This window comes from Eubalaena glacialis, chromosome 13 (assembly GCF_028564815.1).
Source record: "Eubalaena glacialis isolate mEubGla1 chromosome 13, mEubGla1.1.hap2.+ XY, whole genome shotgun sequence".
Taxonomy (NCBI): Eukaryota; Metazoa; Chordata; class Mammalia; order Artiodactyla; family Balaenidae; genus Eubalaena; species Eubalaena glacialis.
The window spans coordinates 22,775,538-22,916,430 of record NC_083728.1 but is presented as its reverse complement, the minus strand read 5'-3'; the positions used below and the strand labels follow the sequence as shown (position 1 = coordinate 22,916,430).

The 140,893-nt window shown below is 52.0% G+C and overlaps 2 protein-coding genes across 10 annotated transcripts in view; both read left to right on the top strand.

The window, feature by feature from the left end:
• The window catches only part of MANBAL (mannosidase beta like), a 26,842-nt gene extending 3,583 nt beyond the window's left edge, over positions 1 to 23,259 (top strand). For 4 of the 7 annotated variants that reach the window (XM_061209521.1, XM_061209523.1, XM_061209520.1 and 1 more), the window contains 2 exons: positions 6,499 to 6,704; positions 22,242 to 23,259. In XM_061209521.1, coding sequence (XP_061065504.1) covers positions 6,555 to 6,704; positions 22,242 to 22,349 — 258 coding nt within the window. In that variant the 5' untranslated portion in view covers positions 6,499 to 6,554 and the 3' untranslated portion in view covers positions 22,350 to 23,259. The remainder of the gene's footprint in view (positions 1 to 6,498; positions 6,705 to 22,241) is intronic. The other 3 variants (XM_061209524.1, XM_061209526.1, XM_061209525.1) reach the window with 1 other exon arrangement.
• Positions 23,260 to 43,684: 20,425 nt separating this feature from the next.
• Positions 43,685 to 99,664, top strand: SRC (SRC proto-oncogene, non-receptor tyrosine kinase). 3 transcript variants are annotated; one of them, XM_061210038.1, is made up of 14 exons: positions 43,685 to 44,011; positions 64,905 to 64,972; positions 77,482 to 77,649; positions 78,882 to 79,159; positions 80,928 to 81,027; positions 88,534 to 88,632; positions 88,808 to 88,911; positions 90,808 to 90,957; positions 92,466 to 92,621; positions 94,712 to 94,891; positions 95,810 to 95,886; positions 96,630 to 96,783; positions 96,944 to 97,075; positions 97,367 to 99,664. In XM_061210038.1, the coding sequence occupies exons 4-14, from the start codon at positions 78,886 to 78,888 to the stop codon at positions 97,573 to 97,575; spliced, it is 1,635 nt and encodes a 544-aa protein (XP_061066021.1). In that variant the 5' UTR covers positions 43,685 to 44,011; positions 64,905 to 64,972; positions 77,482 to 77,649; positions 78,882 to 78,885; the 3' UTR covers positions 97,576 to 99,664. The 3 variants fall into 3 exon arrangements, with proteins under 3 accessions (XP_061066021.1, XP_061066020.1, XP_061066022.1); XM_061210037.1 differs by having other exon boundaries at positions 78,879 to 79,159; XM_061210039.1 differs by lacking the exon at positions 64,905 to 64,972 and having other exon boundaries at positions 78,879 to 79,159.
• Positions 99,665 to 140,893: the final 41,229 nt, after the last annotated feature.

Below are 140,893 nucleotides of genomic sequence, written 5' to 3'. Positions count from 1 at the left end.
AAAAATGAGTCAGATCATGTTGTTTCTTTGCTAAGAACCTTCCAGTGGCTCCCCTTTGACCCAGAGTTCTACTGGTCCTACACAGCTGCTCACTCTACTCTCTTCTCCTTGGTCATAAAGTTCATTCCTGCCTCAGGACCTTATCCTTTGCTGTTTCTCCACCTTGGGGTACCTAACAGGAATTGAAATGACTTGTTCTTTCACTTTTTTCTTGCCTTTGCTGAAATGACACCTTCTCAGAGAGGCCTTTCCCTGACTACCTCATATAAAATAGCACCCCTTATCTCCCTGTTTATATTTCTGCTAATACTGCTGCCATTACATATCTATATGTGTGTGTTTGAGTGCCTCCAATTGGATGAAAACTCCATGGCAGGAACTAGAATGATGCTCAGTAAATATGTATCCAGTGAATGAAAGCTTCAGACCACTGGTATCTGGCATTCACAGATGAGCCTCAAGGGGTCTGATAACCTTATGAAATTATTTGCCATGTCTGATAATAAATGGCTCTGTACTTTTTATGAAATTTTGATGGGGGTATGAGTTTCCCCCCATGTGTAAAAACCTTTGTTCTTAAGCAAGTCTGGAGCATCACAGGGTTAGAAACCTAGCAGGATGTTCAGCGTTGCCCTGACTCACTGGTAGAGCCTAAGCAAGCACCGTGCCTCTCCACTCCCCCTCCTCCTTGTTAAATGAGGCTGTTGGTTGGGGCATCTGCTCTTACTTTAAAGGTGGGAAACAACCATAGGTTTCATCAGTTACCAAATATCTGAGTCAGGCCCTGGAAGAAACTCAAGATGGACCCTGGGTCCCTGCTGTCCGGGAGCTTATAGTGGAGCAAGTAAAAACATTAGACTGTGTAGTAGTTCTCAGACAATAAGAAATACATTTTGAATTTTGACCCAGAACATCCTCGCTTGGATGTAGATGGATATAACTGGTTAAAAAAAAAAGCTTCAGGACACAATACTCACCCTTACTGATATGATATTTTCTATTGTCATTTACTTAATTAATTAAAGTACTGGTTAATAAAATTAAAGAGGAAAAAATGTCAGCTGCAGCCCCCTTAATGGTTTCCATGGCTCACAAATTGGCCACAGCCTGCAGTTTGAAAACCATTGACCACCAGCTAAGTTTCAGTCATACCCACCAGCCAGTTTGAATCCTAACTTTGCCACTTCTCAGCCAAGTAATCCCAGGGTAGGCCACGTAACCTCTCCCAAGCCTCGGTTTCCTCATCCTCATTAGTAATACCCGCCTCCCAGAGTGGTTGTGAAATGAATGAGATGCTGACTGTAAAGTGCTGTGCACATCTGGCAAATGATTCGCTTACTGCTACTGCTGTGACAGTGTCAGGGGTGGGGTGGGGGGAGCAAAGCCTTTCAAGGAGTCTGCGGGATAAGAGCCTCCTTTTTGGGAGCTGAAGGATGAGTAGGACTCTAATGACTTCTGTATTCAGGAAAGGAAAACCCAGAAATCCTGGCAGGCAGACTGGGAAGTAAAGCATAGGGGTACAGAGAAAATTAGACAGGAGTTCTAAAGCAGACACAAGATGTATAGAGCATTTTATGTTTTCCAGAACTTTATTACAACCACCCTCTGGTTGTACCTGCGCTGTCCAATGTGGGAGTCCTCTAGCCACATGCAACTATTTACAAATAAAGTAAAATGAAAATGAAAAATTCAGTTCCTTAAGCCTCATTTAAGTGCTTAATAGCCACATGGGGCTGGTGGCTACCATATTGGAGAACAGAAGTATAGAACATTTCCGTAATTGCAGAAAGTTCTCTTGGGCAGCGTTTCATTAGACCCTATAATAGCCTTGTGAGAGGAGTAGATAGGCATGGATTTTTCTTTTAGATTGTATTCAGTTTTTTCAATGATATTCCCCCCACAATTAAAACTTATGAGCCCTTCACTTTAACAGCAACTATTTACATTTTCTTATGGCCTCTTTTGATCTTTAGCCAGTGAAATCATAGTTTATACATGGCTGCAGTCAGTGTTTATGTAATTATTTTCTTTTTTCATTTAATATAATTTTGCAAAGACTTTCTGCTGACCTGATACACCACATACGTACTTGCCATTTTAGCCAACGGGGAATATCCCATGATGTACCATAACTGGGTTAACTGCTTCTTTATTGTTGGACACTTCAGTTGCTTCCTGCTTTTCAGTATTATGAATAGCACTGCCATGAACTTTTTTGTACCTGAAGCCTTTTTCTTCTTTTGAATTGTTTCCTTACTGTAGATTCTAGGAAGTGAGTTATTCAGTCAAAGGATATAATCACTTTTATGGCTCTTGTTATATTGCCTAATTGCCATTAAAAAAAAAAAAAGCCTAAATGCATTATAGCTTTGAATAGATATTATTGTTGTTGTTTGGCTCCTGAGAACATCAAGTCTGTAGGAGGTCAAGAGATTGGCCCAAAGTGTAGCTAATTGCTGATAGAAGCAGGGTTTGTGCCCCCGCCTGACTCTTGGCCCCATGTTTTTATTGTACTACAAATATTCTTAACAATGTTGCTGTGAGTAACACTAATAAATCTAAGTATTGATAAGCCCACTAGGCTTGTTACAGCCTTAAATGTAAAGTTTAGGGCCAAGGGCATTTTAAAAAAGTGTATATTTATGAGGTGCAACTGTGAAGAAATGAGAGAACATTTTTATACCTTGCTATTCACATGGTGTAAGGATATAGTGTCCTGTCTGGGCTGTACGTTTCCTCCAGTAAAGCTGTTCTTGCAGCAGCTTTGGAATTCACTTCAGGGCCAGTTTCTGAGCCACCCCAAACAATCTGCCTAGGGTCTGAGCGTCATAACCTTGTATTTGACCAAAAATGGTATTCCTGGGCTTGAGGCTCCACCTGATTCACCACACTTGGATCCAGATGATGTTGGGTTCCTTCCAGAAGTCAAATCCTTCCTGGGAGGATGAAGATCTGCCAGCTCTGAGGATTTTGGGGGGGGGTGGGGAAGTGAGCCTCAGGCTTTGAAAGCCATTCCCAAAGGAGACCGAAGTGGTGGGAAACAGTGGCCACCTTGTCGGCTCGGGCACATCACCTTCCTAAGTGACTAGGTTGAAAGGTAGACAATGCGCATTTGCATAAACCCCAGTCTGTTCACTTGGAAGGTTGTTTTTGTCATCCTTTAGTCACTCCTCCTTCATGTTGGAAAAATGTTGCAAAGCAGTGAAGCCGCAGAGCCAAAGTGGAGGAAGGTTTTAGGATAGTCTCTTAACCCAGAGCCATCCATAGGAATATAATGCAGGCCATGTGTGTAATTTAAAATTTTCTAGTAGCCACATTTAAAAAGTAGAAAGAAACAGGTACAGTTTGTGTGTGTGTGTGGTAAAATATCCATAACATAAAATTTACCATTTTAACCATTTTTAAGTGTACAGTGTGTGTAACCATCACCACTATTTCCAGAACTTTTTCATCATTCCAGACTGAAACTCTGTACTCATTAAACAATGACTCCCTATTGCCCCTCCTCCAGCCCCTGTAACCTATATTCTAGTTTCTGTCTCTATGAATTTGCCAATTCTAGGTACCTAATGAGTGGGATCATACAATACTTGTCCTTTTCTGTCAGGCTTATTTCATTTAGCATGTTTTCAAGGTTCATCCATGTAGCATGTATCAGAATTTCATTCATTTTAGTAGCTGAGTGAATGTCCTTTGTCCTTTGTCTATACCACATTTTGTTTATCCATTCATCTGTTGATAGACTCTTGGTTGTTTCCATCTTCTGGCTATTGTGAATAGTGTAGCTGTGAACATTGGTGTACAAGTATCTGAGTCCATGCTTTCAGTTCTGTTGGGTATATACCTAGGGGTGGAATTGCTGGATCATATGGTAATTCTACATTTAACTTTTTTAGAAATTGCCAAACTGTTTTCCAGTATGTCTTTTCACTTTCTTGATAGTGCCCTTTGATGCACAAAAGTTTTTGATTCTGATGAAGTCCAATTTATTTTTTCTTTTGTTGCCTGTGGTTTGGTGTCACATCTAAGAAGTCATTGCCAAATCCAATGTCGTGAAGACTCCTCCTATGTTTTCTTCTATAAGTTTAATAGTTTTAGCTCTTAAGTTTAGTTCTTTGATCCATTTTGAGTTAATTTTTGAATATGGTGTAAGATAAGGGTCCAGTTCATTCTTTTGAATGTGTATATCCAATTTTCCCAGCACTATTTCTTGACAAGACTATCCTTCCCCATTGGATGGTCTTGGCACCCTTGTTCAGAAATCAGTTGACTATATATGTGAGGATTTACTTCTGGGCTCTTTATTCCGTTCCATTGGCCTAGATCCTTGTGCCAGTATCACACTGTTTTGATTATTGTAGCTCTATACTATGTTTTGAAATCAGAAAGTGAATCCTCCAACTTAGTTCTTTTTCAACATCAGATGAAATTAATAATTTATTTAACCCAGTATATTATTTCAACATGCAGTCAGTATAAAACACTGTTAACGAGATATTTTATTGATACGTTCTTTTTTTTAAAATTAATTTATTTTTATTTTTATTTATTTTTGGCTGCGTTGGGTCTTTGTTGCCACGCACGGGCTTTCTGTATTTGCAGCGAGCAGGGGCTACTCTTCATTGCAGTGCACAGGCTTCTCATTGCGGTGGCTTCTCTTGTTGCGGAGCATGGGCTCTAGGCGTGTGGGCTTCAGTAGTTGTGGCATGCAGGCTCTAGAGTGCAGGCTCAGTAGTTGTGGCACACGGGCTTAGTTGCTCCGTGGCATGTGGGATCTTCCCGGTCCAGGGCTCAAACCCGTTCCCCTGCATTGGCAGGCAGATTCTTAACCACTGCGCCACCAGGGAAGCCCTATTGGTACAGTCTTATGTTCATACTATCTTCTAAATTGAGTGTGGACCTAACTGAACAGCCATCTCAGTTTGGACTAGCTGTGTTTCAACTCTCCATAGCCACATGTGGCTCAGGGCCACCATATTGGACAGCTCAGATTTAGTGGAAAGTTGCTTTGTGGCACAGATCCCTGAAAACACAAAGGGCTTTGGAGTCAGGTGGGCCTAGTTCCCAAGTAAGTTTTCCCCTTTCTCATTGGGGTGGGCCAAAGGAAGCCACTCGTGGGTGCTGTGGTAGAGGGGGAGCAGTTCAGTCCTACCAGGGTAGGAGGAGGGCAGTAAGAAAGGCATGCTGGGGGTGGGGGTGGGGCACGAGCTCAGCCTTGGAGGTAGAGTAGGGGCTTCGCCAAGCAGTCGTAATGGGAAAGGGCATTCTTGGCAGAGTGTGCCACTTGGGTAGAGGCCCAGGATTTGAAAGAGCTCAGTGCTCTTGGAGAATTACAGGCAGGTCTTTCAGCTCGACCAGTGTATTAGGAGTGGGGGACTCTGGTGAAGTGAGAGGCTAGAGAGGTGGGTTGAGGCCGGACCTGCCACCACTGGGCACCACTGCCCCTGTCATCCATGTCCCCAGCATCTCTTATTTGGGTTACTGGTAGTAGCTCCCTCACTGGTCTCCCTGTGTCCACTCTGCACCCCCCAACCCTGTTTAAAATGTAAATCAGGGAATTCCCCTGCGGTCCAGTGGTTAGCGCTCTGTGCTTCCACTGCCAGGGGCCCGGGTTCGATCCCTGCTTGGGGAACTAAGATCCCACAGGCCATGTGGCGTGGCCAAAAAAAAGTGTAAATCAGATTATGTTACTTTTCTGCCCAAAACCCTTCTGTGGCTTTACATTTTACTCAATCAAATCAGAAGTGTTAGGGTCCTACAAGGTCAGTCGCCATTCCTTCTGATCTTACCTTCTTCTACTCTCCCTCCTGTATGCCTCTCTGGCCATTTTGGACTCATATCCCTGCCCTGAGGCCTCTACACTTGCTTTTCTCTCTGCCTGGAATATGCTTCCCTGAGATGCTCCACTGGCTCAGTCTCATACTTCCTATCTCTGTCACTTCATTCCTGTCTCTTCTTCAGAGAGGCCCTTCCTGTCACCCTATACAAAATAAAATGATGCCCTTCTGAAGCTTTTTTCAAAACAGTTATCACTAGATGGCATGTCCCATCTGGATGTGTTCTTTGTCCGCCTCTGTCCCTCTGTCCTGAGAGGTAGGCCCCAAGAGAGCAGGGATTTGTCTGTTTTACTCACTCTTCAGTGCTTGGTGTTCAATAAGTATTTGTTGAATGAGTGACTGGATGTATAAACGAACAAATAAATAAAACCTGAAACAGAGCAGGCCTTCAGCAAATGTATGTTGATTTGAGATTTTTGTTGAAATGTTTGCATTTATTTATTTATCTCCTGTAACTTCATTTTTGGAAAAATTTCAAACATACAAAAAAGTTGAAAGAATGGTCCAATGACTCTCCATATATCCTCCACTTAGGTTCAAGAATTGTTAACATTTCATCGCAGTTGCTTTATATATTCTTGCATGTATGTGGGTGTGTTTGTGGAAGTGGAACCATTTAAACGTCAGTTGTAGAAACATGACATTAACTCTTTGCATTTAGAAGTTGGCTCTGGAGAGTGGTGAATCGGAGGGGACCTCAGGCAGCAAGCTGGGGCCATGGCCTCCGACCTGGACTTCTCCCCTCCCGAGGTGCCCGAACCCACATTCCTGGAGAACCTGCTGCGATATGGACTCTTCCTGGGTGCCATCTTCCAGCTCATCTGTGTACTGGCCATCATTGTACCCATTCCCAAGTCCCACGAGGCGGTGAGTCCTTCCCTGTGAGCCTCCGCTCCTTAGACCGGGTTCTAGGTACTGAAAATAGATATCACAGCAATGAAGACTAGCAGGGATTACGCGGGGCTTTATTGATTTAGAGTGTCCCTAAATTCCCACCTGGTGGCATTGGGCCATATCGTTCATACCTTATTTGTTCACATGTGCGTTAAGCAGGTTTTTATTTAGCACATACTTACTGTGTGTCAGACTCTGCTGAAAGATGTGGTGTGTGCCCTCAAGGAACTTCTAGTCTTTGGGAGAAGGGCAGATATGAAACAAATACACATGTTTCCCTGAGAAGTACAGAGTACTGTGAGGGTGTATAACAAGGGGGAAGGACCTAATCTTACACTGGGGCAGGGCCTGGGTTGTTCCCCCTCCCCCAAGGAGAGGGAACTGCATGTGTAAGGACCCGAGGAATGAAGGAATGGTCTAGGAACTGAATGCAGGTGACTGTGGCCAGAGCACAGAAAGGACACGATGAGAACAGCCAGAGGAGTGGCGGGTCCCCAGGGGTTTTAAGGAAGAGAGTGACATGATCAGATTGGCTTTCTTGTTGTTTTGACTCTCGTTCTATAGGTCTCTGTATTCTGTAGCTCTGTACCCTCCTTCCACCACCCCACTCCCAATTTTCTCACGACCTTGGTTTGCTGGAGAAAGCAGGTCATTGTCATCTGCCACATCCACATCCAGGATTTGGCTGATTGCTTCTCTGTGGTGTCATTTGACATGTTGCCTTGTTCCCCATATCTCCTGTCAACAAGAAATTCAGATTAGAGGCTTGATTCGATTCAGATCAAGTTATTTAGTGAGAACACCTCATAGCTAGTGCTGTGTACTTCTTATTCCATGTCATCAATCAGCACTTGGTGTCTGGTTGTCACACAGAGATTCTAAGATATCTGTGGGTTCAGGTGGTAATAGCTGATCCCTCTGTTATAAAATCTTCATTTTATAACTCTTTCACCTGAATGGTTTTAGCATCCACTGATCATTGCTTAGATCCATTATTTCCTTTGGCCTTTATTAGCTGGAATTCTTCAATGAAGAAGACCTTTTCCTCATCCCTATATGGTTACTCTGAAATGCTGTTCATAGTAAAAGGCAGGATAAATGCTTGGTTCTTTCCCTTTATTAGTGTTCAGAACAGTGAGTTTGGGCTCTAGCAACCTCCAATCTTGACCAATAAAGCTTTGATTTTCAGTGGGAACCCCATCAAGTTGTATGAAATATTGTCTACCAAGGAAACCCATTAGAGACTCATTGCCTAGGGTTTTATTGGGGACAGGTCACATAAGCACCCTCTGCCTAGCACAAACCAAAATTCCAGACTTCCAGCAAGAAGGCAGGTATTCAGCATAAACCATATTGTTTCCACAAACAGGTTAGTCATAGTGAGCCATTCTTTTTTTTTAGATTTTTTTGTTTGTTTGTTTTGATGTGGACCATTTTTAAAGTCTTTATTGAATTTGTTACAATATTGCTTCTGTTTTATGTTTTGGTTTTTTGGCCACAAGGCATGTGGGATCTTAGCTCCCTGACCAGGGATCGAACCCACACCCCCTGCATTGGAAGGCGAAGTCTTAACCACTGGACTGCCAGGGAAGTCCCATAGTGAACCATTCTTATCAGTTCTGGGAATTGTGGGAACCACCCAAAATCCAGTTTCCCAGATGCCAGCCAAAGGCCAACCTTGCAAGCTGGCTTTTCTAAGGATAGCCGTTTTCTTTTCTTTCTTCTTTTTTTTTTTTAATGTAAACTCTATTCTGCACATCTACAACATACTTATTACAGTTTTCAAATAATTATGTGTTTTTTTCTCTACTAACAGTAAGACTCAGAGTGAAATTTATGATTTCTTTGTGGTTCTTTTTGGGCCCAAAAATATGTCCCATAGTTCAGAGTACTATGTTTAGTAAAGTCTTTTCTTCACATAAGTATACTCCCACCCAGACATACATTAATTTGCTTCAATTTGTTTTTAATTTTTAGAGGTTTTTCCTTTTGATTTAATTTAAAAATTATATAAAACTTTTATATACAACATTTCTCAAAGTTAAAACTACGTGACAGGATAGAGTCACAGAAGTTTCCTTTAATCTCAATATCTTCCATCCTTTTCCCTTTCTCCCTTGATAGGCAACCATTTTTATTTTGATTTATCCCTCCTTTGTTTCTTTTTGAAGAAGTACGCAAATGGATATGTGTGTGTGTGATATTTATTTTCTCCCTTTGATGCACAAAAGATAGCATCCTACTAAACACAGTTTTACATGTTTCTTTTTTTACTTAACGATATACAATATATTCTGAAGATACCTATCTTGGAGATGACTATGTCCCAGAGATCCTGCTGGTGTAACTGGGAGGAACCCTGGCAAAGGGGCAGGCTTGGGGTGGGGATGGGGAAGGAGCATGCTGGGTTCAGTTTTAAACAGGTGTCTTTAAGATGTCCACGTGATTCTGTCAAGTAGGTAGTTGCATCTGCCGGTCTGTATCGGGAGGAGGGTCTGTGCTGAGTGTTGATCAACATTTGAGAGTCAATAAGATGTAATTAAAGCCATGAGAGAGGATGAGGTCTCTTAAAAGGGAATGTGGAATAAGATGGGGAGAGCCTCGAGGAGCTCTAGCATTCAGGGAACCAGCAGGGAGGAACAACCAGCAAAGGTGGGGAAAACCTTGGTGAACATAGATAGGCACGTGGGCTCTGGATTGTTCTGTTCATCTACATTTCTTATTTTGGGGTTTTGAGAAGGAAGTCGTGATTGGAGTTTTTCTGCCCACAATTGTGTCACACTCTAAAGACGTAATCCTTGTGCTCTGTGGCTCTGTCCTCACAGATGCAGCGTGCTACTGGGCATTATAAATAACAAACATTTTTATCGTCATTGGCCACTGATGAAGCCTGCCAAGAGTCCTGAGGGAGGGAGGTGGTGAATGTTCTTGTTTTACAGGCAGAGATGTAGTCAGAGGTGTGTGGCCTTACGGAGAGCCACAGCTCACCTCCTGTTGTATTCTTAACCCTTTGAGGCTAGCCATAGAGGCCCAGGTCCATTTATCAAACTTTCAGAAAAAGGGGTGCCCTTTACTGATCTCTGAGGATTTTAGTGACATCTTAGGTTGAGGTCTTTCAAGGCAGGGGGTTGACAAAGGGCTCCACAGTATGCCTCGCCCCCTCCGCCCCCCCTCCCCCCAGCCAAACCTGCCGTTTAGACATTTAGAGGTTAATTTTGGACAACAACCTCATCTTTTATTATTTTTTTATTATTACTTTTTTATTGAAGTATAGTTGATGTACAATATTATATAAGTTACAGGGGTACAACATAGTGATTCACAGTGTTTAGAGGTTATACTCCATTTATAGTTATTGTAAAATATTGGCTATATTCCCTGTGTTGTACAATATATCCTTGTAGCTTATTTATTTTATACATAATAGTTTGTACTTCTTAATCCCCTACCCCTAACTTGCCCCTCCCTTCTTCCCTCTTCCCACTGGTAACTGCTAGTTTGTTCTCTGTATCTGTGGGTCTGCTTCTTTTCTGTTATATTCACTAGTTTGTTTTATTTTTTAGATTCCACATATAAGTGATATCATATAGTATTTGTCTTTCTCTGTCTGACGTATTTCATTTAGCGAAATACCCTTCAGGTCTGTGCATGTTGTTGCGAATGGCAAAATTTCATTCTTTGTCATGGCTGAGTAGTATTCCATCATATATATTTTATATACCACATCTTTATCCATTCATCTATTGATGGACAGTTAGGTTGCTTCCATATGTTGGCAATTGTAAATAATACTGCTATGAACACTGGGGTGCATGTATCTTTTCAAATTAATGTTTTTTTTTTTTTTTTTTGGATATATACCCAGGAGTGGCATTGCTGGGTTGTACGGTAGTTCTATTTTCATTTTTTTGAGAAAACCTCCATACTGTTTTCCACAGTGGCCAATTTACATTTCCACAAAGAGTGTACAAGTGTTCCCATTTCTCCACATCCTTGCCGACATTTGTCATTTGTGTCCTTTTTTTTTTCTTATTTGTGTGTGTGTGCTTTTTTTTTTTTTAATTTTATTTATTTATTTTTGGCTGTGTTGAGTCTTCGTTGCTGCACGCGGGCTTTCTCTAGTTGCGGCGAGTGGGGGCTACTCTTCGTTGCGGTGCACAGGCTTCTCATTGCAGTGGCTTCTCTCATTGTGGAGCACGGGCTCTAGGCGTGCGGGCTTCAGTAGTTGCGGCACGCGGGCTCAGTAGTTGTGGCTCACGGGCTCTAGAGCACAGGCTCAGTAGTTGTGGCACACGAGCTTAGTTGCTCCACGGCATGTGGGACCTTCCCGGACCAGGGCTCGAACCCGTGTCCCCTGCATTGGCAGGCGGATTCTCAACCACTGTGCCACCAGGGAAGCCCTGTGTGTTCTTTTTGATGATAGCCATTCTGACAGGTGTGAAGTGATATCTCATTGCGGTTTTGATTTGCATTTCTGTGATGATTAGCGATGTTGATCATCTTTTCATGTGTCTGTTAGCCATCTGCATGTCCTCTTTGGAAAAATGTGCCCATTTTTTAATCAGGTTGTTTATTTTTTTGATGTTGAGTTGTATGAGCTGTTTATATATTTTGGATATTAATCCCTTATTGGTTATATCATTTGCAAATATTTTCTCCCTTTCAGTAGGTTGTCTTTTCATTTTGTTGATGGTTTCCTTTGCTGTGCAAAAGCTTTTAAGTTTAATTAGGTCTCATTTGTTTATTTTTGCTTTTATTTCCTTTGCTTTAGGAGACAGATGTAAAAAAATATTGCTACAATTGATGTCAAAGAATGTTCTGCCTGTGTTTTCCTCTAGAAGTTTTACGGTTTCCAATGTTACATTTAGGTCTTTCAGCCATTTTTAGTTTATTTTTGTATCTGGAGTCAGAGAATGCTTTAATTTCATTCTTTTACATGTAGCTGCCCAGTTTTCCCAGCAGCATTTATTGAAGAAATTGTCTTGTCTCCTGTATATATTCTTGCCTCCTTTGTCATAAATTAATTGACCATAAGAGTGTGGGTTTATTTCTAGGCTGTCTATTCTGTTCCATTGATCTATGTGGCTCTTTTTGTGCCATTACCATACTGTTTTGATTACTGCAGTTTTGTAGTATAGTCTGAAGTCAGGGAGTGTGATTCCTCCAGCTCTGTTCTTTTTTCTCAAGATTGTTTTGGCTATTCGGGGTCTTTTGTGTTGCCATGCAAGTTTTAAAATTATTTGTTCTAGTTCTGTGAAAAATGCCCTTGGTATTTTGATTTCATTGATTCTGTAGATTGCCTTGGGTAATATGATCATTTTAACAATATTAATTCTTCCAATCCAAGAGCATGGGATATCTTTCCATCAGTTTGTGTCATCTTCCATCTTTTTTATCAGTGTCTTATAGTTTTCCAAGTACAGGTCTTTTACCTCCTTAGGTAGGTTTATTCTTAGATACTTTATTCTTCTTGATGTGATGGGAAATGGGATAACAATCCTTAATTTCTCTTTCTGATAGTTCATTGTTAGTGTATAGAAATACAACACATTTCTGTATATTAATTTTGTATCCTACAACTTTATCAGATTCAGTGATGAGCTCTAGCAGTTTTCTGGTGGTGTCTTTAGGATTTTCTATCTATAGTATCATGTCATCTGCAAACAGTGACAGTTTTACTTCTTCTTTTCCAATGTGGATTCCTTTTATTTCTTTTTCTAGTCTGATTGCTGTGGCTAGGACTTCCAATACTATGTTGGATAAAAGTGGCAAGAGTGGGCATCCTTGTCTTGTTCCTGATCTTAGAGGAAATGCTTTCAGTGTTTCACCATTGTGTATGACATTAGCTGTGGGTTTGTCATATATGGCCTTTATGAGGTTGAGGTATGTTCCCTCTGTGCCCACTTTCTGGAGAGTTTTTTATCATATATGGATGTTGAATTTTGTCAAAAGCTTTTTCTGCATCTATTGAGATGATCATATGGTTTTTATTCTTCAGTTTGTTAATGTGGTGTATCACATTGATTGATTTGCAGATATTGAAAAATCCTTGCATCCCTGGGATAAATCCCACTTGATCATGGTGTATGATGCTTTTAATGTATTGTTGGATTCGGTCTGCTAATATTTTGTTGAGGATTTTTGCATCTATGTTCATCAGTGATATTGACCTGTAATTTTCTTTATTTGTGATATCTTTGTCTGGTTTTGGTATCAACAGCCTCATCTTTTAAAATATAAGTGTGGTACAGAATATCTCATTTTCATTTATCTTGAAGTTTAGAGGAGTAAGGCTCACACAAGTGAATTGTCTTTGTAACTGAAGGTTACTGTATTACATTTTTTTGTTTTTGTTTCTGTTTTTGTTTGTTAGTTTTTCAATGGATCAGTAGCAAAAAATACAGTACCATTAATTTAACTTTTTATTGATGTACCACCCCAGCAAATGGTCCTCAATTATGCAGGGATTCTACTGCCAGCTTTCCTCTGCATGCCCCCATAAGGCAGCCTTTTCTCACTCCCGGAACTATTAAATAAATGGACAGGAAAAACAGTATTCTGTGTGTATAAACAGTCTTACAAAGAGAGGGTGAGTGCTAAGACTGTGCTTAGAGGTTGTGCTTAGTAGCAAGCTGGGATTTGGAATTTGGATGGGGAGGGGAAAAGAAAGGGATTTTAACTTGGGGCTGGGGAGCTTTTATGGCAGAGGGGGACAGCTGTGGGGACTCTAGGCAGCCTAAAGGCAGGTGGGAGGTCCCTGAAAGTGGAAGGTGGCAAGGAGGTGGGAGAGGGTGGAGCCAGAGAACAATCTTGCTCTCTCTGTCACTTCACTTAGGGCAAAATCACCCCTCTTGCTTAGCCTATAGAAGCAAGGTTTATTAGTGGCTTTTTGGGTCAGAAGATAATATTTTTGGCTCCAGATGATGGGAAAGGCTTTGAAAAGCAAAAGAATGTCTTTCCTGTTGTTCTAGTGAGCTGATTTTTTGCAACTAGTTTATGACTTCAGTATTTCAATACTTAGCAGATTATTTGACAGTTCTTTTGGGGGTAATCAGGGAGGAAAAAAAGGAACACATAGAAATGCTTCCCACCCCACCCCCTTTCTTTTCCATAGTAGGAGCAAGAACTAATTCATAAAATTGAAACCAAAGTCCCTAGAATCCTAAGCCAAATGAGAACATTTTCTCATTGACACCTCATTAAACTAAGACCTGAGAAAAACATTTGTTTGAGCCTGATTGAGGCCTGGGTCACACTTAATCCAAGCATTTTCTTGTAGGCTAGGTTCTAAAATACAAGAAGGTAGATCCTTGTACCGTTTCTGTCTATTCCAGAATGCAGCTGTGTTTCATCTCTCATGCCCAGTCTGATTGTTTGTATGGTGGCTATGGTGGAAAGGATTCGGGGGCTGCTTCTAGGCTCCAGAGTAAAGAAATTATTCATTGATGTCTGCCTTGAGCAAGGGACTGGGGAGTGGTAGCATGAATTGCCTGTCCTTGGGCTGGTGCATGATTCTCTATCTGGCTGCACCCACCTGGGGAATTTTCAAAGGCCTTGGCTGTACCTATAGAGATTCTGATTCAGTTGTTCTCTGAAGCCTTGGATCAGTGTTTTCTTAAAGTGCCCAGGTGATTCTGTTATGTAGCCACTGGTCTGGTCCTTAGACCATTTCCCTGAAGCACAAACCAATTTGGGGAGGACAGAAGGTGTTCCGTTCTACGTGTGTTAAGTTTGTAATAATAGCATGACATCCAAATGGGAAAGAAAGAGCCAGTGAGAATTTGGGGATGGAGACCTGGGAATTATTTTAACCAACATAGTATTATTTCTTGAAACCCTAAGAATGAGTTGCTAAGCTTTTCAGGGGAAATGAAGATTCAGGGAAGGCCTGAACTTGGGGCACGCCCAACTTTGAGGTAGTTTCTGTGCAATGTAGAGGTACTGAAAAGATGTGGGTGCTCTCCCAGAGCAGGGATGCAACTGGGCCTCTGGAAGGAGTGGGCACCAGGGCCCCATCACTCACCGTCTACATCCCCTCTGCCTCCCCTTCTGTTCATCTCCTGTCTCTCACTTCTCTTGCCCTGCTTCCTCTGCTCACTGCCCCTGGGGTAAGATGGAACATGGCCACTAACAGCTCCCAAAGTTTACATCTTTCAGCTGCAGCATCTGGAGGCTGCCTTTCTGCTTGGTCCCAGTTCCAAATTCCCTAGAGAAGGAACTGTAGCTGACCCAGCTTGGGACTGCTATGGCCAGTGTGGGGGAGGGGAGCATCCTGTGGTGTGACCTCTAGGGGTGGAGGGGAAGGTCATTTCCCAAAGGAACAGGAGTGCTGTGCAGACAAAACGGGGGGTCTCCATTCCTTTCGCTCTCTTGGAGATGGGCAGACTAGTGGGCAGAGGGCTAGGAGACTGTGGTCTCCCTGAAAACCCCCGAGTGGTTCAAGGAGGGCACAGAGATTGGGCAGCAACGGCTGAGTGATGGAGGAAAGGCTGCTCAACGTGACAGTGATGCCCTGTTCAGGCTGCTCTTCTTCATAGTTTGGTTTCAGGAGAACTGAGTTCTTACTAGGGAGTCCCAGATCCCTAGGGCATCCCTAGGGCATCCCTAGATAAAGACTGCAGAAGTCTGTGAGCTCCCTGCAGTTGTGTGCAAACGTGATGTTTTCATGCTTAGGCACATTTTCTGGGAAGATAGTCTATTGCTTTTCTCAAAGTGGAGAGCAGCAATTTTAATGAGGTGGGAGCCAAATTCCAGGAGTGAAGGAGTAGGTAGTGAGGAAGTAAAGGGAACCCTTCTACCCCTTCCCCACAGCCTTCCTGAGCTTCCTCCCAAGCCTCTTTTGTATCTTTTTCTGCCCAGAATGTTGATCCAGTCAACGCTAAGCAAGCGGGTGTTGACTTTTAGTTCAGCAACTCACGTAGCAGGTAGTATTAATTCATCGGGCAATTAGTCGTTCCTAGTAGTTTAAATGCTGACTGTTCTCATGTCTTCATAGGTTTATGTCACATCTGCCCAGCCAGCTGCCAGCCCCTGGGCAGGTACCTTCACTTCCACCCTGCCGTCTTTGCGTGATTGCCTCAGTCTCTTCTGTTGAAAGCTCAGAAACTTGGTTCCATCAGTTTCCTTAGAAAGAGACTGTTTTGACTCTTAGAACTGGGAATTTCAAGGCACACCTGGGTTCGGAAGCTCGCAAGGTCTTCAGGGCTCTGTCTCTCCATCTCCTGGCTCTCTAGGAGTGTTGGCTTCATTCTGAGGCCCTTGCCACGTGTCAGGAGGATACAGCAGCCCCAGTCTGTGTCCTTATCGCTCATGATTTACAAGCAAGAGAAGCCATTTCTCTGCCTTTGCTCACTTTCCAGATCTCATGGAAGGCCTCTGCTTGGCTCTGGCTTGGCCACATGTCTGTACTTTGCCCCATAGGTGGGAAGGGGCATTGGGTCCATTTCTGGCCAGGCCACATTTAACTGGCCACTCCTGTGGTCACAGTGACTCAGAGTCCCCCAGAACCACATGGGACAGGGAAAGGGCATGGCCCCGACGGAGAGTGGGTGCTGGGCAGACAAAGACAGCTGATGCCCAGCACTGTGATCCGGCAGAGGAGAGCTCACCAGAATTGATGGCAGGAGTGGTGGCTTTCTATGTGATGCCCACATAGACTTCACTGTCAACCAGAAAGCTCTGCAGTGTTTGGAGCCCTGAAAGGGATGGAGCCTTCCCGGGGGCAGCGGGGCAGTGGCCTAGATGTTCAGGGGGTCTTGATTTTAAACTAGACCCCCGATTGCCAGCGAAGGCTGCCGTAGTAAATAATTAACTTGGGCAGGTGTACACCCATTCTCAACACCTCAGGAGACAGTCTAACCAACTTTGCAGTTCTGCCCTGTGTTTTTTTTTAAGCTTGGGAGGCATTTGCAGTTGAATTGGGCGGCAGGGTGTTTTTTGCTTAACAAGCAGTTCTTGAGAGACTGCTGTGCGGTGGGCAGGGTGAAGGTCTAAACATGGTCTCGAGATGTGTACCGGCTCATGGGAGAGACAGCGGAATACACACGGAGCCGCAGACCAGCCGGTGGGCAGGGCCTGCAGTGGTGCTGAATTGTGTCTGGAATGAGCTCCCCGGGCTGTTCTCTCTAATTACAGTTCTCCTCGCCTGCCAAACGCATCCTGGACTCTGTCTCCGTTCGCCTTGTGGAGCCCACATGGACGGCCTCCCCCGCTTGGTTTCAGCTAGTCCTGTCCTCCTCTCAAGGCCAGTGCTAGTCCCAGCCCCGCAAGGTCTCCCAGCTCCCACCCTGCCCAGGGCCTCGGGCAAGAGCGTGCAGCAGGACGAGCCAGAGCTTCAGCACTGGGTGCCTTCCCCTGCCTGAGCCCGTGTCCCAAGCTAGAACAGGAGGGCATTCATGCCCGACCCACGCCATTCTTGAGGATCAAGTGAGGCAAGGTGCGTGAGGCTACCTGAGCATAGCACAGTGGTCTTCTTTCCCTGGACCATTTTAGAGGAGAGAAGAGTTTCAGTCTGTGTAGAATGACATTTTGTCCTGATTTATTGGACTAAATACACACTGAACTGTATAGCGGAAATCATAAAATTCTGTGTGCTTTCCCTGCTGGAAGAGATTTGATGCATTGTGGCACAGATTTGATTATTTGAATCTGATGAATAGCAGCAATTTTCTGGCCTTGTAAGTGGCTGTGGAGCTGCTTCATTATTGATGAGGCCTGTGTCACAGAGGACACCTCCGCAGACCCAGGAACCACCTGGGGGGGGGAGTGGGGGGTGGTTTCTTTTACTCCCCAAAGTGAGATTGCTGAGGGAACTGAAAATTTGCTTCAGAGGAAGCGTGATGGAAAGGTGGGGCCGTAGTGTTCGGGGTCTGCCGTCTGCCTGGCTTGTACCAGCAGCGTGCATTTGAAGAGAAATTAAGTCAGCCATTTATTGAGTCATTCTTACCAGCTAAGAATTAGGAGCTACAGCTCTGTGTGGCTAGGACCCCAGCATCCGAATCACGTGTGTAACAGCTGCCTTTGCTTCCCTGTCCCTTGTGGGGAAGGCAGATGTGCCCCGCTGGGTTAGTTGGTATGTCTTGGTGAACCTCAGTTTCCTTGCCTGTAAAATGGGGCTCACGGAGATGGGCTTATCAGGTTGATGGGAGGCTGAGCAGCTGATGTTTGTGAAGCACCCACGTGGTGCACATCATGAAGTGTGCGTCCTTTTCTTCATTACCCTGCACTGCCTGGCACAGAGGCTGCATGCACTGGGCACAGATAGATTGGTGACAGGTGCTGAGCACCTGTGCAGAGCATGAAAGAGAACAGAGCATCTGGGAGATACTGGCTGGCCAGTAGCCCAGAAGTGACAGGGTGGGCTGCATGAGAGGGCATGCCCGGGGACAGGGCCAAGGCTGCAGTGGAATAGCTCTGGAGGCCACTCGGGGGTTCTTGGAATCTGATTTATACAAATAGGGACACCTGGAGGCTCTTGGAATCTGTCTTATACCAAGAGGGAACCAGCAACATGTTTAAAGCAGAAAACAGACTGGTCAGGGCGGTCGTTTTAGGAGAATAGGCTCTGAAAGCAGTGTGGTGGGTGGTGAGGAAAACCTTGGGAGGGGCAGGCAGGAGACTGGAGGCTCTGAACCGGCTCAGTAGTGTGTGTCCAGAGGGGGACCGGGCGGAGTTGAGAGCCGCATGGAAAGCAGAGTGGACCGGCCACGGGGACAGATCGGATGTGGAGGCACACAGGGAATGGCGAGAACTCAGAGATGGCTCGGCAGTGTCTAGCTTGGGTAACTGGGTGGGTGACGATGCCAGAAACTGAGCTGGGGGAGAGGGGAGGAGGTCTGGGGTGAGGAGGAGACAGATAATGCGCTCAGATGACTCAGTGACTGTGCTCTGGCCACGCGCCCACAGAGAGCTGCTCTCAACTGTAGGAGCAAAGCCTGACTCGAGGAGTGCTAACCCACTTCCCTGACTCCTGCCACAAACAAGGGGGTTCTGAACGACCCATCGGCAGGATCCGGAACAAACTGTTATTGTCATTCCACAGTTACCTGTGCTTCCAGGCGCTGCTAACTAGGGAGAAAGTAGATGTCACAGTTAACTCTAATTCTTGGTTGCCATCAGCGCCGAGGTCCTTAGGAAACCCGGGAGAGGCTATACCATACAGCCACTGAGAGCTTAGGATTATCCTGGCCCTGCCGCTCGCCAGCTGAGACCTTAGGCAGGTCACATAACCTCTCTGAGTGTCTCTTCTTTCGTCTCTCTAATGGGGCTCCTTATGGCACTTTGTGAGGCAAAAATAAGATATATCCAGGCCTCAGAACACAGGGCCTGGCATGTTGTAAATAATATTAGCAGCTGTTGTGGCTGTTATTATTAGTATTCTTATTGGTGGCTATATCTAGCCATGCTTTAGAGTATGAATATTGGGTTTAAAATCTGCTTGTGTCCTCTCTACTTATGGGAAAAGTGAGGCTTAGTCTAAAGTGTTACATCTTCATGATGATGAACAGCAGTGAAGTTCCCATGCTTATGGGAGATCTTGTGTTTTCTTTCATTTCATTCATTCATTCATTCATTCATTCAGGAGCAATTGAAGCTGTCCAAGGACTAGTAGGGGAGATCATCATGAGCACATATAGCTTTGGTAAAATGAGTGGCATTGTAAGGTTCCTGGGTGCCTGGGGCGTAGGGGTGGAGGAGGGGATGCACCTGCTGGAGGAAGAGGAGCAGAGGAGGAAGGCTAGACAGTGAGTAGCAGCCCTTGGGCTGGGCCAAACCATGGGGAAAGGTTTACTGGGTGGCCAAGGAAAGAAGGGTGCTCCTCTTGTTTAGGGGTGAGCAGCAGAAGCCCTGGGGCCTGGCCCAGTGTGGGGGGTGGAGGAGAGCCCAAGGGAGGCTGGAGAGGTGGTCTCCTTAAGCTGCCATCCCAGAAGCAGGACATGAGACTGTGGGTGATGGAAGCCACTGGAAGGTGTAAGGTGGGGGGATCTGCATTTTAGAAAAATTCTTTTGGCAGGTGCACAAGGCATGGCATAGAGAGAGCAGGGAGGCTGGTTGGCAGTGGGGGAACTGAAGTAGGGCCTTTGATGCTCAAGAGAGTGGCCAGGTCAAGGTGGAGGAGGTCTAATCAGCAGGACTTGGCGACTGATTGGACGGAGGGGAGGAGGGGGAGGGTGGGGTTGCCAGGACTCTGGTTGCTAAGACCATGGGTGGGGAGGAGGGCCAGGCCAGATGGAGATGGGGCCATGCTCTGTCTGGGACAGTTGAGTTGGAGGTGCCTGGGAGGTGCCAGTTCCAGTCATCTGACAGACAGCTGGGTCAGGGGAGAGGTCTGGGAGGTGACAGAAAGGATGAGGCGAATGAGAGAAGGTCTGTGGCGTAAGGGAAGTAAGGGAAGCACTGGGGACACAGCTGGGCGTCCTCATCTCTGGATACTGAACTGGCCCCACTGAAACCAGAGGAGGCGCCCAGCTTGAGCTCAGAGGGGGGCTCCATCCCTGGAGATCCTGGTGGGCCTTGGCAAGTTCGCTGTGCATAAACCCTTTGTCTAATCAGGCCCTGTTTGTCCAGGGCATGCAGGGACTGACTGGTTTCCACTGGCCGCACAGGTACTGCGCTGGGGATGGTTTCCAGCTCCCAGAGTCTCCAAAGGCATTGTGCCCTGTGGGGTTTGCCTTAAACAGTAGCCTTCCTGCTGGGCTCTGCAGCCATCAGCCTGTGCACTTGACACACTGGCTCCTCCTCCTCTTTGTCTGTTTGTTTTTCTAATGGGCTAACTTTTTACTTTTCTTTCTTTTTTTTTTTTTTTGCCAAGTTACAAAAACAGTATCAGCATAAGGGGACAGGCTGGGGAAGTCCAGAGCGCAATCAGAGACCTGGCCAGGGGAGGGGCCGGTCCCCTGGTTATCTTGGGAAGATCCCCCATGGGTGCCTGGGACTGAGCTGGGCCTTTACACCTGGTGTCTCAGCTGGCAGGCGGGCAGGGTGGAGAGCAGACAATGATGGCCGATAAGAGGGAGCTGACAGACCTTTGGACTGGGCCTTAGGTGGGGACTGCCCCTCCACAGCCATGGTCCTGCCTCTTCTGTCTGACGGAGACTCGAGGCTGGGGCCAGGGGCTGACGGTGAGCAGGGAAGGACAGAGAGTAAAGCAAGCTGGCAGCTCGGAGCTGGCCAATTAAACACAAAGAAATACTTTTCTAGAAACAGCGTGCTCCCTCCTCGTATTCTTAGTCTGCTGTTTGTTTTCCCATTTTTAATAAAAGAACACAAGTACCGAAAACATTTCCTTACTGTTAGTGCTGGGGACAGCGGGGGCAGGGGGCAGGGCACCTGAATAAAGGGGCAGCCACTGCTCAGCCCGTTTCTTCCATGAGGGGGTTCGGGGCCAGTGTCACTGGATGTTTAATGTTTTCAAGGAAAGCAAGGACTCCAGATCGAATGGGAAATCTCCCAGTTGGCTCAAATTCTTAAAAATAAACACTGCAGGCCAAGTGAAGTCTGCCTGTGGGCCGGGCGAGGCCTGTGGACTGCGGTTCGTGTTCTCTGGGCTAGATGGGACTCTGTTAACGTCCTGCCTGGCTGTGGCACAGTGTGATTTATCACCCAGGGAGGAGGGGACACCCGACGGGACTGAGGCCATTCCAGAGTCTCCTCTGACATAAGCCTGTGAGGCTGTGACAGGCCGAGTCCCTTCCCCAGAGTCCACTGTCTTTATCAGCTCAGTGAAGGCCAGGGCTGGCTCTGTGGTTTTGAACCTTTTTTCATCGGCAGAACCTTTGTTTAAACCAAATCTTACAGGGAACAAATCACAATGTACATGACAGATAAAAACCAGAGCTGCCCCAGATGTAGGGAGAATCTGGAGTTCTGCCCTGAGGCTGCCCTTGCCCTTTCCCACAGGGCATCTCTGCCAGGCGCCACAGAACTCTGTGTGGTGGCCGCCCGGCTGCGCTTTCCACCCTTCCCTGCCCCGGCGTCTGTGCTTGAATGGGCGGAGGAGAGTAGCAGGGCCGGCAGGAGAGCAAGCCACAGTAGGTCTGCCCAGAGCCGGCTCCCTGCCCGCATTCTGTCCAGTCCCTGTGCACGGTGGCCAGCCGGCCGCTGGGTGCATTTGCACTTACTGGGGGCTTTCCATGCATTTTTGCCTCCTCACATTAGCCCTCCAAGTTGCGCACCACTGTTTCCACATCACAGGGGGGTAAGCCAAGACTCAGAAAGGGGAAGGGAGTTGCCCACAAGGTCACTTGACTGGAACTGGGGGAGCCTCGATTCCCCCAGGACTGTGAGACTCCAAAGGCTGCCTCCTCCCCTCGGGCCTCCTCCCTTATCCTTCACCTGCTCCCCGGGGACAGTCCCAAAACATGTGGATCCTGGGGCCTGGCAGTGACGGTTTCCATCCCTTGTGTCTCTGCGGCACGCTTCCGTTTGCAAAGTCCCCTCAGACATGATCTCATTTTGCTGGTGTCAGGCTTGATTTGTCTAAGCAGGACTCTCCTTTCTGTCACCACACAGGAGGCAGAACCATCTGAGCCCCGAAGTGCGGAGGTGACGAGGAAGCCCAAGGCCACTGCTCCTTCTGCAAACAAGAGACCCAAGAAGGAGGCCAAGAAGAAGCGGTAGAAGAGGCGGCCTGTGGAGCCCGGTGGGCGGGCAAGGGCCTTGGGGGCAGCCCTCCCGGGGCTCAACATTCTGTTCCCTCACTTTGTCCCGGGCTAAGGGTCTGAGGTGGCTGGGACACCCTCTGACCACAGAGATCTGGACAGTCAGGATAGTTCCCAGGCCCCAGTGGGCAGACCAGCACTTCCTCTACCTTCTGCTTCCATGATGGTTTAGGGCCAAGGGGACTAAAACACCCTTTGAGCAGAGACTGTCTTGGAAGTCTCTTCAGAAGTTGGGTCAGCTCACAGAGTTGCATTTTCTTACTGAATCCTCGTGTCCTGCCTTTAGTCACCCACCTTGTAGATTTACACTACATTTTCGAGTCATTATCTAATGCTGACAAGCCCACCTTGTAGATTTACACTACATTTTCGAGTCATTATTTAATGCTGACAAGCCCCGCCCATCTCCCATTATCTGTGCCCCGCAGATCAGATCTGCTAATCAGTCCCCTTTGTCTCTGCTTGTGCAGATGGAGCCGGGCCAGGCCTCCCCTGTTTGTTTAGGTCAAGGTGCCAAAGCCACTGCAGTGCTAGTGGTCCCACTAGTGCAACAGCCAGGCCTGAAAGATGCCTGGAGTGAGAGCCAGTGGAAGACTCAGCCAGGGTGATGCCCCATCCTCCTCCAGCACATGGAAGGGATTTGACCGAATGAGTGTGTTTTCTTGGGCCCAGACTTCCTGAGCATCTGAAATGGGGGAGGGCTTGTCAATCTCAGGCCAACCTCTTTTCAGCCCATCACAGCACACTCAAGGTGTACCTTTTGGCTTCTGTCTGTGCCCCCTCCCACACCCCCCAGTTCTATCAGGCCCTGACCCGTGAGGAAAAGTCATTTGGGGAAGTAAACGTTAATAAACGGCCCCACACGCTGAGCTGCCTGTGTGTCGCCTGCGCTGAGGGGGAGCGCTGGTCCCTCCCCTGCGGGGTGCGGGAAGGGCGCACCCCCAGGGAAGTGGGACAGTGGGTCCGGGGATGGCCGGAGCGGGGGCCATCTGGTCAGAGCAGCTCCGGGATGAATTTTAGGAAGGGTCCAGCCAACTGCTTCGTGTGGCCCTTAGTCACTGGAAATGCGGTGAACGTCCGTGCGTGTGTCAGAGTTTCCACCGGGGCCGGGCCCCTTTCAGTCCCTGGTTCCTGCTGCCTGAGGAAGACGCTGCTTGTCTTCAAAGCAGCTTGAGGAAAACTGAGTTGGAGGCCTTACGTGGCATGGGGTGGGTCACACGGGTCCTGTCACGTGCCCTGAATCAGCCACCAAGGAGAAGCCTCGATCTGTGGTACCTCTGAACGCCTGGCTGGTTTACAGTTTGCCGAACACTTTCCCAAATGTTGTCACAACTGATGAGGTGGAGCTTAAGGGATGAGCGTGTGTCGTCTCCCTTTCAGAGACGGGAGACTGAGGTCCTGACGACCTGAGGATGCCGGAACTCGGACTGGGGCCCAGTCCTTGGCCCTTTTTCCGACATTTAACAAATATTCAGTGAGTGTCAGCAGGCTGGTGCTGTGAGGGGCCAGCCTGCCACGGAGGGCCTGGCAGGATCCCAGCACCCCAGGTTTCAGGAGGAGCCCGGGGACTGGAGTGCCTGCACAACAAAGGGCCAGGCACAGCCAGATCCTAGCGGAAGGGGCTTCTGCTGAGTGTTTTCTGTTCACAGACATTTACTCAGAGTCTCTTAGATGCCTTATGCCACGCTAGGGCAGGGGATGCAGAAATAAGGAGGCCTCCCAGAAGCCCAAAGTGAGCCTGGCCCAGTGGGAGACTGAGACATGTACACAGCCTGGGTGTGGAGAGCTGTCCAGCGAGGGAGCAGTGGGTGCTGTGGGAGCCGGGTGGGGGCCCCCAGCTTGGCCTTGAGGCAGGCAGCACAGCCGCCTGGCAGAGGAGAGTAACTGAGCTGAGTCTTAAGGGCCCAGCTGGAGTTGAGACCGGAGGGGAATTATGCTGGGAGAGTAGGGGCCAGACCTCTAGAGCAGACCCGTCCAGCTTCTGGGAGGGGAGACAGCTCTGGAATCACAGGAGCAGGGCCGCCTTGGTAGGTCTGACTCCCTTAAATTGTCTCCTGTAGAGGCTGTTTGCCAGAGAACAGCCCTAGGAAAGTAAAGGTGGTCACCCTCTGCTCCACCAACCCCTCACTCCACACTTGCTTTGGACAGAGTTTGCAGCATTTGGCGCTTCTGGCTTCCAGGACCCCACCCTTGCCTGGTTTTCCTCCTACATCACTGGTTCCTCCTCATCAAAGGGGGCCCAGGTCTCAGTCCTTGATCTCTCTGCCCACACTCCCTGGGAGATCTCATCCAGGCTCATGGCTTTAAATACCACCAACATGCCTATGTCTCCCAAAGAAATCCCACCAGACCCCTCTCCTAAACTCCAGACTCATAAATATCTGACTTCCTACTCGGTATCTCCATTTGGATACCCAACAGGCATCTCAAAGTAAAGTCCTGACACCAGCAGCCCCAAGTCTGATTTTTGTGGTCTTCCCCTTCTTTTTTTAAAAATTTATTTTATTTATTTATTTTTGGCTGCATTGGGTCTTCGTTGCTGCACGTGAACTTTTCTCTAGTTGCGGCGAGTGGAGGCTACTCTTTGTTGTGGTGCGCGGGCTTCTCATTGCAGTGGCTTCTCTTGTTGCGGAGCACGGGCTCTAGGCATGCGAGCTTCAGTAGTTGTGGCACGTGGGCTCTAGAGTGCAGGCTCAGTAGTTGTGGTGCATGGGCTTAATTGCTCCGCGGCATGTGGGATCTTCCCAGACCAGGGATTGAACTCGTGTCCTCTGCGTTGGCAGGCAGATTCTTAACCACTGTGCCACCAGGGACGTCCCAGGTCTTCCCTTCTTAAAGGGCATCTTAATCCTTTCAGTTGTTCAGGCCAAAAGCCTTGGAGTCATCCTTGACTCCCCTCTTTCTGTGACACTCCAGTTTTGATCCTTAAGTGGTTCCTTGCAACTTGACCTTCAAAATCCAGAATGAGACCCATCTTACCACTTCTCTCTACTACCATGGTCCAGCCACCATCGTCTCATGGATATTGCAGCAGCCTGCTCACGGTTAGTCTGTTCTAGACACAGCAGCCAGGGGCATCCTTAAAACCCATAAGATCACATCCCTCACCTGATCCCATCTCACTCAGGTAAAGGTCAGAGTCTTCACTGGGACCCATAAGGGCCTGTAAGAACCATTTTACCTTCTTCACCTGTCTGATCTCGTGAGAGACCACTCCCCCCTTGCCCACTCTACTGTATCCTCATTGATCTCCATCTTCCTCAGGCAAGTCTGGCAAGCCCTGCCTCAGGGCCTTTGAACTTGCTGTCCTTTAGATACTCTGCCTCACGTGGTGGACAGAAAAATGGCTTCCTCAAAGATGTCCGCATCCTAATCCCCAGGACCTGTGACTGTGTCACCTTACATGGCAAAAGGGACTTTGCAGGTGTGATTAAGGATTTTGAGATGGGGAGATTATTTGGATTATCCAGGTGGGCCCAGCATAATCACAAGGGTCTTTATAAGGAAAAGAGGGAGGGAGGAAAGTCAAAGAGAAGGAGATGTGATAAGGGAGGCGGAGGTTGGAATGATGTGGGTCCATGAGCCGAGGAATGTGGGCAGCCTCTAGAAGCGGCAAAGGCAAGGCATGAGCTCTCCCCTGGAGCCTCCAGAAGAACGCAGCTCCGCCAACACCTGATTTCAGCCCAGTGAGACCCATTTTGGACTCCTGACCTCAAGAAACGTGAAATACTACATTTGTGTTGTTTTAAGCCTCCAAGTTTGTGGTAATTCGCTACAGCAGCAAGAGGAAATGAAAGCACCGCACCGCCCTCAGAACGTCACTCAGGGAAACCTTCTCTGGCCACCCAATTTGACATTCTAACCTTTCAGGACTTCCCTGGTGGTCCGGTGGTCCGCTCCCAGTGCAGGGGGCCCGGGTTCGATCCCTGGTCAGGGGACTAGATCCCACATGCGGCAACTAAGAGTTTGCATGCGGCAACTAAAAAAATCCCGCATGCCGCAACTAAGACCCGGCACGGCCAAATAAATAAATCTTTAAAAAAATAACTAAATAAAATTCTAAACTTTCCCCAAAACTTCTTACCCCTCACCCTTTATTTTTTCTCCTTAGTATTTACCACCATTTAACATATGTATTTTACTTTATTTATTGTCTTATACCCCAATTGGAATGTTAGATCCAAGAAGAAAGGAATTTTATTGCTGTTCTTGCTTATAGATGAATCCCCGAGGCTAGAAAATTGCCTGGCACATAGCAGGTGCTCAGTAAATATTTGCAGCACAGGTGATAGTAGGAGAAGCTGGCCTGCCCTGACAATACAGCTTAGAGAATAAACATTACGTGTGCCCAGACACTTTACACGTCTGATATCGGTACATCCTCAAAACAACTCCACAAGGTTGTAGCATTAGCACCCACATTTTAAGATGAGGACATGGAGGTGCCTGGAATTGAACTCAGGCAGGCTGACTCCAGGGCCCACTCTCTGGGTCATGCTGCTCTTTCCTCCCTGGAATTCTCAAGCGGGGCGGGGGGGGGGGGGTTCTCTGGGAAAGAAGAGCTTGGGCCCAGGTGCTGGGGGCTTTACTAACCAGAGGACTAAATCATTAATGGTAAAATTATGCTCATTAATGAGGAAGAGACTGCAGGGTGAAGTGTTTGCTTTTTTAATCTTACTGAGGTGAAATTCACATAAAATAAACCATGTTAAAGTATACAATTCAGTGGCATTTAAAACATTTATTAGTGTTGTGCAACCACCATCTCCATCTAGTTCCAAACCATTTTTGTCACCCCAAGAGAAAACCCTATGCCCATTAAGCAGTTTCTCCTCGTTCCCCTCTCCCCACAGCCCCAGGCAACCACCAATTCACTACCTGTCTCTAGGGAGATTGACCTGTTCTGGATATTTGGTATAAATGGAATCACACAGTACATGACCTTTTACGTCTGACTTCTTGCACTTAGCGTGATGCTTCTGAGGTTCATCCATGTTGTAGCATGTATCAGCACTTCATTCCTTTTTATAGCTGAATAAAAGGCAACTTGAAGGAAATTTTGGATCCAGACAGTCTCATTTTGAATCTGGATCTCAAGGAGATGTAGCTGTGTGGTGTTAGGCAAGAGAATTCACATCTTTGATGTTCAGAGTCCACCAAATAGAGATCGTACAACAACCTTGCAGGGCTATTGTAAAGCTATATATACTGTGTGTATATAAGGTACCTGGAGCATAGCAGGCAGTTTATGTAAATGGCAGCAGTGAAAATGATTATTCAATCAGGGACAAGTTTATCATTAAAACATTCTGACCTCAAGTCAGCCATGATCTTGCCCCCCAACTCGTTCGTTGGAAGACAAAACGAGTCCTTAGCCCCCCAGTCCTGGGAAACCCAAGTCAACGGGAGGGTTCCAGGGCTGAGCTCAAGTTTGATTTTGTATTTGTAGAGCTCTTTACATTTCTAGTAGATTCTGTCATCAGTTTTTCCCTTCCTTATATGTGCAACAGTCCTTCAAATCATGGAGGTTGAAAGCTCCATGGCAACGAAGGGGAGAGGAACTACCTTTAAAAACTTCTAAGTAAGCACGTGACAGGAGTTCATTACTCATGGGGCAATGCAAATTAATACCACAGTGTGATACCAGAATGACTAAAATTGAAAAGACTGACCACACCAAATGTTGGGCAGGGTATGGAGTGACTGGAACACTCATACATCGCTGGTGGAAGTGTAAAATGGTACCACCACTTTAGAAGACCATTTGGGAGTTTCTTTAAAAAGTGCAATATATATCTACCCTATGACCCAGCATTCCACTCCTAGGTATTTACCCAAGAGAAAAGAAAATATTTGTCCTTGAAAGTCTTGACTAAATTTTAGCTAGAAGGTTCATAGCAGCTTTGCTCACAATAGGCAAAAACTGGACATAGCCCAGATGCTCATCAACAGAGTGGATAAGCTGTAGTGCGTTTATACGATGAAATACTGCATGCCATAAAGGACGCATCCTACTCATACACACGATAATATGAATGACTCTCAAAACTGTTACGTTGAGGGAAAGAAGCCAGACATACCCACAAACACACAAATACAATATATACTGTCTGGTTCTATTCATATGGAATTCTAAAACAGACAAAACTAACCTGTGGTGATAGAGATCAGATCAGTGGTTGTTTCTGGGAAAGGGATTGCCTAGGAAGGGGCATGAGAAAACTTTCTGGGGTGATTGAAATGTCCTGTATCTTGATAGGCAATCATCAAAATTGAATGCTTGAGATCTGAGCATTTCACCATGTGTAAACCACACCTTAATAAAAAATTTTCTTGTGGGCCTAGCACTAAGCTATGTGCTTTGTACACATGTTATTTAACTTGTCAACAATTCCCATAGGTAGATGTTATTGTCTCTGCTTTACAGATGAGAAAATTGAGGCTCAGGGAGTTTAAGTAACTTGCCTCAGAACACACAGCTAGAAAAATGAGATAAGAACCCAGGTAGTATGACCCCAAAGCCCATGCCTCTGGGGTCTCCTCTTCTCCCTCTACCCATTCTCTGCCCTGTGATTTTACAGATGGGGAAACTGAGTCCCAGAGAGGAGACTTAGCTCTTTGGCATCAGAATCAAACGAGAACCCAAATTTCTGGAACTTTCTTAGTGCCTCACGCATCCTCACTTGGGCAAAGTGGTCAAGTTCACTCCCACTTCTGCCCAGCGGGGGCTTGGGAGCGAAAAGTACCATTTTTAAAGAGTTGAGTATAACATTCATATTGTAAGAGACCCACACTCAGGGCATAGAGATCCTGTGACTTCAAAATGAGAGATCGAGTTCTCCATCTGTCTTTGCACTGCTGGAGTAGTTCCCGTGGTTTTCTGTGAGTGGTGGAAGCTCACCATTCACTCTCCCTGCAGTTAAACCCTGCTCCCCCCTAGGTCCCCTTACCAGACTCACCTGCTACCTCCCTCCATGTCTTCTTGGGTTGCAAGATGTCCAAACTCTCCAACACATGCAGCAAGCTCCCCTCTGCTTAATTTAAGAGCAGCAAGCATGAGTTTCTCATCTTCCCCTTGACGGTCAGGGTTCTGGAATGGATTAGCACCAAGAACAACAAAAACAGCCAATCTGATTTGGTTTTAACCCACAACCAATCAGTCAACCCTAAGAACGGCTGTTGTCAGGTTCAGTCCATTGCGCTGTTTATGAAGCAACGTTGTCCTTGGTGTTCGTTAAGGATACCACCTTGCATTTTAGGAGAATTTGGCTCAAACCATGATAGTTTCCTCCCCCAAAAACTTGAATCTCTGGGAGGAAAAATATATATGTCCCAGCTTGGTTTCTGTCCACTAAAGAGAATCTTCATCTTGAAATTTCTTTGTCTCCTCTTTAAAAGTTGCAGAATGTATTTCATGGTCTGCCTTTTCTCTGGAGCTGGCAAATGGTGCCGTGAGTGAATCACCCTGCTTCTTGGGAATGTTTTGCTCCAAGAGCTCAAGGGGGTACAACAAGATGATAAACAGCCTCTTAAGTGATCCCTCCTCCCCCGACCGTGGCGCCTGGGGCCTGTGAGTTCATAGAACTGGACCGTGGCTGAGCTTTCAGAGACTGCTGCGTCCAGCCCGGTTTTGCAGATGAGGAAACCTAAGCTTTAGCATTTCCGGGAGGGGAGCCGTGGAACAGGGCCAAGGCCATCTGAGTGTGATTCATCCGCTCTGATCGCCAGCCCATGGATTGTGCCTTCATTGCTCTGAGCTTCAGCTTCCTCCTCTGGAAAATGAGGATGGGAAGCCTGATGTCCCTTTTGGTTTCCTATCATTCAGGGGCACTGTGCATCTACACAGCCGCTTGGTAGAGACGCTTAACCTGAAATGTAGTTCTCTGCCCGGGAGCCAGAGAAGGATCAAGGCCTGTCCAACAATCAGTTCAGTTCAGTTCAGATGAGATCCATTCAACAAACACACCCACACCTTCGCTCTGTCCAGACCCTGAGCTGGGCACTGGGGACACCAAGATGGATCAGATGTGGCCTCTGCCTTCAATCTGTGGGGCCAGATGGACACACAGACAATCCGATAGACTGTGGCAAACCTGGTGATGTTATGCCTGAGGGGCTTTGGGGATGGAGGAGAGTCAAGGAAGGCTTCCAGGGGGAGGTGACAATGCCAGAGGATTAACATCTGGTGGCACTGATGAAGGAGGAGATGACCAGTGGAATGAGGCATTAGGCAAGCCCCTTCCCCACTGTGGGCCTAAGTCTCCCCAGAGCACACTTGCGGGGGATGGCTAACTCAGCTGAGGGTCGTGGTCACCCCACTCTGGACTTCTGAGGTGGGGAAAGTGTTGATGTTAGTTTCTGAGCGTGGAGGGCACCTGGTCCAGCAGCCAGGAGAGAATTCTTGTTCTGGCATTTGAGTCCTTGGCCCTCCTGGTCTCCTACAGGCCCACAGCCTCCGGGGAGCATCAGGGCACCACGCCCTACAGACCTCTCGGCTCCAACCAAGTCCCGGTTTGTGTGGGAATGGCCGGGGTTGAGAGAGGTGAAAGTGAGTCACTCTTGCCTCCCCTGACCCCATGCCCTGTCCTCAGTCCACTGGAGAATTGCTGCAGGCGGGAGAGAGCTCTCCGTGCTAACACAGGACTGAGGCACACCACTGGCTGGACGATATCAAAAAGGAAGGTATTCTGAGGTCTCCATCTCTCTGGCAAATGGCTGGAGTCCCTGAATCCAGATGACCAGGGCAGCATCCCAGGACCCTCAGATCCCTGTTAGCTGCTCCCGTCTCTCTCTGCCCTTCCCAGCCAGGCTTAGATGCTGGAAAGTGTGGGGACACTTGCTCTGTCCACCTCCTCCCCTCCCATTCCTTCCTGACCTCTTGTGATCCTGCCATCCCCCACCCGACTCCTCGGCCACCGTGCTGCCCAGGGGCAGCCCTAGCCGCTCTGTGGCTCAATACCCTGGAGACTTTGTTGCCCCTGCCTTCTCTTATGTGACCCCTGGTGACATCAGGCTGACCCAGGAGAACCCCCTTCCAGGAAGCCCAGAGCTCCCTTTGGAGGCCTCCTCCTGCAGTCTTTTAGATGTGAGCACTCCTTGGGGCTCTGCCTGGCTTTCTTCTCATCCTATATACAACATCCTACTCCAAGCCTCAGTTTCCTCATCAGTGAAATGGGCATAATAATGGCACCTATTCTGAGGGGTTGATGAAGGGATTAAATGTGTCTGATGCAGACTGTGTTCAATAAGTATTGGCTGAAGTATTAATTTTTTCAACATTACCATGGATACCTAAAAGGTTTCTCCAACATAATTCAGCCAAAACTGAACTCGTGACTTTTTGCCCTCAGCGGGCTCCTACCCATCTCAGCAAATCGCAACTCCCTCCACTCAAACCAAAAGCCTGGGAATTAATCTCGATTCCGCCCTCTGTGTGCGCCCACGCTCCCGATCCAAGCAAGGACGGTGGGTGCTTCCTTCAAATGCACTTGAATCATGCTCTCCCCGCCACCTCCCCTGCCTGGGCTAAGCCTCCTTCACCCCCTCCTGGAGGTGTCCCAGCCTCCTTGCTGACCTCCCTGCTTCTACCTGACCCCCTTTAATCCCCCTCCAGGCAGCTGCCAGAGGGATATTTCAAAAACATACATCAAATCTTGTCGCCCCTCTTGCTTAACATCTACAGGCTTCCCAGTGCATTTAAGTAAAGTTCAAGGCTCTCACCACAGCCCAGGAGGCTCCAGGCCCTGCTCCAGGCTCCAGCTTCACCTCCCACTATTCTCTCCCGCCACTGCCCCCACCACACCACTGTTCCACCCAGACAAGCCCATTCTCACCTCAGGGCCTTTGCCTGAAAGCTCTTCCCCCCAGATCCTTGTATGGCCACTCTTTTTATCCTTCAAACTTCAGCTAAAATTCATCTCCTCCGAGAAGCCCTCCCTGACCTCCTGTCCTCAGTGGTCCCCACTCTTCCCCATCACATCCCGGGTTTCCTCCCATCCTAGCACGTAGCACAGTCTGCCTTTCGGAATCAACAGGTTTGTTCTCTGGTTTATCCACCACTCCTCACACCAACCTGTGAACTTCACGAAGGTGGGAACTGTGTGTACTTTATCAGCCAGTGTGTACCCACAAGATGGTAAATATTTCATCAACTCCCAAGACCTTAACCAGATCTCCACCCCTGGGCTCTGTGACCTTGGGGAAGTTTCTCACCCTCTCTGGGCCTTGAGTTTCCTGTGCCTGGCAGGTAGAGGGGCCTGGCTGTTGATGGACTCCTCCTCCTCGCCCTGGCCCAAGGTGCAGGCGGGAGGGAGGCTGGCCCTGTCACCTGCTGCAGACAGCGCTCCACAGTGTTTGCTGAGTTGAACTGAGTCAAATGGCCCTGCACCGAGGTCCTGGAAACACAGATGCCAGAACCTCCAGGAATGAGAAGACGGCAGGGGAGGTAGCTCAAGGCCCAGGGAGCTCGTTTACCTATTGGATGATTAAATATGTTTAATTATTGGGAGGTAGCTGTGGTGGAAGTCGAGGATAGACCACAAATCGCAAGAGGCGGCAAGAGGCCTGGTTCAAATTGGGGTTGGAGGGAGGTGACTTCCCCAGATCCAACCATCTGGATGGGAGAGGTCTCAGCCAGGGACCATGGTCCCAGGGGGCGCTGAGGCCTGGACCAGCACAGGGGCTGGCTTCCTTCCTGGCTCCTGCTAGGATCCCAAACCCCCTGAGTCCCTCCCTGAGCTGGCAGGGGTGTGGGGAGAAGGTGAGGCCAGACACAGGCTGTGTCCTGGGGCAGGCTGGCTGGCTCAGTTCTTGTTCTGGAAGACTGAGTGAATGTGCTAGCCTCAGGCGGGGGCTGGGACAGGCCTTGCACTGTTCCAGTGGACCTGGGGAATCCAGGTCTGAGATTGCTGTCCCAACAAGCACGGGGCCTATTCAGCGTCAAGCCCTGGTGGGGGCAGTGCTGTGGCACAAGGATGACCCAGGTCCAAACTATACCGCCTTGGAGTTCTTGGCCTGCGGTGGGGGAAATGGATGGGTAAAATTGACATTCCTTGTGAGAAGTGCAGAGGGGGTCCATGAAGCTTTGACCCAGACTGGGCGGGGGGGGGGGGGGGGAGGGTCAGGGGAGGGGCCAAAGAATGTACAGGATTAACCAGGGAGGAGAGGTGGGGAGAGGTACATCCCAAGTGGAGCAAAGAGCAAAGGTGAGACAGTGCTGCTGGTGGGGAGTGACCAGGAATTCAGCCCTGGGGGAAGATGCAGACAGCAGTGGAGAGGCTGTCCCGCCCTCTGTGGCCTTCTTTACGGGCTTTGGCCTGAGGCCACAGGGGAGCCCCTGAAGGACCAGAGCTGTGTCCTGGAAAGAGGAACATGAAGGCTGTTAGCGGATGAGTCAGGGATGGGGAGACCAGAGGCCGGGAGATCAGGAGGAGGCCAGGCTGGTGTCTGGATGCACCAGGCCCCAGCTGAGCATGGCGGAGGGACCCACGGAGGGGGCGGTTACGGAGGGAGTGGTAGAGGCAGTCGGTCTTGGGCGTGTGGGTATCTGGGGAGGCTGAGGGTGCTGCGTTTCTGAGAAGGTGGAAGAGCTATTCCTAAGCTGGGGACCCAGGATGGGGGCCGGCCTCAGGGAACAGAGGGCCGGCCTCAGGGAACTTACTTAGGGTAAGTAGAGTATCCAGGATGCCAGAATGGGGGTTGGGAGAGTGTCCTGGGGAAAGGTCTGGAGGATGACGGACAGATGGACCCAGAGCTCTAGAGAGAGGCCAGGCCGTGGGAGGGGGACTGGGGTGAGGCTGGGTGGGTGGTCCCTTCTCAGATCGTCTCCCTCTGGCTCTCTGGGGGCAGGGAGCAGGCTTGGTTATGGAATGTGAGGGAGTCAACAGCCCTGCGGGCATCCCGAAGCCAAAGAGGGTCAGGAGTGGGGGAAAGGCCCCGTAGGATGGGCATTTGTGGGAGGCATGTTGAAACTCATTTGAGGTCCCGGAGGAATGGAGCTCCCATTGCCTCTGGCAGTGACCTGGATAAGCCTCCTTTATTGGCCTCTCTCCTTCCCTGTCTCTTCCTGACCCCTCACTGCAGCTTCTGGGATCACTTCCCTAATGAGTACTGGTCTCAGGCTCTGCTTTGGGAGAACCCGACTAAGATAAAGTCGAGCGGGAGCCACCAGACTGTGGGCTCCTCCTGGGCTACTATTGGCTGTGTCTTCGGCCCCAAACCCAGGCCCCGGGCAGAGGAGCCCCCCTCCTCATTACCTGCCTCTGCCCCATCCTGGAAGGGTGTGCGGGCGTAAACAAGGTGAGCCAAGGTTGAGGGAAAGGGGAAGAGCAGAGCCCCAGGATGTCATGGAAGAGAAGTGGGCACTTCCCCTGGGAGTCTCTCTCTTTCTCATCAGGCAGGGCCAGGATCCCAGGCAGAGGCACCTGGGGCAGGGGTTGGGGTGAGGGTTGGTGGCCAAGTGCATGGCCAGCTCACCCTCGTGGACTTTGGCCCCCCAGGAGCCCTGAGCTGTGGAGTCTATGACCAGGCCTTGCATTGGGCCTCCAGAGCAGTTAGGGAGCAGATCAGAGTCACAAATAATCTCTATCCCTTTCTATTGCCCCTGTATCATGACCTCATTTTCAAAAACTTAAAAAATAAAGACAAGCACAAAAGAAAAAACTATTAAGCTCATCTGTGGGTCTCCCCCTCCCCCCATCCCCGTGACAACTGCTAGAAACATGGTAGTGTTTATTCCTTTTATTTTCCCTACTCCCACATTTTTTTAAAAACAGAAATGGGATTACATTGTTAATACTATAACATTTAAATTTACTAGTATAGTATGAACTCTTTTCAGGGCAAAACATATAGATGTACATTGTTAATTTTAAGACTGTCACAGTTTTCCGCTTTTCTAATGGAACCTTAGGTTGGCTACACCAGAAATAATAATAATAATAATAACAACAACAATATCCATTTACTGAGCGTCTAGCATGTGTGTGTCACGCTAATCACTGAACAACCAAAGGAGATGTGTACAGTTATCCCCAGTTTACAAATAGACCAGTGAGGGTGAGAGGGGTCAAGTGCCTTGCCAAAGGCCACAGAGCTATCCAGGCAGGATTCAAAGCCCTGTCTCCATAGTTGCTCTTAACCATGATGTTTGGCCACCTGGTAAGTCCCCTCTCCCGGGCCCCCATGTTCGTTTCCACCCAGATATTCTGATGAATTGAAGTACTGTGTATGCTTTTACCTGTTCCACTTAGAGGGAAGCTTTGTATTGGAGTCGGCAGTGTGGGTGGGGGCGATCCTTTCCATCTCTCCTGCCTGTCCCTTAAGGCTCCCTGGACATGACATTGAACCTCTTCCCTCAGCAGCTATGGAAACAACGCTGGCCAGAGAGGGGAAGGGACTTGCCCAAGACCATACGGTGTAGAGGCTGCACCAGACTTCCGATTCCCTACCCAGGGGGTGGACAAAGCATGCAGGATGCACAGGACATAGAGGGTAGAGGCCCCAGCTCCGAAGGACAGGGTCCGTTTCAGTCTTGCTCACTGCTACATCCGTCCCCGACCCTGGCACAGGGGCCGGCATGCAGGAGGCATGAATGAGTAGAGAGGATACAAGGACCAAGAGGGGTCTCTGCGGAAGGCTTCCGGGAGGAGTGGCGGATGGGCCGAGGAGGGCAAGCGGGGTTTGCACAAGCTGAGGGGAGATGGTGGGCGATACTGCAAGGGCAGATGTACGGAGCGGGGAAGGAGAAAGTCTACGTTGGAGGGCAGGAATGGGACGCGAGACCAAGTGTCTATGAGTCTTTGAGAGACCAGAGCAGACCCCAGGAGGCTCCAGGCTCAGCATCTGGGGCAGTCCCCCAACCAGCACGGAGCCCTGCCCGGGGTAATTCCTGAACAGGAACAGAAGGAGGAAGTTGTATAAGCGACACTCAGCTGGTGAGTGGGAGGCAGGGCTGGGTTTCATTTCCAGACAGTCCCGGAGTTTTTCGGCTCTGGTGGCCGCCCCCGCCCTTGCCCATCCCCTGCTGCCTCTGTCCTTGACTCAGGCAATGGTGAACCCCAAAGCCCACGGAGGCTGGGAAGGAGGCATCAAGGCTAAGAAATGGGGAAGTCCCCTGGAGTGGGAATGCCCTGGGAGAGCGGCCCGATGCATCTCCTTCTCTGCCAGACCAGCTGGTGAACTCTGGAGGCCGGGGCTGCAGCTTCCACATCCTCTCTGCCTGGCAAACGCCTTTCCATCCTTCAAGACCCAACCCAAATGTCCTTCATCTAGGAAGCCCCCCAAGAAATCCCCACCAAAGCAGATTGACAAATCGCTCCCTCTCTGAGCTCTCCAGCACTCAGACTGCCCTTAAGAATAAAAAAAAGAATCATTGTTTATTGAGTGCTTCCAGTGCCCAAGGCGCTGTGCTGGATGCCTCACGGCCCTGACACCTTATTGGATTCTCTCAGCATCTCTGAGAGAAGGTTCCATCACCAGCTCCTTTTCATCCAGCAGCACAGTGAGGCTTAACAAGATCACATGGGCTGCAGATGGGGGGGCTGAATCTTCTGGACACGGAAGCTCATGGCTCTCTGGCTCTCCTGCTCAGGGTGTTTCAGCATCTGTTTCCCCTTCTGGTTTGAGAGCCCCCAATGGGCAGGGTCTGTGTCCCTGGACACCTGTCTCAGGGGAGGTACTGACCCATGAACAAATCTTTGAACCTCTCAACCTGCCTTCCTCATGAGGAGGACCTAGACTGGTGTCTTGTATACAGCAGGCATTTGATAAATACTTGTGACATTGAGAACCCTTGATCCTAGTTCAGGCTGTCATAAACTTGCATATGACCATGGGCGAATCTCTTCATTCCCCAGTCCTCAGTTTCCCAAGCTTTAAAAGGAAATGTTTAGGGACTTTCCTGGTGGCCCAGTGGTTAAGAATCAGCTTTCCAATGCAGGGGACGCGGGTTCAATCCCTGGTCGGGGAACTAAGATCCCACATGCTGTGGGGCAACTAAGCCCACGCGCCACAACTACTGAGCCCTCGCACCTCAAATAGAGAGCCCACGTGCCGCAAACTATAGAGCCCATGTGCTCTGGAGTGCTCGTGCCACAACTAGAGAAGAAAAAACCCGCATGCCGCAAGTAGAGAGAATCCTGACCGCCACAACTAGAGAGAAGCCCGCACACCACAACGAAAGATCCCGCGTGCTGCAACTAAGACCCGACGCAGCCAAAAATAAATTAATTCATTAATTTTTAGAAAAAGGAAATATTTAGCAACAGCTCTCTTGGCTTCTTGTCTGTCCTAAAATTCTGTCCTTTGCTCTAGAACATGATATGGCATATACCCCCCAACCAGTTTCCCCTATAACTAACATCTTACATCAATATGGTTCATTTGTTACAACTAATGAACCAATATTGATGTATTATTATTAACTAATGTCCATACTTTATTCAGAGTTCCTTAGTTTTCCCCTAATGTCCTTCTTCTGTTCCAGGATCCCACCCAGGATGCCACATTACATTTAATCATCGTGTATCCTTAGGCTCCTCTTGGTTATGACAATTTCTCAGACTTTCCTTGTTTTCGATGACCTTGACAGTTTTGAGGAGAACTGGTCAGCTATTCTGTAGAGTATCTTTCTCCTGGAATGTGTCTGATGTTTTTCTCGTGATTACACTGGGATTATGGGTTCTGGGGAGGAAAACAACAGAGGTGAAGTGCTATGCTCACCACATCATATCAAGGGTACATATTATCACAGTGACTTATCCCTGTTGATGTCAACCTTGACCACCTGGTGGAGGCAGTGTTTGTCAGGTCTCTCCAAGGTAAAGTTACCCCTCCACCCACCCATGCTGTCCTCTTGGGAAGGAAGAAAGTCGCTGTGAGCAGCCCACACCCAAGGAGCCGGGAGTTATGCTCCCCTCCTTGAGAGTGGAGTATAGTATTAGCATTTTTTCTTCTTTAGTATCTACTTTTCAAGTACTCCCACAAAACACTGCTACATTCCATCTTCCCAACAGGCCTGGGAAATGTGGGAGATAGAGACATTCCATGAGGTGGAAGCAGAGGCTCAGGGTGGGAGGGATCAGAGGTTGGGTCAGGCTCTGTGGGTCTTGCCTCTCCCTGTTGGATGTGAAAGACGTCCAAGGTCTGGGCAGGACAGGACTGCAGAGTCTGAGCTCCAGACTCAGGAAGGCTTGAAATTGAGGTCCTGCCCTCCCTTGCCGTGGCACACAGTCTTGCTGAGCCTCAGTTTTCTCCATCTGTACAATGGGGATAACAATAGCTCCTACATTGTAGTGCTGTGAAGAACAAACACCTTGCTACACATAGACCCCAGAACAGGGCCCTGCCCAGGAAGCTCCGCACACGGTGACTGTGGGCTGTTGCGACGATGATTATTTTTACAAGCATTCTTTGAAGACCTCCTGTTGCAGACTTGTCTCCTCTCTGCTCAGCAGGTTTCTAACCCCCTCTGATCTGTAGGGTCACAGCTCTGGCTGCAGATTTCCGCCCTGCCCTCTGCCCTCCTGCCAGGCCTGGCAGATCAAGGGCCCTGGCTCCTTTTATCCTTTCTCACAAACATTCTGAGATACGGCGGAAGGAGGCCTGGGCTGGAGGGGGGCTGGCTCTGCTTGCTGGTGACTCTCTGTGTGACCTTGGGAGAGTGTCTGTCCCGCTCTGGGCCTCTACTGTGGCCTGAGGGGAGTGATGTGATGAATGGCTGAGTTTCTTGGGGGGGCAGCCAGGTGTCTCCCCCATTTTCACGTGGACAGGGCTTTTCCTCCTGTGACACCCCCCTGTTTTGTCTCCAGACTCCCAGCTGAGAAAAATGTTTGAACAGCACGTTTCCCATCTGTAAATTGGCCGTACAGCCCCAGGAGGTGAGTGTGTGTGGCGGCACTCAGAGGTCAACACTGTCATTTGTTTGTCATCACTTGGGCTCCACCTGCTCAGGTGCCCACTGTCTCCATCCTTTCCCTGGAGGTGGAAGGATGCTGGAGGAGCCTGCTGGCGTCTGAGCACCCCTGCTGGAGGCCGGCCTCTGAGGAAGCACATGCTCATTTGCTCCCAGCTCCTTTCGACTCTCATGGGGCTGGGCATGCTTCCCCAGTGTCCTGTGTCTTAGGCCTTCGGGCCAGTTTGGCCTCGCTCCTTGGATCATAGGTAGGTGCCCATGCACACACACCGATGTAAGCCGGGGGCTTCACCTCTGCTGGTCCTCAGCTGTGGTTGCCATCAGCCCAGAGGCCTCCAGACTGCCCCTCCCTGCCCCTCAATCTGCCCCCCACTCAGTGACAGCACCTCTCCCCAGGCCCTTCTCTGTTCACAACCCTCCATGGCTCCCCACTGCCTCCAGGACAGAAGCCAAGCCTGGCATTCAAGGATCTTCAGAGCTCCCCCCAGCCTTCCTTCCCGCCTCCCTTCCCTCACCCCAGCCCGCCCATCATGTTGTGACCAGTTAGTACTTCCTGGTCGTGGTTCCAAACACAGCAGTGTTTTTGGCCTCTGTGTCTTTGCTCATGCTGTTCCCCCACCCAGAACACCTTCTCTTTTGTCCCATTTTCACCTGTAACTGCTTCCTCCGGCTTCTATACTCTCCATAGATGACCTCCTTCTTTCACCAGCCCCCCTACGCCAACACACGTGCTGAGTTAGAACCCCTTCCTCCAGGCCCCACCAGCCGCTGAGGCTTGTGCCTAGCACACTGTCACTCTTCCCTGCTCCTCCAGGCTGTGAGCAACTCCAAGGCGGACACCAGATCTGGTTTGTTCACTGCTGTATCCCTAGCATATAGCACAGACCCTAGCACATAGTAGATGCTCAGTAAATACTGACTGACCAGAGGAAGGAAGAGTCAGGCTTAGCCAGGGGCTGGTGGGTGGAGAGCATTCCAGGCAGGGGGACCAGTGCAGAGGCCTCAGGGCAGAATAAGCTTCTGTGATGGAGTGACAGCAGGGAAGCAGGCTTGACTAGGAGGGAAGGGGACCAGGGCTCGCAAGCGAAGCCTGAGCAGTTCGCAAGGGCCAGATCAGGCTGATGCACTGAGGCACTGGGCATCTCTGTGTAAACTGTAAAGTGCAGTGCCATGAGAGGTGCCAAGCCCTTTCCACAGCCTCAAGCTAGAGCCTGCCCACTTTTCCACCTTATCCTGTAGCCCTGAGCCCAGATCTTCGAATAGACAACTCACAGCAAACCATCTGGGGAATGACAGGGCTGGTCTGGAATTTCCCACCGAGTGCCTGTGATGGGTCAGCTTCCCAGTTGCTTTCCAAGGATGAGCTAGGCTCAGGGTGGGTGGGAGCCAGAGCCACCAGGGCCTTGGGTGAGGCGCAGGCGGTGCCCCTGATCCCGTGGCATGGGAAAGCTCTCGCCACAGGTTTGCTGCCAGTTGTGGCGGGCCAGGCCTCAACCCCCATGCTCCATCCTGCCCTCAGTTGTGACTTTGACCCATGTGGGGAGAAGGAGGGGAGAGGAAGTTTCCAGAGACAGAGAACTGTATACAGCTGGTGCTCACCATCTCCACAATGTTGACATCAATAACATCTGTCATCTGCTGGGCGTTTTGGGTTGGGAAATTATCCCTCTTGGCGTTCCAGGCCCGGCTCAAACTGTGTATACCATCGGTGGTCAATAAGTGTTTGCTGTCCATTAATGATGATGAATGATTTACAGGTATTAAGCAATGAGTTTCTGTTTTACTAACTATCTTTTAAGCAAAATAATGCACCAAGAGTCACTTACTGATCCACCAGGCCAGACTGTCAACTCTTGCATCTGCATAATCCTGGAAGGTGGTAGGATCGTTGCTCCCACTTTACTGATGAGTAAATTGAGGCTCAGAGAGGGTGGGGTCATAGAGTCGATGAATGGAAGAGTTGGAACTCTTGTATGTGGATCCCTAGGCCGAGTGCTCTCTCTGGCCAACTGGGCAGTGCCTGCCCTGTGCCAGGCACGGGCCAGGCCATAGTCCCTGCCCTCTGGGTGGGGACAGATGCACCCTGAATGGCTTGGGGTGTGTCTCCATCAGAGGTTTGTCAGGAAGCATGTCCTGGAGGAGGTGGCACTTACTTAGGACCCTGATGGACAGGGAGGGCTGGGCAGCTAGAGATGTGGGGTAAGCATTCCTGGTAGGGGTTTACAGCCTGAGTGAAGGCCCAGAGGGGTGGTTGAAAATAACGAACTCTTCCAACGCTCAGTCATGAAACCACTGTGCTGGCCACATCCTCCTGAACGACCTCCTGAGAACCTCAGCTGCTGAGCCGAGCCAGTGGTGGCTCCAGGTGGAAGGCTGCATCTGTACTCATAGAGCCAAGATGTGTCCCAGCTGCCCCCACTCCTCCAAGAGAGTGGGTAGGGTATGAAAAAGGCTCAGACGTACTGGGCGTACATTACTTCATTTCATCCTCACGTGAGCCTTCTGAGAGGAGCACTGTCTTTAGCCCATTTTGCAGGTTGGCATAGTGAGGCTCAGAGAAATGGCCTGCTCAAGGTCACATATCCACAAAGGGGCAGAGATGGGACTTGAACCCAGGTCTGTGGGTCCCAAGTCTGTGCTTTTAAGCCCTCTGTCATCCCAGCTCTAGAAGAAGCTCAGAACTTTCAGTTGAACTCCTGGGGATGAATCTAGAGATATGACAGTAAATATTTAACAACTAGCTTTCTGGAAGGAAAAAAGCCTTGATTTGTAGTGTTTGCTGATTTCCAAGGTGTTAATACTTCCACCATGGCTGATGTCAAGGTACCAACATGACATCATTGAACTTGGAGTTGGGAAGAGATGAACACAATCTGTCGGAAGAGCCAGCTCCAGCACACCACTGGATGAACATCCCACACCTAGCCCAGGCCTCCAGTAAAGGCCTTCAGGCCTGTCTGAGGAGTGAATGAGGGCTGAGAAACCTGCTTCTCCAGCTAGGGGAAGCTGCGGTTAATCTTTAAGCCAGCCTTGCTAATAATGTGCAGCCATTTCACCAGCCCAGGCTGGCTTCTGGTGCTGGCTCTGCTGCTGACTTGCTGTGGGGCTTCAAGCAGCCCTTTCCCCCTCTGGCCTCAGTTTACCAACCATAAGAGCTACGCTTCGTTGAGCACAACCTCAGTTACCCTCACCCTTGTCAGTTTTAACTTTCCCAGGAGTCCTCTGTGGCCATGTTCACTCCTGTATCATAGGTGAGGGGACCTGGGCTGGGGAAGTTGATGGACTTGTACAGGTTACAGTGGGTAGGCAACTAGTCTAGATTTGAACTCAGATCAGTCTGGCTTAAGGCCTTGCTCATTCCTGGTCTCCTGGATACTATATTGTACCCTGAGGTCTTTGCCTCCCATATTCTAGGGTTCCCCTCCCAGCTCCTTTCCGGAGAAGCCCAGGCTGGTACCATTTGGCCCGGCTGGGCCTTACTTTCCCATCTGTGAAATGGGAGAACTTTCAGAGAAGGAAAGTAGAGGCAGATGGTGGCATTTAAAGCTGGATTCAGGCTCACCTTCCCCTGTGCCGTAATTCCAGGAGGACATGTGAAGAGCCAAGGGTGGGGCACCCACCCCCAATAGGGCAGTCCTGAAGCCTGGGTCGGGAGATGGTGGGAGTGGGGGGAGGGGTCAGATAGTGGTGCCGGGAGGTTTTGTGGCTAAACCAGCATTTCCTCAATGTCCCCTCCTTTCTCTGCTGCACTCCCTGCCTCCTGTGTCCAGATGTACTCAGCCTCTTTATCCACTTGGAAGTGTAATTTCCACTAAATACCTGCTTCAGCCCCCTCCTAAGCAGCAGTATCTGGAACTTGCTGACTTCGGATGGGCTGCCTTAGTTACTTTTCTTTTTTCTGATACACATTAAAATGAATGCATATCTATTTAGATAAATGTTGCTCCTTACCACACCGTCCTTCCTGCTTCAGTCCCCACTTTGGGAAACTCAGGTCAAGGCCAGGGTCCAAGACCTGGTTCTTGTCAGGTGACTCCCTTCTCTGTGCCTCAGTTTCTTCATCTGTAAAATGGGGATAATCGTTGGCCCGCCCAGCCCAGTTGGTTGGTAGGAATAGATCCTAAAATTGACCTGAACCGCTTAGCCTGGCCCCTGGCAAGAAGTGAGCGCTCCATCAGTGCTGCTGTTGATTATTACTAATAATTTCGGGAGAGGTAGATTTGGGGTAAATAGGGTGGGTGGGCTGTGGGGGAGTTAGGGAGGGCATTTTGGCTTGAGGGCTGATGGGTGCCCCAAGGGTAGGGAGCGCTCTCAGGGCGGGGTGGGGGCGGGGCTTCTGTGCCCGGTGCCTCCGCCCCCCATTCCCCGGCCCGCCGGGACCCTTGGCGTGGGGAGGCCGCGCACGGGTCTCTACCAGGTCACCGGCGGGGAACTGTCCCGGCGCGCTTCCTCCTTCCTCCTCCTCCCGGCAGCTTGCCGGGCCCCTCCTCCCTGCTCGCGCGCTCCCTCCCTCCTCTTCCCCTCCCCAGGCCGCCGCCGCCTCCTCCTCCTCCTCCCTTTCTCTCTCGATCTGTCTCTCCCGGCCCGGAATCCATTCCGGCCTGGGAGCCGGAGCGGCCAGGCCGCTGTGTGCCCGAAGCCCTGGCAATCCGGCGGTCGGTCCTCCGGTGCGTCTGTCTGCCGGTGCGTCCGCCTGCCCGCCGGCCCAGGTGAGCGCCCCCCGGCCCTCCGCCGGCCCCCAGTCCCGGCCCGCGTGAGGGAGCCCCCGCCCGGGGACCACCCTGGCGTCGGATCGCCGGGCCGCGGGGGCTCCTGGCCCCCCCTCCAACCGCCACCCCCCCGGGCCGAGCAGCGATCCCGGGGCGCAGGGCGGGCGCACCGGGACTTGTCTGGCGCGGCCTTTTGTTGTGATGCCGCGGGGGGAGGGGGCTGGGTGGGGGGGGCTTAGGGGTCCGGTCCGCGCGGGGACCCCCTCCGGCTCACCGTCCCTCTACGGGCCCCCTGAGAGCCAGCAGCGAGCCGGGCCTGAGCCCCCGGGCCAGGTCTAGGCCAAATCTGAAATCTGAGCCAGTCGGCGCCGCCTCTGGCCGCGGCTGCCGGGCCTGGCGCCCCCAGCCCTGGATGGGAGGTGGAGAGGGGGCGGGCAGGGTGGGCCTGGGGGCGCCGGGTTGGGGGTGCCGGGCCGGGGCACCAGGATCTCCCTGTCTTCGTGGGGCCTCGGGTAGGGCCTGGTGCTGCCGGCCTGGAAGGGACTGGCCAAACTGTGCTTGGTCCCTGCTGCCCACAGCCCCCAGCCTCGCCTCTGGACAGGCCCAGCCGCCTGTCTGCTCAGAAGTTGGCAAAAGTTTTGGGATTTCGCCACCAGGCTGGGTCCATTTGTCCATCTGGGCTGGGGTTGGTGGTGGGTTTGAGTCCTGACAGGGGCCACCACTTACTTGCCCTGCTGTGTGTCCTCAAACAACTGCCTGCCCTCTCTGAGCTAGGGGTCCTCATCAGGCCCCACTGTGGGCCTGGCTGGGCTTACTGGGCTGGTGGAAGGATGGGGTGAACAGAAGGGGTTCACCTGTGGGGTAGCAGTTCAGCCTCTGGGGCCTTCAGGCAGACTTGAGAGTGGACGGAGCCCGTGTGTGGCCCTGGGTGAAGCTTCCCGGGCTTCAGGGACTCTGTCCAACTGGGACAGTGCTCTCTGGGTCACCTGGGGTGAGTCCAGGCCCAGCCATAGTGCAGCTGAGACCAGACGATTTCAAGAATGGACCAGGCTGGTCCTGTTGCTGACCCTCATCTTGGCCTCCTGGCTGGGGAGACAAGACCTAGGCTTCTCGTCTCACTGGGTGACCTGGGCCAAGGGACCACCCCTCTGAGTCCACATGTGTGCAGTGGGGATCCTCAGGGGAAGACTGTAGGCACTTCTGCAGCGAGGGGCTTAGCATGTGGTAGGTGTTCAATAAATGAGCACTTCACTGGATGAATTGCCTAAAAAAGATGGGTGGGAGGTGAGGTGGCTGGTCCTAGTGGGATGGATTGGTGCCCCAAAAGCCACCTCCTAACCCCTTGAGAAAGAAACAGCCCCAGCACAGTCTTGCCACCCAGCAGCTGTGTGACCTGAGACAACTCACTGCTCCCTCTGGCCTCAGTTTTGTTAAGTATAAAATGGGCCCATGATAATGATAGCTGCTAACATCTACTGAGCACCTCCTATGAGGTAGGGACTCTTGTGTATCTCCATTTTGCTGGTGAAGAAACTGAGGCTCAGAGAGGGGAAGTGACTTGACCAAGCCACACAGTTTGAAGCTGGAATGAGAGCTTAGACCTCAGAGTCCCTGGTCTGGCTGCCCTTGCACCCTTCCAGTGACGGGGGAACTGGGGTTTCCCAGTATGGGACCAGGCACGAGACAGTGTTGGAAAAGACTCCACTGATGAGTGAGTGATTGGGTGGAAGCCACGAGGCCCTTTTGGTGATGTGGTGATGTGGTCTTTCCACCCAGGGAAATGATTTACAGTGTGTCACCTCTTTCAGCTGACTGCCTGCCTAGGCCCTCCTGTGCGGCCCCTGGGCCTTTGCTCCTGAAGGTGTCCCCGCTGGGAGTGCCCTTTCCTCTAAGAGCTGCTGGTCTGCTCTTGCTCTTTAAGACTTAGCTTAAGGCCCACCTCTCCCAGGAAGGCCCCCCAGCTCTCTCCTCTTCTCCCCTAGCTTCTTCCCAGAGCATGAAGTATCCCCAACTCATAGCTAGTTCCTGCTTTGGCTTCTTCCCTGATTGTGACCGGGGGTTGGCAGGGTGGGGAGGGGGGCTTGTCTAGCTCCCCCAAGCCCCAGGAGCCAGGGAGGAGATGGCTCAGTGGCCTGTTGACAGACCGCCCATCCCCTGGTCCTCAACCCCGTTTCCCCACACCTGCCGAGATACAAGCATCCATTGCCCTGTATTGAGCGCCTACAATGTTCTAGGAGCTTTGAACTTGGGCTGAGCAGTGTGGTGATGGGTTAGCAGTGGGAGCTGTAGGAGGCCTCAGGAGGCTTCCAGGAGGTGGTGGCAGGAGGGAACAGCGGTTCCCTCAGCGAAGAAGGGGCAGAGCGCTCTTTCTTCCCTTCAGCTCAGACGCGTCCCAGGGCCCCTGGGGTTGTGGGGAGTGGTCAGCCTGGGTGGGTCCTTGCTGGGGAATTGTGAACAGGTTCCTGGCTGCCCAGAAATTTAAGTCTAGAGGGTGAGCCAAGTAGCAAACAGGTTGCCAAATAAATTAATATATAATCACAGATGTGATAAGGGCTCAGAGGGAGAGGCGTGGGGTGCAGAGGAATCTCGAAGGAAGCGTGGAGGAGTTGGCCAGGCATGGAGCTAGGGGTAGGGCTTACCAGGCAGAGGGAACTCCACATGCAAATGTCCTGAGGTGGGGGAGCGTGTGCTGTTATGGAGAAACAATGAGAAAGCCTGTGAGTCTGGAGCGTAGAAAATTAAGGGGAGTGGGTGAGAGGTGAATGAGGGGGTGTTGTCAGCAGGACTGGGCCATGTGGGGCCATGTGGGCCTTGAGGAGGAGCTTGGCCTTCATCTTCACACAGGGGGCTGATTGGTGTCCCCGGTGTTAACAGCCCCATGTTGGAGACCAGGGGTGCAGAGGTGACCAAGGCACCTGGTAGAAAAAGATCTGTGGGGGTGGACTCCAGGTATTCTGTGAGGGCCTAGATCAGATGTCAAGAGGAGGAGGCATTTGAGGCTGGGCTTTGAAAGTAGAGTAGGAGTTCGGTAGCAGGAAGGCAGGAGAGGGTGAGAGCCAGGGGTTGGGGCAGTGCCACGCAGGGTGGCTGGAGGCTGGGAGTGAGGTGGGGAGCAGGGAGGGGTCGGCTGGGGAGATGGAGACAAAGGTAGGGTAAGGGTTCAGGACTCAGACAGGCTTGCGTTCAAGTTCTGACCATGCCTGCCTGCTGTGTGTCTTTGGGTCATTCATTCTATCTTTCTGAGACTTAGCTTCCTTGTCTTGAAAATGGGAACAGTAAATATCTTCCTATCAGGTGAGGGTTAAAGGAGGGCCGTATGCCCAGTGCCTGGAGCCAGCAGGTGCTCAGGAAATGGGACCTGCCTTGTATGGTGTGACACTGGGCGGGTCAGTTCGTCCAGTAGGTCTGGCCTCCCCAGCTGTCCGGAGAAGGCTTTGAGTGGATGATTCCCACTGATTCTGAAGGTGCTGGTCTAGGAAAGGATGCTGGCGGCCAAGGCCACCCGTATACTGGATGACTTGTGTCCTGCCTTGCCCTCTGTGTGTGAGGAGGCTGAGCTGGGAGAGTTCTGTTGGTGTAGCCCGTCCCAACTTCTTGAAAGCTTGCCTTTGGTGAGATTAGCCCCATTTTCCACATGTAAATACTAAGACCCAGAGGGGGAAGACACTTGTTAGGGTCTCCCAGTTGCCAAGTGACAGGGCCACACCTAGGCTGCGGGGCTCTGGGCTCCTAGTCCAGGGCTGGGCCTCCCGTGTCTCTGCAGGCCTTACAGCCCCTTCAAAGGCCTCCACCCCTCTACCCTGGGCTTTTTGACCAGAGCCTCATTTCCTGCCTGAGTTGTGTGGCCCCCGAGCCTCTATCTCCCTTTGGGTTCCCCCAGCCCTTCACTTCCCCTCCATTGCTCCTACCACCTTATCTCCATGGTAAACCACTCTGGTTTCCACTCGAGCCCCTAGAGGGGTGGGGGCCCCTTCCTTTGGGGGCATCTCAGTTTCCTCATCTATGAAGTGGGATAGTATGAGTCATGGCTCCCAGGATGTCCCAAGGGGACTGAAGTAAAGCGTTTAGCACACATTAGCTCGATAGATAGGGGTGGGGAACAGCCAGACACCTGCTCGAGTCCATTGTTTTCTGGCAGCTGACACCCCCTTCCTGTGACTCAGTTTCTGAAGCTGTAAAATGGGCATGGAGGTTGCACTTAGTACAGCCAAAAGGAGGATGGGGTGAAGCTGTACCTTAGGCTCTCACCTGGTAGCTGGCTCTGCATCACTGTTCCTGGGGTGGGTGACCCAGTAGGTACCTCCCCTGTGTTCAAGGCCCTGTTCCCAGCTGTCTGTCCAAAGGCAAATCACTCAGCCTCTCTGAACCTCAGCTTCTGCACACCTCCCTTGTGAGGATTAAATCAGAGAATGTCTCCCAGCAGCTTGAAGCTATTGGATGCCCAGTAAATGTTACGTCTTTCTTTTCCCCTTCCCCTCCCTTGCGGGGACTCAGATGTTACCCAGTCTAGGGATGGCCCAGGGTTAGGGTTAGGGTTAGGGTTAGGGTTAGGCCTAACGCAGGCCTAGATTGCTGTGTTGAAAAACCTTCTGAGATCCAGTCTTGGCTTCATGGGAAAAAGTGCTGTGATAGATTAGTAATGTCTGCCCCAGGCAGAGGATTAGGCATCACTGTATGTGTGCCATGAGTTTGTCATTCCTGATCTATTCTGACCTTCTCTTTTCACAGATGGGGGAATTGAGGCCAGAAAGACCCAGGACATATTGTCCAAGCAGGGAGGAAAACGCACATCTCCTATCTTTTCATCCAGGGTTCTCCCCACCCAGCCAGCCTGTTCCTTCCCACAATACAGTGCAGGGGGTGGGGGGCTGAGTCAAGGAGTAGATGATTGGGGAAGATCCCAGAGGTGGAAGCCAGAACCCTGATTTCCCCACCCCTTTCTGTGGGACCTTGAGCAAGTGACTACCCCTCCAACCTGAACCCCAGTACCTCCCCTCCTCTTGAAACTACCCAGAGAAGTTCCAGAATAAAATGAAAAGCAAGAGAGGAGAAGAAGCCAGGTGATCTTGCCCAAGTCCTTTCCTGCTCTGGTCCTCAGTTTCTTCATCTGTCCGGCATGGGATCTTCCCTCCTGAGGCTCTGCGATAGGGATCCTAGCCAGGGTTCTCCAGGGGCTGGCCCGGCTGAGTCCTCTTTGATGCCGCGTGAGCCTGGCGATGTCAGCGGGGCTGTGGGGGGCTGTTGAGAGACTGTGGGGATGGGTCCTTGGAGTCCTCAGACCTGCTGGGCTGTGACTCCCGGCTGGGGGATGGAAGTTGGGGTTAGGGTGGTGTCGGGAAGCTCAGCCTCCCTGTCAAGGTCTGATTATCTTTTCTCCCGCTGCTTTATCCAAATTTGTGGCTTTGACTTTTACTCTGTCTGATGTCGATGTCCTCACGTTGTGCCCTCTCCGGCCAGGTCATAGCAAGGTGACTTATTCCATTCTTTGTCCCATCCCTGGGGTGGGTGGAATTTTTGTTTCTATTACACAGAAGAGGGAAATGAGGCTCAGAGAGGCCAAGGGCTGGGGCCACAATCACCCAGCGGAGTGAGATGTGAGCCCAGACTTCTGGCTTCTGGTTGATGTGAGGCATCTGAGTCCCACTGAGTGTGCGCTCAGCGTGGCTGAGCTCTTTCCCTGGGTAGAGGGTGGATGTGTTGCTGGGCAGGCAGGTGATCCTGACTTTCTGGGCTTCCACCTCTGGCTGGTGGATCTCCACTCAGATCTGGAGGACTGGGTTCTTGCAGGGATCCCCCAGCTTCCAGGATTGGCACGTAATGGGTGCTCCATGGATGCTCATGGACTAAAGGGGGTGGAAGTAGCCAGACCTTTGGAGCGAATAGGTTCTGGTTCGAGTCCTGGCTCTGCCACTTGTTTGCTATGTGTGATTGTGGGAAAATGGTTGCTCTGAGCCTGAGTCTCCCCACCTCTGAAGTGGGGATGACAATGCCAGTACAGCTTTGACAGGGTGGCGTGAGGGTCAGGTGAGTGAATTTGTGTCTGCTCCGGCGCAGGGGCCCCACACAGTAAGTGTTTACGATTTCTGAGTGTCTGTGATTATGACGGTAATTCCCTGACGAGGCGGGAATTCTGGGTCTCTGCAGGTCAATTGATCCAGGAACGCTAGGGCTGAGACTGGACGCCTGTGTCCAGGCTAGTCCTATGGGGTGGGGCTGGGGGGGAGGTTAACTAGAGACAGACAAGTTTGGTGGCTGAACCTACTGGAAGCCGCCAGCTCCAGCCAGCCTCCCTGAGCCCACCTCCCGCCTCAGCCCTTGCCCTCCTGTGGCTTGTCAAGGCCTCCCAGTGCCCTGAGCCCTGGCATTCAAGGCCCCCTCACTGAATGGGTCCATCTCTCTGAAGGTGGCTGCCGTTTGAGCACTGGGTGCTTTGCGTCTTTGCCCACGTGGCCTGGAGGCAGGGGCTGTTACTGCTCTTGTGTTTTGGGGAAGGTCCCCAGCAAGGGCCCCTGGAGGTGCTGGTGGTCTGGGCCGAGCTCTTCCCTCTGCTTCACCCTGTCACCTCCCACACTTCCCTTTCACTCAGGTGACCCGTTAGCCTTTCTGAACCATCAGCTGCGGGTCCTGCTGCCTGGTGTGCCCTCCCTCTCCACACCCATCATGGCTAAGATGCCTCTGCTTCCGGAAAGCTTTTGCTGACCATCCTCTCTGCCCCAACCCAAGTCCATACTTTCCACGCTCCCCTCCTCTGCACCTGTCTTGCCCATTCTCTGCCCCCCCTCATGGCTCTAGCACGTTCTGCCTTAGATGGCAAGTCATAGGATTCTTTTTGCCTCTAAGGGAGTACGGTGATAGTCATCACTCCCAAGGGTGCCACACTTTACAGTTTACAAAGCACTTTCCTCAATCACCTCTGACCATCCCCAGCAGGGCTGGGAGGGAGACAGACCATCATAAAAATCTTCATTTGGGGAATTCCCTGGCGGTCCAGTGGTTAGGACTCTGTGCTTCCATTGTAGGGGGTGCGGGTTCGATCCCTGGTCGGGGAACTAAGATCCCGTAAGCCACGCAGCATGGCAAAAAAAAAAACAAAAAACCTTCATTTGGCAGATGAAGAAACTGAGGCCTCAAGGCAGGGTCATGCCAGACACTACTCTCTCTGCTTGGGCAGGTGGAACTGAACCACCCTCCCCGCATAAGCCCTTAGTCCTTCCAGTGAGGAACTCCTCTTTCAGAGCCCTGTGGAAGCCTCAACTTATTATCAAAAGGAAGATCCGGAAGTTCAGAGAGGTGAAGTGATTTGTCTGAGGTCACACAGCCTGGAAAGCTGGCAGAGCTGGGAGGGTTCCGTCTAGGAATTAGAGAAGAGGCAGGTTGTGCCCCCCTTCCCACCCCTTCGGAGTGGAGAGTCAGATACCACCGGGATCCTAAAGGAACAGTGACCCAGTGGCCCAGCCCTGAGGATTCCTTCCATTGTCATCCATTCCTTGAGCACATAGTTGAGCCCTTGCCCAGTGCCAGGCGAATGGCTGTGTCTGGTCCCCACAGCATCCCTGCGAGGCAGCAGTTCTGGCCCCATTTTACCAAAGAGGAAACTGAGGCTCAGAGGAGCAAAAAGGCTTGCCCAAGCCACCCAGTGCATGGATTTGGACCCAGGGCCTCCTCAGCACCTCAGGCCTGCCCTGCCTCCTCTGGGCTGAGCCCCACTCTGCCTCCTGCCTGACCCCTGACCCCTCCTCCAGCCCCTCCCCACCGCTCCTCTCTGGGCAGCGTGAAGGCCAGGAGCCTCCTCTGGGAAGCCACCCCGCCCCTAGCCCCATGGGTTTCTCCTCTACCTCCATATTATCTGTGTGACTTTGGTGAGTCAGCTCACCTCTCTCTGCCTCAGCTTCTCCATTTGAAAAACAGGCCTGATGGCAGTATCCACATCACAGACTTGTTCTAAGGATCAAGTGTGGCACTATGCGTGATGCTCTGAGCAATGCCAGCACATAGTAAACGCTCAATAAATGTTAGCTGTTTTATAATTTGTTTCAACCTGGGGAGAAGGGAATCACAGCCCCATTCTCCAGATAAGAAAACTGAGACCCAGAGAAAGGAAATAGCACCCACCAGGCCACAGGGGGATGTCACAGCCAGAAGGTTCCTGTGGCACATCTTACTTTCCAGATGGGGAAACTGTCCCCTTCCAGGACTCAGTTTTCTCATCTGTGCAGTGGGTCTGTGCATATTTGGGGGGAGATAGTTCCATCACATTGTACCAATGTGGCTCCTCAGTCCTCAGCCACCCTAGGGTGGGGGTCAGAGGGATGTAGGGGCTCTTGTTCTGTCCCCTGTGCTCTGTGGGGCTGTGCCCTGTGTTCTCTGGCCCTGAGTTATGCCAAGTCCCCAAGGCTGGGCCTGCCTAGGAAGCTGAACCGGGCCCTGCCAGGCCTTCTGGGTGCCCTCTGGCTGCCGCCACCCAGGTCCCACCACATCACCTGGTCCACCTGCCTCCTTTGCTCTGTGTCCTGGGCAAATGGCTTCTCTTTTTGAGCCTCAGTTTCCTTATCTGTGAGATGGGGGCAGGAGTCTTTTCCTCACAGGACTGTTGGGAAGATGTGATAAGCTCATTCCCCCCAGATGCCTGCCCATGTCGGGCTTGTAGAAAGTGCCCAGTCCGTGGCTACGGTTGCAAGGATTGGCAGGGTTCTGACTAGCAGCAAGGGGAGCAGCATTCCAGGCAGAGGACCCGGCTGAGCAAAGGCTGGGAGGTGGGATGGTTTAGGGAGCACCCCGTGGGTGGGTGGGGGAAAGTGGGAGAGGACCCCCCACCTTCCAGGATTTGGACCAGCCCTGAGGGAGGTGGGCAGGGTGTCAGTGCCGACTGCGGTGGTGTCGACCTCCCCACCCTCCAAACTTTAGATTTCCTTTCGCAGCCTCGGGAGCAGCCACCTGCCCTCCCCACCCCCACCCCTGCCAGGTGTTCCCGGAGGCCCTGGAACCAGATGAGCCACAGTTCTATTTGGGGACAATTCTGCTGTTCCTGTTTCTCTCCTGTGCCCTAGTTTCAGAAACGACGTGGGTTTGGTTACCAGTTGGCCGTTGGTGGAAAGCCCTCTCCCCCACTCCGCCCCTACCTTAGATCTGTGGGCAGTGTGGGCAAAATCAGACTCAGTACTGCCTTTGGGAGCTGCTCCTGGCTTCTGCCCCTGGGCTCTCCAGGCAGGGAGTCGGCAGCTGGACTTTTGATTACCTGCTGGTGAGGTCTGGGCCTTGTGCTGGGTGCCGGGGACCCCAAAGATTCACTCTGGGAGCAGCCTACAACTTGGGGGAGCCAGACACAGACCCTGATCATTGCCCTACCATGAGGTAGGCGCCATATGGACTGGGGCAGCTATTATGATGCCAGAAGGGCTTTGCAGAGGAAGTGATACCTGGCCTGAAGCTTAAAGGGTGAGCAGGAGCTCATGAGAGGAAAAGAAGGGTGAGGGCCTACCAGGAAGAAGAGACAGCATGAGCAAAGATCTGGAGGTGGGAAAGAGCCTGATGTGTGTCCAAGTAGCCTGGGGAGGTGGGGAGTGGCAGGTCAAGTACAAGGTATTTAGACGATGACTCAGTTGATCAGGCAAGGCTTTGGCCTGGGGCTGCTGGGAGCAGGGCAGGCCTCCCGCTGAAGGTGTAAAGAGAGGACAGAGAGAAGGATCAGGCCGGGCTCAGGTGCTCAGTTACTGTTGCCAAGTGAAGGTAGCCCACAGAGGCTGGGGTTCAAGATAAGGATCAAGAGCCCCTACCTGGGACAGAAGGTAGGGGCTGGTCTGGGGTCTTGGAGGGAGTGGGTCAGGGAAGACTTCCTGGAGGAAGCGGTACATATGACATACCTGGAAGAATGGAATGGTTCTCTGGGAGCCGTTGGAGCTTCAGAAAGGCCTGAAGATGCAGTGTGAATAGTTGCTCTTGTTGGAGCTCAGAGGAGCGGTAGAGTTTGGCCCTGAGAGGTGGCTGGTGCCAATCAATGGAGGGCTGGGAGTACCTGCCTGGGGAGACTACACACTGCCCTCGGGCAGCGAGGAGAGGCACGGAGGAGGGGGGGTGCAGAACTTATTTGTCTGGTGCTGTGGGTAGTGCCCAGCTGAGGGTAGGTGCCCCGTCAGCAGTGTGGCTTTGGTGAAGTGGCTCTGGTGACTGCCCTGAGAGCAGATGGGCCTGGAGAGAAGGTGGGTGGCGGCCAGGCAGGTGGCAGGTCTGGGGCCGACAGGGGAGTGGCAGGTGAGGGGCGGGGGATGTCTGCCCCTGGTCTGCCTGCCCGCACAGCCTTTCCCTGTGGACGCCTGCCTGGCAGGAAGCGGTGGAGACGTGTTGGGGCCGGCAGACTCCAAAGGCACCTGGTGCACCGGCTGGGCGTGGGGCGAGGGCTCCGGGGTTCAGGGCCCGACCTCCTTCCCTTGTTGGGTAAACTCGCCAGGGTGGTAGTCTCCTGGTAGCGTGAAGGGTCAGGCATGGTTGCCCACTTGAACCTCCAAAAGGCCCCTCCACCCTGCTGAACCCAGAGGATCTATACTCCAGACTTGGTGAGTTGAGAGCTGTGGCTGAAGACTCTGGTGCCAGGTGGGCCTGGGTTTGAATCCCAGCTTTGCTCTTTGCTGGCTGGGAGACCTTGGCCAAATAACTTTGCCTCAGTTTTTATATCTGTAAAAATTCGAGTCGTCCTAGAACCTCCCTCCTAGGGCTCCTAGGGGGGATTAATGAGATTTTAGAAGGCTGTGCCCAATACAGTGTCAGTCCCGGGGATCTGGCTTTGGAGCTGTTGGCCCAGCTGACCGGGGGTGCTGGGACCTGTTGGGAGGCTGAGGGGCAGCTTCCGGTCTGCCCCGGGCTCTCAGCACTGAGGACAAAGCTCCTTTGTGGTGGGACAGATGGAGTCTGGGAGCCCCCCCGCTTTGGGACCAGGGGGCCATCTGCCCCGCCTTCTCACCCAGTTCCCCTGGGGGAAAGAGCTTCCTCAGACCGAGAGGATGGGAAATGAAAGTCGGGTTGTGCAGGAGGAGAGGCTGCAGCTGCAGAGCCTGGCTGGTGAGCTTGGATGCACCCTTCCCTTCTCCAGGCCACCTTTTCAGAGCCCCGGGCATCCCTGGTAAGTCCCAGGCCCACTGTGTGTGCCCTGTTCACTTATCCATCCATCCATCTATCCATCTATCATCCATCCATCCATCCCTCCATTCATCCTTTTGTTCATTTGTTCATTCATTCAGTAATTACCAAGTACCCACTCCATGCTAGGCCCTGTACTTTGGGCCAGTGTCTATTCTGACCAGATGGTGCCCAAGCATCCCAGCTGTTAACTATTTTGAATATTACGCCCACTGCAGAGTATTCAGCTATGAGTGAGACAGAAGTGGCCCCTGTCCTCATCAGACATGTAGTCATACAGTATGTTATGTCATCAGAGCCATGGTCCATGCTGGGAAGGAGAAGTTGAAGGTTCTCACTTGGGCTGGGGGAGGTCAGAGAGGCCTCCTGTGAGGAGGTAGCTTTTGAAATGAGACTCAAAGAGAGCAGAATTGGCTGGGCGTGTTGCTATTTAAAACGGTGGTCAGGAAAGCCCTCTCTGAGCAGGAGACATTTGAGTAAAGCACCTGAAGGAAGTGAGGGAGTCAGGCATTTGTCTGGAGGAAGTATGCTCTGGGTGGAGGGAACAGCAAGTGCAAAGGCTCTGAGGCAGATGTGTATTGGGTTCTCAGGGAAAGGGGAAGTGGCCAGTGTGGGTGGGGCAGAAGGAGTGAAGGGGGTGGGGCTGGTAGTGTCCACTGTAGGACCTTGGAGGCCCCCCACAAGGACTTTGTCTTTTGTCTTGGAGTGTGGGCTGTGAGGGGTGTTAAGCAGGAGTGATGGGTTCAGATGGACATTTCAGAAAGGCTCTCTGCCTACAATTGGCCAGCCTGGAGGGCTGGACGAGGGGGTGACTGTGGTGGGAGGGAAGGAGGTGGATTCAGGATGTGTTTGGAGGTGAGACTGACAGGGCTTGGAACTGGATTACATGGGGCACAGGAAGAATCATCCTTCCTCTCTTGGGCTGCTGGTGATGAGGGGCTGAGTCTCCGCCACAGACCACTGGGCTTCTGGTTCATGTTCACTCCCCCTCCCCCTAATCCATCTGGGGCACGTAGGCCCAGCAGCTTCTCCACCTTGTCCTGAGGGTTGGACTGAGTCTTCCAGTTCCCGCGGCTTTAAACAGCGGTATCCCTTAGGCAAACCTGGCGGGATCCTACCCATTTTACAGATGAGAGAACTGAGGCTCCGAGTCGTACACCCATGGCCTGGGTTACACAGTGGGGGCAGGGTTGGGGCTTGGCCTCTAAGGACTCAGGAAGATCAATGGATTTGGGGAATACGGACCCTGCCATTTCAGGGGGTACCTGAGATTTCTTTCCTACCCTGAACTGTCTTGGGGAGATAGAGGTTGCCCAGGGGTGGGGTGGGGGGCCTGAGCTCCAGCTTGCCTCAACTAGGCCTCAGTTTCCTCTGCTGGGAAATGGGCACAGTAACAGTCCCTACCTCACAGTGTTGTTGGGAGGACCGGGTGAAACAGTGCATGTAAAGCTGGATGCCAGGCATAGAGTTAAGTGTTCAGTGATCAGCACGTATTTTTTTATTTTAATTTATTTATTTTATTTATTTTTGGCTGTGTGTCTTCATTGCTGTGCGCAGGCTTTCTCTAGTTGTGGAGAGTGGGGGCTACTCTTCGTTGCAGTGTGTGGGCTTCTCATTGTGGTGGCTTCTCTTGCTGCGGAGCACGGGCTCTAGGTGCTGGGGCTTCAGTAGTTGCAGCACGCAGGCTCAGTAGTTGTGGCTCACGGGCTCTAGAGCACAGGCTCAGAAGTTGTGGTGCACGGGTTTAGTTGCTCCGCGGCATGTGGGATCTTCCCGGACCAGGGCTTGAACCCGTGTGCCCTGCATTGGCAGGCGGATTCTCAACCACTGCGCCACCAGGGAAGCCCTCAGCAGGTATTTTTATTATTGTTGTTTCTGTGGGGAGGAAGGACGTGTGTGAGTCCGGGCTCTGGCCATGTCTATCCCCAGAGGTGGGCTTTGGGGACAGGGCTGGAGTCGCCGAGGTGGCCTCTTCTAGATAAATCGGCACCTTGGGATGGAGGGTCCCTGGAATCATGCCCAGCACTGCTTTCCACCTGGGGAAACGGTCCTGAAAGGGCCACGATTGGCTCAGGGCTGTGCAGCACCGTGGGGCAGAGCCAGGCTTTACACCATGTTCCCTGCTGCCTTGTCTGCTCCGGCGCCGACCACTTCCCGGCCTTGCCCTTCTGTCTTGGGCTTCTAGGCTGTGGACGGGTCCTAGCGGGAAGGGATCCTGCCCTTCACAGAGCAGGTCAGGGCCTGGGGTCTGGAAAGGGATCCCCTTACTGCCCAGGAAGAAACCCAAGAGCCACTCGGGCTGGAACAGTTCCGTCTCCACGGGGCTGGGATTAGTGGGAGCAGCACCGTCCGCTTGCTTAGCTTTCTCCCTCCCTGAGCTGCGGGTCCCGGCTCCGGCAACACCCCTCCATCTGCCCGCCGTGCCAGCCTGAGCCTGCAGCGCCCGCCCCACCCTGGCCACACTGGCAGAGCCGGTTTGAGGCCTGCCAGCCCTGAGTGTGTTCGCACCGGGAACACGGGACCAGACACGTTCTGGATACCCTGGCCCACGGACGGCCCCTGGCTCACGCTTCACTCACTCCTGGCTCATGCAGCAGGCATCCCCGGTACCCATGCCGTGCCTGAGGCCGTGCCGGGTGAGACTTGGGGTCTACAGCTCTCTCAGACTTGCACAGTGTCCCATGTAACCAGGGTGGTCAGAGGTTCTGCCACGGGGACATGCCAGGCAGTGGCAGGAGAGTGCAGTGGTCGGGGCATAGGCTGTGGGGCTGGGCAGACCTGGGGCTGAGGCCTGTATCTCTTTATCTCCTGGGGCCCTGGGTAGGACCCATTCATCCCTCCCTCTCTCCTTTCATCCCTCCCTCTACTCCTCCCTCCCTCCCTCTATCCATCCCACCATCCTTTTCTCCCTCCCTCTCTCCTTCCGTTCCTCCATCCCTCCTTCCATCCCTCCCTTCATCCCTCCCTCCATCTACCCCTCCCTCCCACAAATATTTACTGAACACTACTATGTGCCAGACAATGTTCTAGAGGCTGGAGATACAGCAAAGAACCAACCAGACAAAAATCTGTGCTCTCACAGAGCTGACATTCTAGTGGGGAAGACAAAAACACAACAAATAAGGAAAATATGCACGTGGTCTGTTAGAACGTGATAAGTGTCATGGGTCAAATGTAAAGCTGGGAAGACTGGCTGGGTTGTACAGAATGGTTGTGATTAGATAGGATGGCGGACCTGGGGGTGGGGGGGTTTGGGGGTGGGAGGGGAGACCTCTCCCAGAAGCTCACCTCCTAGGAAGGGAGGGAGGAGCCATGTAGCTCCCTGGGGCAAGAGAACCCAGGTAGAGGGCACAGCCAGTGCAAAGATCGGAAGGTAGTGGCAGGCTGGAGTGTTGGAGGAACAGCAAGGAGGCCAGGGGAACAGAGCAAGCGCGGGGAGAATGACAGGAGGAAAGGGCCGAAAGATGCGGGGGTGTCCAGGGAGGGCCTCTGGACCCTTCTGATGTTGGCTCTTACCTCCCAGTGAGGCGGGGACCGCAGGAGGCTTTCTGAGAGCATCTGGCTGCTGTGTGGAAAGCAGACTGGGGGCTGAGGGTGGAGACAGGCGGACCAGAGGGACGACTGCATTGATCCAGCGAGGGGAAGGGGTGACAGTGGTTGGCCCAGGCTGGGGCAGTTGGTGGGGCGGCAGAGGGTCAAACGTTGTTTTGCATTATTTTATTTCATCTTCCTTTTTAAACTCTTTGTTATAGAAGCATAATTAGTATAACAAACCCCATGAACCTGTCACTGAGCCCCAAGCACCACCCATGGCCTGGCCTGTCCCCTCCACACCTGTTCCGTCCCACCCCCTTCCTGTGTCATTTTTTTGTTTGTTTGTTTTTTTTTTGGCTGCTTTGGGTCTTCATAGCTGCACGAGGGCTTTCTCTAGTTGTGGTAAGTGGGAGCTACTCCGTTGCGGTGCGCAGGCTTCTCATTGCAGTGGCTTCTTTTGTTGCGGAGCACGGGCTCTAGGCACGCGGGCTTCAGTAGTTGTGGCACGCAGGCTCAGTAGTTGTGGCTCGCGGGCTCTAGAGGGCAGGCTCAGTAGCTGTGGCGCACGGGCTTAGTTGCTCCGCGGCATGTGGGATCTTCCCGGACAAGGGCTCGAACCCATGTCCCCTGCGTTGGCAGGTAGATCCTTAACCACTGTGCCACCAGGAAAGCCCCTCCTGGGTCATTTTAAAGCAAATCCTGCACGCATGTCTTCCTTCATGTGCAAATCTTTCAGTATGTATCTCTAAAAGATAAGACTCATGTTAAGGAAGTAGCCACAAAACCATAATCTACCTGAAAGAAATGCACAATAGTTCCTTAATATCAGCAAAATCCCCTTCGTCCCCAGATATATTTTGAGATGAAGCTGATGCCTCCGGGCCTCCCTGTCTTTGCCCTTTTAAAACGAGGTTCATAACGGCCCCTCCTCCCAGGCTGTTGTGAGATAATCCAGGTAAAATACTGAGCACCGGGCCTGGCATACAGTAGGTGCTCAACAAGTATCAGCTGCTACTCTTATTGGTTACTGGCAAATACTTACGGCACATTTGCTAGGGTCTGGGCTCTGTTCTAAGCCCTTTACAAATATGACTTCATTTAATCCTCACAACAATCCTTGGAGGTAATTATTATTTTTATCCCTATTTTATAAGTGAGGAAATGGAGGCACAGAGAGGTAGAGTAACTTTTCCAAGGTCACACAGCTAGGAAGGGTCAGAGCTGGGTTTTGAACCCAGACAGTACAACTCTTTTTTTTTTTTTTTTTTGCTGCACCGCACAGCTTTTGGGTCACAGTTCCCCGACCTGGGATTGAACCCAGGCTATCACAGTGAAAGCGCCGAGTCCTAACCACTGGACTGCCAGGGAAGTCCCCAAGCAGTATAACTCTTAGTCCCCATGTGATGGAGGCTATGCGAGCCCAGAAAAAGAGAGGCACCTCTCTCAGTTGGAGGGTAGGCAAGGTCAAGTATGACCTGTGGTCAGGCCCATAGGGTGCACTGGAGTTCATGGGGGGCACAGGGAGGTGGGTGGTGAAGCCTCAGGAGAGGAAACAGCATGTGCAAAGGGCTGGAGGCTAGAGGGTAATTACGAGTCCAGGGAGGGTTAAGTGGTGGGGAGGAGGGAGCGTGCAGCTGACTCCCCTCCACGCTTGGCCTTGATCCCATGAACAGCCCGTAGGCGCTTTAAGGGTTTCGGCTCTCTTGCTGACCACTGTCCTCAGCCTCAGGCTCGGATGCCTTCTCCCTCAGAGACCTGCCAGAGCCCCCATTTCATGGATGAATAAAGGAAGGCCTGGACCTTCCCGAGGTCACATGTCCAGGGTGGCACCTGCGAGCTTTGAGTGTGGGGGGTTGAGCACAGGGCCGACAGTGAGGAGGGGCCTGGCCGCCAGGTGCTTCTGCCCACCCGTGTCCCTGGACGGAGCTCCTGCGTGGGTGTGGGCGGGGGCGGGGACGAGGGGGCACTGTGTGTTCCCAGAGCAGGGAAGCAGCCAGAGCTGCTGGCAGGAATAGCGGGCACCGTGGGCAGGGGCCGGCTGGCATCTGTCCCCCAAGGCCTGTCAGCCATCAGCCAGCGGGGGTGGAACCACAGGGGCGGGGCCTGGGAGACATGACCTTGGAGAGGCTGAGAGAGAGCAAAACGTGTCACCTCAGTGTTCCCTGTGGTCACCACTGATGCTGGGGGTCTGTTAAGGAATCCTTGGCATGCCAGGGCCTTTGTCCAGATGCAGATGCTGAGGCCCAAGAGGGGGCGTGGCTTGCCGAGGTCACATGGAGATTCTGATGGAGGCCTTCCACTTAGCCACATGGTGGCCAGCCCTCATCTGGCCGGGCCAGGTGGTACCTGGCTGGGTCCCTGGGACTTGCCTGGTCTGTGGTCCTTTGGGGCCAGCATTTCCTCTTCTAGCTCCTCCTCAGCCCAGCGCTCCTGGGCCTGGTGCCCCAAGAATCTTATCTTCAGTCCGGGTCCCAGTCCCACACCCTCATTCAAGAGCTGGCCTCCACCTTGCTGTGTGACCTGAGGCTGAGTGCTCCCCTCTCTGAGCCTCCACTTCCACATCTGTGAAGGGGGAGATCTCACAAAGCTCTCTAAGATCAGGGCTGTGGCCTCCTGGCCTGTGAGCTGCCCTCCCCATCCACCTGCCAGGCTGCCTGGCCTGGATTCTGGGGTAGAGGGTGTCGGGGGGTGTCAGTGAAACCTCCCAACCCTGCCAACCTCACCAGCCCCAAAGATGCTCCATGGCAGGAGGACCCAGCAGCCAACTTCCCAGTGCCCTTCCTCTTGGGTGGGGGGCCTTGGAGAAGGGAAATAGTGGGTGTGGGGGAGATGGAGGCACCCACTGTGTGCCTCTTTCCCCCCATTTTGCTGCTGGAGAAACTGAGGCTACATGACTTAAACTGACCTGGCTCTTTGCCTTTCTCTAAATGGTTCCACCTCTGGGCCTTTGGCCAAGTAATCCCTTCTGCCTGGATCATGCTTCCCCTTCCTCTTTTCACAAACTGCTCAGCCTTTGGACCGCAGCTGAGATGTCCCCTCCTCTGGGAAGTCCACCATGGTTTAGGTGTCTCCTCTGAAGCTGATCATTGTGCTCTGACAGGATCACTGTGGGATGAAGCCTCAGTAACCTCCCCCCGTCCCTCCCAGCACACTCAGGGGCCTGAGAAAATCTTCATGGGCTTCTCTCTCAAATTTTCAGGTCTTTCTGACCTAAATTGCTGGACAGGTCCCTCTCGGGGCCTCCCTCCGACCTCCTCGTGCCTGGGCCAAAAGCCTGCAGCGACCCAGTTAAGCTGGAACCCACTCAGTCCAGACCTGCACATCTGACCTTCCTGCCTCAGGGCCTTTGCACCCCACTTCCTGGCTGGGGCAGCTTCCTGGAGCCCTGTGTGCTCATGTGTAAAATGACTGTGGCCATAGCTTGTTCCAGGGCTGTTGGGAGCATGGAAGGGGTAGTGTGAACCCCAGGTGGGAGGGCATGAGGGGGAAAGGTGTAGGTCTCCACACCGCCATCAGCACACCCCATTCCACCCCACCAACCTGCACTGGAGCAGCCGATGGTGTTGAGTTCTGGGGAGGGGGCTGAGCTGGCCCTGGCCCTGACTTCTTCCTTGGGTCCTTCCCAGTGGCCCAAGGGGTGGCAGCCCCCCTTCAGGGAGAAGCTCAGAGAGGGAGGAACTTGGCACTTAGCTGCTAAGAGGCGGGATTTTAATCACATCATTTAACCTGTCTGTGCTTCCGTTTCCTCTTCTGTAAAATGGGGTGATAAGAATGGCACATAGGGACTTCCCTGGCGGTCCAGTGGTTAAGACTCTGTGCTTCCCTTGCAGGGGATGCGGGTTTGGTCCTTGGTCGGGGAACTAAGATCCTGCATGCCACATGGTGCGGCCAAAAAAAAAAAAAAAAGTGCTAAATGAATATTAGCTGTTGCTACTGCCGTTATTCTTATTACTGTCATTATTCATATTCCCCTGCTCTGAAGCAGGACTCTCTTCTATATTCCGAAACCACTTGTAGAAAAACACGTCAGTTGAGCACGTCATTCTTTTGAGAGTCTGAAGGAAGAAAGGGAATCAGAAGATTCCTGCCTACGTGTGGGAGGCTCCAGGGGAGGCAGGAAAGGGTCACAGCCCCCGCTTTTGGGGTGGGCGTGATGGACCGGCACCCTCTCCTGCGCTCCTCCAGCCTCAGCTTCCTCCCCTGTGGACACGGGCCAGTGCTGGTGGTACCTGCCCCCTAGGGCTATTGCGAGGAGGGCGGGGCATCAGCTGGGGACCCAGCCTTGGAGGTTCAGAAGGGTGACAGGTTCATTCCGTAAGTGGTCCTTCTTGGGCTGTGTGGCCTTGGGCCAGCCACTCCCCCCTATCTTGGCCTCCATTCCCCTAGTAGAAAATGGACTGGCTGAGGGCCCTGCTTAGTCCCTGGTGTAATAACTCCCTGCGAGAGCCCAGCTGGGACTGGTGCTCCTGGGGAGAGGGGCCAAAGTGGCCTGGGGCCAGGAGAGTCAGGATCCCCAGCTGGTCCTCTGCTGTCTTGGATGGTGGCCTGGGCACCTGACTTGGCTTTTCTGAGCCTCTCTCTGTTGCCTTCTCTGGGAGATGGGGCCTAATCGTCCCTGTGAAGCAGGGTCCTGGTGGGAACTGGAGAGCTAAACAATAACAATGGAAATAATAAGGTAGCAGTGGTGGTCGCACCCCCCTTTATCCAGCATGGCCTGCATGCCCAGGGCACACGTGGTTAGCTCATTTGCTTTTGCAACTGTCTGGGGTGATTATGGGTGTCTCCATGGTACTGAAGGAGGCTTTGGTTGACTTGCCCAGAGTTCTCCCATGGGCCACAGCAGGAGCCCCCTTAACCAGGATGCTGCAACCCACCTGACTCTGATGGGTGCCTGATGGGGCCTTTTTGCTTCCTCCTCTCCAGAGGCAGGACAGATGGACTCAAATGGGCTGTGTCCTTCCTGCCACACACCCCCCCCCCCAATTCCTCACACAACCACCACCACCCACTCCTCCCACCCTGGGTTGGGCCGCTGTTATCAGGAAACATTCCTGGACTGGCTGAGAACAGCTTCCACCTTGGGTGCTTTTGAGAAGGGATGTGACTGCTGATACAGGCCCTGGCAGTGGCTCCCTTGGGGGATGGGCCCTGGGACCTGAGGCTACGGAGCCCAGGCAATCCGAGTCTGCCTGCCGATGCTGTCTCTTATGAGCCTTGTGACCTTAGTCAAGTAACTTGACCTCTCTGGGCCTCAGTTCCCTCATCTGCAAAATGGGGCTGACCACACAGGGCTGCAGAGGGTTCACCTGGGCTCAGAGATGTAGTGCACTTCTCAGCATGGTGCCTGGCACACAGGAGTCTCTCTACCCATCAACCAGGTGCTGTTATCATCTGAGAACCAGTTGTCCCTCCTCTTTGTTGGGGCCCCCAATTTAGACGGCATCTTTCTGCACCTTCTGATGAGTGCACATTGGGACGGCCCTTGTGGGCTTTCTCTTCTCCAGGCTCGTGGGTCATGGGAAGGGTGGAGCTGGGAGTAGACCTTTCCATAAGTTGAGAAGGTGCTGTGTGACCTTAGGCAGCCTCTCTCCCTCTCTGAGCCTCCTTTTCCTGGTCTGCTCTATGAACACTTGGACCTGGGTGAGGCTCTGCCCCAGCCCCTTGTTGTCTTCACACTCTCTGTAATTCCTCCCTTCGATGGTCCAGCTACTTGGCTTTGTCTGTCTTTCCTATGACAGTGTCTGGCGCATAGTCGGTGCTCAGCTGAGCTTTGTTGAAGGAGCCAGGGAATGCACGACTGAGCGAATACCCAGGGCTTTCCTACCTCCAGGTCTTTGCCTGCACAGCTCCCTCTGCCAGAGGCACAGCCCCCAGTTATCTCTATTTGTGGACCTCCTTCTCGACCTTGAAGCCCTTCTCAAATGCTGCCTCCCCCAGGAATCCTTTCCCAGTTCCTCCCAGTTGGAGGGGATTGCTGATGCTCTCAACACTTGGTCCAAGGCTCTCTGGTGGCACTTGTTACAATCCACCTTGGTGTACGTAGTAACGTATTAATAACCAGCATGAGCCATGCACCTACCACATGGAGTAGGACCACGCAGCTACTGCTAGGAGCCAGACACAGACACGGGGGGGAGCCCTGCGCGTGTGTGCGTGCGGGGCCTTGTCTTATTTAATCCTTCACAACAACTTTGCGAGGCAGATACTATTATTATCCCTCCCTTTGCAGAGCACAGAGGCTCAGAGAAGTGAAGTGACTTCCCAGCTATGAGCGAGAGTGCCAGGATCTGATACCAGGTAAACCTGTCTTTTTTCTTTCTTTCTTTTTTTTTACATTAGTTTTTATTGGAGTATAGTTGATTTACAATGTTGTTTTAGTTTCTGCTGTACAGCAAAGTGAATCAGTTATACATATATATATATAAACGCACTCTTTTTTAGATTCTTTTCCCATATAGGTCATTACAGAGTATTGAGTAGAGTTCCCTGTGCTATACAGTAGATTCTTATTAGTTATCTATTTTATATATAGTAGTGTGTATATGTCAACTTTTTTCTTAAAAAAGAAAGAAAAAGCATTAACACACACAGTAAAAAAATAATTCAAACAGTACAAAAGAAGGCAGGGAAAAGTAAACCTCTCTGGCACCCAGGTCTCCTTGCTAGAGGCAGCCATGGGGAGGAGTTTCTGGTGTGTTCTTCCAAGGAGTCCAGGCATATGTAAGCATGGATGTTAGAAAAAATAATTTTAAAACCTCAAGTGATCATGCATGGTATACTCAGCTCTACATGTGACTGTTTGCTCTTGACAGTGTGCCTTGGAGATCATTTTGTGCTGCTTCTTTCTTTTTCCTGATTGCATAGTATTCATTGTGTGGATGGAGACCATGCTTTATTTAATTAGAGAAGACTACTTTTGGTTGTTTCCAGCCTTTTGCTTATTGCAGACCATTCTGCAATGCATATCTTCCATCGTATGCTTAGTGTTCATGTGTGAGGATACCTCTAAGATTAATCCCAAATTGCAGGGTCCCAGAATGTGTGCAGTTGTAATTTTATTAGATATGGCCAGATGGTCCTTCGGAGGACCACGGAGGTGGCACTGATGTACCTTCACACCACATCCTCTTCTTCCCCTCGCTCTCACCGACACAGGTTGCTCTAGAATTTGGGGATCTGCCAATCTAATAGATGAACAGTGGCCTCTGGTGTAGTGTTTTTGTTTTTGTTTTTGTTTTTTTTAAACACAGCTTTATTGAGATAGAATTCACATACCAGACAATTCACCCATTTAAAGTGTACAGTTTATTTATTTTGTATGTATTTATGTATGTATTTATTTATTTATTTGAATTTTTATTGGAGTACAGTTGATTAACAATGTTGTGTTAGTTTCTGCTGTACAGCAAAATGAATCAGTTATACATATGTAAACTTTTTTTTAGCTTATTTTCCCATATAGGTCATTACAGAGTATTGAATAGAGTTCCCTGTGCTATACAGTAGGTCCTTATTAGTTATCTATTTTTTTTTTTTTTAATTAATTAATTAATTTATTTATTTATTTTTGGCTGCGTTGGGTCTTCATTGCTGCAGATGGGCTTTCTTTAGTTGCATTGAGCAGGGGCTACTCTTGGTTGTGGTGCGCGGGCTTCTCATTGCGGTGGCTTCTCTTGTTGCAGAGCACGGGCTCTAGGCTCGCAGGCTGCAGTAGTTGTGGCGCACGGGCTTATTAGTTGCTCCGCCGCATGTGGGATCTTCCCAGGCCAGGGCTCGAACCCGTGTCCTCTGTATTGACAGACGGATTCTTATCCACTGCGCCACCAGGGAAGCCCAGTTATCTATTTTATATATAGTAGTGTGTATATGTCAATCCCAACCTCCCAATTTATCCCTCCCCCAAAGGGTACAATTTAATGGTTTTTAGTATAGTCACAGAGTTGTACAACCATCACCACAATCAATTTTAGAACAATTTCATCACCCCCAAAAAGAAACTGTGTAACCCATTTAGTCAGTCTCCACTGCCCCTCAGACCTTCCTCCCCCAGGCCCAGGTGATAACTAGTTTACTTTATGTTTCTGTAGATTTGCTTATTCTGGAACTTTCATGTAAATGGAATCATACAGTATGTAGTCTTTTGTGTCTGGCTTCTTTCACTTAGCATGTTTTCAAGGTTCATCCATGTTGTAGCATGTATCAGTACTCCATTCCTTTTTCTTGCCAAATAATATTCTGTTATATGGATATACCACATTTATTTACCCATTCATCAATTGATGGACATATGATTGTTTCCACTTTTTGGCTATTATGCATAATGCTTCTATGAACACTCATGTTCAAGTTTTTATGTGGATATGTTTTCTTTTCTCTTGGGTCTATATCTAGGAGTGGGACTTCTGGGTCATATGGTAACTCTATATTTAACCTTTTGAGGGACTGCCAGACTGTTTTTTTAAAACAGCTACACCATTTCACATTCCCACCAGTAATGTATGAAGTTTCCAATTTCTCTACACCCTTGCCAACAACTTGTTTTTTTCTATCTTTTTAATTACAGCCATCTTAGTGGGTGTGAAGTGGTATCACATTGTGGTTTTGATTTGCATTTTCCTGATGACTAATAACGTTGAACATCTTTTCATGCAGTTACTAGCCATATATTTTCTTTGGAGAAATGTCTATTCAGATCTTTTGCCCATTTTTAAGTTGGGTCATTTCTCTTTTTGTTTGCTGAGTTGTAAAAGATCTTTATATATTCTAGATACAAGTCCCTTATCAGATATATGGTTTGCAAATATTTTCTCCCATTTGGTGGATTCTTTTTACCTTCTTGATGGTGTCCTTTGACACACAAATGTTTTTAATTTTTTTAAATAAATTTATTTATTTTATTTATTTATTTTTGGCTGCGTTGAGTCTTCGTTGCTGTGCACGGGCTTTCTCTAGTTGTGGCGAGCGGGGGCTACTCTTCATTGCAGTGTGTGGGCTTCTCATTGCGGTGGCTTCTGTTGTTGCAGAGCATGGGCTCCAGGTGTGCAGGATTCAGTAGTTGTGGCACACGGGCTCCGTAGTTGTGGTGCACGGGCTTAGTTGCTCCGTGGCATGTGGGACCTTCCTGGACCAGGGCTCAAACTCGTGTCCTCTGCATTGGCAGGCGGATTCTTAACCACTGTGCCACCAGGCAAGTCCAAACGTTTTTAATTTTGATGAAGTCCAGTTTATCTATTTTTTCTTATGTTGTTTGTGTCATGACTAAGAAACTATTGTGATCCAAAGTGGGGAAATTTATGCCTGTAATTTCTTATAAGATTTTTAAAGTTTTACCTTGTACATTTAGATTTGTGATCCACTGTGAGTTAATTTTTGTGTAGGGTTTGAGGAAGGTGCCCAGCTTCCTTCTTTTGCCTGAGTGTATCCAGTTATTCCTGCAGCATTCATTGAAAAGATTCTTCTTTCTCCATTTAATTATATTGGCACCCTTGTCAAAAATCAATTGACCATAAATGTGAGTGTTTATTGCTGGACTCTCAATTCTCTCCCATCGATTTATAAGTCTATCCTCATACCAGTACCACACTGTCTTGATTTCCAGAGCTTTGCAGCAAGTTTTGAAATTGAGAAGTGTGAGCCCTCAGGCTTTGTTTCCCTTTTTCAAGATTGTTTTTTCTATTCTGGGTCCCTTGACTGTCCATATGAATTTTAGGATGTTTGTCAATTTTTGCAAAGAAGCTAGCTGGGATTTTGTTTGGGATTGTGTTGACTCTATAGATTAGTTTGGGGACTATTGCCATCTTAATAATGCATAGTCTTCCAATCCATGGACATGGGATGTCTTTCCATTTATTTAGTTCTTTAATTTCTTTCAACAATTTTTGTTGTTTTCAGAGTATACGTTTTGCACTTCTTTTGTTAATCTTATTTCTAAGTCTTCTTTTGATATTGTAATTTATTTTCTTAATTTTATTTTTGGATTGTTTATTGCTAGTGTATAGAAATACAATTTATTTTTATATACTAATCTTGTACCTTGCAAGTTGCTGAACTTGTTTATTCTCATAATTTTTTTAGTGGAATCCTTAGGAATTTTTATATACAAGATTATGTCATCTACAGATAAAGAAAATTTTACTTCTTCCTTTCCAATCTGGATGTCTTTTATTTCATCTTCTTCCTTTATTGCCCTGGTTGGAACCTCCAGTACAATGTTGAATAGAACTGGTGAGAGCAGACATCCTTGTCTTGTTTCTGAGGGGGAAAGCATTCAGTCTTTCCCCATTAAGTATGTTGTTAGATATGGCTTTTTCATAGATGCCCTTTGTCAGGTTGAAGAAATTCCCTTCTATTCCTAGTTTGGTGGGTGTTTTTATCATGAAAGGGTGTTGGATTTTGCCAAATACTTTTTCTGTATCTACTGAGATTATTGTATAGTTCTTGTCCTTTATTTTATTGGTATGGTATATTACATTGATTGATTTTCAGAAGTTAAACCAACCTTGTATGCTTGGGGTAAATCTCACTTGGTCATGATGTATAATTCTTTTTATATGTTGCTGGATCCAGTTTGCTAGTATTTTGTTGAAGATGTTTACATCTTATATTCATAAGAGATAATGGTCTGTAGTTTTCTTTTCTTATGATGTCTTTGTTTGGCTTTGGTGTTAGGGTAATACTGGCTTCATAGAATGAGTTGGGAAGTGTTCCCAAGTGAAGAATTGGTATTAATTCTTATTTATATGTTTGGTAGAATTCACCAGTGAAGCCACCTGGGCCTGAGTTTTTCTTTGTGACATGTTTTAAAATTACTAATTCAATCTCTTTACTTGTTTTAGCTTTATTTAAATTTTCTATTTCTTCTTAGTTTCAGTAGTTTGTGTTTTCTTACGTAGTTGTCCATTTTATCCAAGATATCTAATTTGTTGGCATGGCATGGCATTGTTCATAGCATTTCCTTTAAATCTTCTTTATTTCTGTAAGATTTGTAATTGTCCTCTCTTTCATTCCTGGTCTTAGTAATTTGAGTCTTCTCCCTTTTTTTCTTGTTCGGAACAATTTTCTTGTTTGTCAATTTTGTTAATCTTTTCAAAGAACAAACTTTTGGTTTTGTTGATTTTTCTCTATTGTTTTTTATTTTCTATTTCATTAATTTCTGCTGTAATCTTTATTTCCTTCCTTTCACTTGCTTTAGGATTAGTTTGCTCTTCTTCTTTTTCTTCTTCTTTTTTTTTTTTTTTTTTTTGCTAGTGTCTTAAGGTGGAAGTTTAGGTTATTGATTCAAGATCTTTCTTCTTTTTTAATATAGGCATTTACAGCTATACATTTCCCTTTAAGTTCTACTTTACTGCATCCCATACATTTTGATAAGTTGTGTCTTCATTTTCATTCATCTCAAAGTATTTTCTATTTTTTTGGGTGGCTTCTTCTTTGACTCATTGGTTATTAGGTGTATTAATTTTCACATATTTGTAATTTCCCAAATTTATTTCTGTTACTGATTTCTAATTCATTTCATTGTTATCAGAAACATACTTTGTATGATTTCACTCCTTTTAAATTTATTGAGGCTTGTTTTATGGCTTAGCATATGGTCTATCCTGGAGAATATTCCATGTGCACTTGAGAAGAATGTGTATTCTGCTGTTGCTGGGTGGCTTGTGTAGTTTTAATGTGATTTATCTTCTAAGTGAGATTGAGCATCTTCTCATATGTTTAAGTACCATTTCATTTGCTGTAAACTATCTGTGGTTATTTTTCTTATTTTATGGGAGCTCATTATATACTAAGGGAAAAAAACCTTTGTCTATCTACGAGTTACAAATATTTTTCCTAGTTTTTGGTTTGTCTTGTGAACTTATGATGTTTATCAAGCCATGCAGACGTTTTAGATTTTTATGTAGATTGATTTATTATTTTAAAAAAGATTTTTAGGTTTTTTGGTCATGTTTAGAAATGCTTTTCCCATTCTGAGATTAGAAAACTTATTCTCCCACCTTATTTTAGAGCTTTATGGTTTTATTTTTGTGTGGTTTAAATACGATTGATCTGGAATTTATAGGCATGTGGAGTGAGATCGAGATCCAACTTTGTTTCCTGATGGCAGATCATTGGTCCCAACTCTGTCTTAAAAATAGTCTAAAAAAAAAAAATAGTCTACCTTTTTCTCACTGTTATGAAATGCTACTTTCATAATATATTAAATTTCCATATGTTTTGGGACAATTTTTGGACCCTCTTTTCTGCTCCATTAATTTATATATTTTTGTACTGATATCACACAGTTTTAACTATTGTGACTTTATAGTAAGTTTTACTACCTGGTTGGACTATTTTCTCTTCGTTACTCTTCTTTTTAAGGTTTTCCTGGCTATTCTTTCTTTTTTTAAAAAAATTAATTAATTATTTTTTTTGCCGCGTTGGGTCTTCATTGCTGTGCGCGGGCTTTCTCTAGTTGCGGTGAGTGGGGCTACTCTTTGTTGTGGTGCGCCAGCTTCTCATTGTGGTGGCTTCTCTTGTTGCGGAGCACAGGCTGTAGGCACGTGGGCTTCAGTAGTTGTGGCACATGGGCTCAGTAGTTGTGGCTCACGGGCTCTAGAGAGCAGGCTCAGTAGTTGTGGTGCATGGGCTTAGTTGCTCTGCGGCATGTGGGATCTTCCCGGGCCAGGGCTTGAACCCATGTCCCCTGCATTGACAGGCGGATTCAACCACTGTGCCACCAGGGAAGTCCCATTCCTGGCTATTCTTATAATTTACTCATAAACTTGAAAATTGACCTGCTTAGTTAGAAAAAAATCCTGTTGGGGTTTTATTGGGATCACATTCAATTTGTAGATTTACTTAGGAAGAATCGATATTTTTGCAATGCTTAGCTTCCTTTTTTTTTTTTTCCAGCCACGCCGCACGGCTTGCAGGACCCCAGTTCCCCGAACAGGGATCAAACCCGGGCCCTCGGCAGTGAGAGCTCAGAGTCCCAACCACTCGAATGCCAGGGAATTCCCATGCTAAGCTTTCTTTCATTTTATTTCCTGATTGCTGTTGGTATATAGCTACATTATTGATTTTTGGATATTACATTTAATTTCCTTCTGCTTTACTTAATTCACTTTTTGTTCAATAGTTTTATGGAAAATTCTCTTGGATTTCTCAGATCTATATTGATAACAGCTGCAAGTGATGATACTCATCATCTGTTTTCCAATTCCATTTTATTCCATCCATTTCTTTTTCTTAGCTCATCGCACTGGCAAGCATCTTAGAGCAAGGTTAACTAGTGGACATGCTTGTCTTTTCTGGACTCTTTCCCTGTGAAGTGGCTTTTGTAGGCCTTGGTTCCAATCAACTCTACCAGACAATCTCTCCAGGGCCATGCACAGGGCTTTACACACAGTTGGAATTTTGGAAGCCTTTGCTTAATTGTAAGAGTGGTTAGAAAAGAGAGCAAGGATCTGAAGAGAAGTCTTCCACAGTGATGATAATAATAGCTATTATTTATTGAGCACTTCCTATGTTCCAGGTACTTTATCAGTATTACCTCATGTTTTCCCCTCAAGCCCAGTCATATAGGAGCAATTACACAGATTCCCATTTTTGATAAGGGGTAAACTGAGGCCCCCTGGAGGCTGCATGACCAGGAAATGGCAAGTTGGTATCTGAACCTGGCATTCTGGCTCCAGGCTTTCCATGATGCTTCTTCTTCCTTGGAGGGTCCAGAGATATGGATGGTGATGTCAGAGGTTGACCTCTGACCTGTGTTGCCTCTGTGTTAGGGAGGTGGAGATGGTGGAATGGTGGGGGTGCCTGGGGCAGGGAGGGTATCAGCACAGTGGGCGGGGCACCAGAGGTGCCTTCTGACTGTACTCTCCTGATCCCCGAGCATCCCAAATCTGCTGCACTCGCTTGCTGTATGGCCTTAGGCAAGGTTCTGGCTTCTCTGAACTTTGGTCCCATCTGTAAAGTGGATGTAGTTGTAGTCCCTACTTCACTGTGCTGTGGGGACAATTGAGTATCGACTGCATGCAACATGCTCAATTCTGTGCTTGGCATTCAAGGCCCTGCCACTAACTCTTGCTTCCTCTTGCGTTGCTCCTCTCGTCACCTGTAACGGTAATAACAGCAAACGACAGTGAGTGCTGTTTATCAAGCACTTATTCTCCGCCTGGCACATGGACTCTCTCACTTAATTCTCAGATGTTAAGTTTATTATTACCCCCATTTTATTTTTTATTTTTTAATCTGTTTATTGTCATTTTTTTATACATCTTTATTGGAGTATAATTGCTTTACAACGTTGTGTTAGTTTCTGCTGTACAACAAAGTGAATCAGCTATACATATACATATATCCCCATATCCCCTCCCTCTTGAGCCTCCCTCCCACCCTCCCTATCCCACCTCTCTAGGTCATCACAAAGCACCGAGCTGATCTCCCTGTGCTTTGTAGCAGCTTCCCACTAGCTATCTCTTTTACATTCAGTAGTGTATATATGTCAATGCTTCTCTCTCACTACGTCCCAGCCTCCCCTTCCCCCACTGTGTCCTCAAGTCCATTCTCTACGTCTGCGTCTTTATTCCTGTCCTGCCCCTAGGTTCATCAGAATCGTTTTTTTTTTTTTTTAGATTCCATATATATGCGTTAGCATACGATATTTGTTTTTCTCTTTCTGATTTACTTCACTCTGTATGACAGACTCTAGGTCCATCCACCTCACTACAAATAACTGAATTTCATTCCTTTTTATTACGCCCATTTTAAAGATAAGGAAACTGAGAGGTGAAGTGACTTGTTAAAGATAAGGAAACTGAGAGGTGAAGTGACTTGCCCAAGAAGATTTAGCTAGTAAGTAGTGGAGCCAGGATTTGAACCCAGGTCTGACTGGAGTCCTCACTCTCAACTCCTAAGCTCCTGGCCTCCCCTCCACTCTTAGAAGAGGTGGAGGTGACCTTCTTCAGAGTCAGGAAGGAAGGAGCGGGTATGACCTGACTGAACTACAGTTTTTTCTGGACTCTTCTGGATGTTGTAAGTATCTATGCCTAGGGGCACAGCCTAGGCAAAGGCCAGGAGGTGAGAGAGTGTGGTGCCCTCCTGTAGGGGGCCCATGGGAGGAGGCCACAGCCCCAGCTCCACAGGGCCACGTGGACCCAGCTGAAGGGTTTAGGCCTCATCCAGAGGGGGATGATGGGAAGCTCTTGAATGTTTGTTTAAGTCTCATTGAAAAAAAAATCATGACAAGGTAATTTCTAAATGTCAAGTGACACAACATGTAAAGTAAAGAAGGGATTTTCCTTTCCCTCTTTCACACCTTTTGGATTAAATATTGTGAAGAATTTGGACTCCTTCCAGAACTTTCTCTAAACCTTACGGCACATGTGTGTGCACGTCTGCACATACACACACATACACATTCACATGCTAATTTCCTTTACAGAAATAATTGTAGTTCATGTGTACTACGTGCCAGGCACCCCACTAAGGCCTTGTCTGCATTCTCTTTAATCCTCCCACCAACCCTTTGACATAGGTAGCACTATTGCCCCCATTTTCTAGATGAGGAAACTGGGGCCCCGAGTGGCCCAGAGGACATTCTACACTGCCATCTTCCTCTTCACTTAATAGTGTGTCGTGAGCATCTTCCCAGGCCGCCCCGAGCTCTCATTCTGTTTGTTTATCTGCACCGCTGTCCGCTTGATGAACAGACCATCATTTATTTGTCCAGTCCCCCCCTGATAAACACATAGGTCTTTTCCAGTTTTCCGTGGACCGTGTTGAGCAGGGGCCCTATTTGTTTGTGTGCATTACAGAGATGCCTCTGGTTGCTGGACGAGGGCGCCCTGGAGGGGCCCCCACTGCTGTCCCAGGTCAGGACGACAGGGGCCTGGCCTGAGGGAGTGGAGATGGGGTGGGGGGAGGGATGCATTTGAGGAAGATTGGTGGGGAGGACGGGCGAACCAGCCCTGAGATGGAGACGTGGGGTGAGGGGAAGTCGTAGAGGGAGATGCCAAGTTAGTTTGGGACCCGCTGAGCACGAAGCGCTGGGGGCACTGACGGGGAGGTGCTATAGGGCATCCCAGTACCTCTCTCGGTAGCGATAGCGCAGGCCCTCTGTCCGGAGCCTGTGGTCAGGAGCAGCTCCCCAGAGGAAAGGGGCTACCTTCCTCTGGGAGCCTCAGACACACCGAGTATGGAGCCCCCCCAACTTCCTCTTGGACCCCAAGGATCTATCTCTGCCTTGGAGTGAGCAAGTGGCGGAAAAGATGTGGGGAGTTGTCCCTTCTCAAATGGGCAGCTCATGGTGACTTAGCGTTTGGGCTCTGAGACAGGGTCCTGCCTCAAGAAAGGAGACCATGGTCCGGAAGGGCGGTCTCTCTCAAGGTCACACGGCACTGCGGCAGCCCTGCAGGGACTAGACCCCACCCTAAATGTGCTGTCCCTCCTCTAGCACACTCTGCTATGGCAAAGCTTGAAATCTTGGGCTTTCTCTAGGAATGGGGCTAGGCTGCCTTATCCACTCACACCCCATCTTGCTGTTCATGTGAAAGAGAGGTCCGGAGGGCAGGAGGTGGACCCTGTGAGCAGCCCCTGATTCCTGCCGCCCAGTGTGGTTTCATGTCCCCACTTTTTTTCATTCTTACCCTCGCTGTGTTATCTCAGGCAGGTGCCTCAACCTTTCCGTGCCTCTGCTTCCTCATCAGTAAAATAGGGACACTGTTAGTATCTACTTCCTAGATTATCATGGGGATTTGATGAGTCAATATTTGCAAAGTGCTCAGAGCAGGGCCCAGTACAAGGTCCAGGCTCTGGGAGTGTTTGAATATTGCAGAATGATACTTGGTCTCTACAACATGGCATTCCAGGAACAAAGCAGGCTGCAAATCATGTCTGTGTTCATTTAGTCTTTTGTCTATTCTGCAAATATTTCAGAGCACCTAGTAGGGATATGGAGATGGGCCCGACCCGGTCCTTCCCGCAGGGAGCTTAGAGTCAAGGGCACTAGATGGATCCCAATATACTGTCCTATATTCATACGACGCTGGAAGGAAACGCACTGCCATGCCCAGGGGCTTGTCCTCTGGAGGCAGGTTGCCAGCGTGCCACAGCATCCCAAGCATGTTCCGTGTACTTCCTCATGGATTCTCCCAGCAGCCCTATGACATGGGTACTGTTGTTGTCCTCAGTTGACAGAGAAGGAAACTGAGGCACAGGGTCCCACACTGGGCTTGTAGGGCTGGGATTCACACACAGGTAGTCTGCTTCGGTACTCTGGCCCTTAACCTCGACCTGCCCACCTCTCCACAAACAGGTGGTACTTGTATAATCAGAATCAACCACAGGGACAAAAAACACCCAAAAAACCCAAAACAAAAACCCAAACCCCACAAACCAACAAACATTGCAAGCAGAGGCCCTGGGCCACCTTGGTCTGGTCTTGAAGGACCTCTTATGTTTTTTCTGAGTGTCTCAGTGGGGAGCGGTCTTCTTGGTTAGTGTAAGAGCTTAGGGGTCAAGAGCTTTTTTCTTTGCCCCCTCCCAAGTGGGCACATGCATCCTCTTGGTGCTGGAAGGGCTTTCATGTTCCAGCCCTGGCTTTCCCTCCCCCTCCATGGCACATCAGCCAAGTATACTTTCTCCTGTCCTTGATTACCTCCAGTGACAGGGGGCTCACTCTTCATCATTTAGTTCATTCTAAAGAAAGTTTCGGCTCTTAGAAAGTTCTTCATTAAAATTTTAAAAATATTTTTAATGTGTTTTTATAACTTTTATTTCCTCTCAAAGTCCCACAAACAAGTCCCCTGTTAGAGCATGCACACTCTGAGGCAGGACCTGGCCAGTTCATCTCTGTGTCCCCCTGTGGTGACTGGCAGAGGGCTTGCTGTACAGTTGGTGCTGTGAATACTATACCAGGGAGCAGGTGGGTGGGGATGTGGTGGTTGAGGCTCAGCCTCCATCGAGCCTGGGGCTGTGGGTAACCGGGTTAGTAGATCCCACAGGACACCAACTGTATGAGCGCTGATGGGCATCGTGACCTCAACGGATTGGGTTGCCGTAGAAATTGGCCTTCCCAGGCCTGTTGGCATATCCCTTGAGCAGGTCTCCCCAGGGCCTCCCCAGCCCCACATTCTCTGATCTGGATGGCCCCCAGGGAGCATGCAGGCCACACCCCCATTGTGCAGATGGGCAGCCTGAGGCCCAGAGGGTTACAGGGACTGGCTAAGGTTCACATAGGGAGGGGTGTCACAGAGCTGGGCTTGGCGCTCAGGGCAAACAGTCTTGCCTGAGGCCCCAGCCAGTCAAGGGAACTTTTCCCCATTCACGGGGTCCCAGAGGAAGTTCTGGACTGATTTCAGGGCCTGCAGCATCCCCTGGAGAATAATCGGAGCTTATATCGCCAGTGTGTCCAGAATCACAGTATCAGTAATAGCTGATGTGGCAGGGTGACCTACTGTGTTCCCAGCACTCTGCCTTGCCTCCTTCAGTTGTCACAGTCATTTCCAGATGAAGAAGTGGGGCACAGAGGGAAGTTAAGTCACTTGCCTGAGGTCACACAGCCGATTAGGAGCAGAGCCAAGATCTGAGTCTGGGGAGTCTGGCTTCAGAGCCCACCTTTAACTGCCATGCCATACACGGCCTCACTCTCACTCTTGCTTTTGGGGGAGTGAAGGATATTTCAGGTCTGGGAAGCTCTTAGTATCGGGCCTGCCAGAGTCAGAGCCTGATAAATCATGACCCAAGAGACAGAACCTTGATTATTTCTCTTTCTAGTCATATCCTCCCAACAGTTCTGAGAAATCTGTTTTATCCCTACTTTGCAGATGAGGATGCTGAGGCCCAGAGAGGGGAAGTGACTTGCCTAGGGTCACACAGCAAGGAGAGGTAGATCAGGGCTTCTAGTCCGAGACCGCCGACTCTACACCTGTTGTTCGTGCTGAGACCTCAGGCTGCTTCCCAGGTCCTCTGGGATAGCCCCTGCCTTGCACCAGGTGAGGTGATGACCCATCAGGGCTGCCAAGATGAGGGAGCTGGGAGGGGCGGCCATGGTGTGTGGGGAGACCCTGGCTAGGCTCCATGAGGACCTGCGGATGGCAACGTGGGGAGCAAAGGGGGGTCGCAGGGCTATGGGTGTCACTGGGGAGTTTGCAACTTGGGTTTCTCTGTGTTTCCCAATCTCTAGCCCTCCCAGATTTCTGGCTCAGAACTCTCTTAACTACTGAATAGTCACACATTCACACTCACTCATTCAGCTGTTTAGTGAGCACCTACTGTGTGCCATACCCTGTGTTGGGTACTGGGAGCACAGCAGTGAACTAGACAAAAGCCCATGACGATAATCATGTAATCACACACACACACACACACACAAAACTGGGCCACATGTTATCAAGGAGAGGCACAAAAGGCAAGGGGACTTAAACCAATGAAAGAAGTTGGGGAACACTTCCCAGGGAGGTGATTTTTTTTTCCTTCAGAGCTTTATTGAGGTATAATTGACATACCATAAACTGCACATGTTTAAGGTGTGCAGTTTGATAAGTTTTGACACGTGGATGCACTCATGAAACCATCAGCACAGTCAAGATAATCCATCACCCCTAAACATTTCCCTCCCACCCCCCACATGCTGCCTCCAAGGAGGCAATGTTTGGGCTGAGAACTGAAGGAGGCATGAGTTACTCTGCTCAAGTGGTCAGGGAAAAGCATTCAGGCAGAGGAAACAGCATGTGCAAAGGCCCTGGGCCTGGAGTGAGCTCCCAGCCATCTCTCCTTTCAGCTGCCTGCTGTATCCCTGCCCTAGTTGCAACTTTCAGCACCTTTCCCACTGGTGTTAGACAATTTCAGTCAGTCATGTATTCACTCAACAAACCCTCGACCTTCTCCTATATGCCTGGGACGTAGACATGACTCAAGATACTATCCCTGCCCACGAGGGACGGAAACAGTGACTCAGAGGAAGGTGGGGAAGGTTAGAGCTTCTGATTATGAGGTGTTTCTTCTGTGCTTGGCCCTGTACCCAGGAAGCCCTTTATGGTTGCCATCACTATTCCCATTTTACAGATGGAGAAACTGAGGTTCTGAAAGGTAACTTACCCAAAGAGGCCTCTTTGGGCCTCAGTTTCCCCATCTGTAGAATGGATGGGAGTGCAGGCTAAGGGGCCTAGGCAACCCTGCCGGCTCCCAGAGCCCTTCACCCAGGGTCCTCTCTCGTCTCCAGCAGGACCATGGGCAGCAACAAGAGCAAGCCCAAGGATGCCAGCCAGCGGCGCCGCAGCCTGGAACCTGCTGATAACACCCATGGCGGCGGCGGCGGCGGCGGCGGCGGCGGCGGCGGGGGTGCCTTCCCCACCTCACAGACCCCCAGCAAGCCGGCCTCCGCTGATGGCCACCGGGGCCCCAGCACGGCCTTTGCCCCTGCAGCCGCCGAGCCCAAGCTGTTCGGAGGTTTCAACTCCTCCGACACAGTCACCTCCCCGCAGAGGGCGGGGCCCCTGGCTGGTCAGTGCGCCTGGGAGTGTGGGAGCCGGGTGGCCCTGGCCCCTCCCCCAGGAGGGCTGTGTGCCCTGGGGGAGCGACGCCCCCTCTCTGGGCTGCTGTTTCTTTCGCTCAGTGACGGGGAGGTGTCTGGGAGTTACTTGGCTTTAGGGACTATTGGGGGTTTCCTGGAGGCTTTATAAACTGGAAAGTGAGGCGCACACTCCATTGCCTTTAGGGGTGAATCCGATGTAGCGTATAAAGGGCCCTAGAGATATAGGACTATAGGCGGAAACAGGCCCAGAGAGCCGGGGGGGTTTCTCGGAAGCACGGGGACGGGTTTGAGGCATTGCTTTTTGCTCTGGTCAGCCCAGAGATGGCTCAGGACAGGAGGCGGTGAGTGGCTAAGGGGGCGGGGCGGGTTAGAAGCGAGAAAGAGAACTGGGGTCTTCAGAGGCCCGGCCCAATGCCGAGATGCGCCCCTGCACCCTCTGCTGGCGCTTTGGGGGTATAGCAGCGCCAGGCAAAGGATGCTTAGAGATGCACATGTGGTCCTGGAGACACACAGACATAAGACCCTCACACAAACACGTGCATTCTTACCCGGACACCCTCACACAGAGCCCCCCCCCACATACACACACACACACACACACACACACACACACACACACACACACACACAGAGTCAGCAACTCATTCAGAGACACCCATACAGGACATTTACACGTGCTGAGCTAGAGATGCTTTCGTAAACAGACAAGCCATGCACATAGAGACACACTCAGGGACACATGGATGTGCACCCTCCAGGCACAGACACACACCCAATGCAAATGTACACAAATACAAACACACATACGCAAAAAACCTCATACTCCCAGATGGAGACAGACACATGTGGTCAGAAGCCCTTCAAAAGCACACACGTGCCCAGCTAGAAATGCCATCCCAGAGACCCACAGACTCACAGATGCACAGATGCACATATGTGCAGTGAGAACACACAGACACACACCCAAGTGAGACAGACCCACAAACATACCCATTCGTTTGTTTGAGAGATAGTTGTGGCACCCCTCCTGTGTGCCAGGTCTCTTCTGGTGCTGGGGTCACAGCAACGTGTAAAACAGACAAAACCCCTGTGGGGGAGAGAAGCGAAGAGCAAGGTGTGTAAACCGTGCAGGGTGTTAGTGGGTGGTAACTGCTGTGAAAGAGCAAAACGGGCAGGGAGTGGTGTTGGTGGATGTGTGGCTGGAGGTTGTAACCTCAAATGGGGGGACAGAGAGGGCTTCGGAGGGGACAGTTACCTGCAGCCAAGATCTTCCCTGACAAACAGAAGCATCCAGAGTCACACCTCCCCAGAAAAGAGCTGCGTCCCCAGGTGCAGTTTCCTTCATTCACTGCTTCATTCATCTAATGGTTGTTTCTTGAGCACGTACTATACACCAGGCTCTAGGAACAAAACAAAGATGTCTATTATTGGGGACTTCTGGTGCTGTGGGGAAGACAGATAGCAAACAGAGAAGCCAACACCCAGCATCCCCTCAAGCCCAGTGGGCACACTCAGAGGTGGAGAGACGCACGTGCTTCCTACACGCCCTCACAAGCGTGTGGGACACACAGACACAGGGGGACATGCGTAGAGGCCCACCCCCAGTGAATGGGACCAGGCCTCTGGGCTGGCGGTGGGAGACCAACCCCACCCCCGCCCAGGGTGCAAGGCTCTCTTGTCCACCTCTCCCCCCAGCCATGGCTCTGGCCGTTCTGACACTCCCCACCTTCTGTGCAGGCGGAGTGACCACCTTTGTGGCCCTCTATGACTATGAGTCGCGGACAGAGACTGACCTGTCTTTCAAGAAAGGGGAGCGGCTCCAGATTGTCAACAACACGTGAGTGCCCCCCTACCCCACTGCCCCTCAGGACCCCAGCCCTGGGCCTGGTCTTGGGACAGAGCCACTTCTGAGCGTCCCAGGGCCAGCTTGATGGGCAGCAGGCAGAGCTGGGTGTCCAGGCAGCTGAGGTGCAGGGAACCGTCCTGGGGCCTCTGGGGGTGATGAGGCAGGCGCCGGTGGTCGGGGGTCTGGGACAGCTCCAGGGACAGGGATCTGGGTGCAGTAACTGGACAGCAGAGCACAGCACTCCAGATCCCAGAACCCGCACAGGGGTGTGTGATCAGCGCAGGACTGGGCCGGGGACCCAGGACTACAAAAAGCAGGGCCTGTGGAGCTGGAGGCTGTGCCCACAGAGGTGCTGGAGAGCCTGGGCAACCAGTAGAGTCTCCAGCTGTAGAGGGAGGGCCCTCACTGGGAGGGTTGGGGGACCCATCCTGGGGACCCAGTGTGAGAGGGGTCAGGATAGGGCATGGGGATGAGATGGTGGGATAGGGTGTGGAGGGCGGGGTACCCTGGTGGGCATCTCTGCTTCACCTCCAGGGACTCCAGCCCTGGGGTGGGGCATCCTAGGGCCAAGTTGGCGTATGGGGGGGATGGGGGCCCCTGTGAGCAGGGATAGTGAACTGGCGAGGGGTGGGTGAGGCTCTGGCCATGGGGTGGCGTCCTTCCCCTCCTCCCCACTCCCCTCCTTTCCTTGCCGAGAGTGCAGTGGGGTAGGTGCAACACCTGTCATGGCGGGTGGGGGGGTGCAGGCTTTGGGTCATGCGCCCAGGGGTGGTCACAGCTGGGGTGATCCCACTGGGGGCGGAGCTGCCAACAGAGGGGTACAGCTCCACGCCTGCTGCATTCCTGCCTTCGGAGGGCCCGCGTCCCCTCTCCGCCACCTCCCATCCCCCCAACAGCCTCGGGGAACCCCCTCCCCATTCCTGGCCCGTGCTTGCTCCCTCCAGCTCTCTCTCAGCTTCTCCCTCTCTGCTTCTCTCTCGCTGGCCCTAGGAGGAAGGTGGATGTCAGGTGTGTACACACTCTGTGGGCGGTGGGCTGGGTAGGGGCGCTTCACTGGTGGGGGTGGGCTGCCGCCGGCATGTGCTTCATATGGTCTCTGGCTCCCTTGGTTGCACCCCTTCCGGCTTCCCCAGCTTCTGTCCTCACCCCCAATAGTTTGACCAGATCCCTACCTTAATCCCAGGCTGAGAATGGGGAGGGTCCTCCCGTCACCCCTGTCACTCCCCATCTCACCTCCTCCCCATCCACCTCATGCTAACTCATCCCCTCCCTGTTCAGCCCACACTGAGTGCCAGCTGCATGCAGGGTCCAGTGCTGGGCCCAGTGAGCCCTCGGTGGAGAAGGCCATGCCCTCCTGGAGCCAGAGTGTGGCCGGGATGCAGCTCCAGTCCAGGCCAAGTGGCAGGCAGAGGGCGGGGCCGGGGTCAGCTCAGGCCTTAGGGCCCCTGCTGTGTGCCCCCCTCTGATGGTGACCACAGGGGCTGGGAGTTTCAAGCAGGACCTTGAAGGAAACACAGTGAAGTCGAGGGGATGGAGGGAGTGGTAGAAGGCGGTTCCCCTCACAGAAAGGCAGCTCGTGGGAGGGTGCAGTGCTGGAGGGGGCTGGTTGCCTTCAGGGCTGCGGAAGGGCGAGAAGGTTCTAGAGGGTAGAGTAGAATCGATCCATGAGCATCCTCGAAGGCCTGGCTAAGGAGGTTGGACGTCTCCACCGTCTCCAAGCATTTCTTGCTTCTTCATGCCTCCCTGCCCTTTGTGCATGTTGTTCTCTCTGCCTAAAGCGCCCTTTCTCCCATCTCTGCCTGGCAAACTCCTATTCATCCCTCAAGATCCAGTTCAGAACTGCCCCCTTTGTGAGGCAAAGGGGAATAGAGGTAGCAGGCATTTTTACCCATGTCCTTGTATTTGCTCTGCTGCCATCCCACCAGGGCTGTAGTGATGGGGGAGGGGCCATCTCCATTTTGCAAATGAGGAAACTGAGGCTCAGAGATGTGAAGGCCTTTGTCCAAGGTCACACAGCTACCAAGTAGCAAAGCCAGGACTGGAACTTGGGCAGCAGCTCTCTCCCTTCCTTACGATGCTCTCCCGGGGCGAGGGGGCTTTCCCAGCTCCCCCCACCCCCTTCTGTCTGAGTCCCAGTGCCGCTCCAGTTCTCTTATGGTTCCAGCTGTTTGTATCTCCCTCCCCCCAAACTGGGAACTCCTTGAGGGCTTTTCTTGGGCCTGCCATATTTCTGGGTCCCCCGTCACCTGTTGCTCAGCACACTGTGGGTGCCCGGGTGGTGCTTTTGCACGAGATGAGTGAACAGTCATAAAATAGCCACCGTCTCTTGTGCCTTGAGTGTGGACCTGTTCTCGTTCGGAGCGGTTGCGTTGTTTTATTTATACAGCACCACGGCCCTGGGAAGTGGAAATGCTTACTTGCTCCATTTTACAGATGAGGAAACTGAGGCCCAGAGAGGTGAAGTGACTTGCTCAAGGTCACACAGCTAGTAGTGGCAGAGCTGGGAGGGGTAGGCATGACCCCGAGCCCTTGGAAGAGGAGCTCCGTGGAGGTGCAGAGGAGCCAGGAGGAGGGAAGGGCCCGAGCTGGGGAGGATGCCTCAGGTTAGAGGCTTTGAAGTACTGGAGGATCTCAACCAGCAACGATGGGAAGAGTGTCTCAGGGGGTCACAGCTTGAGCAAAGCTCTCAAAACTTTGATTCTGCCTCTTTCACTCAGAGTCAGAGGGCAGCCCTCACTTCTTCCTTTGTCCAGCCCCTTCCCTTCCTTCTTCCTGCCTTCCACGATGGGCTGGGGGCTGCCAGGAAGTGATGGAGTCCCATCCGTGGGAAGCCCTTGGGTGGCAGTGAGGCACCCCGATTGGAGGGTGGGGGAGGGTGGGAGTGGATGGGGAGCCCTTCCTCACATCACAAAGCTCAGCTGCTCCTCTGGGTGAGTTGGGGGCTGGCATTAGAGGAAGAGGAGGGATAATGGGATGGGGAGGAGAGGCTTAGTGGAAGATGGGCCACCCACATTTGAGGTGCTCATGTCTCATACCTCACCCAGGGACCACCCTGCATGTCCTTCCACTGTCATTGCTTAAGGTCTATTATTGTGAACCCCCTGCTCCAACCCCCCTCCCTGTAGGAATGAGGGACTTTCTGAGTCTAGCCTGTGACTAGGCTGGGAGTCGGGGAGGGAGAGCTTAAGGCTGAGCCTGTCTGTTGGGGTTTGGCCAGGGCTGGCTCGGTTGGGGTCCTCACAGTAGCAGCCTGGAGCTCCCACTCCCTGGATCTCCATGCCAAACGGTTCTGCTCCGAGAATCCTGGGTGCTCTGTGGCCTTGGGTCCGAGGAAGCCACTGGGGTCTGAGGTGTGACTGCCCTGAGCCCCTGCCCCGGTGTCTGAGTCTCCAGGAGTCAGAGCCCCTCTGGGTCTGACTCTGGGATGCTTCCTAAATTGCCCTTTCCTCCTACCCAGATTATTCCAGCAGCTTCTCTGGGGGAGTGCTCCAGCAGCCACTGACTTCTGCCCCCTTGCCCTGGGCACTCCAGTTCTACTCCCCACCATGGGGTGAGGGACCCCTTCCTGCCCTCCTCACACGACTTGCCTTGGCCTCACCCTGCTCTCTCCCCACCAACCATGGGTCCAGGACTCAGGGCTCGGAAACTTGACTGCCTGGGCCATACCCAGCTGCCCTGGCTTGCCTGTAATCCCCAAACGGCTTCTCTGGCCAGTCCCAACAGACCAAATGAGTTAAATAGAAGGACCCAAACTGGCATAACATCCCAGGTTCCAAAGCTGCCACACTCCCAATCCACACGCCAGCCTGAATTAGCCACAAGGATTAGGCTCCAAAAAGAGGATCCTGAGGCTCAGAGAGGTGAGATCAGTAGCGTGAAGTCACACAGCTAGTGACAGCAGTTGGGATGTAAAATTGTAGCTCGGGGACTCCTGGTCCAGTGTTTTCTCCTCTTGCCACATGTGGGAAGGTGAGGGGTCAGGCAGGGAATGTGTGATTCCCTTCCTTCCCTCTTCCTGCCTATCTGATAGGATCCAGGCCCCAGGGAAGGTGCCAGATGCAGTACATCTGCTCAGCCTGTTAGGTTTACACCGCTGTTACTTCTGAGCCGGGCGCAGATCGGTATCCCCACCAGACTGGACTGATCTGAGAAGCTATGGGGCCCCTCATTGTGAGGGCAGTCGCCGATCCTTGGCTGAGACAGCTCACAGCCACCTGAGGCAGGTTTGAGCCTCCCAGACCATTGGCATGGGAAGATGGGGCTTGATGTCTCCATTTCACAGGTGGGCAAACTGAGGCTCAGATGATAATCACAGTAATCAGCTTACCCAAAGCCTGGCTTGATGCTGACTGATTTACACACTTTGCCTGAACAGGAGATTTTGTGAATATTATCTCCTTTTTACAGATGAGGAAACTAAGACCCAGAGAGGACAGGGTACTTGCCCAAGGTCACACAGCAAATCCTTATTGGAGACTGGAACTGAGCTGATTTGGTTTTTTAAAACATTTTGGAGAGTGGGGAGGAGTACCATAGAGTTGCAGATTTAATTGTTTTTCTTTTTTTAGCCAAATCAAGATACTAACAGCTCATGCATGCTGAGCACCTACTATGTGCCAGGCCCTGTGCTGGTATTTTACATCCTCAGAGGGAGGCATGAGTACCCCCTTCCTGCAGATGAGGACCAAGGTCCTGCAGGGCCAAGGTAATGCAGCCTGCAAGTGGTGAGCTGGGCTGGCGCCAGGATGCTCTGATTCTGGCGCTCAGGCTCTGAGGTACCTCTCAAGCTGGGGCCAGGCTGAAGGTGGACCTTGGATCCTTAGTGAGACTGCAGTGCACCTCCATCCCTGCCCTTGAAATAAAACCCGCAAACTGGACTGTGAGCCCAGACTCACACATGGGCTGATGTTAGGCAGGTGGAGGCTCTGCTGGCAGAAGTCTGGGTAGTGTCAGCAGAGCTGAACCCTCACCCTTGCTTCTGGGGCCCTGCTTGGTTGGCCCCTGGGCACATGCTCCTGCCGGCCTTCCACTGTGAGTGGGTGGCTGGGGGCTTCCCAGAGGCCAGCCAGCTTGCACACTCTTGCTTTGTCAATCTGCCTCATTTTGTAGTCTCTGACCTAGACCTTGGCCCAGTCCTGCTGCCTCCTCCTCCATCTTCCCCGGGTTTTCCTGAGGGTCTCTGAGCCTCTGAGAGGCCTGGGGAGGGTGCAGGGGTCCAGGAGGCCTGCTGTGTCTGGCTGTGGGCACACAGGGGCCCTGGTTCTCACCCTTGCTCTGCTGTTGATTCGCTGTGTGGCTTTGGGCAAATCACCGCCCTTCTCTATGTCTTATTTTCCCCCTTGGTGAAATGAAGACTTGGGACTGGAAGATCTCAGCTCTTCCCTGTGATTTGAGTCCTTGCTGTGTAGCCTTGGGAAGTCTCTGCCCCACTCTGTGCCTCAGTTTCCCCAACTCTACAAAGAAAGTGCTGGGTTACTTCAGCCTGGGTGCTGTGTGTCCTTGGGCTGGTCCCTAGACATCTCTGAGCCATAGTTTCATCATCTGGGGGGCTGAGGCCTGCCTTCCTACTTAGCAGGGTGGCCTTGAGGGTCAAATGGGACACACAAGTGTGGATCCCCCACCCCATGTGGGTGCACACAGAGAGGTAGATGGAGGGCCTGGGCATCTTCAGGCTCTTTCCTTGAGGCGGGCCTCGCCCTCTTACTCCAGGGCCCTCCCTCTCCCGCAGAGACCCCCATGTGAGCTCGTGCCCCTGCCTGAGCATGCGTGCGGTGATCTCACAGCCAAGTCAGACCTCACAGCCCCAATCTCTCTCTCTTCGCCTCACTCCATCCAGAAGGGACCCACACTCTCTGGTTGAGCCTTGGCCCACCTGGCTGAGCCCCTGGCTCTGGGATGCTCACCTGTACTCACCTGTTCTCAGAGAGCTCCCCCAGCCCCACTCTCTCCCGGCCTCAACTTCTCCATCTTTAAAATGGGCTGAAGAATATGGGTCAGAGGCAGCTCAGAAAAATCAGGAGCCAGGGATCCAGGTTCAAGTGCAGACTGTGGCTGTGGGCAAGGGCCTTTCTCTCTTTGTGTCCCGGTGATGGGGAGTGGGGGAACACATCCTGCTTGCTGTGTGTCTTCTCAGGGTTGTGATGAGGTCAAAGGCAGCCTTGGATTGAGAAGCTCAGCAAGGTATCAAGCCCCGCTGCACCCTGTAGGGAAGGCTTCCTTCTCATCTGGGAGTTAGGAACCTGGGCCTGGCTGCGTGACGTGACCTTGAGCAGAGGCCTTTGCTTCTCTAGCCTCAGTCTTCCCATCTGCACAGTGGGAATGGGAGGGGGCTGGACCCTATTTCCCAGGCAGCCCTTTCCATTGGCCTCTCCTCCCTCCCATCGACCCTCTTCCTGTCCCCTTTGATTGCTTTGGATGCGAGGCCCTAGTGGCTGCCCCGCCTTGTCCCCTCTCCCCCGTCCCCAGCACCGCCTGGCGCTCCGCTCTCTCCCTCGCTCTTTCTGCCTCTCTCTCTCTCACCACCCCCATTTCTGCCTCTTCTTTCCTGTTGGGCTCTCGCTTTCTCCTCCCTCCTCTGTGTCTCTGGACCCCCGCTCCAGCCAGACCTGGTTCACATTCAGATGGCTGCAAAGGTACTTCTGCCCCCTCCCCACTCCCACCCAGACCCAGGGGACCCGCCCTACCGGGGGCTTTTCCTGCCCATCACCCTGTCCCCATCACCTCCTGCTCCTCCTCCTCCTCCTCCTCATGGGGCAATTAGTGTAGAAGGGCCCTGGGTACTGGGGCTCTGCCACCTCAGCTCCCTCTGACACGACTGTGTGACTGTCGCTGTGTGACTTTGGGCAAGTCCCAGACCCCTCTGGCCTCAGTTTCCCCCATAGATGGGTAGGCTGCAGGAGGAGGCCTGTAGTATTCAGTCAAGGAGCCCCGTGGGTGTGACCCATGATTTGTGACAAAGGCAAGCATTGCTCTAGTTTGCAGGGTTGGTGCCTGGATTGTCACCAAGCCCCCAAAGAGCCACCCCTTGCCTCCACTCAGGTCTCACCAGCTCCCAGGCTTGGGCTTCCAAATCTCAGGACTTGGGGAGGCTTTGAAGGTCTGATTTGACATCCATCTCAGGAGGAATCTTCTCCTGTTACAACTTGCTTGCTCCCCAGAGACAGGGAGCTCCCTCCCTCGATTCCAAGGCGGCTCTTGGCATCTTGAGACTGCTTGGTCTATCTGAAGGAAAGCAGATCACTTCCTGTCCCAGGACTCTGCCCCATGAATTCGGGCCTCGTCGTCTGAGTCAGCTTTGGCCAAGAGGCATCTGGGGTAGGGAGGGGAAGAGTCCCAGGCCACCTCGGCCTGGCAGCTGTGAGAGGCCTGATCTCACTGTTCCCTGCACCTCACTCAGCCTCAAGAGCCCCCAGCACTGCACCTATGAAGATTGCAGGCATCGGGGTCCATTGCTGATGGTTCCCTTCTCCTTTGCTCCCTCCCTCTCCCCCTGCTCAGAGAGGGAGACTGGTGGCTGGCCCACTCACTCAGCACAGGACAGACGGGCTACATCCCCAGCAACTACGTGGCGCCCTCCGACTCCATCCAGGCCGAGGAGTGAGTATCGACTCTGGCCTCCTGCTTGCTTACCATCGCTGCCAGTTCAGAGCTTCTCTCCTGGGCTAGAGTGGGAGGTCTGGCTGCCCAGGGCCCCAGCCACATCCCAGGAAGAGGCACTGTGGGTGGTCGGAAGCCTGGACCACCAGCACCATCCTTCTCCCTCCCGCCCCAGGTGGTACTTTGGCAAGATCACCAGACGGGAGTCAGAGCGGTTACTGCTCAATGCGGAGAACCCAAGAGGGACCTTCCTAGTGCGAGAAAGCGAGACCACGAAAGGTATGAGTGCTTCTGCTGACCAGTGGGAACTGAGCCTTTTGTGGGTTATTTGAGCTGGGTATTGTGGAATGAATAGGAGTTTGGTATATGGAGTGGGGTGGGAAGAGCCCTCCAGCTAGAGAAAAAGACAGGATCAAAGGCAGGGAGGTCCATCTGAGGAACACTGAGTCACTCTGGGGTGACCAGAGATGCAGCAAAAGATGAAGCAACAAGTACAGCAAAAGAGGCCAGCCTCTCTGGCCTCAGGTTCCTCAGGTGAGGAATGGGCACAGGTTGTCAGGGGGTCTGAGGGTCACAGAGCAAAAGGCTGTTCCCAGGGAGGGTGCTGATGCAACGGGCCCCTCTCCTTCCCCTTCTCCAGGGGCCTCAGGGGCTGGACTGGGTGCTGGGACCTGGCTTTGCCCTTCCCCCAACAGTCCTGGCCTCTCTTCCTCTCCTGTCCCTTCCCCCCACCAGAAAATGATCACCCCCTTTCTCTCCAGCCCCTCCGCACGTGGGTTGCAGACTCTCCATCACCATAGCTACGAAGCTCCCGCTTCCTGTGGGCCTGGGGCTCAGTGGGAGATGGGAAAGCAGAGCATCTGTGTCATGTGTGTGCATTTATGAGAGGTCATGTGGCTGTGCATGCCGTGTGTGGGTCCAGGCATGTGTGTGCACACGTGGGGGGTGGAGTTGTCTGTGGGTTGCTGTGTGGGAGTGAATTGTTATGGGTTTGTTCTTGTGCCTAGGGGCCTAGGGAGTGTGGACCTGTGTGATCATGCAGCCACTGGACACAGGCATGCCTGCGTGTGTGCACATGTGGTCAGGGCTTGGCCTTAGACTCAGGCCTGTGACTTCTATACGCACATGGCCTGGCCATCTGTAGAAAGTCATGGTTGTCCAATACAGGCTTTAGAGATCCAGGTACGGGTTCAAGTCCCAGCTCTGTGCCTGACTTGCTGGGTGACCTGAGGCTAGCTGCTTTCCCTCTCTGGGCCTCATTTTCCCTTCTTTACACTGGAGATTGTAACCCCCACCTGAGGATTGTCCAGAGGTTTTGTGGGCTGTGGGGACTGGGCTTCTAGTATGATGCCTGTGTGCTGCTTCCCGAGAAAGGCTTTCTCTGGCCACTGGAGCCTCCTCCCCTACCCCTGGGGCTCAGCTTTGTCCCCTGATGCCACCCCAGGTATCTCTTAGGCTCAGGTTAACAGGCCTAGCCAGTCCTGTTGGGCAGAAGGAAACTTTTCCAGCCCAGAGCTCTTCCAGGCTCAAGGGAAACAGGGAGGGGGCCATTGGGATTGGCCCAGCTTAGCTTTGGCAGCCTTCAGGCCACACCCGGTACGCGGTCTTCTGCCCAGGATCGCCCTAGCCTCAGCCAATCACTGGCTTCTGCCTGAGCCTGGAGTCTTCAGGAAGGGGCAGGGCCCGGACAGCGTGCCCGTGGGCAGACCCACAGAGGGGAGGCAGCTAGGCCAGGGACACACAGCCACTTGGGACCATTCCTGTTAGGCTCCCTGCCAACATTTATCGAGCACCTACTGTGTGCCAGGCCCTCTTACATGTAGTCTCAGTGAATCTCCCAGCAGCCCGGGAAGTAGCCCCATTGTGCAGCGGAGGAAACCGAGGCCCAGGGAGGGCTAGCCACTTGCTCGGGTCACACAGTTGGGACGCACACCTGGGCCTCAGAGGTCTTGCTAGGGCCAAGGGTTCATGGAAAGGCTCTCTGGTCAGGTGCCCCTTTGTCATTTGGCTCTGCCCCAGTGGCCGCCCCAGAACTGGGTGCTCAGAGACAGGCTGGACCAAACCTGGCTCTGCCTGTGCCTCCCTTCCGTCCCGTGTTGGGTAGGTGTGCTCAGTGCCGTGGCCCGTGGGTGGGCCGGCATGGTGGTCACGGCTCCTCTTTGGCCTGCCCTGCAGGCGCCTACTGCCTCTCGGTGTCTGACTTCGACAACGCCAAGGGCCTCAACGTGAAGCACTACAAGATCCGCAAGCTGGACAGCGGCGGCTTCTACATCACCTCCCGCACCCAGTTCAACAGCCTGCAGCAGCTCGTGGCCTACTACTCCAGTGAGTGCCGGGCAGGCCTCCCGGGCGGCCAGCTGGGTGCAGGGGAGAGTAGGCCCTTGGAGAGCATGGGGGGGTCTCCGCCTACCCTATGATCTGCAGACCCTGAGGAGGGGGGCTTTGGGGCCAAGAAGGGCCAGGACTTCTGTCACCCTGAGGATGCGGGCTCCCGTTCCCCTCCCCCCTTCTTCCTTTCCCCTTTCTCCCTCCTCCCACCCCCTCTTTTTTCCTTCTCTCCTCCCTGTGCCCTCTCTTCCCTGTTTCCCCTCTTCCCTCCCCCACCCCCCAACCTGCCCCTCTATCCTCTCTCCTCCTCCGCAGCTGCCTGGTGAGGAGGGGGCTGCCTGGAGGAGTGAGCCAGGAAGGAGGGGGCATAGGCCGGTGTCATTTGTCCCTGCAGCCTTAGGACCGGTTAGAACTGGTTACCGGGAGACAAGGAGGGGGCGGCTCTATCGATTGGATTGTAGCAGAGAGCGGGAGAGAGAGTGGCAGGCGGGGAGCTCACATGCGCAGGTCGTGAGCGCAGGCCAGGCTGAGTGTGCAAGAGTGTGGCCGATCCATCTGGATGTTCAGGGCTGCCCGGGTGGACTGAAGCGTCATGGCCTGGGTGCTCCCATGTGGACAGCTCTCTGTGGGTGTCTGTGGGCCTGTGGCATGTGGCCGTGGCCTGGGCATGCAGGCGTGGCCTTTCCTGAGAGCGCCCGCTACTCCTCCTCTGTTGGCTAGGCCTCCCAACTCCCTCTAGGATCTGCCACCCCGCTCTGTCCCCTTGGCCACCACTGTAGGGTTCATTCTGAACCCCGTTCCCCCAGATCAAAACCCTCCAGGGGTTACCTTGGAATTTTAGGATAAAGGCCCCCATGTGGCCTCCGAGGCCTTGGGTAGTCTAAACCTGGCTGGCCTCCCTGCCTTACCTGGGGCCCTCCTTCCCCCAGTCACTCTCCAGTAGCCGCCTGGCCTCCTTTCAGTTCCTCCAACCCAGGGGCTTATTTCTCCCTCACGGCCTTTGCACATGCATGAAGCAGTGTGCCCTCTGCTTGGAGGGCTATTTTCCCGAGTCAACCACTCACCCTCCTGTGGATCCAAGCTCAGGTGCCACTTCCTCTGGGAAGCCTTCCAGGATGCCACCCAGCCCACCTGCTATTGCATGCACAGCTCTCCTCTGTCACACTCGTGGTCCTGGGAGGTGATTAAGGGAAGTTGGGTGTCATCCTGGACTGTGCACTCCCTGAGGGCAGGGTTCCACTGGGTCCCTGGCACCTGCCTAGGTAGCCCCCGCTTAAAGTCTGATGAATGAATGACTCAGGGAGCAGATGCATGAGGCAGTGTGGGCCTGTGTCGGGGACGGTTGTGTACACACAGGTATGGACGCCTGGCCTTGGGGGTGTCCTGTGCCTCCCCGAAGCCTGTGCGCATACAGTGTGTAAGTCTGCACACACACACACCGCGGGACACGGAGACCCCAGCACGGACGCCGGGCCTGAACTCCACCTCCCTGCCTCTGTCTTCAGAACACGCTGACGGCCTGTGCCACCGCCTCACCACTGTGTGCCCCACGTCCAAGCCACAGACTCAGGGCCTGGCCAAGGACGCCTGGGAGATCCCCCGGGAGTCGCTGCGGCTGGAGGTCAAGCTGGGCCAGGGCTGCTTCGGAGAGGTGTGGATGGGTAAGGCCTTGCCCCGGCCCCACACACCCCACCATGTGCCCACCTGCGAACCAGGCAGATGTCTGTCCAAAGTGGCAGCTCGAGGCCCCATGAGTCCCCCAGCCTTCACCTCCACGAGTCCCATCACCTCTGCTGAACAGTGGGCCCTACTTTCAACATGGAGCTCCCCCAGTGGTGGCTGACAGCAAGCTGGGGTGTAGACCGCCACACCTCCGCACACCGTGGTACCTGTTTACCCAGAACCACTCAGGGCTGGGCATCGCGACTCCCCGGTGACGTGCCGTGTGGCCTGGGCTGGGTGGCTTCACTCTGGAGGGCTATTTTCCCGAGTCAACCACTCACCCTCCTGCGGATCCAAGCTCAGGTGCCACTTCCTCTGGGAAGCCTTCCAGGATGCCACCCAGCCCACCTGCTATTGCACGCACAGCTCTCCTCTGTCACACTCGTGGACAGAGCCTCGATCTTCCCAATTGTAAAATGGGGCTGGTGATAATAGGACCCCCTAGTGGGGTTGAGAGAACGCTGGCCCCGTGTGGGTCCACACGTTAGCTTCAGCTGTGGGAAGAGAAGCCCCCGCTCACAGAAGGAGTACAGGGTCTGGCGTGTTCCAGGCCTGTTAACGATCTCCTGTCTAACTCTGGAGAGACAGCCAAACCGTCCTTGAAAACAAATGCCACGCAGCCCTGACAAAACCCAGGCCCCCTTCTGCTGATTGGTTTCTGCTGACACAGGAGTTGCGGAGGCAGCGGTGAGGCAGGCCTGGCTGTCGTGAGCCTGCGCATCCAGTGGGGGTGGGGGGGGTGGATGGCCGTGTGCTGTTTTCAAGGTGGTTTCATCTGAGCTGCAGTATTCACTTGGCGTCACCGCCACCACTTCCCTCCCTTCAGAGGAAGGGATGATGGAGGAGAGCAGAGGGGGTTCCTGGGTGGCAGCACTGCAGGGACAGAGGCCTGCAGGCTGGAGGTCAGGCCAAGTCAGGAAAGGGGAGGCTTTGAGCTGGGGAGAGGGGAGGGGGATGAGAAGCCAGCTCCCAGGCACAGGCACAAAAAGAGGACATGAGCAAAACCTGAAAAATCCATGGCGTCAGCCATTCCTGTGGCTGCAAAACTCATTCCTGGCTTGGGCGTGTGGTGAACAGTCAGTGGGGGAGGCTCCCGTTCCTCCCTGGATGATCCAGGTAGACTCACGAAGTGCCTGGTACGCATGCCCAGAGGGCCTGTGCCGGGAAGGCCACAGACGGGGGCCCGAGCCCCAACTCGCACCTGGAGGCCCAGAGATGGGCAGGAATGGGCCCAAGGCGCCTCAGGCCCGGCTGGGACAAAACTCAGATTAAACACACTGGTTTAGAACACAGCTTCCCCCAAGGCCTCACAATTTAAAAACCAGATAATAATAAAATGACAGCTGCAGCTATTATTAACTGTGTCCTTACAGTGGGCTTGGCCCAGTGGCTAAAATCTCATTTAATCCTCAAACAGCCCACAGGTGGATACTATAGCATCCCCATTTTCCGGATGAGAAAATCGAGGCTCAGAGAGGGGAACTGACTCACCTATGGTCTCACTGCTGGGAGGAGGCAGAGGTGGGGGCCAAACTCCTGCCAGACTGACCTCCGAGCCCTTCTACTTAGTGTGTTGCCTTACTGTTTGGGGAGTGTGGCTTGAGACAAGCTCTTGTTCTAGTGGCCTTGTTCTGAGGCCGGCTTTGCCTCACCCCCTGCCCCCACGAGTACATGCTCCATCCGCTAACACCTGGGCCACCCAGAAGGAACATGACTACCCAGGAGAGGGCAGTTGAGTTGGAACCATGGTCCCCCAACTCTCAGATGAGTGTGCTGCTTTGGGGGACATTTCTAATAATCAGCGTCCGAACAACAGCTCTTGTTTCTTGAGTGTGCCCTGTGTGAGGAGCATCCTGCCCATTTGCAGATGGGGACACTGAGGTCCAGAAAGGGGCTGGGCCTTGGCTGGGCTTCTCACGTGGCCTGGGAGGCCAGAGCTGAAATTGGTACCCGGGCAGGCAGATCCTGGTCCCTGTGGGGTGGGAATGGGGGTCCTCCCCTGAGGCAGCCTGCACCCCTTTCCACGCAGGGACCTGGAATGGCACCACCAGGGTGGCCATCAAAACTCTGAAGCCTGGCACAATGTCTCCGGAGGCCTTCCTTCAAGAGGCCCAGGTCATGAAGAAACTGAGGCATGAGAAGCTGGTGCAGCTGTACGCGGTGGTGTCTGAGGAGCCCATCTACATCGTCACGGAGTACATGAGCAAGGGTGAGGCCTGCGTGATGGCGCGGACACATGGGTGGCCCCTGGCTGGGGTCCTCACAAAAGGGCAGGTGGGATGTGCTTCACCTCCCACCACATCTAGAGCATACGCCTTTAAAGGTGGAATGAATGGAAAGAATCAACTTCCCATGTCAATGGAAAGTTAAACCAAAGGTTGCCTTTCTCCGTTCATTTTGTTTTTAATGATTTCCCACAATGCATCTATGTCCCCCCGTTTGCTGGCTTTGTAAAGCCATTTGCCATTCTGGGGCTGGAAGGAGAACTCCCTGAATCCTCCAAGCTGAGCCACATCTGGGTCACGTTCCTGGCTTGACTTTTACTTAGTTTTGAAATTAATTATTTTTCAAAATTCCACTTTTGGGAGGTATAATTTACAAGTGATAAAATACACCCATTTTAAGTGTCCAGTTCGGTGAGTTTTAACAAATGGGTATGCTGTGTATCTCTTACCACAATCGAGTTATAGATCACCGTCACCCCAGAAAGCGCCCTTGACCCCTTTGCAGATAGTACTCTCCAGCCCCAAACCCACACAGCCACTGATGTGCTTTCTGTCTTCATAGAGTTGTTTCCTCTAGAATTTCGTATAGCTAAATCTTTTACATCCGAGAGTTTTCCTTCTTGTTGTGTGTATCAGTAGTTTGTTCCTTTTTGTTGCTGAGTGGTATTCCGTAGTATAGCTGTACCACAGTTCTGTTTGCCTAGAGGCGGACATTTGGTTGTTTCCCATCCTGCTTGCCTTCTGAGTGACAAACACAGACTTTATTCAGAGATGGGTTTGCACAAAGTCTGCTGTGTGGTTAAAGTGAGGCCGGCCTGCCCCGGTGGACAAGATCTGGGAATCACTGCTTCCTGGCTCAGGGAGGACAGGGCGGGGGCTAGAGCTGCTTTCTCTCTCTCCAGGGAGTTTGCTGGACTTTCTCAAGGGGGAGACGGGCAAGTACCTGCGGCTGCCTCAGCTGGTGGACATGGCTGCTCAGGTGAGTCAGCCCTTCCCTGCTCCCACACCTGGCCTTGAGTTCTCTGACCCACCTGGCTCAGCCATGTCAGGCCTCTTGAGTGCCCCCTCCAAGGAACTTGTCTTGATTGCCCCACACTCACTGATCTCATCCCATGTATTACTGGGACCACTTACAGGTGCTGTGAGTGGTGGTTCGGGCAGAGAAAGAGCCCTTACCTGGGCATCAGGAGTCACTGACTTGCTATGGGACCTCAGACCTCAGTTTTCTTCTCTGTCAACGTCAGTCACTCATCAAACATGTATTAGTACTTGCTTGCTGTAGGCGGTGCTCAACAACTACTTTTTAATTTAATCCTTAATACAATCAGGCGGTAGAGATGGCTATTATTCCATTTGACAGATGAGAAAACTGAGGCTCAGAGAGGGGACTTGGGACAACAGGCAGGACCTGACACTCATCTGTGTCTCTGGGAGCATCTGGGGCCTCTTTTGCGTGGTCACCCCACTTCCCTGGCTGCATCTTGTCTTGTGCCTCCCCTTGGCCCTTTGCCCTATGCTACCTCCTCCTGCTGGGCACTGGTCCTGCTTTTTGTGCCAACAGTATTTATTGTAAATTGACTTCATTGCCTGAAGAACTGGGAAGGGTGGGGAATTTGGTTGGCTATCCACTCCTGGGGATAACACCACCCCTGGGCATGTGCCCTGTGATCTGGGAAGGGCAAGGGGTGGCCCCTGAACCAGGCTCCTGGGTTCTGCCTACAGATCGCTTCAGGCATGGCATACGTGGAACGGATGAACTATGTCCACCGAGACCTCCGTGCTGCCAACATCCTGGTTGGAGAGAGCCTCGTGTGCAAAGTGGCTGACTTTGGGCTGGCTCGGCTCATCGAAGACAATGAGTACACAGCCCGGCAAGGTGGGCAGGCTCCCGGCAGATGCCGTGTGGCCGTGGGGAGTCACACCCCTTCTCTGAGCCTCAGTTTCGTCCTCTGTCAAGTGGGGATAAGAATGGTGCCTATCTGGCAGAGCAGTCATGATGTTCTCCTGAGCTCCCCCGACCCTTCTTGGTCCTGCAGGTGCCAAATTCCCCATCAAGTGGACGGCTCCAGAAGCTGCCCTCTATGGCCGGTTCACCATCAAGTCAGATGTGTGGTCCTTTGGGATCCTGCTGACAGAACTCACGACAAAGGGACGGGTGCCCTACCCCGGTAAGAGGGCTCCCCACAGCCCATCTTTGGTTCTTCTGCCCCTGCCCTGGTGACCTTGGGCAAGTCAAACCCCGTCCAGGGCCTCAGTTTCCCCATCTGTATAACAAAGAGGTTGACCATCTGATCTTAGGCTCTGTCTTTGGTCAGGGCTCCCAGCCTTGGGGAGGGCCTTACCCACGGTCACAGCCACCCTCTCCTAGGCAGGAAGCCCTCTTCGTTGTCCCCATCAACTTCCCTCTGCCCCACTTTCCTCAGCGGAGCCAGCCGCCTCTTGCTTCCCTCTGCCCACAGGGATGGTGAACCGCGAGGTGCTGGACCAGGTGGAGAGGGGCTACCGGATGCCCTGCCCGCCCGAGTGTCCCGAGTCTCTGCATGACCTCATGTGCCAGTGCTGGCGGAAGGACCCAGAGGAACGGCCCACCTTCGAGTACCTGCAGGCCTTCCTGGAGGACTACTTCACATCCACCGAGCCCCAGTACCAGCCCGGAGAGAACCTATAGGGCGTGGGCTACAGGGCCAGACTGCCTTCTTGGCTTGGATCCTGAGCTGGGTGGCCCCTGACGTGGGGTCTTGCCTGCCTCTGCCTGCCCGCCCCCCCGTTGATCCTCTCTGTGGGGCTGAATTGCCAGTGACGAGGCCCCTCCCTCTTTTGTGGCATGGAAGGGCTTGGGGCCTGGGGCCGCCCTGGGGGCGGGGTCCAAGGCTGGCGCAGCAACTGTGCCCGGGCCCCTGGCCAGCCGCACGCCTCCTCCCTGCGTTCCCTCCTGGAGCTCTGCGCGTCTCAGCAGGAGGAACTGGGAGGCAGGGCTGGGCTGAGGGCACCCTTTTCCTAGCCTCAACCTACTGCACGCACTGGCCCTTTCCCACTTCCACGCCACCCCAGGTCTGTCTGCGGAGCTAGCCAAAGAGCCTTTCCAAAGAGGAGTGATGGGCCACTGGCCCTCGGCCTGCCTGCCACCCCGCCCCTTGCCATCCATTTCTGAAACGCCTGTTGGTGGAGGCTGCTGGGTCCAGCCCCCTCTGCTGTGGCTCCCAGGCTGGTGAGGCCTAGCTTGACTTGATGCTGGTGGGTGGGGTGGACACCCCCCTCCAACCCTGCCCTTCTTAGACCTGAGGGTTCCTTAGAGATCTTCAGTTTCTTGTCCCCATACTACCCATGGGGAAACTGAGTCCAGAGAGGGGATGTGACTTGCCCAAGGCCACAGAGCAGTTCAGGGTTGAGGCGGGATTGGAACCTGGTGCTCCCTCTGTCTTCCTCAGGAACCAACAAGATTGTCCTCGGAGGCATTGTGGACAGACTGGGGCAGCCCAGGGGACAAGGGGCCTAAGGACGGGTTAGAGATAGCAGAGAGAGTCCTGCTGCCACTGCTTGCTCAGTGGGCTATTGTGGGGGGAGAGAGTGGAGGTAGATGTGGGGCTGAGCTAGAAATGAAAGGTACAAGGGTAGGGAGGCAGGTTTCAATCAGAAGGTGGGTGGTTTTTGACCTTTGGAGCTAGCCAATCGTGAAAGGGAGTGAGCTCACAGGCTCTGGAGGCAATCAAGCAGAAATAGAAGATCCAAGTGATTGGGAGGCCCTGGCCTCAGGAAGGAACCCCAGGTCCTCCTTCCCCCAGTTTGTCCTGTGTCATTTCAACGCCCGGCCCCTGCTCTTCTCCCCAAGTTGGCACCCTTAACTCACAAGTACGGAAAGGAGTGCCTAGGCTGGGGTGAGGAGAGAGGACTGGGGTGTCTATTGCCACACACAAGGACTGGCTATGTGCCCTCGGGCAGCCCCTGCTTCCTTCTCTGGGCTGCAGTGTCTGCCTCCATATGTGGCCATGGCCTCTGCAACTGCTCCACTCCTGTCCAGACCCTGTGGCCTGGCATCACGTGGTGAGCTCAGCCCATGGCATCAGGAGACCGTGTTTTGGCCCTTGGGCTATGTGGTGGCTTCTCCCTGGACCTCAGTGTGTCCTTCTTAAATGGGGCAGCCAACAGTTTGTAGGCATCTTGCCAAGGGCCCCTGTGTGCGTGTATGTGTGTGTGTGTGCGTGTATGTGTGTGTGTGTGTGTGTGTGCGTGTGCACGTGTATGTTCCTCCACGTGTGTCCATATTTAACATGTAAAAACGCCCCCTGCTCTGTCCCCCAGACCTGTTGTACATTTCACCCACAGCCCCCCATCATAGCAATAACGTTCCCGCTGCCAGGGGTTCTTGAGCCAGCCAGGCCCTGCCAGTGGGGAGGGAGGCCAAGTGGTGCCTGCCTATGAAATTTCAACTTTTCCTTTCATACATGTTTATTACCCAAGTCTTCTCCTGTCCTGTCTCCGTCCCAGTCGAATCTGGACTCACTTACCCCAGCGCGCTCCCAAATCCCCTTCCGACTGCCCAGTGTCCTTTGTATAAGGTGTCCTAATACTGTCTTTTTTTTTTTTAAACAAACTGTTTTGTAGATTTCAGACGACTATGCAGAGGCCTAGGGGACCCCCGGCTCTGGGCAGGGCCTGGGGTTCCTGCGTTCCATGGCCGAGGCCTGTGGGGGGAGGGGGGATTTGGAATTGGTTGTAAATACTTTGCGTATTGTCTGATTAAACACAAACAGACCTCAGAGTTTGGTCAGCGGTTTCTTGAGTATCTATTGTGTGCTGGAGAGTGAGAGGGGGTGGGATGCGAGGACAGACTGTGTCAGAGGGGCCTTTGTGCAGGCAGCATTGGTGACTGGAGGGCTTGAGGCCAGGGAGGGACGTAATCAGATTGGAGATCTCTGGAATGCGGCTGTGTGTGCACATCCATCCCTGAATTTGGGGAGTGACTGTGCCTGGCAGAAGCCTTGCTTGTGTCTGAGATGCACCAGGCGAAGCCCAGGGCTTGTGAGCAGGAAGTGTGAGCAGTTGAAGACCCTCTGCCCTAGGTGGATGGTGGCAGTTGACACTCTGGGGGCCCCGCAGGGCTGTCAGGCCCTTGTGGAGTTGTGGGCGTCCTCACAGGGAGATGTGACTGTGTGCCTGCTGTGTGTTTCCCAGGAGTGCTGGGCTGGGTGGGTGGGGGGGTGGTGAGTCTGGGTTAGCAAAAGCCCTGGGCACTCTGGAGAAAAATCCAAAGACCCTTCCTCTCCTCCATTCTCCCCTCCACCAAGGCACACAATCTGGGAAGTTCATTTGCAGCAGTCTATAGGAAGAAATTTATTTTATATCAGATCACACACCGATCCATGTAAGTTACCTCTGGTCGTAATAACACTGTTTAATCTGTATAATTAAAAACATTTCAAAATCGGGATGTTTCTCTGTTCACTGTTATTTTCACAAGCCAAATACCACAATGTCCGGTCAGAATGGACACCTGGAGACCCCATGGGTGTACATGTGTCTTGGGAGCAGAGGTAGGAGCATGGGTGTGAGTTTGCACTCGTGGGTGTGTGCCTTTGTGCTCACTGGGGTATGCGTGTGGCCCTACTTGCTCATGGGTGTCTGCGTTGGTGTGTGGACACGTGTCCAGGTGGCCTGTGAGTCTGGATGCCCAGATGTGTGAACCTGTTTTTTCTGGCCCTGTGTGCAGAGATTTGTGTGTACTGCGGGGACACCACTCTAGGTGGTTCTGCCTGAATCTGTGGGCTCCCCGGGGGCGCGGGCCCCGATGTGTGTGGCGGGGCTCTGCTTGTCTGCGCGGGGTAGTGTGTGTGTCGGAGTGGATGCTTGTGGTCTCAGGGCGTGCACGGGGCGCCGGCCGCTCCGCCAGGGCCCACATGCACCCGGGGGCGCAAGGACACGTGCGAGCAGCCCAGCCGGGGGACACACCCCAGCCACGGCGGGGACAAAGCGCTAGTCCGCGCTACCGCGGCGGGTCGCGAGTGCGCCTGCGCGGCGCTGAGCGGCGGGTCGAGCCGGGGAAGAAGCCCAGAGACCCCTTTATCTCCATTTCTCGCCGGTCTCACCAAGTGATTCAATGCGTGTGTCTCTCTCTGCCTCCTCCGTCTTTGTCTCTCTTTGTCTATCTGTGCCTCTTCAGCTCTCTCTCTGGCTCTCTGGCCCTGGCTCTCTTGTCTTCACAATTTTTTGTGTTTCTTTCCTCTTCCCTAAACCCCCTCCCCCCGCACTAATTGGTCTTTCTCTGTGTGCTTCTGATTTTCTGTCTCCGTTTCTGTATGTGTCTGTTTCTCACTGTTGCTAGTTTCTCTTTTTCTCTGTGCCTCGTGGCCGTCTCTATTTCTCTAGTCTCTCTCTCTCTCTGTGTCTCTGTCTCAGATTTTTTTTCCTTATCAATCTCTGTACGCCTCTGGTTCTCCTCCAGACCCTCTCACACCTCCGTGCCTTTGCCCAGGCTGTTTCCACGACTGAGAGTGCCCTTTCTTTCCTCTCTGCAACCTGGCAAACTCCTCTTCATCCTTCAAAACATCTCAAAGGCCACAGACCACCTCTGGGTGCTTTCCCTGACCCCCTGGAACTTGCAAGGGTGGTCACGGCTGTTCACACAGCTCCCTGCCTAGAATGAGAGCTTGAGGGGCTGGGGAAATTCTGGCTGATGCACCCAGATCTGGCCCACCGGGTGCTGTCTGATCAGAGAAGGGAGGCAGGAGTTTGCTCTGTCTCTCCCACCTATTGTCTCTGGCTCCACTGGTTTTGACTTCCTCACTCTGGGTCTCTGTTCAGTTTGCTTTTGCTCGACTCTTCAAGAGAAAGACAGAGCGAAAAGGCGAGTGACGTCTACTCTGCTGGGACCACCATCTCACTGCCCCTCTGCCTGCTCCTCCTGCTGCCCTGTTCAGTTTCCAGCCCACTTCAGGCGATTGGAGACCCTGGGACCCCCTCGTCCCCTCTGCCTTCCCTTCCTTGTTTCAGTGGTTTTTCTCATTCTACGTGCATTTTTTTTTTCTTTTTGAGAAAAGTCAGATGATGTTTGCCCCCATGGGAAAAAAAAATTCCTTATAGTAGGGTAGGAAAGATACAGAAAAGCACATACAAGAAGACAGTAATTTGTGCTCTCTACCCCCTCCCTCCCACCTAGAAAGGATGGGGCATGTTTCTGGGTGTGTGTCCATCTGGGCCTGTCGCCTGTCCTCTGCCCACTGACTTCAGTGTCTCCTTGCCTCTCTGTCTCTCTCTGAGTGTGTCTCTCTGTCCCTCCATCCTCTGGCCCATAGTTACTGGCTGCCACTCTGAGTTGCTGGCCGATCGATTTTTTCAGATATTCATATGTAAAACTTACATTAAAGGTGAACCTTGGGCCCCATCCTGCTGCAGCCCTGCTCGCCCGTGTGAGTGCACCCGCTCGCCTGTGGATCTGTGTCAGGCGCCCTGTGCCGGCTCTTTCTCAGCCCCCTCCCTGCCTTCCTTTCTCCATGGTTTCATTGACCTCCCTTCCACCAGTGGCACTTCTAGTGTGTGCAACGTGTGTGTGATGTGTGCAGTGTTCGGGGCACGTGTGTGTTCCTCATCCTTCCAGGCTGCGGCTCCGTGCTGCTGTTGGTCTCTTTGCTCATCCTCTGCTCCTTTCATCTCCTCCCTCCCTCCTAAAATTCCAGCTAGACCTTGTGCTGGACACATACACACACACACACACACACACACACACACATGCACACACATGGTCCCTCGTCTTTTTCTCTCATCTCTGTCTTCTTTTCCCATTTTTCTCTTGGGGGCTCCAAAAAGCTGTGGTTTGCAGAGAGAAAAAGAGAGACTGACAGAGACAGAAACACGGAGATAGAGATGGAGATGCGGGGGTGGCATGGGGGTGGGGGAATCAGGCCGGGAGATGGAGCTCTGTCCATCTATCTGTCCATCCCAGTCTCCCCAGCCCTCCTTCCCTGGGGCTTTTCCCACCCAGTACTGGGCTGTGCTTCCCTCAGAGTGTGTCCCGTGGGATCCAGGGCTCTGCCTTCTGTCCATCTGTCCAAGCGTCTGTGTGTCTGCCTCTGGCGCCACGCCTCCCCCTTGCTGTGGTCTCATTAAATGCCTTTCTCTTTCTCTGATTGTCCTGCGCGTGTGTGTGTGTGTGGGTGCGTGTGTCTGCGGCTGGATCTCTATGCCAGTGGATCTGTCTCTACCTCCCACCTCCAACTTCCTGCAATTTTATTAAATATCCTTCTCTTTCTTCTTCCCTTTCTTGCCGCCCTCTCGGTGTGTGTGCATCTGTGTACATGCATGTCTGTGAATGAACCTCTCGGCCACCCCCTTTCCCCTTCCCCGGGATTCCTGGGACTTGGCTTCTGGGGTCACTTTCTGCTCATTCCCCATCCTGGCCCCAGACTCAGCCCCATGCTCCCTCCAGCCTCTGCCTCAAGGCCTCCCTCCTGGACAGTTTCCCTGGCGACTATCCCCTGGACACCTCACCTTTGACCCTCCAAACTCAACTCACCTCCTGTCTGCTCCTGTCCCCTCTGGGGAGGGCCCCACCATTCAGCCTCCAGCCCTGGGCCGCACTCACCATCACTCACCCTCACTCTGCCGTGGCCTTCCTTTTTTTCTTCCCACCTCTGGCCCTGCTCAGAATCCTTTGTCTCCAGTGGAGGAAGCCCCATCTCCCTCACCTGCCATTCCAGACCTTGCCAGGCTGGCTCCAGTTGCCCGTGGCACCCTGACTGCCTGACACGTCTTTCCTTCCTTCAGCCTGGACATCCACCTCCTCTGGGAAGGCCTCCTGATTGCCCCTTCCCTGGCTTCCCTTGGCTCCAGCACTCCCTGCAGTAGGGTCCTTCCTAACCCTGGCCTCATGTTATGCAGTCCCAGGCTGGGCACCCAACCAGGGCCCCATTATGACTTTCATGGGCCCTAGTCAGCTTTGCCTTCATGGACCCCTTTCTCCATAAAAAATATTTTTAAAAATTCTATTTTACGACAACATTGATATAAAGTTGAATATATTAACATTATATATGAAAACATTTTCTTTGAGTTAAAGTTCATTTTTCTTCCGATTTTAAAAGAAAACATTTTTCATGGGCACCTAAAGGTATGGTGGGCTGTAGATTTACTGAGTGCCTTCTCTGTGCTGACCATGGGCAATGGCTGTTGGGGGCAGGCTGTGTGTCCTCTGCACATTCCACCCTCTCTGAATCTCTCTTCCTCTCGACTCTGCCCCCTGCGGACTGCCCTTGACTTCCGTGTGAGTGCATCAAAGCCACATGATGTGTGTATCACCCGGCCTCCTGAGTCTCTGTCCTTCTCTGTCCATTTCTCTCACCCTAACAGGTTTGTCCCTTGCTCTGGGGTCCCCTGTTCATTCATTCATTCCCCCAACAAACATGCGTGGCCCTGGTGTCTGCGTGTCTGCCGGGGAGCAGGGATCTGGCTCCCTGTCTCTCTCTCAGGCCTTCTCCTTCCCAGATCTTCGGGCTTGTTGACTTTCCAATGTGGGCTCTCTCCCTGTAGCCCCCTCCCCTTGCCATGAGCTGGGGGTGGGTGTTTCATTTCATTCCCTGGGCTCTTCAGGCTCTTCATAAAGCACTCGTCACGGAGCAGCTGCCCCTGCCCGGCCGTGTGTGCGTGTGCATGTGTGTTTGCCTGTATCCGCGAAGTGCACCACCGCCCCCCCCAGCCCCCCCGACTACCCACCAGCTCCCAGGGCTCTGCCCCACCCCCATACCTCCATCTAGATTATTCCAGCTGTGACTGCCCCATCTTTCCTTCCCCCTCCAGGGCTCTCCCTCCCTCCGCCCTCCTCAGCCTTTTCCTTCCACATTCATCCTAAATACCTTCCAGCTTTGCTCTCACTCAGGTGTGTAAGCATTCATTGAACACATTTCCGGTGGGCACCTACTGTATGCCTGACCCCGGTTGGGGGTTAGGGGGCCAGCGGGGAGAAAAATCTGCTGGGGAGCAGCCGTGGACAAGGCACTTAGTGTCCAGAAGGACAGATGAGCAGAACAGGTGCAGAAAGGCCCACGGTCCCAGTAGAGTAGAGACGGGGTCCTGAGCTTGAACAGAGCGTCCGGGAGGGCTCCCCTGAGGAGTGGGCTGAGTGAGGCCCGAGGGCAGCAAGTGGAGAAGCGGGGGGGGGGGGGGGGGGGGGCGGGGGGGGGCGGGGGGGGTAGGGAGGGAGAGTTGTGGCCGGGCGGGAAACACTCCAGGCAGCAGGACAGCCATGCGAAGGCCAGGAGGTGGGAGCCAGCGGGCTGGGGTGGGACAGCCACCGAGTTATCACATCCCCTCGTTTCTCTGCCCACCCCCCATTCTCCCCTTTTCTAGGGGGTGTGATTGTGTGCGGGGGAGTGAGCGAGAGGGAGACAGACAGACTTACAGACCGACACCGGGAGAGGGCGAGAGAGGTGCACAGAACTCCGCTTTCCCTGCTTCTCTCCAGCTTGCTCCTTCCCCCTTCTCTCTGGGGCTTCTGAAACCTTGTCTTTTCTCTGGGCTTCCTGCAATTGTTTATGTATGCACACACCTGTGTGGTTTGTGTATGGCGTGCATGGACCATGTATATGTTGTTCATGTAGTATAGTGTGTGTGGAGTGTGTATGTGGTGTATGTGTGGTGTGTGTGGTGTGTGTGTGGTGTGCGTGGTGTGTGTGTGGTGTGTGGGGGGGTGTATGCGGGGTGTGTGTGGTGTGCGTGGTGTGTAGTGTGTGTGGTGTGTGGTGTGGTGTGTGTGTGGTGTGTGGTGTGGTGTGTGTGGTGTGTGTGTGTGTGGTGTGTGGTATGGTTTGGTGTGTGTGTGGTGTGCGTGTGTGGTGTGTGGTTTGGTGTGTGTGTGGTGTGTGTGTGGTGTGCGTGTGTGGTGTGTGGTTTGGTGTGTGTGTGGTGTGTGTGTAGTGTGTGTGGTGTGTGTGGTGTGTGTGTGTGCGTGGCGCGTGGTGTGGTGTGTGTGTGGTGTGTGTGGTGTGCGTGGTGTGTGTGTGGTGTGTGTAGTGTGTGTAGTGTGTGTGGTGTGTGGTGTGTGTGTGTAGTGTATGTGGTGTGTGTGGTGTGTGGTGTGTGTGGTGTGTGTGTGTGTAGTGTGTGTGTAGTGTGGTGTGGTGTGTGTGTGCGTGGTGTGTGTGGTGTGTGTGTGGTGTGTGTGGTGTGGTGTGTGTGGTGTGTGTGTGTGTGTGGTGTGTGTGTGGTGTGCGTGGTGTGTGGTGTGTGTGCGTGGTGTGTGGTGTGTGTGGTGTGTGGTGTGGTGTGTGTGGTGTGCATGGTGTGTGGTGTGGTGTGTGTGGTGTGTGGTGTGGTGTGTGTGTGGTGTGTGTGTGTGGTGTGTGTGGTGTGTGGTGTGGTGTGGTTTGTGTGTAGTGTGTGTGGTGTGTGGTGTGGTGTGTGTGTAGTGTGTGGTGTGTGTGTGGTGTGTGTGTGGTGTGTGTGTGGTGTGCGTGGTGTGCGTGGTGTGTGGTGTGGTGTGCGTGGTGTGTGGTGTGTGGTGTGGTGTGTGTGTGCTGTGTGTGTGTGGTGTATGTGGAGTGTGCGTGGTGTGTGTGGTGTGTGTGTGTGGTGTGTGTGTGGTGAGTGTGTGGTGTGTGTGTGGTGTGTGTGTGGTGTGTGTGTGGTGCATGTGGTGTGGGGTTTATGGCATGTGGTCCCTTGCTGACCCCCTGGCTGCTCCCTGAATCCAGCACGGGCTGTGCTGAGGGTCCCTCCCATCCACTCAGGCATCTTTCTTTCTTTCCTTCATTCCTTTGCTTGGTGTGTCTTAAAACCCCAATCTAGCCGGTCCTCAGAGGCAGCCCTGGGTGGCCTGGGTGCCTCTCTCTCTTCCTTTGCTCATATTTCTCTCCCTCTGTCATTTGGCCTCCATCTCTGTTTTCTCCTTCCAAACTCCCTTCTCATCGTCGCTCTTTTGGTTGTAGACGTCTGTGTCTTTCTTGCATTCGTGTCTGTCGGTCATCTCTCCATCCCCCCCTCCGCTGCCTTCCTCCTTTTCTCTCTCTTTGTTTTCCTGTCTTTCTTTGTCTCTGTGTCTATGTCTCTGGCTTTCTTTTTGTTCTGTTCTTTCTTTGTCTCTTTCCGTCTCTGCCTCTCAGTTTTAGCTTGACTCTACGTGTTACCTGCATGAATTCGTTTTTTCCGCCAACATGTGACTGCACAGTCATCTGTGTGCATGTGTGTCTGTGTCCCAAAACATGTCCCCCCATTCGCTTACCCACCCCCCCAACACTTGTGCAGGGTCCTCAGGCTTGTGCGTGTGTCCGTGTGGCCAAGCCGGGGTCTGGCTCATCTGACCCCTGAGGCTCCGGCTCTCCAGTCCCTGTGGCTTGTCGATTTCCCAGTGTGGGCAGCCGGCGCCTCCCTCGCTCCAGTCTGGGGGGTGCCTGCCATCGGCTGGGGGCTTTGTTTCCTTTCACGCCCCCGGCTCTTCCTAGATCACTCATCATGAAGCAGCTGCTCCTTCCCCGGCTGGTGTGTGTGTGTGTGTGTGAGACACAGAGTGACTAACAGGGACACAGTTGCCCCCTGCCCGGACCCCCTCTCTTTGGGGTCCTCGGCTGTCGTGCTCATTCTCTGAGTCGTTTGCATTTGTCCCTATGCTCAGTCAACTCCCTGAGCCTCTCCTGTGCTGGGGGTGATTGTGTGTGGCCACCCTGTCTCCAAGGCAGTTCTGAAAGCTGCCCTGGCCCTGCGTGCCTGGATTCACAGCGAAAGGCTGTGTGTGTGCGTGTGTGTGTATCTGTGTGTGACAAGCTGTCTGTCACTGTGTCAACTCGATCACTTTACCTAAAGCCTCTGCTCGCACTCTGGGGGGCAGTTCCTTTGTATTTTCTTTCGGTCAGCACACATTGAACACCCCCTGTGAGTGTGTCTGTGTGTGAGTGTGTGTGTGTGACAGATCTCCTCTCACCTCTTGCTCTCTGCTCGCCCTCCTTTTCTCCGGCTCCATTTTCATTTTTCCACACACACTGGAGTCTGTCTCTCTCCCCACCTCCCCCTAAGGCTCTCTTTATCCTTCCACATCCATCTCCAAGGCTCTGTCCAGCGTTTGCTTTCGCTCTGCAGATGAGCATCCTTCCATCCATCTAGCCATCCGCCTGTCTGTCCGAGAGTTATTTCTGGGCCCTTTTCCTACCCCCCTTCCTGGGTGCACTGTCATCCTTGCCCTCTGGGCCGTCTCGGTGCCCACGCCCGCCTCTCTCGCCCCCTGCCCCTGGGTTATGAGCTCCAGACTAGAGCACGCGGCTGCTCCCGGGCCCCTAACCAAGCCTGGCCCCTGCGCCTCTGAAGTCCACCCCAGACTCAGCACCTTCCCAGCCCCCTTCTCCCCTTCTGCTTTACCCCCACCTCCAATGGGTCACCCTGGCCAGGCCGTTCCACAGCTGGTGGTGGACGCCTGCCCCAGGAGCCCCCATCCTCGGTGCCTCCGGCTCAAGGGGCCAATGTTGGCGATTTCCTTCCTGCCCTGTGGACCCCCCTCCCAATTCAGGTCTCTCTGGGGTCTCTCTCTCTTTCCATGTGAGGGTCTAGGCATCAGGCTTTCTCTCTTGGTCACATTAGCTTTTTACTTCTTTCTTGTCAAACTTTGTCGGGGTTTGTTCTTACCTGGACACTGTTACGTCATTTGTGTGTGTGTGCATGTGTATGTGTGTGTGTGTGTGCATCTGTTCCTCTCTCGCCACCTGACATTCATCTTTCCTTCCCTTTCTTATCCTCTTTCTCTCAGTAAAAACAATTGAGGTATAACTTACATACCATAACATGCACACATCTGAAGTGAAAAACCTCGATGAATTTTACCCATGTCTACACCTGTGGATACACATCCTGGAGCAAGAAACAGACCATCCCAGCCCTCAGCAGCCTCAGTTCCTCAAGGGAACAGTTATTCTGACTCTGGTACTGTTTATTATCATTGTTTTAAATCCAAAAGTTGATCGGGATTTTTTTTTTTTCTCGCTGTATATATGTGTGACATTCTGTCTATCCGTCTTGGAACTTTCTTAGGCGTAGCTTCCCTTCTGAGAGTCCCTCATCTTTGTTCCTTCATTCGATCAACAATTATTGAATACCTCCTGAGACGGGGCTGTGTGTGTCTGACTCGCTCCCTCCCCCCCCCCACGCCCCCCGCTGCTCCACTCCCGCTCTGCTCTCTCCGCTCTGCGCGGTCTCCCAGTCATTATTGAATTCTGCTTCTATTCTGTGCGTCACTGCAGGGGTGTATGTGTGCGTGAGAGTGTGTTTGTGTGTGTCCTGCTCACCCACTACCTCCCCCTCGCCCCTGCTTCCTCCACCTCTGCCTCTCTCTCCTCCTCTCCCGCTCCTGGGGGCTCCATCTAGAATTTTCCAGGTGAGCCTGGTTCTATTTCTCTCTCTCTCTCCTCCTTTCTTCCCTCGCTGTCTCTGAGGGTGGGTGAGCGCTGGCTGGCAGTGTGTGTGTGTGTGTGTGTGTGTGTGTGTGTGTGCCGGCCTGGCCCTCCCCCTCCTGCCCCTCGCAGCTCCCCAGCCCCCTTTGCAAACTCTATTTGGTCCACAGGCAACCCGCTGCCATCGGGGTCTCTAGCCAAGCTGAGCCCCAGACCTGTCCACCCACCATGGTCTGTCTCCCCACCTGCAGAGCACCCCCTCCAGGCCCCCACCTGTCTTCCCATCCCATCCTAGGGCTGTCTTCATGTCGGCCCCTCCCTCTCACTCCCTGTCCGGTGGCATTTTGTTCCTGACCCCCTGAAATGGCTCTCACCGTGGCCTCTCCCACCTTTCAGCAAACCGGGGTCTGACGCTGCACCTCGGGGACACCGTCCCCTTGACACTCCCCCTACTTCCCTGCCGGTTCCTTCTCCGTGTCTTGCCCTGCATCGGCTTCCCTGTCATCGGTCACCTGTTGCAGTGCTCCGGCCTCCACTTGGCCCCCCAGAGTGACCCTCTGACATCAGGCAAATTTGGTTGTGCATTCAGTCAACAAACATAGTTGTTGCCCCACAGCAGGGTGGGAGGCCATGCGGGGGACAAACATCCCCTGCTGTGCGGCAGGCCTTAGAGTCAAAAGCATATCCGTGACTGGGCACCCTGGTGTGGAGGGGAGACCCCGAGCCTGGTGGGCAGGGGGTGGGTGGGCACCTGGCCTCACATCGTCTTCTCATCTTCATCTTCTCACTTCTATCAACTTCCCTGTCCTTCCATCTTGCCCTTGTGGGTTTCCTGCCCGTCTCTCCCCCCATGTCAGTGTGTGTGTTTCTGTCGGACTCTGGGTGAGGGGCTGTGTGTCTCTGTCCATGTGAGGTCTGTCTGTCTGTCTGTCCCTGTGCACCAGTGCGTGTGAGTATCTGGTCCTAGTCTCTGTGTGTCTGTGGATGCGTTTGTGTGTATGTTTGACTGTCTGTTGTCTGTATTTGTGTGTATGTATGTGTTTCTCTGTGTTAATATGTTTGTGTGTTTATCCGACGGTCTGTGTGTCCTGACCTGGGTTTCTGATTGTTTCTGCCCGTGTGAATGAGAGCGTCTGCTGGTCTCTGCGTGTGTTCTGCTGTGTGGCAGCTGTCTGTCTATGTGTCTGTGTGTGCGTGTGTCTCTGTCTCCTGTCTGTGCGCAGTGTTGAGTGTATGCGGGATGTCTGTCTGTGTATCTCAGGGAAGGCCCCTCCTGGCCGTGTCTCCACGTGTTGCGAGGATCACTGTGTCTCTGGCTGTGTCTCTCTGAGTGGAGGGATCTGTCTGGGTGATTTTGTCTGTGTGTCCTTCCCTCTCTCTCTGGGGGCTCCTTGTCTGTCTGTCTGGCCACAGATCCCCCCACCGCCTGCCCATCTGGCTCACGTGTCTCCCTCCCCCTCCTCTTCCTTCTCTGCATCCCCCTCCTGGGGGCTTTGTCGGGGTCGCACGTCACTGTCTGCGCCTGGCAGCCTCGCCAGCCTGAGAGCCGGCGGTGTGTCACACCCCGCGAGCCCCGCGTGGGCCGGGTGTGTGCGTCATCCCCAGCCCCTGGCGGCATGGGGGTCTCGCCTCGCCGCTCCCGCTCTCCCCTTGCCCCTCCCACTCTCCCTCGGAGGCTTTCTCAAGCTTTCTTCTCCTTTCTTCATGCGTCAGGCCTGCCTCTGTGTAAGTCTGTCCAAAGCTCCTCACTCTCTCCCCTCCTGTTGCTCTTCGGTTGCTGAGTGAGTTTGTTGGGGAAACTTTCAGGGTTTAATCAAATCTCCATCAACCAACCCTGCGGGGGGCAGAGCGGGCAGCGCTTGGGCCTGACAGGTCCTACTTGTCCTTCTGTTAGTCCCCCTGTCCTTATTAGGGTCCATCTCCCTGAGGGGCTCCCCCTGCAGAACCCAGGCACTCACCATCACCCACGCGGGAGGCCTTGGCTCCAGGCAGGGCTCTGCTGCTCCCTCCTCACCCCCAGCCCCCGCCTGCCACCCCTTCTGCTCCAGCCACCCCGCCCTTGCCTCTCCTTGAATGAGACGTGCTGCTCCCACCCCAGGGCCTTTGCACGTGCAGTCCCCTCTGCCTGGAGCTCTCTCCTGAGATCTGTGTGCCCGCCCACCTCCTCAGGTCTCCGCTCCACAGTCCCCTCTTCAGAGAGGCCTCTCTGGTGACTTAGTCTAACACAGCATCCTCCGTTTTAGCTCTCCTTACCCCTATCCTGCTCCTGCTGTCTTTGTCTTCAAAGCACTTTTCCCTGCCAGCTGTCATCTTATTTTTTTTTATAAATTTATTATTTATTTTATTTATGGCTGCATTGGGTCTTCGCTGCTGTGCACGGGCTTTCCCTAGTTGTGGCGAGCAGGGGCTACTCTTCGTTGAAGTGTGCAGGCTTCTCATTGCGGTGGCTTCTCTTGTTGCGGAGCACGGGCTCCAGGCACGCAGGCTTCAGTAGTTGTGGCACACGGGCTTCAGTAGTTGTGGCACACGGGCTTCAGTAGTTGTGGCTCGCGGGCTCTAGAGCACAGCCTCAGTAGTTGTGGCGCACGGGCCCAGGTGCCCCGCGGCATGTGGGATCTTCCCGGACCAGGGCTCGAACCCGTGTCCCCTGCATTGGCAGGCGGATTCTTAACCACTGCGCCACCAGGGAAGTCCCCCAGCTATCATCTTATATGTGGATTTCTTGGTTTATTTTCCATCTGTCACACTATCCTCTCTGCCACTGTGCTGTAGGCCCCAGGAGGGCATGGAGTGTCTGTTCAGTGCTGTGTCTCCAGCTCCAAGAACACTGCCCGGCCCGTGGAAGGCACTCAGTACATGTTCTCTGACTGACTGAACAACCTAATTTCTAAACCCTGCCTGGCCAGGACGCAGGGAAGTGCCTCTTCTTGCCCACCAAGTCCCCAGGGAGGCAGTCCCTAGCTCCCGCCTCGCTACCCAATCTGCTCTCACCTGTGCCTAACTGGTTCGGAAGTCCCGGGGTCTTGGCTGAGTCACCCCTCAACCCCAGCACCCGCTGCTCACACCTCACCAGCCCCCACTTGAGTGGCTGACACCTGCCTCCTCTCTGGTCTCCGGTCTCTGATCTCACGCTATGGACCCCTTCACCACTTGGGGACCAGCCACAGCTCTCCCACCTCATAGGTCCCCGAGGCTTCCATCTCCAAGAAGTATTCAAGCACACTCCCCTCCCATCTCCTCTCCTCATGCTTCCAAGCCCCTCCCCCTGCCACACCCCTCCCACCCGCCCACGTGCCTGCATGCCGCTACCCCCTCTGCAGGTGCTGGTCCCTCCACCTGGAAATCCCTTTCCTCATGTGCCTGCTTGGTGAACTAGTTTTTATTTTTTAATAAAACAAAAATTTTTTATTGATGTGAAATTCATATAAAATTAACCATTTCAAAGTGAACAATTTAGTGGCATTTAGTACATTCACAATGTTGTACGACCTCTAGTTCCAAGACTTTTTTTTATCACTCCAAATAAAACCCCCTACCTATTAAGCAGTTATTCCCCATTTCCCCTCCCCCCTTCCTGTCCCCGGCAGCCACCAATCTGCTTTCTGTCTCCGTGGATTTGTCTATTCCAGATATTTCAGATAAACGGAGTTCTACCATATGTGACCTTTTGAGTCTGATTTCTTGCACTTAGCGTAATGTTTTTGAGGTTTATCCACGTACTCGCGTGTGTCAGGACTTTGTTCCTTTTTATGGCTGAATAATATTCAGTTGTAAGGAGAGACCACACTTTGTCCACTTTGCCTCTTTTTGAGTCTCAAAAGCCCTCCTGTCTTGGGACACTGGGCCCTCCCTTTCCTGGCCCTCCTGTTCCTGGGATGATCTGGGCCACCCCTGGCTGGCTGCACACCCTGGACTCCCACGGCTGCGTCTCCCTCCTTCCTGAGCCACCTACCATGACCACCTCTTCAATCTCACTGCCATTCCCCTTTGCCAGCCTGCTTCCTGCTGCCCCTTGGCTGGCCGGCCATCCCCGCTTCCCCCAGATCAAACTCCCCAGACACCAGCACCTTCTCAAACATGCCTCTGACCACGTCTGTCTACCCACTGCATCACTCCCTGGCTCCCCACCCCTACCCCAAACGAAGTCCAGGCCTCAGCCCCTACTGCCTGCCTCTCAAGCCTCCTCCCTCCTCCATCACCCCCAAGCCAGCCGCCCAGACCCCTCCCCTGGCATTCTCACCCCTCTGCCCCTAGTGTCCCTTCCTGACCTGCCTCAGAGTCACTTTCCCGGACTCCCTCTCCCACAAGCAGAGTGAGTGTCTTTCCCCTGTGGCTTCTGGAGGGAAGGGGTTTCCAGAATAGCTCCTGCCCCACTGTGTGCTGATGGCATCCCTTTGTCAGTTCAGGCTCTAGGTCACCCATGCCCAGGATGGTGCCTCCCCCAGGCAGGTCTGGAGAGGGCCTACCCCACACCTCCTCTGAGAGCCTTCTGCCCCGTGTTCTCTCCCACCTTCCTCTCTGGAGCATTAGGTGGCTTTGTGATCCTTTTAAGCATCAAATGCTTTGTCGTGTGCGTGTGTGTGTGTGCGTGTGTACTGGTCTGTCTGTCCACCACACTGGACTCCTTGCTTTCTCTCTGCTCCAGCCTTGGGGGTCATTGTCATTCTTTGAACGTGTTCTACACACACACACACACACACACATACACACACACACACACACACACACACACAATGAGAGAGGGAGAGGGAGACAGACAGAGGAGCCCCCTCCTTGGCCCCCTCTCTGTGGGGTTCTTGCTTTTGTGCTCACTCTGTGAGTCTCCTGTGCGCTGGGCTGTGAGTGTGTGTGTATGTGTGTGTGTGTGTGTGACTCTCTGCTCTTCCCCTCCCTCCAGCCCCTTCCCTCTCTGTCTCTAAGGCGTTGCTGAAGTCTGCCCTTGCTCTGGGAGAGGGAGGAGGAAGGAGAGAGGAGAGGGGCGCCCCCTCCCCACTTCCCTTCCCTCTCTGGGCTTTCTGTCAGACTCTCCACCTCTCAGCCTCCGTGTGTGTGTGTGTGTGTGTGTGTGTGTGTGTGTGTGTCTCCAGCTCTGTCTCTGACTCTGGGTCTCTCCTTCTCTCTCCCCGTCACGGGCTCTTTATCCCTCTCTCCCTCTCTGCCCGGCACCGTCTCCATCTCTGTCTCTCCGCTCCTGCCACGCTCGCCCTTTTTCTCTGTCTCTTGGCCTCCCTATCCTTCCTCCTCGATTTTTCCAGATGTGTCCATGTCTGACTCTGTCTCATGCCACGTATTTCCCTCAGTCCCTCCTCCTCTCTCGGGCTCCCCTTCCTCCCGGCCTCTGTGTCTCTGAGTGTGTCCGTGAGTGTGTCTGTGTGTGTCTGTGAGTGTATCTTCACATCCGGGTCTCCTTCCACTCCCTTCACCTGCCCCTAACCTGCTGGAACTCCCAGGGGCTCCCTGCCTGGGGAGGCTTGTCTTCCCAATGGCACGCCCCAGCTGTGACTTCATCCCCTTTTGGGGCATCAGGCTTGAGGGGTCCTCACACCCCCACCACACATCTGGCAGGAGCCGCAGATCTAACCCCACCCTCTCTTCCTGAGACCCCGCTGAGCTGGGGGTCCCTGTCCTTCCTCTAGTTGCTCAGGTCAGCCTGACCCTCCCCCCACCCCCACGGTAACCTGCCCTGCAGATGTTCCCTAAGCACCCACCCACCTCTCCCCCCACCCTGGTCAGGGCACCCCATCTCTCCCCGGAAGGCTCCACTGGTTTCCTCTCTGGTCTTCCTGCTTCTCCTCCCTCCTCCCAGGGATCAGAAACAACACCCAACCCCCAGGCCCTAAATCCCTTAACTCTCTTTGTACAGAGAACAAAGCCAACTTCTGAGCTCTTCCAGGCCCTCAGGCTCTGGCTGCAGGGCCCTGCAGCCTCCTTCGCTTGTCTCTGCCTCTGTCTCTGCCTCTGTCTCTGCCTCTGTCTCTCTCACCACGCCCTCTGCTCCTCCAAGCCTTTGTCCTGTGCTCAAGCTTTCCCCCTTTGCCCCGTGCCTTCTTCCCCATCTGTTTGACAAACTCCTCTTCCTTCCCCATCTCCCCCCGCCCCCCCCCCACGGGCCCTGCTTTGAGTTTTTGGGCTCTGGGACCCTTCTCTGGGAGACCGTCCCCTGCCCGGGCCTCTGGGTCAGCCCAGACTTGCCACCCAAGATTGCAGTAGGCAACCTAACCCTAGGCTCCCATACACACTAGGTGATCAACAAATGCACCCCAGTCTCCTCCAGGAGCTTGTCCTCTTTATGTGAGTGCGGGTATGTTTGGAAGTCTGGGGCTCGGAGCCTCAGTTTGCCTACTTCCTCTGCCCCCCGCTGCTCCCTGCTCCCTCTCCTCAGGTCTGCCCTCAGTCCCGGAGGGTGTGCGCATGTGGACGTGTCTGATCACTCCCCTGCTTGTTCTCTGTAGCGTCATCTCCATTCAATCTCTGTACCATTTTTCTTTCTTTTCTTTTTCTTTCAAGGCACATGTTTTCTCCTGATCTGAAAAGTAATGCATCCATCTTCATGATAAATCGTTTAGAAAATACAGAGAAGCACAGAGAAAACAATGGAAGTCCCCTATTGATCCCGTTTCCTGGAGGAGGGGCCCCTGGGAGCGTGCTGGGGAGCGGACCCTGGGCTGGACTGTGGCCAGGGCCCCACCTCGCAGTGCCCCTCGTGCCCCCCCCCCCACCGCCCCTCCTCCTGTCTCGCACTCTCTGCCCCTCTCAGTCTCTGTCACTGTCTCCTCTCTGATTCGGAGCCCCTCTCTGCGTCTCTCTCAGCCTGTGCCTCTGTCTCTGGGGGCCTGTCTCTGTCTGCATGGGCTCTGCTCTCCCCCTGGGGGAGTCTCACCGACATCCACATTCATTCATTCATAAAGCCGGTCCTGAGGATGCCCAGACCAGGAGTGTGTGTCTGTGGGATGGCAGGTCTCCTTCCCGCCACTCAGGCCTCCCTGAATTTTGCCCCCCACTCTGTGTGAGCTTCTAGGGGTGCATGTTGGGCTTGTGTCCATGTGTCTGGCTCCCTGGACACCCATCTGCTTGATTGTCTGCTTGCCACCTCCCTCTCTCTGCAGCCTTTCAAAATTGCCATCTTGCTCTTGCCCCACTGTGTGCGCCTGTGTGCATGTGTGCATGCGTGTGTGTGTGTGTGTCCCTCCACAGGCTCTCGCCTCTCTCTGCCTCTTTCACTTCCTCTCTGTGGTTTCCTCACAGTTTGCTCTCCCTCTGTCTCTGTCGGTCACTCCCATTCATAAGTTCTTTTGCTCATTCAAAAAACAGAGCATCATTTTTTCTAAATTGTCTGCCAGGAACACAAGTTGCATTATTACCTTTGTAATAAGAAAAACCCATGAAAGTGATAACCACATCCACCATCAGAATAACGAGGGCATTAGGGGCCCGTTGTCAGCAGCTGTGCTGAGTCATGCCCTGGGCTAGAGGGTCGTGTGTGTGTCTGTCCATCCACCTCCAGGCTTCCCTGTCTGCCTCTCCTTCCTCCTCCTCTCCATCCTTTTCCTTCCTTGGAGATTTCTGGAATTTCACTCTGGCTGTTCATGCTGTGTGCCTAAAGAATGGGCCTGTGTGTGTGCGTGTGAGCGGGAGTACTGTGATCGTGGAGGAGTGTGTGAACGTGTAAGCCCGTGAGCGTGCAGGCGTGTGTGTGTGCGTGTGCTCTACGTTCTCGCTGCTTCTTTGCAGCTTTGGCAGGCTTTGTCCCCCACCCTGCCGCGGATGTTTTCTTTCTCTCAGAAATGACATTTATTGTTTTCCTTTGGTTTCAGGGGTAATATGTGTTCACCACAGAGAAGGTGGAAAATACCAGAAAGAACATGCAGAAGAATATGAAATAAAAATCCCCTGTAATCCCACCTCCCAGAGAGAAAGGAATCACTATTAATATTTGGAGATCTTTTTGCAATGTTCTTTGTATCTGTGAACCTTTTCTCTCGGCGTGAGTTTTTCTCTGCAAATTTGATTTCACTGTTTTTACTTATCTGTTCCTTCAGGAGCATTTGGGCGTCTCCACTCGGGACACCCCTATGTGTCTTCGTCAGCCTGTCTGAATGGTCTGAATGTCTTTGTCTGGGAAGTTCTGTCTGTCTGACAGTCTCCTCCGTCCCTCCCTTCCTCCTTCTGGGGCTTTATCTGACGTGTGTGTGTGTGTGTGTGTGTGTGTGTGTGTGTTGAGAGAGAGAGAGAGCGAGAGAGAGAGAGAGAGAGAGGAGAGGAAGCTAGACAGAGAAATCCAGAGAAAAAAATAGCGGAGGGGGGTTGGTTAGAGAGAGAGAGAGAGACAGAGACCCCATCCTCCCTCCCCTCCCTTCCCTCTCTCTCTTTGGCTGCTTCCCTCAGGATGCTGGGTGCCTTCCGTGTCCCACCATCCCTTTTTCTGCCCTTGTCACTTTGTTCTTGGGTTGCTTAAGAATGAAGAAGAGCTGGTGGGTGCGGGTGGGGCTTTCGTGGGTAACGCAGTGGAGCCGGGACACGGGACAGAGGTTCTGGGAACTTTCCTTGTGCAGCCCGGGAGATGAGGGTGGCAGAGGACCAGGTGGCTGGGCATGGAGTGGCTTCACTCTTGTTTCAGTCTCATAAGGGCTGGGGGCCGGGAAGTGGGACGTGGTTTATGGGCAGCAGGAGTGGGGTGGTCTGAACCCTCCCAGCCTCTCCCCATGGCCCAGGTGGCCTCCTGCTCAGAGAACTCAGCCGTCTCCTCTCCATTTGGTTCTGCCTGTGCCTCCTGCCTCTCACGGAGACGCAGTAGACAAACAAGCCTCTGGACTTTGGTGCCCAACACCTGTTCACATCTTATGCTGGTCCTCAGAGCAAGATGAGGATAATAGGAGTTCTGAGGCTCCGTGGGACGGCTCATGTCAAGGATGCACGGTGCGGTCGTGCAGCAGTGCCCAGTGCGCGCTGGTTAATGCTGCTGCCACCGTGTTGGCACCCTCTCTTCTCTCTGGCTCAATCACAGCTCACCCTACCCCACAGGTCCCTTCCTTCCTCCCTCCCACCCAGGTGTGGCTCCTCTGAGGTGTCCAATAGATACTCAAGGAATTAGGGAGCGAGGGAAATCAGGGAGGCCTGTGGGCAGTGGGGATGGGGGAGGGAAGGCTGGTTGGGAAGCCTGGGGACATGAATGACCTTCACAACACAGAGTGCCCACCTTGAAGGCTTTGGCTATGGCCGTGCCTGGCCTGGGATGCAATTCTCCTTCCTTTGTCATTCTCTTTACCTGGCTCCCTCCTCTGCTTCTTTATGGTGCCCCTCCTGTCACCCCCAAGGGGGCATCCTGCCTTGAAGCTCCCATAACTTCCTGGGCATATCCCTGTTGCTGCTGTTACCATGTTCTCCTATAACAATCTATTTCTCCCATGTCTGTCTCCCCCACGAGACTGGGGGTGACACAAGGAGGAACCAGTCTGGTGCTCAGTTCCTCTCTGGAGCTTTGGCCACCCCAACCCAGCACAGGGCCAGGCATGAGCGAGGCACTCGGGGGATGCTGGAGAGCGGCTGGAAGAATGAATAAACCATTCTCCTCCACCTGCTGACTCGTATGCATCCTTCAAGGCCCAGCTCAAATGACCCTTCCTCACTAACGTCTTTCCTGACCCCGCATTAGTAAATGGCTTCCTCCTGGGCTCTCTCATAAATGTGGCTGTTCAAACAAATCTCAGGTCATATCACTGTTCTCTTTTTGTATATCTGCCTTCCTAAAGGCTGTGGGTATTCGGGGCAGAGTGAGACAGAACATAACCACAGCAGCAAGAACAACAGCTAATCTCATATAGGCTTACTACACGTCTGAAACTGTCCTAAGTGCCTTGCCTGTATTTTTCATTTAATCCTTACAATATGATTCTTGATACTATTATTATCCCCATTTTACAGATGGGAAACCAAGGCTCAGAGAGGTTAAGTGACTTCTCCCAGCTCACACAACAAGTAAGTAGTGGAGGTGGGTTTTGAACCAGGATGTCTGGCTCTAGAGTCACCCTCTAAGTGATATAAGGTGATATGTATTAAGCATTTTTCTCTCAAAGTGTCAAGGGCCCTGAAGTCTTTCTCTTTTCGGCATCTCCTGTCCTACCCTGAGCCTGCTGTCTCCTCACTCTGCCCCTTCTCCCCGGGCAGTGCATCCCCTGCTCCTGTAGTCCACAAGGATAAAGACATGATGCCAGCATGTGTCTCCAGCTGGGCCTCTCCACAGATGCCTGAAACCCACCACCTTGTCTCTGTAGCCCCCAAACATGTTTTTCTCCTGTTCTCATTAGCGCCCACTGGGGGCAGCAGCCAGGAGCCCAGAGTCATCTCTGATTCCTCAGCTCCCGCAGCCCACAGCCATCTGTCTGGCTTCCTGCTGACTCTCCCTCCGAGAGCCCCTCAGCAGCCCCTGCACAACCCCTCCTGCAGCGTAGCCCCCCCAGGCCCCCCACCTCTGCACTCATCCCTCCACTTCTTGCTCCAACACCTGTCACCTTCCCAAGTCCCCTCGTCTGTAAATGAAGCCACAGACAGCACGTTCCTCATGGGGTATCACAAGGATTAGATGAATTTTGAAAAGCTGTTATGGAAGGGCCAGCCTCACCATCCGCAGCTGTTATTAAGGATTAAATGGATAGCTGTTATTAGAGATTTTCTGAATGAATGAATGAATGACCCAGTGGGTGCGCCTTTCTTCTCTTCCTCGTCCTCCTCTCAGTACCCGCTTCCATCTCCTTGTCTCACAGGCTGTACTTTTGGAAGGATGGCTACCCTCTGAAAAAAATTTTGGATCCCTCCAGCCAGATGCAAATCTCTCCCATCCTAGAAAAAGATCCTCCCCTTGACCCCATCTCTCCCCTAACTACAGCTCCATCTCTCTCCTCCCTTCTCAGAAAAGCTTGGGGGAAGAGTTGCCCTCCACCCCAAATAGCCCTACCTCCCCGCGCTGTGATCAGCAGCCCCCCCCATCAAGGTCATTGGTGTGGCCTCCATGCTGCCAGATTTAACGGACATTTTAATTTTAGTCTTTGCAGCATTTCAACGCTGTTCTCAGTTTCCAGGACATTCATCCCCATCTCTCTCCTGTCTTTCATGACTGGCCACTGAAGAAAAGCTGGAGAACCCGTTGTAGGTGCTGATGAAATATTGGTGAGCCAATGGCTCAGTCTTTGCATATCTTCTCTCTCTGTCCCTCTGGTCTCTCTCTCCTTACTTCCTTGGGAATCTTGATTCATCCAGTCCTATGACTTGAAAACCCAGCAAGCCTTATGCTGATGACTCCCAGCCTGAACCCTAGACTCTTACGCCCACATCTCCACGTGGGAGTCTACGGGCAACTCAACTCTAACATGCTCCAAATGAGCCCTTAACGTCCAGTCCCCAAGCCTGACCCCCACCTCGCCTCCCTCACTTAAGTACCTGGTACAACCAGCATCGGAACCTAAAACAATGAAGCGTTGCCCTCCCTCATCCCTAGACTGTCCCCAGCCCTTCTCATTTCTCTTCCCACTTGTTTCCCTGCCCCCTGTCTCAATAACCACTCAAATACCATGACTCCTGAGTTTTTATATCCTGCCTAATCATTATTTTGAGCCTCAGACCTGTATGATCAGCCATTTCCTAGATGCTTCCACCTGGCTATCCCTCCAGGCACCTGCCACTCCATGTGTCCCAAAGTGGACTCAGCATCTTCCCTACAGGTACTCCTCCTGCTGGGGTCCCTGGGTCGGTAAACAAGACCACGATGTGCCCTATCATGAGGGTGGTACCTCCGCATCACTCTTGACTCTGCTTTGTTCACTCCACCAGCACTGCTTGTTGGGATGGTCATTTTCCAGTCTCCCATTATGTCCCCTCAATCACTGAAGATTGTATTTCCTGGTTCTTCTCTCTGTTCCTAGTCCTGTGGCCATCCTTGATGACTTCACCACCCACATGGATGGTATAGCCAACACCATGCTCTTGACCTCCCAAGTGCTAACAATCTTGTTCTCTACTCGACCTCAACCATGATCGTATCTTTGACCTTGCAACAACAGCTCCAATTCCACAGTCCCAACTTCCAGCCATCCTACTCCCAAGCCATCGCTTGTTGTCATTCCACCTCATTTACTAGAGCATGTCTTGGATCTCAGCAAGACCTTGGAAGTCAGCCCCCACCATTCTTTCTCTAACCCCTCTAATTAGCCTTTCACCCTGACCTCACTATTGACACTACTCTTGGCAAGGTCACCAGTGACCTCTGTCTTGTCAGATCCAACGCTCAGTTCTCAGTCCTCATCTTCCTTGTCCCATCAGTAATGTTGGATGTGGTTGAACACTTCCTCAGTCTTGAAACATTCACTTTTCTTGGCTCTCAGACATCTCTCTGATTTTACCTCTTGGTCTCTCTATTTCTTTTGCTGGATCCTCCCACTTCCCCCAATCTCTAAATGGCCCCCTCCTCTTCTTCATTTACACAATCCCTCCAATTCAACAGTTTGGCGTACTCTCTATTTTCTGACCACGCCCAAACTCTACCTTTCCCTGAACTCCAGACTCTACCGCTCATTCAGCTTCTCTGCAGGGATACCCAACACGCATTTCAAACTCACTACACCGAAAGCTGAAATCATCCCATCTTCCTCGAAAACCTGTTCCTTCCTCATTCTTCCCCAGATCAATAAATGACACCACCCTTAAACCCTGGAAGTTATCCAGGAGTCCCTTTTTACCCTCATCATTTCATACATACTCATGGTCAATTCATTGGCCAGTCTCACCGACTGAACTTCCAAATCATTCTGTTTTCTTCACGCCATCTGCTCCATCCTAACTCAAGCCCCCATCATTTCTCTGGAACAATAACCCAGCCTCCTCCCTGGGATCCCTGCTTCTATTCCTGTGTCCAGAACCAGAGGGATCTTATAAATCAGATCGGGCCACTGCCTGCTTAAACCCCTCCAATGGTTTCCCACTGCATTGACTGTAAAACCCAAGCTTTGTGCCAAAGTCTAACATGATCTGGCCCTGACCATGTTGCCAGCTTCATCTCTTGCATTCTCCTCCTCTCACTCACTCAGTCCGGCTCTGCCCACCTCCTTGCTACTCTTCAAACATGGCAAGCTCATTCTTATCTTAGGGCTCTAGCCATTTTAATTCTTTCAGCCTGAGAAGACTCTTCTCCCAGAAATTCACAAGGCTGCCTCCTCCCTTTCTGTCACTCAGTTCTCAGCTCAGATGCAACCTCCTCAGGGAAGCCTTCCTTGATCATGCCTCCCCTCCCCCTGGGCTCTGTCTCACCACCCTGCACTAACCTCCTTTTAATTCTTATCAATATCAGAAATTATCTTCCTAACTTACTTGGCCTTTTTCTGTCTTCTGTACTAGAAGATCAGTTCTGGGAGAGGAGGAGCTGAATCTCCTACAACAGAAGCTCCCTGTTGTAATCTGCTCATTCAACAGTGTCTGGCACATAGTAGGTGCTCTGTAAATGCTCATGGATTACTTGCATGAATCTGAATGGTGACCACATCCTTTCAAGTCTGTTTCTTCATATCTCTCCTCCTGTACCCTCCACTCCAGCTCACCCCTCTGCCTCCCTACCTTGCTCTGCTGTGTTCGTCATTCTCTCCTAGCTTCTGAGTTCTCTCTCTGAGCCCTCACAGATTTGGCCCTCCCTTTGTGAGTGGATCATCCTGTGTGTGTGTGTGAACTCACACACATGCCTGGGTGTGTGCATCTGTGTCTGTCTCACTGTGGGTTATACTTCTGTCCCTCTCATTTATTGGGTTTTGACCTAATTTCTAGTTTGCTTCATTCATTCATTCCTTTGTTAATTTATTAGTTTATTCAGTTATTCCATCTTTAAATATCTTGTGGTGGATGCTATGCTAGGGAGTGTATGTGTGTGATGTGTGTACGTGGACATATGTGAATCACTCCTATTCTGGGCCCTTTATCAAATTTTATTCTCATCTCTGGATTACCCTTCCAACCATCCATCCGTCCATCCGTCCATCCATCCATCCATCCATCCATCCATCCATCCATCCATCCATCCATCCCTCCACTTACCTATCCATCCACCTATTGATCCCATCCATCTATCCAGCCAGCCAGCCAGCCAGCCATCATCTAACAAGTGCCAGATTCTGTGCCAGTCAGTGAGACTGTGAGTGTGTGTGTGTGTACAGTGTGCCTATATCTGTGTCCTGCTGTCTGAGGGCCCCTTCCCCCTCCCTCACTGCCTCTCTTTTTATCTCACTCCAAAGCCACATTCCCTTTCTCTCTACAGAAGAGCTTTGTTGAATTTTTGCTCTGAGTCTGTGAGCCATTCGTGGTGTGTGTTTGTGTTTGTGTGTGTGTGTGTGTGTGTGTGTGTGTGTGTGTGAACATCTGTCAGTCTCTCACGTCATTCCCTCTAGGGCTTGGGCTGAGGTAGTTCCAAGTCTCTGGGTCACTGTCATTCACGCTTTGTCCAACTATTTGTTAATTCATCCACAAGAAGTTTATTAAACACCTGCTTCCTGCCAGGACTTGGGTTGGTCCGGGCTGTGCGGGTGTGTGGTGTGAGCTCACGGCTGTCTGCTGTCCACCACCCTGCCTCCCCCTCTCCTGTCCCTGCACTTGCCTGCACAGCCCGGGCCCCCAGTGTGTGTATTGGGCCCTACCCGCTCCTCTGTGCGTGCTCCTCCTGCAGCCTGCAGGCCAGACTCCCATTTCGCTCACAAGTTGAAAACTCAAAGCCAATTCGCAGCTGACTCTGGTACCTCAAACCCAGCATACGACAAGCTCATCGCATCATTTCCGCACCTCTGATGGGTTTCTCTCCCTGTTCTCATTAGCACAGAGTGTCATTGCCTGCCTGGGTCCGCAGCCAGGAGCCCCGAGTCATCTCTGAGTCCCCACTCTCCTGCCACCCACAGCCCATCTGTTCTCTTTCCTGTAGAATCTTCCTCCAAAAGCTGCTCAGCACCCAGCCCCCACTGTCTCATCAGCCCCTCCCGCAGCCGGCCCAGAAAATTGAAGCCTGGACCACTGCATCCATCCATTCATCCATCCAAGCAGCAAACTTGCCCCAAGCACCCACTGGATCTCTGCTGAGGACACAGGCCCCAAAGCCCTAGCCCACGTCGTGCAGGAGCTCATCAGAGTCCAGTGGAAAGACAGACCAGTCGTCACTGCTCTACAAGATGTGTGATGGAGCTTCCCAAGATTTTCTGTCACTTTGGTCACTACACTGTGTGCGTTTTGGGGGTTGACATCTGTCTTATTTGCCTTGGCCACTTTTTCAGACCTTCTTCCTCCTTCCAACCCTCCAGAATCGGTGCTTTCCAAGGCTGCGTCCTCCTGCTTCTCTCCTCTCCTTCCATGAGCTGTCTGTGCCCAGGGTTTCAGAGATCCTTCACTGTGCAGAAACTCCCTCGTGCACATCCGCTGTCCCTTCCTCAGCCCCATTCGGATGCCCCAGCAACATCACAGACTTACCAAGATAGGATCAAACTCCCCATCATCCCCACCCTCCTCCCAGATGGGAGGTTCCTACCTCCCATCTCCAAGACCAGAAACCCAGACATCACCTTCTCTTCTCCTTTGCCCTCCATTTCCAATTCAGTTCCAATTTTTTGCCGATTCTTCCTCCAACATCTCTCTCCAGTCTTCCCCCTTGTTCCTGACCATCCTCATGGCCAATATGGTTGCCCTGGCAACGGCCATGCTCTCCCTTCTCTCCAGGCTCCTCTCAGCAGGGGAACGTGCTCGCTTTCCTCTAACTTGTAGAGAAGCACTCCATCTTGTCCTGTCTCACTCCTGTCCACTCTCTCCATCCATCTGCAGAAGCCTTGGCTTTAGCAGAGCCGCCCCCAGTTCCTCTGGGCCCGCCATGATGCTCGGCAAATCCCTCTACCGACTTCCTGTTCGCCAGCTCAGCAGTCTCTATCCCATTGTGAAAAGAAATCCATCTGCCCAATGGAGAGGCCCCTGTGGATGTCCCCTCTTCTCTGTCAGCAAGGCTGCAATGGCCTCTTTCCCTTCCCCTTCCAAACCCATCTTTCAAGAATAAGGCACCATATCCTCTTTGATGAAGCCCCTGACAGCCTCTCTCCCAATATCCCATTATATCCCCATCATATCCCAGGAACATCCAGGCATGCCTTGGTTTGGGTGCCTTTCTGCCCACCAGACTGAACCTTGTGTCTGATTTCTTCTCCGATGTCAGCACAGAGGAGGGGCTAGGGGATATTTGGGTCTGGGGCAGGAGGAGGGATGGACAGACAGATGGAATTTGTACCTGTGGGTTTCCTCTTTCTCCTTGTTCTTTGTCAGTTTCCTTCTCCCCTCTCTGCGACCCTAAACTCTCTTTTTTTAATAAAGATTACTTTTTGGTCTCACCTGTGATATACAAATATATTATCTTAAAATATTAAAACATTACATATGAGACTAAAGTCCCTTCCCCTGTCCCCCTCAGCCTACATCCTGTTCCTCAATTCCTTTCCCAAGAAGAAACTAGCATTATCAAATTAGTGCAAAAAAATTCATCTCTCACACTCACACACACACACCTAAATAGCAGCTAAAATAATACCCAGTGGTGAAAGACTGCTTTCCCCCTAAGATCGGAACAAGGCAAGGATATCCACTTTCATCACTCTTATTCAACATCACATTGGAGGTCCTAGCCAGTGCAACATAGCAAGAAAAAGTGGTAAAAGAACATACAGACGGGAAAGGAAGAAATAAAACCTTCTCTCTTAGCAGATGACGTTATTGTCTACATAGGAACTTCTAAAGAATCTACAAAAAAGACTAGAACTATTAAGTGAGTTTAGCAAGGTCACAAGATACAAAGTCAATCTACAAAAATCAATGAGCAATTGGAAATGGTAGCGTATATATTCCCCTAGAAAATGCAGAATGTGGTTTGGTAAACAGTATTCAAAATACTGTTGTTGTTCTTGTTTTTAAAAGAAATCGCCTCATACTATGTATATTATTCTCTCGTGAGCTTTTACACTCAACAGTTCTCTGAGGGCTCCTTTTCCTTATTAGAACATATATTGCAGTCAATTCTTTTCCTCTGCTCACAGGATTCCAGAGAAGGGCTGAACTGGAGTTTATTTAGCTCTTCCCCACCAAGGATGGACATTTTGGTTGTTTTTACTTTCTCATCGTTACAGATAAGGCTGTAGCAAACACATGCTGTCTCCTTCTGGCTCCCTCTTCTTTGGGTCCAAGGTCACTCCAAACCTTGTCTGTGCATTCATCCGTCTCCTGGCTCCCTGAGAGCTCTGTGTATCTCCTTTCCTGCCTCATTCTCTCTTAGTTTGTCCCTCATCTTTCCTAGTTCTTTTTGGACTTGGCCCTAGTTATTGAGTGTGTGTGTGTGTGTTTCTGTGTTGCCTGTTCCCCACCCTGTATGTGGATCAGTAAAGGTCCCATCAGGAAATCGATGTCACAATCAAATTAGGATAATCTGAGGAGCTTTCCTCTCTCTGGGCACTTTCTCAGGTTTTATTCTCACCCCCGGGCTACTCCATCCTCTCACCTACCAACAAAGACATATGGAGCCTGTTCCAGGAGAAGAGCTTAGAGTGTGTGTGTGTGTGTGTGTGTGTGTGTGTGTGTGTGTGTTAGGGGGTGTGTGCCTGTGCCTGTGCCCATGTCTCTACCTGCCTGCCTGTGGGTCCCCTGAAGGCCCCACCTCCCTTCTTTTTTTTCTTTTCTAACTTTTTAATCTACATCACATCTTGCTCCTCTTGCTTCTGCCTTGATCTCTCTCGCTCAGCCATGTTCTTTCCCACTTTCCTGAGAAAGTGTTATGCATTTTGCTCTGTGTTTGTGCGTCATTCCTGCTGCGAGTGTTATGTGTGTTCATGCGCGCGTGTGCGCGCACAGCTCGCCCCCTCAGCTCTGTCTCTTTTTTTCTCAAGCTTGTAGCTTTTTACTTTCTCCATGTCTTACTGTGGGTGTGCAACACGCACAAGTGTACACGTGTTTGGATAATGCTTCTCTCTCGGAGGCAGGGTCACGATCGGGTCCCACCCTCTCTGTCATCCTTCATGACTCTATGTCCATATGCCTTTCTGTCTATCCACAGCACTGTTGCTGATCCGCGTACTAGGGTCTGTCTGTCCTGACCATCATTCCTCCCCGAGTCCTCCTGCTTCATACATCCTCACATCGTGGGGCCCCTAGTTCTTTGTCCTGGATCTTTCCCTCTCCTACTTTTCACCTGCTTCCTGGATGAGTTCACAGAGTACTTCTTGGCACTGACACCTCAGTGTCCTCCTTCAGCCCCGACCCTACTCATTCTCTCCCACTCCTGCCACTGACTCTGGGCTCGCAAGCAAACCCAGTGCATCATCTCTCAGGTCTCCAAATGTGTTCCTCTCTCAGCTCTCATTAGCGCTGAACATCACCACCACCTGGGGCTTCGCAGCCGGGGGTCAGTCACCTCTGACTCCGCTCACTCCTGCCGTCCACCCCCAGCGGTCCCCTCTTCCTGTCAAGACTCCCTCTGAGGGGCTGCTTGGCACTTCCCCCCACCGCCGACCCCAATCCCTTCAGCCTCTCAGAGCTCGGTCATCAGCTCTTTGATGCCTGGACCATCCATCCATCCATCCAATAAACTTGCCCCAAGCACCCACTGGGTCTCTGCTGAGGACCCAGGCCCACATCCTGCAGGAGCTCAGAAACCAGTATGACTGCACTACAAGATGGGTGATAGGGGATTCTCACAACTCTATGTCACTCTGAGCATCAGTGTGTGTGTGTGTGTGTGTGTCCTGGTCACTTTTCCAGACGCTTCTCCCTCTTCCTGGTGTTGGTCTAGCAATGATGCTCCTCGAAGCTGCACCTTCCTCCTTCTCTCCCTCCTAGACTTCCTTGTTGTTCACTCCTGGGGGTTCAAGGGCCCCCTCCACAAGATGCTGCCCCATCTCATGTCCCCCCCTTACCCCCAACCCAGGCCCTTTGTTCGGTGTAAGCTCCAGAGCCCAAATATCCACAGTTCCCTCCTTGGCTCCACTTGATGGTCCCACAAGCATCATAGACTCCCCGAACCAGGACCAAATTCTTCATCCCCCGACCAGGGCCATCCCCCATTTCCAGAGCCAGAAATCTGACCACCGTTCCCCTCTTCCTGCCCCCAGTTCTTCACGATTCTTTCCCCAAAGGCTTTCTCCCACCTCCTCCTTGCTCTTCCCCATCCTCACGGCCAGTGTCGTTGCCCTGGCAACGGCTGTCCTCTCTCCCTCCTCCCGGGTCCTCTCGGTTGGTGGGTTGGTGGGTTTGCTCGCCTCCCTCGCACCTGAGGAGAGATGTTCCCGTCTCCCTCCTGTCTTCCCTCTCCTTCCGTCCACAGACGAGCTGGGGTGGGGGGACATTAGGCACTGGTTATTTCTCTCCCGTCCTCTGCAGTGAGGCCCCCTGCCTAGGCCCCCATAGCTCTCCAGCAAGCCCTCCTCCACCTGCTCGGTGATGACCAGCCGGCCCATTTCACTCCTCACTCCCTCTGCCCCCCAGGGGCCCCTGATGCTGGGGGCCAGCACTGCGCACACCGAGGATGTCTGGTTTACCCCCAGCTCTCAGGCCGTGCCTCCTCTGTTTCCTTTGGAGGGTTCCCCCCCTACCCCGCCAGTCTCCGTGGGGTCTCCTGGCTCCCACCTCTCCCCAGCCATGCTGAGCTCCACCCGGCTCAGGCTCAGGTCACTCTGCCCAGCCTGCACCCCAAGTGTTGGCATGAGGGAGGCTCCCTTTGGACTGGGTGCCACAGGCCCCTCTCCTTCTCCAGACCCCCACCTCGGGCAGAGAAAAAGGCCTTGGGTCCGGGGTCCTCCCTGGGGGAGCCTCTGCTGACCCCTCCCTTGGGGCCCTGTGGGACCCAGCAAGCACTCCCCGGGCAGCACCAAGCACCGCGCTGGTGGTCATCTTTCTCCCGCTGGGCTGACCTTCTCTTGGGGTCTGCCCTGGAGGGAGGCTGGCCAAGTAGGTGTCTGTGGGTCTCTTCTCTTGCACCCTCTTGGTATTTCTCCCCTCTGGCTTCATCTCTCCTTTTGGAAAATAATTTTTAAATTCCACAGGAGATATAAGAACCGATTATATTTGTAAAAAAAAAAAAAAAAATTAAGGCTTTCTGTATAAGACTGAGGTCTCCGTTGACCCCTGTTCCCATCCTAGCCTCAGTCAATCAGGCCCCAACAGGACTCTCCACAATGCAGGGACTTTGAGGAGGGTCTGTTGACATAGGTACTGAGGTGTGGGTTAGGGGACCACCGGAAGCCACGGATGGTGGCCGTGAATTGTTACCACCACTGGGAGAAGTTTCCAGAATCGTGTAGAGAGGGCCGCCTCGAGAGGAGGAGGACACAGCAGCCTGAGGTCCAGGGGACCAAACATACTGACCTTCCCCACTGCTCCCTCCCTCTGATCATCCCACTGACCAAGCTCTGCGGGAAGCTGGGGGGCTCAGGCTGGGGGTCCGCACAGCCCAGCCTCTTGAGGGTTGAGAGCTGGGAGGAGGCAGAGGGTGGAGCGTGGAGCTGCGGGGAGTTGTCTGTATCCTGGGGCGCCCCAGGGTCTATCTGTCTCTGGGGTCCTCCTCGGGCTTAGTTCTTGGCCCTTTGGTTGCATCTATCCACCTGCAAACGCACGTGAGCGTCTCCTCGGCGCCCCGGCCCGGGCCGGGTCGTGTCTGTGCTGAACCGTGTATGCACCACACCTCCACCCCCTTGCCTCCCTTGGGGTTCTGCTCCCCTTCTTCGCATTTTGAAACTTTGACGTGCTGCTCCCTCGCTTGCTGCCTCTAACTTCATCTCCTTCAGCTCTCCAGAGGATCCTGATTGAATTTTCCTCTGTTTGTGCGTCATTTCTGCTCTGTGTGTCTGTGTGTTTGTGTGTGTGTAGCTGCTGCTTCCCCCGCAGCTTTCTCTCTCTCGTTTCTGAGGCTTGTGGAGTTTTTCTTTCTCTATATCTCACTCTGTGTGTGTGTGTGTGTGTGTGTGTGTGTGTACAGGTGTGTTCATGGTCAAAGTTGATTCCCACCTTTTCTATCCTGCTTCATCTGTCTCCCTGCCTGTCCATCGTCCTTCCATCCATCCATCCATTCATCCATTCACCCACCCACTCATTTATGGGGTTCTTGGAGAGCTCTGGGCCAGGATCTATGTGTCTGTCCTGTGTCTCTGCATGCTCTTCCCTAACTACTGCCCCTCCTCCACTCACACCTGGGCGCGCCTGGGGTCCCCTCCTGTGCCCACTCTCTCTACTCCGTACATATTCCATGGACCGTCTTGCCCATGCCCTCTATGTGTGTGTCCCCCACTATGCTCCTGGAGATGTGACCTTCTCTGAGCCAACACTGGCTGGGACCCCCCTCAGGTGTCTTAAATCCAGAGCATCACGTCACCCCCATCGCCTCTCCACACCCCTGGTGGGCATCGCTTTCTGTTCTTAACAGCGCTGAATATCACTCTGCTGCTTGGAGCCCTGAGTCATTTCTGTCTCTCTCCCCTACCACTCATGGCCCACACGGCTCCCCTTCCTGTCAAGTGACCCTCAAAGAGACTGCTCAAGACCCCTGCCTGATTCTTCAGCCCTGCCTCAGCAAGGACCCAGAAATTTGTACCTGGACGACATTCATCCACCCACTTACCCATCCACTCACCCACCCGTCCACTTGCCCACCCACCCATCCAGGAGACATTCAACAAATGCCGTGGAACACCTACCATGTGCTCTGCTGAGGGTCAAGAGCCCAAAGTCCCAAGCTGTGTCCTGAGGAAACTCAGAGTCCAGGGGAAGATAGACCACTTATTACGTCATGAGAAGATGAGGAGAGGCATAAAAGCTCCCTAGATTGTGGTCTCTGAGTCTCACACTCAGGGTGTGCGTGGGGTCTTTCTGTACGTCCACTTCTGCAGACGGTCTCCCTCCTCGCCCTTCCAGCATCAGCGTCTGTCAGGCTGTGTTCTCCCCTTTCTGCTCGTCTCCACTCACCAATTCTCCCTGGGCCATGCCATCCACACTGGGGGTTACTGACACCCCCCTCATTCTTGCCTGTGTTTACCCAGGCCCGTGTATCTAAACATCTTTCCATCCCCACTTAGGTGTCCCCAGCATTGCAAACTCACCAAGTCTGGGAGGAAATCCTTGACTTTCCATACCTCATCCCTGTTTCCCCATCTCCGGGAACAGAAATCGAGGCCCCCTGCTCCTATCCTGACTTTCACCTTTGAGTTTGGCTGATTCTTCCTCTGAACCCCCATCCTCATCTTCCCCTTCACTTCTCTCCATCACCCTTGGTCAGTGTGGTTGCCTTGGCAACGCCATGTTTCCCCTCTCCGGGTTTTTCTGAGACAAACACGCTCACCTCCCTCCATTGACCTTTTGTTCCCAGTACCTCCTGTCTGCTCTCTGCTTCAGTCCACAGAAGAGCTTGGGAGAAAACATTAGGCTCAGACTTTCTCCCCATCCTCCCCAACCCGCCTGCGACCACCTGCAGCTGAACTGAGCCCATCGTGGTGCTCAACTGAGGCCTCCACTGACCTTTAAACAGAATCAGGTCTTTACTCTCCCCCTCTCCCCTGGTCCATAGGGACCCTGCCTCTGCAGACTGGTTCTGCCATTTGGACCCCTGCTCCTCCCTTAGCTCCGGGGACGCTGAGGGTCCTGGTTTTCCTCCCACCTCTTGAGCTGTCTCTCCTCTGTTTCCTTTGGAGGCTTCTCTTCCTCCCGGGGCTGCAGCATCTCTGCTCTCCACAACCTTTCCCTACCTCCCTCACCTGCCCTGCCTGCTTCCTCCAGGTCAGTTCCACCCCTCCCAGGGCCTGGGGACTATTCGCACTTTGGCCACGTCTGACTGTGTCTGTGGTCCAGCCTCTTCCTGCTGAGCCGGGACCTCCACATCCATTGGCCGGAGGGGATGCTTCTCCTTGGCATGGCCATCACGGGCCTCCCCCTCCCCCTCCCATTGTCTATCCAGAAGAAGGCCCGTGTCCTCCCAAGAAATGCCGGCTGACCCTTCCCGGAGGGAAGTACCCCCAGGGGTGTCTGGAGCACCCAGACACGTGTGGGTTTGTATGTCTTGGGACAGGGTCTTCGTGTCTCAGCACAGAGGAGGGGCTGACCAATAGCCGTGGCTGGAGGGGAGGATGGGCGGATAGATGGATGGAAGCTGTGTCTGTCTAGAGGATCTCTTATTTCAACTTTCTTGTTCTCCTTCTCCCCTGTTGCCTCCTCTCCTGTTAAAATCAGTATTTAATTACCTAAGTGACACACGAACACATCATCTTTGTATGAAAAAGAAAGTATCACAGATAAGACTAAGGGGTCCCTCACCAAGGGGGGAAAGTGGCGGGGGTGGTGGTGGTGGGATGAATTGGGAGATTGGGATTGACATATACACACTAATATGTATAAAATTGATAACTAATAAGAACCTGCTGTATAAAAAAATAAATAAAATAAAATTCCAAAAAAAAAAAAAAAAAAAAGGCTAAGGGGTCCTTTGACCTTCCTCCCATCCTGTTTTCCAGCCACTTCCTCTGGGGAAACCACAGTCATTACTTTAGCAGGAATCATTCCATACTAGATACATATACACACACACATTCATAGATCCTTACACATACATATATACACATACACGTACACGTATGCTTTTTTCCTATGGAAATAGAAAATGTTTTTGGTAGGTTTTGGTTTAGGGTGTTTTCCTCCATAGAAATTCTATTGAGTTGTGACTATTGTTCAGCAAGATTTTTTTTTTTTGGCCGCACCGTGTGGCTTGTGGGATCTTAGTTCCCCAACCAGGGATCCAGCCCGGGCCCATGGCAGTGGAAGCGCTGAGTCCTGACCGCTGGACCGCCAGGGAATTCCCAGCGAGATTTTTGACTGAACAATTTTTGGGGATCTCTTTTCCTCTCAGCACGTAAGGGTGTACACCAGCCTTTTTATCAGCTGAATGGTATTCCAGAGAACAGACACACCATAATTTATTTAGCCTTTCTTCTGGTAATGGACATTTAGATGATTTCTACTTTTTTGCCGTTAAAACAAGATTGCCATGGACATTCGTGTCCCCGCTTCTCTACTCTGCCTGTGCATTCTCATGCTGCCTTCCGGGTCTCTGAGTCACTCTGTCTCTCCTTGCTTTCCTCATTCGCTCAGCTTCTCCAATGTCCCTGTTCTTTCTGGATGTGGTCGTTACTCTGTGTCCCCGTGTGTGCGTGTGTGTGTTCATGTAGGCACAAGTATGTGTTGTCTGTCCTTCTCACTGTGGGTTTGTGTTAGTCAGGATCCCAACAGGAAAGTGATGGAACATTCGAATTTAGGAACATTTGAGGAGTTTATTTACAAAGGCACGGTGCCGTCAAGTGTGGTAATAGAAGAACCCTGACGGATTTTGCAGAAACCTGGGGATGATAGCGGTAAGGCTGTGACCACCTCTGCTACATAGGGGATGAGGGGTGGGTGTAATGACCAGAACCTCGAGGCAATAGTCGTGGAGGAGGGCTGCCCCGAGAGGAGCAGTGACCTTCAGTCAAGGGACCAGCCAGCCGGAGGTGACCCACGGAATCTCTCTCCTCCCCCACCTGTCTCCTGCTAGGGCATCCCATGGGCCAAACCCAACTGGAAGCCAGAGGGCAGGGAGCCCACTGATGGTAGTCAGTGCAGTCAGTCTCCTGGAGCAGAGGAGACGCGTGGAGGTGGGAACTGGAGGAGCCAGTAATAGACATCTAGAACTTTCTCTGTCTGGGCCCTTTATCAGGTTTTGTTTCCAGTCTCTGGGTTGCTTCATCCATCCATCCATCCATCCATCCATCCATCGATCCATCGATTATCCATCCCCCTCCATTCATCTGCCCATCCCTCTCCACTCATCCATCCAGCCCTCTCCACACATCCATCCGTCCACTCATCCATCCAGCATTTCAGCCGGAGCCTCTCCCAGTGCCCTGAGCGGGGTGGGGTGTCTCATGAGGTGCGTGTGAGCACACATGAGCCTGTGCCTCAGTGTCTGCCTGCCTCCATCTATCTGCCCGTGTGTCTTGCCGCCCCCGCTTCTTTTCAACTTTCTTATTGACGTCTAATCCCCCTTCTCTTCCTGTATCTGACTGTGTCTTGCTCATCTCTGCTCTTTCCCTCTCTCCAGAGGAGAATTATTGAATTTTGCTCTGAGGCTGTGCGTCATTCCTGCTGCGTATATGTGTGTGCGTGCTTGGGCTGACTGCCCTTCCCCCGCAGCTCTCTTTCTTTTCTGGGGGCTTGTGGAGTTTTGTTCTAAAGCCTTGAAATTCTCTTTGATTCCCTTGATCCTGGTTACCACCCCCTTTCCTCACAGGAAATCTGTTATCAGGAAGGTGACCAGCAGAGTGGTCACACATGAGTCTTTCTCTTTCGGGTCCCATTATCTGATTTTATTATTACTCCCTGAATTTCTCCATCCATCCATCCACCCATCATCCACAAACACACAGCAGCAGGTGCCAGGACCCACGTCCTTTCTTTGCTCCATCTCTCCACGTGTGAACACGTGTGTGTCTCGTCTTTTCTGCTGAGACGTGATTAGAGCTCCTACCCTCTCTCTTGCTCTCCTTGCCTGTTTATCTACCGGCTCCTCTACATGTTCGTAAACAGCTTAATTAGTTCAGTGTCTGTCTGTCCTGTCCTTTCCCAACTCCTCCTCCTCCTGCTCTGACACCTCCCAGGTCTTCTGCTCACTACACGTACATTCCTGGACACGCTTGTCCCCTGTCCTCTGTGCTGATCTCCCCACCGTGCCTCCGCAGCTCAGACCTCTTTCTCTTTCCCTCCAGCCACAGACTTGAACTTGAGGAAGCCCTTACCCAGCTCCTCAACCCCACTGCACTGTTTCTACACCCACTCGATGTCTTTCTGTCTCCATTCTCATTAGCACTGGGCATCACCACCACCCAGGTCTCCACAACCAGGAGCCCCAAGTCATCTCTGACTGTTCCTATTCTTATCTCCATGGCCCACCTGTTCCTCCCTTCCTGCTTCTCCCTCCAAAGCACAGGTTAAGACTCCCTCTCTATCCCCTGAGCCCCTGCCTCTGCTCAGATATAAGAATTTTATGCTTGGGCCATATCCATCCATCCATCCATCCATCCATCCATCCATCCATCCATCCATCCATCCATCCACCATTCCATCCTTCTAACCTAATTGAGCATCCACTGGGCTCTTTGCTGAGGACTTCAGAGCCCCAGGGGAGACAGGTAAGTTAACATGCCATGAGAAGACAGTGATAGAGCAGTCCCAAACCTTTCTGTCACTCTGAGCTGCATGCTGTGTGTGTGTGTGTGTGTGTGTGTGTGCGCGTGTGTGCACGTGCACATGGGGAGAGAGAAAAGGAGAGAAAATGGGGAATCTGCCTATCTCTTTCCTCTCTTGGTCCCTTCTTCGCTGGATCCTTCCCCATCTTCCCATTACACTGGCATCAGTGCTTCTCAGGGCTGTGCCCTCTTCCCTCCTCTCTCTCCGGGGCCACGTCATCCATCCCCAGGGCTTCAGAGGCCCCCTCCTGTAGACGGCTGCCTCATTTCTGCATCTACTCCAGCCCCTGCTGAGGAAGCGCTAGACCCACACATCCACGGTGCCTTCCTCAGCCCCAGCAGTGCAAACCAGTGCAGGGTCGGCCTCCTCACCTTCCCATCCCTCATTTAGGCTCCCCGTGGCCCCATCTCTGGGGTAAGAAATCCAGAGACCTCCCCCTCCCTACACCTTGACCTCCCACCTCCAATCTTCCTACCAATTCCTCCTGATTCCTCCCTCAGCTGTCTCTCCCAGAGTCCTTTTTCTCCTCTCCTTCCTCAAGGCAACATCCAGCATCCAGATGAACAGTCACCTCTCTCCCAGAGAAACAAAATTTTCTCCCTGGACCCTTTACTCCCACCCAGCACCTGTCCTCCTCTTCCCCTAGTCCCAGAAGAGCTGGGGAGGAATGGGATATCGCATGCATCCACCCCTCAGCCTTCCCACTGCGCCCGGCGCACCCAGTCAGTCCTGAGCCCACCCCAGTGAGGGAGGAGGCCCCCACTGGCCTCTTGTTTCCCAGATTCCACGGCCTTGCTTCCCTATTCATCTCCCAGCCCACTGGGGGCCCCTCACCTCACTTCAAGATGCCCCCTCCTTTCTTGCCTCTTACTCTCCTCATGGGCCACCCTCTACTCAGGATTTTCCTCCCACCTTTCAAGCACCCCCTCTTTTTGTTTTTTAAACAATTTTATTGAGATATAATTCATATACCCATTGAAGGTCTACAGTTCAATGGCTTTTTGTATGTTCACAGAATTGTGTACCCATTACCATGATCAAATTTAGGACATTTTCATTACCCCATAAAAGACACCCCCCCACCCCTCAGCCATCACCTCCCTTCCTTCCCCATCCCCTCCAGCCCTAGGCAACCATTAATCTGCTTTCTGTCTATGAATTTGCCTATTCTGGACATTTCATAGAAATGGAATCATGCAATATGTGGTACTTTGTGACTGGCTTCTTTCACTCAGCTTAGTGTTTTCAAAGTTCATCTGTGTTGTAGCATGTACCAGTATTCCATTCCTTTTCTTGCCAAATGCTATTCCATTGCATGGACAGACCACATTTTATTCATCCATCATCAGTTGAAAGACATTTCAGTTGTTTCCACTTCTTGGCGATGATGCATAATGCTGCTATGAACATCCATGTACAAGTTTTTGTGTAGGCATGTATTTCATTTCTCTTGGGTATAGACCAGGAATTGAATTGCTGGGCCAGATGATAACTGTATGTTTGATCTTTTGAGAAACTACCAGATTGTTTTCCAAAGCAGCACTCCTTCTAGTGCTGAGGATTCCAACACCCTCACTGATACCTGTCATTTCTCCTCAGCCTCACCAACACTTGCTTATTATATATCTTTCTGATTATAGCTCTTCTAGCAGGTATGAAGCGATATCTCATTGTGGTTTTGATTTGCATTTTCCTGATGACTAATGACGTTGAGCATCTTTTCATGTCCTTATTGGCCATTTGTATATCTTCTTTGGAGAAATGTCTATTCAAATCCTCTGCTCATTTCTTAAATTGGGCGATTTGTCTTTTTATTATTGAGTTGTAATAGTTTTTTTTATATTCTAGATGCAAGTCCTTTATGAGATATATAATTTGCAAAAATATTATTCCATTCTGTTGGTTGTTTTTTCACTTTTTGGTGATGTCTTTTAAAGCACGAAAGTTTTTAATTTTGATGACGTCCAGTTTATCTATGTTTTCTTTCATTGCTTGTGCTTTTGGTGTCATATCTAAGAAATCACTGTGGTCCAAGGTCACGAAGATTTATGCCTATGTTTCCTTCTGAAAGTTTTGTAGTTTTAGCTCTCTCATGAGCTATGGTCTATGATCCATTTTGAGTGAATTTTTGTATATGGTATGAGATAGGGGTCCAAGTTCCTTCTATTGCCTGTGGATGTCAAGTTGTTCCAGCACCGTTTGTTGAAGAGCCTATTCTTTCCCTGATTAATTGTCTTGGCACCTGTATTGACAACGTGTTGACCATATTTGGGCAGTCCCTCCTAAGTTTCCTTTGCTTCCGCTTCTGCCTCCATCCACCCCTCATAGGTGTTGCTCTCCAGGGCTTGGTCCTTTCTTTCTCGGATTCCTGAGTTGCCTGATCCCCTGGAGGAGATTCCGCCCCCTAGGTGGCACTACCTGTCCACACGCTAACCTCCCAGTGCTCCTTCTCTCTTGGACCCAGATGCTCTGCTGAGCCCCAGTGGCACATTGAAGGATGCCGTGGACATCCACGGGCACCTTCTCACACTTGGTGTGATCATCACAGGCCTCATCCTTTCTTCTTCCCAAATCCGTGCCCTCCTGCTCCCTCCCACCTGCCCACCTGCCCAGGTCAGAACCTATGTTAGTCTCCTAGGGCTGCTATAACAGAGTACCACAAACTGGGTGACTTCAAACAATAAAGATTTATCCTCTTACCGTTCTGGAGATTAGAAGTCCAAGATCAAGGTGTGGGCAGGTTTGTTTTTTTCCTGGGGGCTCAGAGGGAGAATCTGTTCCATGCCTCTCTCCTAGTTTCTGGTGGTTGCAGCTACCAAACTCCAATCTCTGCCTCTGTCTTCACATGGCCACCTGCCCTCTGGGACATAAGGTCATATTCTGAGGTTCTGGGAAGGATATGGATTTGGGGGAACACTATCCAGCTCAGTACAGAATGCCAGGCTACCCCTCCGCTCACACCGTCCATCCCACTGCAGCTCAGCCCCTCTGCCTCCTTAGTGACTAACTCCAAGCTCTCCCACTTTGCCCGGCCTCTGCCCCCAGGCAGGCCACCAGGCTGATCCCTGAACACAAGCTCCGGCTTCCTCCTGCCATGCCCACCTAGCTGCCTGAGCACCCTTCCTAGAAAACTTTTTTTATTATTGAAGTATAGTTGATTTACAATGTTGTGTTAGTTTCTGGTGTACAGTTAAGTGATTCAGTTATATATATATATATATATATATATGTATATATACTTTTCCATTATGGTTTATCATAGGATAATGAATATAATTCCCTGTGCTATACAGTAGGACCTTGTTGTTTATCCATCCTATATATAATAGTTTGCATCTGCTAATACCCAACTCCAATTCCATCCCTCCCCCAACTCCCTCCCCCTTGGCAACCACGAGTCTGTTCTCTATGTCCATGAGTCTGTTTCTGTTTCATAGATAGGTTCATTTGTGTCATATTTTAGATTCCACGTACAAGTGATATCATATGGTATTTGTCTTTCTCTTTCTGATTTACTTCACTTAGTATTATAATCTCTAGTTGCAGCCATGAAGCTGCAAATGGCATTGTTTTGTTCTTTCTTACGGCTGAGTAGTATTCCATTGTATATATGTACCACATCTTCTTTAACCATTCCTCTGTTGATGGACATTTAGGTTCTTTCCATGTCTTGGCTGTTGTGAATACTGAGTACCATGCCTGGCCAGCTTGCTCCTCCCCAGCCTGGCTGTTACCTGGTGGCCTTCTACTGCACCCAGGCCCTTGGTCCAACTTCAAGGTCTTTCTGCACCGGCTGCTGCCAACTCCCCCAGCCGTCTCTCTCTTGGTGGCACTCCTCCCGTAGCCCAGCCCCCTGAACCACCTGAGGTTCTTAGAAAGTCTGTTTCCCACCTCCAGGCCTTTCCTTGTGCTGGATCTTGGCCAGGAATGCCTTTCCCTCTGGTCTGACACACAGCTGGGCTTCTCTCGGGACCCAGCACTCTGTCCTCCCTGAAGGAGCCTTGCTGATCCTTTTCCTCTGGGGACACCCACCAGCCCACATGATCACCCCCTAGGGGAGGCCAGACACCAGTGTGGGGAGGTCTTTTCCCCACTGGATTGTAAGCTTTGAGAGCAGGGTGCGTGATTCTTTCAACAGGCTGTGGGATGTTTGGGCAGAAGGATAAACGGATGGACACACAGATGTTGTATCTGTCTGTGGCTCTCCATCTTTCTATGTTAGTTTCTCCCTCCTTCTTCTGCCTTCTCTCTCTTTTTCTAAAAAAAAAAAACTTCTCATTACAGAAATAACACAGGAACAGTTTTTGTTTACATACTAACATGTTACAGACAAGACTAAGTTTTCTTTGGACAACCCCCGATTCCTTCCGGGAGGGAACTGAGGGGATCAGCGTGGGGGGTGAGTCCTCTGCACCTCCTTTCCTAGGTACTCATAGAAATGCAGTGTTTTTAGTTCTTTTTTTCCTCCTAAATCTAAATGCTACTGTAGGGACTTCCCTGGCGGTCCAATGGTTATGACTCCGTGCTTCCACGGCAGGGGCCCGGGTTCGATCCCTGGTCGGGAACTGAGATCCCACATGCTGCATGGTGTGGCTAAAAAAAAAAAGCTACTGTAAGTGTGTGTTGTTCTGTAATGGGTTTTCACTCGATGATCCAGCTTGGATTACTTTCCCTGGCAGCTCATGGGGAAGCTCTGCCATTCTTTGATCCGAGGCGTAGTGGCCAGAGGACTCTGACATGAGTGTTTACTTAGTTGATCCCTCGTTTGATGAGTAGTTAGCTTGTTTCCACTTTTTTCACTTTATCACCGTTCCATACACCGTTCCAAACAACGGTGATAAAGTGAAAAAAGTGAAAACAAGCTAACTACTCATCAATGAGTAGTTGATGGAAGCTCCATACCAACCTCCAGGGCCCCTGCCTCCTCTTCCATCCCCCTCTTCTAGGTTCTAGCCCAGTCCTGTCCAATGTAGTGGGAGCTACGTGTATAATTCTACATTTTGTAATAGCCACACTAAAAAAGTAGAAAGAACACGTAAAAAGAAATAGGTGAAATTAACTTTAATAATATATTTTATTTAATCCAAAGTATACAAAGCATCACTGTTTCAACATGTGATCAATATAAATATTTAGTAAGGAGTTATTTTATTTCTTTTAAGGTACGAAGTCTTTGGAATCTTGTGTGTATTTTACACTTGCATCAGATCTCGATTTGGACTAGTCACATTTCAAGTGCTCAAGAACCACATGTGGCTCCTGGCTCCCCTATTGGACAGCATAGTTCTAGACAGTTCTCAGCGTTTGTCCTTAGCCTGGCCTTTTTGTCTGTCT

Bases quoted from the DNA above. Each gene is read 5' to 3' on its own strand.
- SRC (XM_061210039.1), top strand. From the start codon at position 78,886: ATGGGCAGCAACAAGAGCAAGCCCAAGGATGCCAGCCAGCGGCGCCGC. The intron at 81,028-88,533 runs GTGAGTGCCCCC...CCCCCTGCTCAG, and splicing joins CTCCAGATTGTCAACAACAC to AGAGGGAGACTGGTGGCTGG. The intron at 95,887-96,629 runs GTGAGTCAGCCC...TTCTGCCTACAG, and splicing joins TGGTGGACATGGCTGCTCAG to ATCGCTTCAGGCATGGCATA.